Source organism: Pelodiscus sinensis, chromosome 13, assembly GCF_052426305.1.
Source record: "Pelodiscus sinensis isolate ZL-2025 chromosome 13, ASM5242630v1, whole genome shotgun sequence".
Classification (NCBI taxonomy): Eukaryota; Metazoa; Chordata; order Testudines; family Trionychidae; genus Pelodiscus; species Pelodiscus sinensis.
Genome location: NC_143064.1, coordinates 44457578 through 44601756, shown reverse-complemented (window position 1 = coordinate 44601756; position 144179 = coordinate 44457578). Strand labels below are relative to the sequence as shown.

The window sequence follows — 144179 nt, the reverse complement described above, 5'->3', positions numbered from 1 at the left end:
GACATACCCTCAGATACCACAGGGCTACTCATTGTTTTTAAAGTTACAGTCTAACATGGCTACCCCCTGAGTCAATTGTATTTGTCAAGGTCCAAATTTCTTGGTCAAGGTCTAGTCAAGGTCCAGACTCTAGAGAAAATAACAATAAAAATAGCAACAACCATGGTAAGAATAAGTATTATAATAACGTTGGGGTCCGTTCAAAAGCATCTGGTGGTCTGGATTTGACCTGTGGGCTGCATATTGACTACCCCAGCCCTACAGTGTGCCATTGTCAAAGGGGTTAACATAATTCCATTACTTTCACGTAACCTCTTTCTTTGCTAATACGGAATCTATATTACAGAAATAACTTTTCACATGCCACAAATCCCTAAGGAGGAGCGCACATCAGACAGCATGAGAAAGCTCTCCCCTAGCCTTCCCACTTACAGCAACCCGAGCTCCCTGAAGCCGCCAGAAGGTTGACTAAATCTTTGATTCTTCCTTGCACTTACAGTCAGGACTGCATAAAAAGCAGCTCACGCAAAGCCAACCAGTGATTATTATCATCAAACCCTTCAGAATCCCAGGAAAGTTTAGCAAGGTCTAGATGAAGAAGCCACGTCCCCCATACCAGACACCAAAATGTCACATCTCGTTGGCCGATTCTTACAGAAGTTGTCAAGCTAGTGGCATCACGAGTCATTTCTAATTCTCTTTGTATACCATGAGCCTTTGGAGGAGGTGCTTTCTTCTCGCCTGCTTTACAAAACAGACTGCATGCTGTTCCCTCCGTTTCCACCATCTGAACCTCTCTGGTCTAACTAGGAGAGGTTTGAAGGTTGTGAACTGTGTTGCTGGCCCCGCTGGCACTGTTCCATATGTGCGCATTCATCTGGTTACTAGGAAAGGTCTCTCTGCTTTTGTTGTGATGCTTTGTGGAGTCTCATTATCAGCAGAGAAATGAAGAGTTAGGTGAATTCTCACTCCAGTCCTTAAAACATTGTTTTGATGTTTAATACATGTCCGGGGGTACAGCTGTTTTTATTTTAATGCGGGTAGAGCATGCTGTAGAATTTTAAATACATTATTATAGGAAACAATAAATATATCATGTGAATGACATGTCTGATGAACACACCGAGCACAAAAGAGCTGACATTTCCACTCAGTTATGCTGGTGCAGCCCCCGTTAGCTGCAGAGAGAATTTTTCTCCCTGGCACACAGTGGCAAGTTATAAAATCATTACAGAGCTTGATACAGATGCTAATCTTGTTTACCCAGTGTAAATCTAGAGATGGATAGCGATTCTAATCTTGTTTACCTGGGTGTAATTGATCCATTCAGATTCTAATCTTATTTACTCAGATATAAAGCCACAAATTGATCCAGATTCTAATCTCATTTACACTGGTGTAGACCCGGGGTTACGCTATTAACTTCAATGGTTTTACTCCAGAGGTCAGTGTCTGGCCCCTTATGTGTCACAATGTAAAATGAGTATAAGTGGCCATGTGTCTAATTCATTTTGGTTAATATCCTCGATCTCTCTCCGAACTTTGTGAAGTCCTGACCTTTCTATGGAGAAGCAAGATTCTGATTTTTGGCAGTGACGTATTACTTAGTTAAATTTTGTTCAGGGAGTGCCGCGATGAGCCCAGTTATTCATCACAGTGGCTTGTGCCCTTTCATTTGAGTTGTGAAAACCTTTCAGCAAGAGAGGAATGTTTAGTGGAGCTGCAAACATCTGCTCGGGTCGGCAAACGCTCAGCCCACCTGGGTGAATGCAGTTTGTGCAGCGGTGCAAAAGGATTTGGGTGATTTCAACGGGAGGCAGGCACCTTAGTGTGTCTGGGACTGTGCCTCTGATGTACAGCTTCCCATGTCCTCTCCAACTGCCACCTCCTCAGGCCCCGGGGTTCTTCTTACTCACCACTCACATTGTTGGCAGGCAGAAGGGGAGCAGTGACTTGAGCCTCCTGCATTCTGAGTGTCTGAGCTGCCTAGTGGTGTGATGGTGCAAGGACGTGTGGGTTCCCTCTCTCATTGGCCAGGTCGTTTCCTGGCGTTGCGGGAGGCAGCAGAGAGGGAAAAAGTAAATCTACCCACCCTTCCCAAGATACCTTGGGTAAGCAGATGTCTCCAGGGCGTGGGAGGCTGGCTGTGTACATCTGTGCTATGGAGATGAGCGCTGAGGATGATTTCATGGAAGCTTAGATGCACAGGAAACAAGCCACAGCTTTTGCGGACTTTTCCCCCTATGACACGGCAGCACTCCCAAGCCGGAACTTTTGTTTAAAAAGCCCTTTTGGAGGATGCTAATAACTTTTAAAGAAACAAGGTAAACTCTTTTGGGGTGGCATTTCTCCAGTCTTTTTTCAACCTCTGGGGACATTTCTTAGGGACCCGTGGTACACTTTTATTCAGCTCTTTGTGAGTCATCCGAGTGCAGGGAAATGGCATGTTCCACAGCTCCATGTGTTCTGATGCTCTTTTTAGCTCTCAGCTTTAAAAAAGCCACCCTCTTGCCCCCCAAATTGCCTTTAAAAGCGTCAAACTTGCCCTCATCTCGGTTCAGTGGAGACAAGTGCTTCTGCTCACGCATCGTGGAGAAAAGAGGCCTTGTGCTATTAACGCATCTGAAGAAACTGGATTTAGAAATATCAAAGCCCCAAGTCTTTAGAGAACAGCACACTGTGTCTGTGCACCGCACAGTTTCCTCCTCGCTTGCCACAAAGGATGCCATGTTTTGGGGCCTGAATATACATGTGCTTTCGCCATTTGGTGCTTTTTCAGCAAGGGACATCAGCACATGCCTAACTTTAAGCACATGAGTAGTCTCGGTGACTCTAATGTGCTTATAATTAAACACAGGCATATGCTGACTCGGGACATTAAATAGCTGCTTCCTTGCATCTAAAGGGCTTGATTTTAACTAGGGATGTAAAATCCCATTTAAAATGTTAACCAGTTAATGTGTTTAACTGGCTAACCAGCCTCCCGAGTGGGGGGCACACTGGAGCAGGTCCCTGCCCGCGGTGCACCACGGTTGGCCCGGCTGAGCTGGAGCAATCCCCCACCTGGAGCAACCCAGGCAGGGGCTGCTCCGGCTGGGTTGGGAAGGGCCCACTGTGCTGTGGCAAGGGGGAGGCTATTCTGGCAGTGCCGGGCACTGGTTAACCGGTTACCTGGTAATCATGCTGGTAAGGCAATGCTGACAGGGTAACTGGTTACCTCTTTACATCCCTAATTTTAACATCTTTACTTCCACAGGATAACAGCTTCTTAGGCCACAGGCAGTTGGTTGCACTTAAATGTGGGGTGAAGTGTATGTAATGGGAGCCTTGTCTGCTAGTAAGCAGATATCTCAGTGAATGTGATGAGAGTTGTGGTACGTAGGATTCTGGATTGGAAGGTGTGTCAGGGTGTTCACCTAACGCTGGAAAGGAAGAGGTTAAAAGCAGCTTACAGAGGCTGTTCATGGAGCAGCCAATGGGAGAGTGGCTGCATGGAGCAGCCAATCAAGGCCCACTGGGCTTTCATAAAAGGAGCTGCAGGGCCAGAGTCAGTGGTTACAGGGAGCCGGAGGAGAGAGGGCTGTGTTCCTAGTGAGGTGCAGGAAAGTAGCACTGTGGGCAGAGCAGTTGCTGGCAGGGACTGGGGGAATAAGCGGGAGCCCCTAACTGGCTGCTGGGACTTAAGGGCTGGGGCCCCTGAGCTGAGGGTGAAGAAAGTGTTGGGCTGTGGCCCAAGGAATAGAAGCAGCATGGAAGTGAGTTAAAGAGATGTGGCAGGAGGTTGCTAGCTACAGCCGTGCTGGGCAACCTGCAGCCCACAGGCCACGTGTGGCCCATCAGGAATCGGTATGTGGCCCACAACCCCGTTTTGTTGACTGTTGCCCCTGTGCGGGGTGACCAGATTCTGCTGCTTTCCGTCTGTGTCGTTTTTCCCCTACCGGTATTACTGAAGTGACACGCGCATAAAGCCAGGGGACATGAAGTAAGGCACAGGCTGATTGCACACAATGCTGGTGAGAGCCGTGCGCTCCCTCCACATCCAATCCAAGTGTTGCTGTGGTTACATTGTCAGAGCCTGCAAACTCTAGCTACGCAAGCACAGTTAGCAAAGCTAGCCTATCCCGGAGACCGTCTTGGTTACGACAGTATTGCAGCTCATGGAGTTGAGGGAGAGGCTCCTCATGTGGCCCATCACTAGCCTAGGTTGCCCATCGCTAATCTATAGGGTCCCTGAGTCAGGAACCAGAGCGGTGAGTGGGTCCGGGTTCTCCTCCCCCGGTCACCACTGGGAAAGTGGCTGTACTATGGAACAGGCTAATTCTTAACCCTCCTGGAAGGGGGACGGCAGAGATGGTGGCAGGGCTGAGTCCTGAAAAGGATGTTGCAGTTCCTGGACTGAGACAGGTCTGCAGATGTCAGGAGAGAGAGCTAATCCCTGAGACAACCAGCAGGAGGCAGTGCTCTGGCGAGTGAACTCTCACAGATGTTCTGCAAAATGCTTTGGGATCTGAAACCCTTTGGGATCCAAGGTTTAATTCATGCTGTATTAGTGTCAGATATTATTGTATCCTAGAGGATTCCCCAATTAGCCAGACATTTTCTCTTTGAAAATTTGCTGTGTTTTTTTTCCCTTTAATGGAAAATTATTCAGTTTTTCTAACCAAACATGTTTTTCTAATTAAATAGACTATTTTGCATTTTTATTTGCATATGAAAAAAACCCACCACAAATTCAACAAATCTCGTTCTCGACACCGTGTTTGCAAGATGGGTCTCCTGGGGTTGGATCCATCTGTTTTTTTTTCCTGGGTTCTAGCAGGGGGATCTTCCCCACTGCAGCAGAATGTTTGCTTCCATATAGTTTAGCGCCACTATACAAGTAACATGATGAGAACGCAGGAGTAGCCCCAGGTTTCTATGGCAAAGTGTATACAGCAGCCACCTTCATTACCTTTCATACTTGATCTGTAGAAATTGGTTTTGTCAATTTTAATTTCAGCCAAGCAGAATAGGATAAACAAAGGGAAATGCAAGAGAAGCAGATGGTTTGTTGAAGAGTGCAGGGCAATCAGGAAGTATGTGCATTTTTTTATAGCATGTAATGGTCTTGCCTGCTGCCTGCCTGTCTCCCTGTAAATCCTGAAATAAATTGGGCTTGTGCAATATTTCTGAAATAAAAGAAATCTCTTACTGTGAGTCTGGAATATTCTATGCACGGAAGTTTCTAGGATTATTGCTGGAATATAAACTCAGATGAGCAAACAATTTTAACCCCCACTAATTACTGAGGGCAGAACTTTCCTCTCAGATCCACAGTTAGCACCAATATTCTTCTCTCCTTTCATATGTACAACTCCCACTAACATCATATGTCCCAGCATACTTCTCCTGTCTTATCATATCAGCCAGGACTTCTTTATATTTACCATTTGCCAGAGGAAGCCATACTGCTCGGAAAAGTGCTAGGTAGGAGAACGAGGGAAGGGGGATATATCCCAGGGTCCAAGTACTGCAGATTGCTCCTGGCTGGTGAATTCCTCTCTGCACATCCTCATCCTCTATGCAATATTTGATAGGAATGTGCAGGAGTTTTCCTTAAATCTTTTCCCAAGGCTTTTTGAAATCAGGGATTTCCATAATGTGCTCTACACTGCTGACCCTGGCACAGCTCCAGTCCACGCCTCTGAGCACCAGGGAGCGCATGGGTTCCATCGAACTCCCCTTTGATTGACTCCCAAGAAAAATTTTCACTCGTGGCGTTTTATTTATAGGAATGCTGATGGAAAGAGGGGAGCATCGTGAAAACCTGTGTGGATATGGAGTCATGTAAGTATTCAAGCTGGAAGTGTTCACGAGGTGCTGAAAGCAATTTGTGCGTTTAAGAAGCAGCCTGTCAGGGCACAGAAACAGTACGATGTGGCTGGAGTGATCAGTTCACAGGTTGCTAATACTGATTTGCAAAACCAAATAGTTTGCACGCACCCAGCATCAGAAAGTATTCCAGTAAATCATTCCCTGAATGTTCCAATAATGAACACACCTGTAGGAATCCAAGCGTTTGCACATAATTAATTATCTGAAAAGGAGCTAACTTTGCCCATTAGTGTTTGCTACAAATATTCTGCCAGTGCTGTGCATTCTAGCTCCAGTTTCTAGCCTCCCACAAATCACGCACGCTCTCATGTGCTAATGGCAAGTGCCACCTATTTAAATGGACTCAGTTACCGTTGATGGCTCTGACTTATTTTAGATTTTTTTGTGGCAAGCGATTGCTTTTCTGAACGTGAGTGAGCGGGCTTTTCTCGGCACACAAATGATTCTCTGCCTCTGGCAGCAGAAAGACGAGTAAGGAGACAATGAGGAGGTGCTGCTGGTCTTAGATAGTGGCAAGTCAAAGAAAGCAGCGCTGCAGCCGGAACCATAGACTCCTAAGAAAACCAAGTTCAAAGAGGCCTGTGTGAGCACTGCTCCCAGGAGAGGAAACAGCAGGCACTAAAGAAGAAAGCCCCAGTGGGATGTGTGCCTTGCAAGATACCTATTTATTATTGAGTTCATTTTATTTTGTTGTTTACTGCAGGCTGAGCAGCGGCATAGCCAGGACCCATTTAGATAAAGCAGGGGCTTTTAGCCAGGGTTTGCTTTGTGCTGGCCTGTGGTGAAAGTGTGAGCTGACAGAGGCTCTGGGAGAGCTTCCCTTCTCTGATACTAGCGTACAATCCATTAGCTAAGGCAGGTGCTCTACAAAGGGGAGCCCTGGGCCTAAACTCCAAGCTGCCTGGCAGTGGCCTGGAGATTAAGACTGAAGCCCACTAAAGCCTTTGTTTGTTTGCGGAGGCTTGTGGAATTTCAACTCGCTTCATTTCCATCAGTCGGTGCCTAATCACACCTCCAGGTTGATTCGGCTTTCGACGGGAGGGCTTCCGACGGCGAGCATTAACCCCTCTGCCGTGATCAGCCGCTCCAGGAGCGCTCCCTAATGGCTACTGTAGTTTGCATCCCCCCAGACTCACAGCCCCACAAGGGTAAATACGGACCGGGGGGGGGGGGGGGGGATAACGCTCATTTCACAGCACTGGTGACCGAAGAGAGGTAGAGTGGGCAGCGGAAATGAGCTTCCCCGCCAACAGGCCTCAATCCTCCCTCTAGCCATGAGAGGGGAATTGGGTCTCCATGGCACAGGCTGATTTTTTTATCCCCCCTGCTGAGGAGACTGCTAATTGTACAAATTGCGATGACAGGGTTGTGTGTGTGTGTGTGTGTGTGTGTGTGTGTGTGTGTGTGTGTGTGTGTGTGAATCCCCCCTAGAAAATGGTCCGAGGCCCATCCTCCATTTTTCACAGAGTGCATCAAACAGCTCCCCGCTGTGGCCTAGCTTAACAGGGAAAATGAAGGTGTGAGGTAAACTTTGTTTTAAACTTGTTATTTTTACTTTTAGCACCCAGCAGCCTCAACTGTGGCCCAAAGGCCAGATGTGTTAAGTGTTGTACAAGAGCTGAGCATAAAGACAGGCCCTGCCTGGAGGATCTTAGAATTATGGTGGGAGGGGGCCAGGGTAAGGTTTGCTGTGATAACGTGCGGTGGAGAAGGCTGAGAACCACTGTTCTAGGAGGGGAGTAGATGTCCCCTCTAAGCTGAAAACACACAGCCTTGTCTGGAAAAGAATATGGAGATATACAGGACTTGTGTTAAGAATGAAACCAGAGCATCTGCCAGGGGCAGGCCGGCCATTGGGCAGCTGGATGAACATGTAAAAGAGGCCGACTGGAAGAATCCCTTTGTCAGAAGTACACAGAGGGGGACTTAGCAGCTTGGAGTCTATCTGCCCTGTGCAGGTAGACAGATTTGCACTGGCTTAAGTAAAGCTAACGTGCTACTTGGGCTAACTCTGCTCAAGCAGGAGACCCGGTGGCCTTGGACTCAAGCAATTAGCCCAAGTCCCCACCAGTGAAACAATGTCCACATGGCTGTTTTTACTGTGCTAGCTTTGCTTGAGGTTAAGATGGAAGCCCAGACCTCTCTGCTGCAGTGAAGGCATGACAAAGGCAAGGGAACTTGTTCATGCCCTAAGTGATATTTCATGGTTTGAGGAAGATATTAATTCACAATCACTCTCTCGCCCACTGAGAGTATAGTTATAGTATTGTCTTTTGGCACATTCTCTGTAATAAACGTGTTTTAACTCCCACCCCAACCTCTGAGCTCTTGTTTGCAACCTGATCTACTCTGATGTACCTGGAGATCACAACCCTAGATAATTCTCACTCGTGTATCTTCTCCCTGGTTTTAGGGATCCGCTGAGTCAGGACTTTTCCAGGTCCGTCTCTGATTATGATGGGTGCCTTTGGTGAGGGTCTGCAGACAGGAAGCTAGTCGTCCCGTTGTAATCTTGGTTCCCATGCTCAGCACTGCACATCATATCACTGTCTCCCCACCCCCATCCCCGCTGCTCTTTCTGAAGCTCAGACACTGTATCTGATCTTTGCAGTTCACTGCTCAGAAGCTTTTAGCTGGAGTAATGGCAGCGGCAGTGGCATGTCCTGTCATTAGGAAAGCGGGTGACAAACTCAATGGGGCGTGCTTTGCTGCTCTGGAACACACAACAGTTTGGAGCAGGTCTTGCTTGAAAGGCATTTCTCATGTCACACATGATCCTGTCTCTCTCTGGGTGCCTTTTCCAGCCTCTCCACTATGGATAACCCACAGTACTGCAGCTATAGGGAATGCCCCAGCTGCCCAGAAAAGTGTGAAATTCCATGGCCCAGAACAGGGGATACATTATCTGTGTTCTTTCCAGTGGGAAAACCAGCCTGGCTATAGCCAGTGAAGAGACACAGCTGTTGCTGTTTAAAATCTTGAAGTACAGATGACCTCTAAAGAACAAGCAGAGGGGAAAATCTGCTGGGGTGCGTGTGTTGTCACCCCTCCCTTGACACCCATTGAGCTATGATCATTCACGCCAATTGAAGATCTCCTCTCTAAATGGTGTGCACCTTTGAAGAGCCTCAGCTGGAGATGGCATGGCAGGCAGGGTAAATGTGAGTCACGTGGGATAGCAGGCTTGATGGGTTGAGCAGCTAAATATGAGTCAACAGCGTGACACTATTGCAAAAAAAGCAAACATGATTCTGGGCTGCATTAACAGGAGTGTTGTGAGCAAGACGCGAGAAGTCATTCTTCCGCTCTACGCTGCGCTGATTAGGCCTAACTTCGAGTATTGTGTCCAGATTTGGACACCACATTTCAAGAAAGATGTGGAGAAACTGGAGAAGGTCCAGAGAAGAGCAACAAAAATGATTAGTCTAGAAAACATGAGCTATGAGGGAAGACGGAAAGAATTGGGTTTGTTTAGTTTAGAAAAGAGAAGACTGAGGGGGGACATGAGAGCAGTTTTCAAGTATCTAAAAGGATATTACAAGGAGGAGGGAGAAAAATTGTTCTCCTTGGCCTCTGAGGATAGAACAAGAAGCAATGGGCTTAAATTGCAGCAAAGGAGGTTTGGGTTGGACATTAGGAAAAACTTCCTAACTGTCAGGGTGGTCAACACTGGAATAAATTTCCTAGGGAGGTTGTGGAATCTCCATCGCTGGAGATCTTTAAGAGCAGGTTGGATAGACATCTATCGGGGATGATCTGGAGTCTCTAGACAGTGCTTGGTCCTGCCGTGAGGGCAGGGGACTGGACTCGATGACCTCTGGAGGTCCCTTCCGGTTCTAGTGTTCTATGATTCTATGAGGTGAAGATAAAATCAGGGGGGTTGTGATGTGGGTGGAGGCTGGATGTCTGTTGATGTCTACAGACGACCTGCCATACTTTCTCCAGCTTAAAAATGCTGTTTGTCAGCCCTTTGATTCTGGGCCCTGGTTGCATATAGGAAAAAACTTGGTCTGCCCCCCCAGAGAGCAAAGATTGCAGCATTGGCAGTAACACAGTGCAATTCAGGAATGAATCTTTAAACAGGGTTATGACTTATTTTACCAACCCCAGCTATCCATTATGGTTAATAAAACACTGAATTAGTAATCCCCATCTGACTCAACCTGGGAAATGATGAATCTTGTGGGCCAGCTTGTTCTTAACCTCATGTTGGAAATCTATAGAGGCTGAGATGTGTGTGATCGATCGCGCAGGTAGCCAATATCAACAGGCTTTCCAAGAGAGATGGGACATGAATATTTAGATGTCGTGAGGCCATTGGAGTTACATCCTCATTCAGTGTCCTCATCTTCAGGACATAGTTCTGAATTCTGATTGTGGAATTCTCTCCCCTGGGATATTCGCATAGCACCAATGTTAGCATTGTTTCGGCGTCAGACTAACGCCACCCCTTTTTACTTGTGCTGTTATTGGTGTTTGAGTCTGTGTGTGTGTGAGTCCTTCCTCATGAGATGTCCTAGCAGGTTTTATGTCCCTCTAGAGTCTCGTATTTTAATGTTTTATATATATTTATATTGTGTTTTAAAAATTGTGTAAGCCACCTAAAAATATTTTAAATAATTAAATAAAATAGTTAATAGGTAGAAAGTTTAAAACAAACAAAAGGAAGTTTTTCATCATGCAGTGCACAGTCAACCTGTGGAACTCCTTGCCAAAGGATGCCATGAAGACCAGGACTTTAACAGGGTTCAAAAAAGAACTAGATACATTCATGGAGGCTAGGTCCATTAATGGCTATTAGCGAGGATGGGTAGGAATGGGGTCATTAGCCTCTGTTTTCAGGGGCTGGAAATGGATGACAGGAGGGAGATCACTTGTTGATTACCAGTTCTGTTCACTCCCTCTCGGGCTCCTGGCATTGGCCACTGTTGGCAGACAGGACACTGGGCTGAATGGACCTTTGGTCTGACCTAGTATGGCTGATCTTATGTTCTTATAGTTGCTAGCATGCTGTTTGGAACTGAATGATGTATTGGCTCAAGAGTGGCGTGATCCATACCTGTGGGAAAACCCTCTCGGCAGGAGGGCTCCTGGGTTAAATGCCTGAAATAGTCCACCGATTGGGGTGCTCAGTGGAGTGGCAGGTGGTGAGCCATGGACTCCGGAGAGATCAAACGTCTCCTTCCTGACAGACTGCTGCATACCCCCGATGCAGGCTGAATACTAGTGGGATTAAAGTGTGAGGGGCCACTGTCGATGTGTTTGTGGAAGGTGAAGAGAGATTGGCTTGGGCTTGAGGAAGATTTTGTCCCTGGAACTTGTGAAGCCCTTAGAAGTGACGTGCAACTTTACATTTCATGGCTCACAATTGGGCTTGAAAGTTTTGATAGATGACCTTGTCTTTGTTGTGTGTAGTAGGAAGAAAGCCTGAGACATAGGCTGTTGCATCAGAGGCCTGGTGTGGCCTGGGCTGAAATCGTGGTAGAAGCGTCGCTGATGTAAAGCAAAGTCGGTCTGTGAGTGAGGGAGGGCCTGCTCACAGACTCTGGCAAGCACAGGGCTGATCTTGCAGAAACACTCTTTCATAAGAGGTGCTAGGCACCGAGCACTCATGCAAACACATTCCAGGAGGGTGGTACCAGAACACCTCCTTACCCACACTTCCCCCAAAGATAACAGGAACACGCTGACCCATCGTAGAGATGAGATCCGGATGACAGCCTGACAAACAGAGATGTTTTGATCAAACCAACAGGTCCAAGGCAACGGAGGTGGTGAGCTACGTCAGAGGCCATTTGCTAGGTAAGTCAGAGGCAGGGGTGTAAGTAAATGCCCGGATGACAGGCATGCCAGGGTCCCTAGACAAGTTGGCGTGGCAGTTCTGGGATCCCCACAAGGGGGATGGCCTCGGGTGGAAGGGGCAGACCCAGGGGACCAGACTCTCCCAGCCAGCATCTCATGGTGGCTGCAGCTGGCAGCCCTAGGGCTCCAGATGTGATTTGAAGGTCCCAGAGTTCCAGCAGCCAATGCTACAGTAGCAGTGGCCATGAGTCCTAGGCCCTTGTAAATCACCAGGCCTGGGGGCAGCTTCCTTTTTGCTCTCCTCGCTGGTAGGGGCTGGCAGGCCCGCCAGCGAGCAAAGGGGCAGTGATGTTAATGCTCTGCCATGAAAGCCCCTTAAGGAGGGTCCTGACAGTGCTCCCACGGCAGCGCTTTTAGCATCAACCAGGTGCGGGCCGGTACCAGCGGCCTCCTCTCACTGCTCTGCTGTGGGGCCCAGCCCGGCCCACTTTCACGTCTGGTCAGAGGGGCGGTGTGTCACTGCGTTCTGTCTGTGGGTAAGAGGCACCTCACAGGGCCAGCTGAGGGGAGAGTGGAGAGTCCTGGCTCAATCCGACCTCACGGGCGAACATGCTTTGAATTTACCTGTGGCGCGTATAAAGCGCCAGTATTGTGTTTTGTTGGCAATTAACCTGAGCGAGTTCCTTTGCTCTCAGGCCTGCTGACAGGGCGGGATATAGGGGGCAATTTCCCCAGTGCCTGGCCATTCAAAAGAGCTCAGGACTCCCTGGCTGCCACAGTTGCTACTGCGGGAATGTTGGCAGCCGGAGCCCTGGGTCCTTTGAATTGCCGCATAGTGTGTTGTGAGCGTCGCTAAGGGCTGGCAGGGGGCTGCCCCTTCTTCCCGAGGCCCCACCCCTTCCAGGAGCACAGAGCCATCCCCTCCACCTTTCCCAGGGCTCGGTGAGTCTGTCAGCGCCCCCGTGTGCGCTGAACCAAGTCTGTGGCTGTTGGGTTGTTCGGTCGGAGCCTGCTCCACCGGCTGCCTGGCCAGTCAGTCCTGCGTGAAGAGAGATCACGCACGCAGCCCACACTGCGCCGCACAACCCTTCCCCGGGAAGAATGGGACCAAGGAATAAGTGGGCTTTGTGCCTCTGCAGACCTCCCAGCTGTCCTCCAGGTTAGATGCGAGGCATTTTTTTCAGGGAGCGGCGTGGAAGCTTGTGACGTCCACCGGCTCTCGGGGGCCTGTTGCCCTTGGACTCTGGCAGGTGACTTCCCTGCCAGCTTGCACTTACCCACACAAATAAGGACTAAACACTGTGCTGCCCTACCACACCTGTTCTGCCTGCAGGGCCCAGCCAGCTCTGGCATCCTCCATTGCCAGTCCCTGGGCTGTCCTGCTGCTGTGATAACAGAGGGAGGAATTCTGTCTCCGGTGCTGTCCATCTGGCATCTTTCAGAGATGCTGCGTTCACGGATGCCAAAACAAACCCTAACAGACAATTCATCATGGGCTTGGGACGAGATCCACCTCCCGCTCAGTGCCAGCCCGCTCCCCCTGCGCCGTGTCTGACATCATGTAGCCATTCAAAGAGGCTATAATTACAGCCATTGTCGAGCACGTTTCTCACCTTCTCTCCCCCTCTCGTGGGCGATGTTAGGGGACAAATCGGGGTCCCGTGACACTCGCGGCGTCTCTCGCAATGCGCTGCCCAGTTGCACCAGTTCCAGGCAGACCCTGCTGGCATCGGGGAACATCAGGCCTGCCCCGGCAGCGCAGGTCGGGTTCAGAAAGTGTGACACCTGGGCAGGTGCATGCAGGGAGGGTACAGAGCAGGGTGTCTAACTGGTGTAGACTCATGCGCTCTGGTGTGTGTGTGAGGGAGAGACAAGCGGGCTGGCCCTGGAAGGGGCGTTGAGGGGTTTGGGATCCATGGGGAGGGGTTTGAAACATAATGTCCTGGGGGGCGGGACACCGCAATGGCTATCAAATCCAGAGGGACAGTGAGACTTTAATGGCCGAGTAACATGGTGGTCTGGCCCTTTGAGGGCTGAGAGGAAGGGTCGGGCTTGGAGAAAATAGCGCCCTGGGCAAATTTATAGCACCACCCATTTGTCCTGGCACCTATGGGCCCCCCAACCTCTGCCCCCACCTGTGCCCCCTTTACCACTAGTCCCCGCACAGTGCCTCCTTCATCCCAGCCCCTGCTCTTTCCTCCCACCTGTGCCCCCAAGCCCAGCCTTGCGCTTCCAGCATGCCCCACCACACGGCTCCCCTGCCCACTACCCTGATCCTCTTTTGCCCAGTAACACTCATGCCGAGTTGCCCCTCACCCTCTGGCGATGGTGCCCGGGGCATGGTCCCAGTGTGCCCGGCTTAAGGTCGGCCCTGCTGGGAAGCCTGAGGTTAATCTGCCCTGTTCAGTCGCCCTATGGGGACATAGCTAGCTACGTCTGTGCTAGAGGAGGCTGGACTGATTGGAGTCAGGTGGCAACTGGAAACCCCCAGCGTGGCAAGGAGCTGAGAAGTCCCGGTTTTTCAGGAGGGAGCATGTTGGGTGCCTGTGGCAGGCCCAGCAGAGGAGTCTGAGGTGGGCTCCAGGGAAGGAACCTGGGGGTCAGGGCCAGAGAGAGATGTAAAGGTGGCTCAGAAGAGGCTGGGAACTGAGCCTGGGGAGGGGGTGAAGAGGCCCCCCTATGGGGTAAAAGAACTTTCGTTTGTGAGAACTTTTGTTCCCCAGCAGGGGTCTGGACTAGGTGTGACGTAGCTGAGGGGCTAACCTGTGGACAGAAAGGGGCCGTTGCTGGGCCAGAAGGTGATCCGTGTGGCTAGGGGGCACCAGAGACCTCTGCAGTGTCATGGGGTGTGGAAGTGGCGAGAGGAACTGCGAGATGAGCCCACGCTGAATTCCCCCGTGTGCGCGTCTCCCAAACCTTGGTGAGACGGGGCTGGGGTCTGAACCCAGAACTGGTGACTCAGAACCATCTGCAGTTAGTAGCAAGGGAACATTCTGAAGCTGTCTGGTTTCTGCTGACAACGGTACAGTCACTTCCCCCTTGTTGTGACTGCGGTCTGCAGCACATCGAACAAAAGGGGTTGTGTGTGTGTGTGTGTCTGTGTGTGGGGGGGAGGAATCTACAGCCAGTGGCTTGGTTAATGTTATAGTTGGATGCTGATGACACATGTCCAGTGATGTCATGGCTGCTGCTCTAACCATCACATGGCGGTTGTTCTAACCATCACGTGGATAATACCGGAATAGTTGGCCTGGATTATGTCTCTGAATCACTGGACAAAGCCCAGGTGCTCTCCAGCTTTTCCCCTGTCAGTGCAGATCACCCAGGCCCCTATAAATCAGAGAGCCTCTGAAAGGCTGGATTAAGGTCCAGTGACTCCATCCTGACCTAGGATAACTTTGGCCAGCAGGTGGATCTCCCACCGTGAGTGATATGGTTTCTTCTTAATTCATCCACCGTGTTGCTGACTTGTAAACCCTGGGGCCGTCTGTTCTTTTCCTGTGCTTGTAACTGTTCACACAGTTTGTAAATCCAGGCAGGCATCCAGTAGGTGTTCCTCCAGTCCCAACACACAATTGTGCAGTGAACCGCATTGCAGAACTTCTCTGTCCTGACACTGCTCTTGCACCTACACAAATACCACTGACTGGCAGCCTGTTTGTTGCTTTTCCACCTCGCTATTTGCTACCATTGCGGTGCATGCAGGTGCCGTGTTATTAGTGTGTCTTGCTGCGTGTTTGGGGCTCATGTTAAATATATAGCTCAGTATCTGCTCTACTTAGTATCTTATCTGCTAGGATTTTTGGTCTCCTGTTTGATGAATATGCACAGTGGGTTTCCTTAAATGGGAAATCTCTGGCCAGTGCTTCTAATATTCCTTTGGTTCACAGCTGTGGCTCTACTTCTTTTTGCCCTCTGCCTTTGACCCACTGGTATGACCTTCAAGTGCTACATGGTCAATCTCTGTGTAGGCTATTTGGCTCCGATGTTCAAGTAAGAATTGCGTTTTCTTGGCCTCTAGTTTTCAAAGCTGTGTTTTGAGTCAGGCCGCTCTGGATGTGCAGTAGCCGTTGGTTGTGATTTCCGTCGGGCTTGTATGACATTCGTTTTCTTTTCACCCTCTTGAAGTTCAAAATCCTCTTCTCCTAGTTTGCCATATGTCAGAGGGTTCCCTCGTCACTCCTGGCTCATCGGTTTGAAGCCCTGTCAGTTGGTTGCTTGCCCTGAGGTGTCACTCTCTCTCTGGACTCGGTTGCTCCCTCTGCATGGCTTGGCCCTCTGGCCAGGTCACCATAGTTTTCCCCATCCAGGAGATCAGACTCACTCTGGACCAGCTGTCTCAGGCCGTCTTCCAGGCCTCTGCCCAAACTTCATCACTTCCCCAGTGGCTGGCAGGAGAACCCACGCCCATGGGTTACTCCATGTTCCAGCCGCAGGACCCAATGCCCCAGCAACTGTAGTCAATCCAATCTCAGACTCCGTCACTGTTTCCCTGGGCCATTTCTCACCTTTCTTTCTCTGTCCTTCTGGCCGACATCCAGGTTACCACTGGAGCCGCCTCTGGTCCCTGTGGCTACTTAGCCCTTTCTTGGGTTCTTGCCAGAGACTGTATTCCAGGCAAGATCCCCATTGGGCTCTTTGTCTCCTACCAATTCCCCATGTCACCAGGGCATGACTGCAGAGTTCCTTCTTGCATTCGCCCTTTTCACTTTCCCCCTTCTGCCCATCTGGGTTCATCAGCATTTGACCTTATCAGCCTTGACTCTCATCCTGGTGCAGCTTGTCATCAGCTTAACTGGCCCCTTTTTCCTACTCAGGCTTCCTCTGGAGTGGACACCTCATATGCACATGCGAGACCAGACGATTGCTCCTTCATAGTGAAGCATCTTGTCTTCATTGTGCTCCTAGACAGGAACCACAGCTCACCAACAGCCACCTTCCCCTATTACGTTATTTCTGTTTGCATTTTGCTAGCTCCCAACGATGCTCAGAGCTCCACTGTGCAAGATGTTGTAAAAATGCATAATGAGCCCAAAGAGCCCACAGTCTCTGCTTCTGCAGTATCTCGGAAGGGACGTTCAGTCTCCATGGGCTATTCAGTTCTTCGCTGGCCTTTTTGCTGACAGGGCCAATTGAGATTCCAATTATAGTAGGAGCTTTTTGTAATGTGTCCCCTGGGAGCTGGCCCAGGAACAAACATGCTCATTTTGCACAGGCCATCAGGTAGCCATCGGATAATAAATACTCGCTACCAACCTGGGCTGGATTGAAGCCATGAGCCAAGAAGTGAAAGGCTGCAGATCCTGTTACTACTCCCCTGAGTTGTGCAGTCCGTATGCTATGTGTCTTAACAGAACGCAGTGTTAGTAGAGCGGGCAATCAAGCCTGCTTCCATTTGCATGAATATCGCCCAGTGTGCCCTTGGTTAGAGCGAATGTGTGCTGAATTCCTCATCCGCTCGTATTTAGACTATTACACGGCTGCTCTGTCTGGGCTGCTGCAGGCTCCCTGCATCATCCTTTGTTCAGACAGAATGCAGCTGCCGAGTTCATTAGGTAGCTTGAAAATATATGATCCTGTTGTTTCTCCCACCTCCCATGTGTGCTGTCCTGGCTGACTCTCCCCCTCCCGAGGCATTGATTTGAGGAGTTTATGATTCACCTTTGATCCTTTGGTTGGAGTTATACTAAAGGCGCCGATAGATCCACTTTCAAGCCATCACGCTCCACTTTCTGGATCCTAGAACCAATTGACTGTTCCCCAAATTAAATTCGCTTCTGCGAGCAGCGAGGTTTTCTCCTCCTCGCATGTGCTGCCACACCACAGAGCACACACTGAGTTCCCTCAGACCTCCAGCTGTGCCGATGCATCCATCTGAGATTTGTATCTAATTCACGGGGCTCTACATTGCTGTCCGTCATGCTGGTGTAACTCTGGAGTAATTCCACTGGAGCTGCTCTGGATTGATGCTGGCATGATACAGGAGAATGAGATCTAAACCCTGCTATTTGTGTATACAGACCTTCCAATCGGAGTACATCAGCCTGCCTGGCTTTATATGATTCATGATTGTTCAGCATTCTGAGATCTTCAGTGAATGTTGCTGCATTAGTAAAATTGAATTAAACGATTGAGTTTACCTAATTCCCTGGGAGCTGAGATACCTTCTCTCTGCTACCTCTAACTCTTACTGGAATAGAGAGGGGCCAAAAATCTGCTCTTGTTTACATGCATTCAACACCATTGACTTTGGTGTAGGTGCAGGAATATAAACAGTTAGGCTTTGGACTGGAGAGACACTTTTTATAGTCTAAAGGCCAGATTGACACAGTTGGCGCCCGCCTCCTTGTTATGTGCAAAGAGTTGGCACCGTTTTTCACAGACACGCTCAAATCAGCAAGCAGCTGACTGTGCTGCCAAATGACATACGGTACTTAGACGGTTAAATATCTAAACCAGCAGCTCTCAAACTGTGGGTTGGGACCCCAACGTGGGTCTGCATGACCCCATTGGAATGGGGCACCAGAGCTAGCATTAGCCTTGCTGGGGCCTGGGGCTGAAGCCAAAGCTTGAGAACTTCAACCTTGGACAGAGGGCCCTGGGGCGACAGACATCAGGGTACAGGCCCCCCCGCCCGGGGTGGTGGGACTCAGGCTTTGGTTCACCCCTCCTGGGGGCATGTAGTAATTTTTCTTGCCAGAAGGGGGTCATGGTGCAATGCAGTTTGAGAAACCCAGGTGGGGCTGGTTGAAAGGTTCTGACCGAACTGGTCTGTAACATAAGGGCCCTTCCGGCTTGATGTTCTGCCATCACTGTCACCTCCCCGGTCTGTGTCCTCGCTGTCCTGCCCCTCTGCCTTCTTTTCAGCGTTTGCTGTTTCAGCCTCAGTCCAGCAGCCCTGGCAATGCAGCGGGTTGTGCTGCTAGCCTAGCTCTCACACCTTTGGCATTTAAATACATGTAAACCTCCGCAGTTTGGGTGTCCCCAGTCTGGGAACAACTGTGGCACCGAGGAGGAGGCGGCTCTCCAGAGAGCCGCTTCCTCTGAGGCTACGTCTATACTACACGTTTTTTCCGGCAGAAAATATGCTAATGCGTGACATCATTAGCATATTTTCTGCCATTTCTTTTTGCTCGAAAGCCCCTTTTTGCTCAAGATCCTTATCCCTTTCCGGGAAAGGCATAAGGATCTTACGCAAAATGGGGGTTTTGTGCAAAAAAAAAAAAAAAAAAAAAAAAAAAAAGAGAGTCCACACTGCTTCTTTTTGCACAAAAAGCCCTTGCGCAAAAAGAAATGGTAGAAAATATGCTAATGATGTTGCAACTTATGCTAATGAGTCCCTCATTAGCATATTTTCTGCTGAAAAAACTTGTAGTGTAGACGTAGCTAGTCTTTTCCTCACTGCTCCTATAGCAGTGGGGGGCAGTACTTGGGAGTGGTGTGTGTGTGAGGGTGTGTGTGTGTGTGGAGCCACGTGTGCCCCCAGGAGCAGGGCAGCAGGTAAGCACCCCACCCCCACCACTTCACGGCCAAACCCCACATCGCCCTCCCTGGCCTGGCAAAATCTTCAACCCAGCATACCCTGTTTCCCAGGTTGCCAGATTAAAGAGGTTCAAGTAGTACTTTGTTCTAGCATTAATAACTTAATTCCCATTGACAAGTAGCCATTTCGTCATGGCCATCAGGTTCTTTCAAGTGCTGCCTCAGTCAGAAAGGCCGAAAGGTCCAAACTACATCACGAGGCTCCCCATTTTTGCTGGGATTTTCCTTTTGAGGCATCTCGAGGTGGGCACCCCGGATCAGTGGCTGTAACCTCCCTGCTCCACTCGTGAGTCATTCCCAAGAAGGGGCCTTGGGCCGGATCCCAAAGCCACTGACGTCAATAGAAAGTCTTCCCTGGGCTTTCGCTCGAGCCCTTGGTGAGAATGGAGCGGTTAAGGTATGTGAAGCTTTCGTGAGAATCACTGCTGATACCCTGCCTGCATAGCAGCTTTCCTGCTGGCCGTGCTGGATAACGTTTTGAAAGGCAGAACCAGGCAGGGAAGCACAGCTGGTGCCACCTCCCAATCCCTGGACTCAGCAATAAGCCCCAGTGAAATGAGGGACCTCACATTTTTTTCTTGAGCACCCTGGTTTGTGCAATATAGCTCTGTTTGCCAGCATGCAAATAGCCTGGAACTTTTAATTAAACTCAACAATAACTCCTCCGAGCATCCGGAAGGTGAAAACGATGCGAGCGCTTGTCTCTTTAGAGACAAGCACTTTGCTGGAGCTGTTTGCCTTCCCTGATGGATGTCGCAGGTTGTGCAAGAGCAAAGACGTGCGTGGTATTTTTAAAAATCAGTCCATAATATAATGAATAGGAAGGGGAGGATTAAGCGCTAAACTATGAAGTTAGGTGATCAGAGCCAAGGGAGAGCGCGAGCAGCAGTGTTACTGCAACTCCAGCTTTCACGACCCAGTTTGCATCCCATGGAAAAGCGGGATGCAGCAGCCCTGCGGTCCCTCAGCAGTGTGGACAGGAGGGGACTTGCCTCCCTGTTGGAGTGGATCTCCCCGTGCAAGGCCTCCTAGCAGTTCTGGATGAACTTCCTGAAACTGGGCTGCAAATATGCCTCCAACCCAGTAAACCCGCACTGGAGAAGCTCAGCCAGTCCAGCTCCTGCACAGGAAAGTAGGTGAGCAAGGGGAACAGTCCACTGGGGCTCTGAGCAATTGCCTGGCTGCTCCGTCCTTGGCCCCATGGATGGCACAGCTGTGTGGAGGTTGCCTTGGATCTTGGGCTCCAGGAGGAAGCTGGGCTCCTTTTCCTGGTTCAGTGTCCTGGCTGCACACGATTAGCTCCTCCAGCACCAGCTGCTGTGCTTTGCAATCAATCGAGCTCGGCTCCCTAGGGACCAACATCACATGGTATCTGGCCTCTGCAAGGGCAATGCAGCTTTAAGAATGGTGGTGGAGGTAGGCTGCACGGAGCATGGGCTGGCTGAGAGGTCTCATCCAAAGCAGATCTGGGAGCGGAGGTGGAAAAGCAAAGAAGGAAATGGGAGGCACAAGAGCATCTAATGGGGAGTCAGTGAGCGGAAGGAGCCTTCTAATTAGGGCAAGAGAGGAGAGGGACTGTTAAAACCTTTCTGGGTGTCTGGCTGATGAGTCTTGCCCACATGCTCAGGGTTTAGCTGATCGCCATATTTGGGGTCGGGAAGGAATTTTCCTCCAGGGTAGATTGGCAGAGGCCCTGGAGGTTTTTCGCCTTCCTCTGTAGCATGGGGTACAGATCACAGCTAGAGGATTCTCTGCATCTTGGGGTCTTCAAACTATTTGAAGGCTTCAGTACCTGAGATATAGGTGAGAGGATTATTCTAGGAGGGGATAGGTGAGATTCTGTGGCCTGCACTGTGGTCAGACTGGATGATCATGATGGTCCCTTCTGACCTTAAAGTCTAGGAGTCTATGAAACGGGTTCTGTTGCCCCAGGTCAGGCTCAAACACACTGGCCCTAGGAAATTGCTAAGGAAGCAGATGCTACTTCTGGAAAGTGGTTTAGCAGCCCTGGGTTTGCACCAGTCTGCTGTGGCTGGAAGCCACGGGGGATGAGGACCTGCAAAGGAGTCATGGCAGAAATGCCCCTTCCCCGTTTCCTAATGCGGGCCAGGCTAAAAAGAACGAGTGTTGAGCGAAGTGTCAGCTACATTGTGATTTGTCCTGGGCTGTGAATGAACAACTTGTGTGACAATGAGCAGGCATGAAGCCCTTAAATCTCAAAGCTTACATGTAGCATTGCTAATGTGCACGCTTTAGCTCATAGATGTCATGAGGACCATGGGTCATTGGGATCACCATGTCTGACCATGCCGTATTACACAAGCCATCGAACTTCCCCAATAACTCCGCGAGCAGAGCTTTTAGCCAAAACAGCCCGTCTTGGTAAAAATGGCCAGTGACAGAACCCCCCCACGACCCATGGTAAATTGTTTCCAGTCCGAATGTGTCTAGTGTTAACGTCCAATCATTGGATCACATTTTCTTTCTTTCTTTCTCTGAAGAGCTCATTATCAAATATTTGGGATGTGTGTTCTCCTCCCCTTGCTTATCTGAACTGATAATAGGATTAGGAATCCATTTTGCTGAGAGCACTTTCCAACTTCCACTGAGACAGGAGATGCCATGAGTGGGGGTTAGAAGTGACTCTGCTAAATCTGCTTTGAGAAGTAAAGTGTTTTTAGTGCTTTTAGTGCTAAGCAATCCAGCCAAATACCTCCAGTAAATAAAATGTTGGACCCCAAATTAGGTAGGGGAGTATAAAATAATAACTTTGATGTGCTACTTGTCTGAATGTTACCTTATGATGCTCTGTTCACCCTCCGGGCTGAATAGTGCTGCTCTGGCTCAGACCAGACAAATTATGGATGACAAAGACAGCCTGCCAGTGATAGCCTTAGACTCTCTTAGCCAAGGGCTAAGTCAGTGGCCTGGGACTTAGGACAAGTGGTTCTGCCACTGAAATGCTCTGTGACCTTGGGCCAGTCACTTTGCCCCTCTGTAACCCCTTCTCCCTTTATCTGGTCCATTTAAAATATCAAGTCTTAGGGCAGGATCTGTCTCCTGCTGCAGGTCTATCCTGTGTTAACTCAATGGGGCCCTGATCTGAGTTGGAGCCTTCCGGTGCTGTTGTAATATACATAAGAATTGGGATCATTTCTGATAACTCTGCTCATTCTAATGAAGAAATACTTAACAAGCAAAAGAGTTAGTGTGGGGACCCACCCAGCCCCTCTCCCTGCCAATGCACTGACCCATTTGTACCTTTAGTAGGCGTTGCCTCCTTCATTTTAAATATCCAGCAACTGACCTCCCAATTCTTCCCTGGGGGAGCTCCCCACAGTCTCGGAGCCCTCCCTGGCAAGACAGAGTTCACCTGTTTTCCGTTTCTTAGCTGAATGCTGTTCTTCCTAGTTAGACCCCCTTGTACTGTACTAAATGGTTCCCCTCCCTCCTCAGTAGTTGCTCCCATTATCTGGTTACGAGTGTAATTTCCTCTCTTCATAGAGCGCTTCTAGCTCAGCACTCTCCCCATATATACTTAACTCTTGTAATCTTCTTTCATAAGCCGGTCTCTCCAGCCCTTTGATCATTTTTATTGCTTCTCTCTGAACTCTCTCCAATTTCTCTGTCCCTTACTAGTACTGAGGGGCCCCAAACGGAACATAATGTGTCAGGCGTGGTCCTGTCTGAGCCACTGTGGCCTCGTTGCACCATGAGGTGAGGCACCCCAAATGGCAGTGGATTGTTTGTTTCCCTGTCACATTAATGCGTGGCAGACTCATGTGCCTAATCTGCACTCCTGTATTGGACTTAAGGGCCTGATCTGCCTAGCTGTTCTTCCCAGTGCTCCAGCTGGCTTCCCTAAGTATCCCCAAGTCTCACTCAGCTGGTTGTGCTTCCTGATTTCCTCCCTCCCACTGAATAGCCGTGCTGGAGTCGGTGCACTTGCATTTGTCCAAGATGCAGCTTGTTTTATTATTTCCGGCCCACGTTTCTAATCTCTGGAGGCCCTTTTGTGTTAATTCTCTGTGCTTGCTGATGCTCACAACTCCCATTTTAGTATCATCTGCCAAATTCATTAATGTGCTGTTTACTCCCTCTTCCAGGTCATTAATGAAGGTATTAAATGAGAGCAGATCTACCCCAGATCCCAGCAGTACCCCATAAACACCTCCCTCTGTTTCTAATTACCCATTGTTTATGGTCCTTCAGCCAGTTTTCAATCCACATGGCACTGTTCAAGTGATCAGAATTAATTTTCAGGTAAGGGTCTTTGAGACACCGTATTAGTGCTTTACTGATTGCAGAGATAGTCTATCTACTGCCTTCCCTGACCCCTCTTCCTCCTCTCTCTCTGGCCTCAATGGTAGCTCACATAGCTCTTTTTCCTGGAGACCGGGGCTATGTCTACACTTGCAGCTTCTTGCGCGAGAAATAGGCAAATGAGGCTAAGTGTGGAATATTGCCGAGCCTCATTTGCATACCTAACGAGCCGCCATTTTTGCAGAAGAGGCTCTTGCACCAGAAGGAGCTGTCTACACTTGTGCAATGCCGTTATTCCTGAAAATAATCAGCATAGCAGCATTGCGCAAGAGGGTTTTTCTTGCGCAAGAAGGGGCAGTGTAGACAGCTCCTTCTGGCGCAAGAGCCTCTTCTGCAAAAATGGCAGCTCATTAGGTATGGAAATGAGGCTCCGCGATATTCCACGCTTAGCCTCATTTGCATATTTCTCACGCAAGAAGCCGTGAGTATAGATATAGCCATGGGAGGAACACAGATCTCCTCCCTTGAGGCTGGGGTAGGAAAGAAGACCCCCTTTCAGAACTCTCTCCACCTGGAGTGAAGATTCCACTTGGTCCCCATCCCGGCTTCCACTCCCTTGGCCTCCTGGGGAAGGAAAGAAAATAACCCAGTGAGGTTCCCTGCTGAAAGGAACTCAAAGTCAGTGGAGGAAGCTTACCTGGAGAGGGGTGGGTTGAGTAGAGCAGAGGTAAGGGCTGGAGCGGGCTCATAGCTGGGGGCGTGGGTCATCAGACCATGGACACATTGAGACATCCAGAGAGCAGCCTGCTTTCCCATTGGTAAACCTGCTTTTGCTGCATGGTGGTAAATGTTCCTGTTGGCAAAGAAAATTCTCATGCTCATTATGGAGAAGCAAGATGACCAATTCGCTTATTAGGAAAAGAAAGGGCATCAAAAACATTCATTAAGGGATGCTAATCCAGCAAGTTAAGGAGCTGCTGAAAGAGGTAAAACCAGGTGGGGCTTGGGCCATTTTGATATCTGAATCTGGTTTGAATTCACATGAAAACAAACCAACCTCCCCAAGGTTATTCTAGCTGGTTATTCTAGGGGAACAGAAGTGTTGTTACATTATACAACATGGGTCTTGGGGGAATATAGGTCCTTAAAAAGTGTGTCACTAATTCCTAATGTAAGTCCTCTGAGCTCTCTGTCTTACTGGTTTCCCATCTTTATGTGTGCCCGCCCACCCCATACTGGGTCTTTTAAAACAATTCCAACAGGTTCCTTATCAATCCCACGGAAGTGAAAGGAATGTCACAGGCATAATGGACTGCTTTGCCAATCTGCACTATTTTAGTGGCATGTCTGGCATTTTAAAGACAAAAATCTCTTTTCCAATATCCCCTGCAGGAGGAGTCGCTTCAGAGAAAGGCAACATGTCATGAGCCACAAAATGCTGCAGCGCGTACTGAAAGCGAGTGGAGTTTTTAAGCTGGGGCCGGAACAAGGAAAATACCATCTATGGTCACTAGATGTCCCTCTTGTGTCTTATAAGAAACAGGCAGCCACTTCCCCGCCCTCTGGGATCAAAGTAAATGGAAGACACAATAAAGAAAGAGGACTTTATTTCTGGTGTTGTGCCTTAAATGCATAATGGCTTTTAGTCAGTCAGATACATTCCAGCTCCCAGGAAGTGTTTTCAGTGACTATTTTGTCAATATAATTATTAAATGATTATTAAATGTACATGTTAAACAGATCAGAAGAACAGATAGGATTGTAATTACCAACAGATCCCAGGAAGCTGCTTTGGCAACCGCAGTTTCATGTGGGGGAACAAAGCAGTGACATGATGACCCTAATTTCCTTCCTTCTTTGCTTGTTATTTAGTGGCTGGAAGTTTGTTTGGTGTCTCTCCCCCTCTTCACAATACGTGTCGCAAAAGATTGGGATCACGGGGATTTTTAAATATAAAAGCCATTGGTATTGTAAACATCCTCAGATCTCCTTAATAAAGGAGAGCCAATGCAGAGCATGTCTTAGGAATGTGATTGCAATTATAAAGGTAATGTCATTGTACATGAATTGCATTTCCCTCTTTCCCTTTAAAAAGGCAGCAGAGTATACACATTCTATTAAGTCTCCCTCAGGTAGCAGGTCTGCTGCTTGCTTATCTTGTTGTGAGCATCTTCTTAAATGCCACTGCAATGTTAATAATTTTACCTGAAGTAATTTTTCCATTTCTCGTTACCTGGGGGATTGTTAATGGCTGAGAATCCTATTCAGACTTTCTCCAGCTCAATCAAATCTTGAAGGCGCCAGTTTACTTTTATTGATCAGTGGGTTCCTGACAAGGTTTGCCACAAGGAAGCATCATCATCCTTTTTTTTTTTAACTCAGAGAGGAACAGCCTGTTTTAAAGTTAGTAGCTAAAAGCTTCTAAGCATAGCTTAAAAACATCTGAGCATGATGCTAATTGTTCTGTTTAAAATGTCCAGGCAATATTTTAGAAGGCTGCCAAATACACAAATAACATCCTGTGTTTGAGACATAAAACCTTCTTAATGCCCTTTTCAGGCCTTTTTAATTATACCTAACTGCATTTTATTGCCACACACTGAGATCAAAGGTAAATACCAGTGGTGAAAACAATGGAGGTTTTATTTTATTTTGGGAAGACATCCGATGCTGCCATGTTACCTTCCTCAATAATTATACTCTCTGCATGTTTGAGATATGTTCAGACCTAACACCCCATATAAAATATTGTCAACTCTATAGTCAGGTTGTATACCTCCCCTGCCCCAGTGTTTCTATGCTGGAAGTCCTTGATTCCTAAAATATTAGAGCCTCATCCAATGCACTAAAGTCGGTGAAAAGACTCCTATTGACTTCCCAGGGGATGATTTAGGCCCTTAGTAATATGCTATTCAACAGTTTCTCTTAGTTTACTATTCTATGGATATTCTCTATTTTCATTGTATATCTATAGTGAGTTTCCATCTGAACTCTGTACTATAATTCCTGAACTATAATCCAAGGTGTTCCACCCAATAAAAATCTGACCAGTGGGTTACTTTTGACACATATTTTTTAAAGTATATCCTAAGAAGGGCAGCTGGATCAAGCTCTAGGTGATAGAAATGGACAGTAATGATCGTAGCCAATATTAAGAATCCATTTCACTTTCATTAATCTCATGGTGAAAGTGTAATCAACACTATGATGCTATCAGTATTGTCACACTGGCTAATTATTAGTTTACTCACCTGCTCTGAATTTACAAGAACAGGCGCTCATCTTAGACCTATTATGGGATGTTCATTGCCCCCATAAGCAGTTCTAAATAGGTGACAGCAAACCTTTGGCCACAGCTGTGGTAAACTCCCCCCAACCTGTGCTTAACACGCTGAGGCTAAACTCGGGCCTTTCTGTCAATGTGGAACATTCCTGCGGGAAGGCGCTGATGAAATTAGTAATGAAAGAGCCCACTCTTGTGGTTTCAAACTCCCTTTTGACTTTTTCTTTAGTACAGACTGTGTGCTTAGACTTTAAATATAAACATGAAACCAATATACTGAACCTACCAAAAAACAGCCCATCAACCAACCAAAAAATAGAAACTCCGACAAGACTCTTATTCTCTGACTCAACTTCCAGCCTACGCTATTTAGTTTACAAGCCTACTTGTCAGTTTCATTGATTAAAGATTCAGTCTGCTGGAAAGCCAGTGATGGAGGCATTAAACACCCCTCCTTTCTCTAATCAGTGACCCTAATTATCAGGCAGAGACTGCTAGAAAAGGCCTTCTCCTGCCAGCGTGACGTTCATTGCGCTAGCTGATCTCCATTCAATGCGCATTCCTGTTTTCAGAGCAAGGCAGGGTTTTTGTGGTTGTGCAACATAACTATTTGGTGTGTTGGCCTGGCAAAAGATGTCTCAAAGCCCATGGCAACATAAGAGCTCGTGTCATATGTTATGTTTGTATTCATCAGTGTTAGCTTTTGAGGTGACTCAGGGCGGGTTCAAGTAATGGTCAAGGGGGAAACAAATGACGTGGCAAACACGATTGCCCCCTTCAGCAGCAATAGTGCGTTAGTGCCGTCAAGTCTTCCATGCGCTCCACCGCAGCGGGTGGGAACCGCGTGGCTGGGTTTGGCCTCCAGCTGATTGCCAAGCGCCTCACCAGGTGCAAGAGGGGGAAGGGGCCCACCCCTGAAATCCAGTGGCAACCAGGCCAAGCCAGAGTGGCAGAGAAAGCCCCGCTCGGTTTCATGAAGGGGACTGAAAGCACCAAGGTATCAGCCCGAGCCTGGCCGGGCTCGCTCCTAGGTACCACTCTGTAAGTTTCTCCGGCGGGCTCCCCCCGCCCCGCTTGCTCCGCGTAGGCCCCTCCCCTGGGCCAGGAACGCGGCTCCATGGCCGCTGATTGGCTGCAGCCCGGCGTAGCTCAGGTCCGGAGCCGCGCTCCCTCTCCAGACGGTGCGGTGGCCGGGAGTTTGCAGCAGCAGCAGCCGCAGCGGCGAGCGAGGCGGCGGCGAAGCGGAGGCGCCCCGCGCTCTGGCACACGCGTGGCGCGGGCTCGCCCCATGCACCGGCCGGGCGCCGCGGGCTCGGGGAGGCTCGGATTTGCGGGAGAACTTCAATAAAAAATAAAAAAAAAAAGCCCCAAGCGCTACCCCCCCCCCGCCCCGGTCTGGGGACTATGAGCCTGGGAGTGAAACTTTCCCGGCGCGAGCTCGGCTCCCCCGGCCCGGCCGCCAGAGGATGATGGAGCGGAAAAAGGCGAAGGCGGCTGCCCCGGCGCTCTGAGCCGCAGCCCGCACCTGCTGCGAGGGGCTGGAGCCGGACGCGCGGCGCGGGGGCAAGTGGCCCGTGGCAGCGGCGGCACCAGCTGCTGGGAGAACTTGCGCGGCGGCTCCCGGGGCGCGGACCGGCTCGGGGCGCGGGAGGCGAGCCCGGCGAACTCTGCGATGACACCGCCTGCGCCCGCTCCAGACCAGGGAAGTGGCTACGCGGTAGGGCCCTGAGGAACCCCCCTCCCGCTCCCCAAACCCGACCCCCTCCCCGGGCGCGTCTGATTTTGCAGATGCTCCCCGCCCCCCTCCTTCCAGTCTGTGACTTATGATCGGACCAGGCTCCCCCTCCCACCCTAGCCCTGCACGGTTGCAGCCGCACTTTCACCCCGGCCTCTGCCTCCGCTGGCTTTGCATTTTGCATAGGATTTTATTTGAACGCAGTCACCACGAGGATGCGTGTCCAGGGTGCCTGGTCTCTGCAATGAGGTCTGTGCTGTCTCTTTTTTTTTTCCGGGAGGGGGGAGAGATTGCGCATGCCAGGTGCCAATAAATCCACATTTCCCCCTCGATTGCCTGGCACCGCTCACTGATTTTTATTATTAGTATTTTTTTTAAACCCCTCTCTAGTAAAGAGCCTTTTCCCCCTCTAATTTCTAACTCCCATGCCCCCGGACGGGCGAAAAGCCCCGGAGCTTTCATCCTGGTGAACGCTGCTAACTTTGCTAGAGAGGTGAAGCCGCCTGCCGGGGGAAGCAGAGGAGCTGAGCGCCTCCCCGTGTCTCCAGCCTCCAGCCCGTTTTGCCTCTGATTTATTTTATTTTTAACCCCCTTTTCCAAGCGCCCCGAGCCGCCCCCTGCCCCAGCCGGGCTCTCCACAGGCAGCCAGGCGGCAAGGCGGGGGCGCCGGGCGTGCGGAGCCGGGAGATGGATATTCTCCCCGTCCTGCTCGCCTTGCTGTGGACCGGGGCGGGGGCCCTGATCAACCTGAAGTACTCGGTGGAGGAGGAGCAGCGCGCCGGCACGGTGATCGCCAACATCGCCAAGGACGCGCGGGATGCGGGCTTCGTGCTGGACCCCCGCCAGCCCGCCGCCTTCCGGGTGGTCTCCAACTCGGCGCCGCACCTGGTGGACATCAACCCGGGCTCGGGCTTGCTGGTGACCAAGCAGAAGATCGACCGCGACCTGCTGTGCCGCCAGAGCCCCAAGTGCGTCATCTCGCTGGAGGTGATGTCCAGCTCCATGGAGATCTGCGTGGTCAAGCTGGAGATCAAGGACCTGAACGACAACGCGCCCAGCTTCCCCGCCGACCAGCTGGAGCTGGAGATCTCGGAGACCGCCAGCCCGGGCACGCGCGTGCCGCTGGAGAGCGCCTTCGACCCGGACTCGGGCAGCTTCGGCGTGCAGCGCTACGAGCTCACCCCCAACGACCTCTTCGGCCTGGAGACCAAGACGCGCGGCGACGGCTCCCGCTTCGCCGAGCTGGTGGTGGAGCGCGGCCTGGACCGCGAGACCCAGTCCCACTACAGCTACCGCCTCACGGCGCTGGACGGCGGCGACCCCCCCAACTTTGGCTCGGTGGCCCTCAGCATCCGGGTCATCGACTCCAACGACAACAACCCGCTCTTCGCCGAGCCGGCCTACGCCGTCACCGTGCCCGAGAACGCGCCGCTGGGCACCCCCCTGCTCCGCCTCAACGCCTCCGACCCGGACGAGGGCACCAACGGCCAGGTGCTCTACTCCTTCCACAGCTACGTCTCCGAGCGGGCCCGCCAACTCTTCCACCTCGACCCGCAGAGCGGCCTGCTCAGCGTCGCCGGCGCCGTGGACTACGAGGAGGGCCACAGCTACGAGCTGGACGTGCAGGCCAAGGACCTGGGGCCCAACTCCATCCCGGCCCACTGCAAGGTGACGGTCAGCGTGCAGGACGCCAACGACAACCCGCCCCTCATCAACCTGCTCTCGGTCAACAGCGAGCTGGTGGAGGTGAGCGAGAGCGCCCCGCCCGGCTACGTCATCGCCCTGGTGCGGGTCTCCGACCGGGACTCCGGGGCCAACGGGCGGGTGCAGTGCAAGCTGCTGGGCAGCGTGCCCTTCCGCCTGCAGGAGTACGAGAGCTTCTCCACCATCCTGGTGGACGGGCGGCTGGACCGGGAGCAGAGGGACCAGTACAACCTCACCATCCAGGCCCGAGACAACGGGGTGCCCCCCCTGCAGGCCACCAAGTCCTTCACCGTCAAGATCACTGACGAGAACGACAACCACCCCCACTTCTCCAAGCCCTACTACCAGGTCATCGTGCAGGAGAACAACACCCCTGGGGCCTACCTCTTGTCTGTCTCTGCCAGGGACCCTGACCTGGGCCTCAACGGCAGCGTCTCCTATCAGATTGTGCCCTCCCAAGTTAGGGACATGCCTGTCTTCACCTATGTCTCCATCAACCCCAACTCCGGGGATATCTATGCCTTGCGGTCCTTCAATCATGAGCAGACCAAGGCCTTCGAGTTCAAGGTCTTGGCCAAAGACGGGGGCAACCCGTCCTTGCAGAGCAATGCCACCGTCAGGGTGATCGTCCTCGATGTCAACGACAACACCCCCGTGATCACTGCCCCGACTCTGGTCAATGGGACAGCTGAGGTGTATATCCCCAGGAACGCCGGGGTTGGTTACTTAGTGACAGTGGTCAAGGCAGATGACTATGATGAGGGGGAGAATGGAAGACTGTCCTATGAAATGGCTGATGGGGATAGAGGGTTTTTTGAAATAGATCAGTTCAATGGAGAGATAAGGACCACCAGAGCTTTTGGAGAGACTGCAAAGACTACTTATGAGCTGATTGTGGTGGCCCACGATCATGGAAAAACCTCACTCTCCGCTTCTGCCTTGATTTTGATATATCTGTCTCCAGCTCTCGATGCCCAGGAATCCATAGGATCTGTTAACTTGTCACTGATTTTCATTATTGCCCTGGGTTCTATTGCTGCCATTCTTTTTGTCACCATGATCTTTGTGGCCGTCAAGTGTAAAAGGGATAACAAGGAAATAAGGACCTACAACTGCAGGTAAAGTGAGCTTGTTTCTTTGTACCATGCAAAATGCACTTTGATATTTTTCCAATCTAAATTACTTTTCTGTGTGTTTGAAACCCATGGGCGTATTACATTTATTTTAGGAGCAAAAACCAGGGTCCATGATATTATGTTCCTTTTTAAGAAAAATTCCATACTTTTTTTTTTAAAGTACTCTGGGATCAATGTTTTTTTTAAAGACTATCCCAATTTGTCCTAATGTAAATGTTCATATGTGTTCTGTAGCAGAACAAACCAGTCTGTCTTAAATCAGCATAGCTATTTCCTGTGATATTGGGGGTGGGTGGGGAAATGTACAGATCCAACTGTTACCAAAAGAGAACTCCCCTGACTTCAGACTTGAGGAGAGCATGTTGGTTCATGTAGTTGTACTCACTCCTGGGTGAGCATTACCATCCTGGTTGTAAAGCAGTGTTGGATTTTTGAAGCACTGAGCAGCTGAAAAGGAGAAAACTCAGTGCAGGGAGACTTGTAATAGGTGCTCACAGCACTGAGTCCACACACAGGACAGCAAGTCCACACCTACAGTAGCAGTTGGCATAGGTGGGCTTTGCATTAAGATTCCTCTGCATGGTGTTTGCATCCTGTCCCCACCAGAGGATGTCACTATGGGCACTTTTTCTGTGTTGGTTTTCTCCTGAAGTGGTGGATCTTCAAGGAAAGGGGTAGCTGGGAGAGCACCCGATGAAAGAAATCGGGGTTCAACTGAAATTGACGAAGTGGAGCAATGTTCTTACAGCCCTTTCTTTCCATGTGAAAGAACCATTGTGTCTGTGTGTGTTAGGACGCAGCTCCTACAAGTAAAGATAAATCTAAAAGAATAGGGGGAGAGAGTCGTTTCCTTCAATAAACCCGGTTCATTGTGAAAATGTAATGGTTGAGTTAGTTCTTATTGGTTGGTTTTAATGACCATATTTACAACACTGCATGATTTTGCAATGCATAACCACAAGTCCAAAATGTGGAATGCTAGGTCATCTGTGTATCTGAAACCTTAGCTGCTATGAAAGTCTAATATGTTAAACTGGGTCCCCTGAATATGTAACAGCCGTGCGATTATTGTCTCTCTCTTACCATTCTCTGTGTTACACAAGTTAGTAGACAAATGCTAACCGCACATGAATATCAATCAGATGCCATAAAGGAGCAGCTGCAATGCCTCATAAATGGTTTAATCCTGTTACTAGTGAAATAGCCATGACTTCTCCATTCCTTCAGCACTGAGCCTTTCAGATGGAAGGAATGGAAATTAATTTTGCTCTACCTTTGTAACATGCGATTGCCTGCGGCAATTTTACAGTGCAGGGGAATGTGCTGTCTTTAAAGTTTTATTTACAGAGATAGAATAACTGAGAGTTCAGTTTTTATATCCCATTTTCACAACATAAAGCATGTTTATAAGCCCTTTTGCTGGATGGGGAAAAATCTACTGCAAATAAAGCACTGTATTTGCTATATTAGGGGATGCCTTGCTTTAAGGGAAAGCTAATATACCAGATTTGTTGCCAGCTTGGTCCATTAAACAAGAATAGGATCTGAATGTCTAAAATCAAATCGTGGTGGTGCCCCCAGACCAATAGGCTTAGTGTGTCTTAGGATTAATGAAGTGCAGTTTAATTAAATAATTGGTCAATAGAGAAAGGACAACAAAATGAATGCTGTGAGAATTGGGATCTCACATTGCCAAACTTAAACATTGAGGTAAACAAAACAATTAAAGCTCCATCAAGTGGTGTTAGACTAGCCTGCATGCCTACGGATTTTTTTTGAATAACAAAAATCTCCTGAATTGCTTTAACTTACTGACAAGTACAATGAAATGAGCATTCTATTATCAGTGTAAATCTGATCAAGAGAAGTCAGCTGCAGAGGCAAAGTAGTACTGTATAGGCTTAGCTGTGTGTTTGATCATCCGGCATCCCATATGTGCGTTTTGTGTATCTATTTAGGCTGGTCTTTTCCTATTTTTGCAAGAAGCCTAACCACATCTGCAGGAGGTTTTTCAGAAAATTAGTGTATTTGAGGCACATGAGTATATGAGAGAGCTGTTTGATTTGGTGGCTTTTTTTTCATGCACAGGCAATTAGCTTTGTGGAACTAGACTGTTTGTACAATATTTACCTTTCTAGATAAACCTGTATTACTTATTCTTCCTATTATCTCTTAATTGCAAGTATTGGAGTCTAAAAACCCCCTATCTTTATCATCATAGGAGAATTTGAATGTATATTTCTGGTTATGGTAATAGTTTAATGTAATTCTTTTGAGAAGTATTGCAATGCCTGGCATCTTGTATGGGTATCTATCTATATTTGTGGTGGTCTTAATGATACACGGTCCTCTGTGTCAAAAAGAACCACAGGCACATCAATCTAGATAATGCTGAGTGCAATCATGTTTTTTTAATTTATTTTTTCAGTAGTTTAATGACTTTCTTCCTTTGGTATTTTTTAAGAGGAAAAGATGCATATCCTGCATCAGTTGGTTCTTTCAGCAGGTGCGAAGCAAAGGGAAAGATCGGCATAGAAAAAGAAGCTGATGTGAGAAAAGGTCAGAAAAGAGAGTTTCTCTTTGAAAACACCATTTTTGCTCTCCAGTTTCTGGAAGAAAAACATTTCCCAGGAAATCGGGAGGGGTATGAGGAGGGGGAGGAGGAGGAGGAGGTGAGAAGAAAGCTTGAAGAGAGGATTGAAAGTTATCAAATGCTACCAGGAAAGAGTTGAAATAAAAGCAACCTGGAAAAATGTTATATGAACAGTCTTTGGAATGCGGTGGGGATACGCTTACAAGCTAAGAATAGTTGCGGAGTTAGCTGTATTTATTGGTAGGGGAAAAGAGCTGAAGAAAAATCTCTCATCGTGCTGGTGTTTGATTTACATATCCTAAACTAAATCACTTTTTAAATCCTTATTACACATGGTAATTAATTCAGATACCCTTTTCAGTTCATAGATCTTAACATCTCCATTTTTTCTTTTCTGCAGGCTGACCTTTATTCCTGGTAACTAAATATCAACAGTTATAAACACCAAACAAAACATGGAGGAAATTTTCCCTTCCCTTTCTTTTTGTGTGTGACCTGTAAATTTTATGCATATAAAAATAAGCGAAAGATCATATATTGCTACAGGACCCAAAACATGACATAATAGGCATGAATAAGAAATCTATGTTGAGATGGGGCGAAGCCCTATGGGTTTCTTAATATTTATGGAGCACAGTTCAGGATTCTATTAGATACTCATTTTGCTTCTTCTGTCCCTCAGAATTGCAGAGTACTCCTATGGGCATCAAAAGAAATCAAGCAAGAAGAAAAAAATCAGCAAGAATGATATCCGGCTGGTACCACGGGATGTAGAGGAGACAGATAAAATGAATGTGGTGAGCTGCTCCTCCCTCACTTCATCTCTCAACTATTTTGACTATCATCAGCAGACCTTGCCCCTGGGGTGCCGCAGATCTGAAAGTACCTTCCTCAATGTGGAGAATCAGAACACTCGGAACACCGCAGGCTCCAACCACGTTTACCACCACACCTTCACCGGGCAGAGTCCCCAGCAACCCGATCTGATCATCAATGGGATGCCGTTGCCGGAGGTGAGTGTGGCTGAAACTTGTATGAAGTTTGTGAGGCAGAATCTAAGCAGTTTGAGAACCTCCCTAGCAGTAAATGGAAGTGTGGTGTGCAGAACTTAGTGTATCAAGGCAATGTGTCTTGTTGCTAGTCGTATCTCCGATCTTTATAGCATCTGCTTCCAGAAGGAGGTAGATATTAATGTAAATATATGTACATATAATGCATATTAATTTTTGCAAGGTATTCTACTTCACGCATCTGTCGGTGTTGTCATTGTCGTCTCTTGGCCTTAAGCACTGCAGAAGCCGCTGTTTGAACACTGCGAGCAATGGTATTTAATGCATACTCTTCATGGATATTCAGACACCATGGTGATGAGCATGCTATAAATACCTAGCCGTTAAGTTAGATTGGATATAAAAGTCTGAAGTCCCATTATATCTTTCTAACAGAAGAAACAGCCACTGTAAGAATGACTGGCTTCAGATATGGGCACAGCCCTGCAACTCTTGTTCATGTGAGTTATTCCTACTCACCATGTGTAGTCCCAGGGAAGTGAGCAGGACTGCTGATATGAGTAAGGATGACAGAGTCAGGCTCATGTTCTATTAAGTGTTGGTGGAATGCTTTTCATTCATTTCAGTTGGATGACTCCTAAGAAAATATCAGTTTGGTCAATAGTTAAATTCTTAAGTAGATTTTTTTTTTTTTGGTACAAAATTATATCTTTATATATGGCCATTGTTACGATAGCAGGAATACCCAGTATTGGAGCCACCTTTAAAATGCTTCAAGGTTGTCGCTTTCAATCAGGCAACCAAAGTTCTAGCCTCTTCCATTTTGTCACCTCACCATTTGGTGTAATTTTGTGGTGACTGTTGGAAGTAGGAGGTGGATGGTGTCTTCCTAAATATTAAGAAACGAGGTAGAGTGTCTGTAGCCCTGGTCATACTCACTGACTTCATATAATCTGTCAGGAGTTTTCTGTTCATCATGGGCATCATTTACTCCTGCTTGTTTTTCTCTTTGAATTGTTGTTTGGTATTAAACAAAACAATCAAAGGTTTGTCATGTTTCCTACTTTAAACGGAATAACAAAGCTGAAAAAGCAGCTGAAATATTTATGGCCCATTGTAATCTGTTCTCAGTGCAGCAGTGTAAATGCAAAACGAGTCCACAGAAGACATTGGAGGTACTCCAGACTTACATATTTTTGTGTACCTAGAGCTGGTGTGTGTCAGCTGATTTGAGATCGGAGGTTGGACTGCAGGGCTGTAAAATTGCAATGTAGATGCTTAGGCGTGGGCTGGGTCCTGGGGTCCTCCATCCTCACGGGATCCCAAAGTCCAAACCTGAATGTCTGCATTGCACTTTTACAGCCCCACCAGCCCAAGTTATCTGACCAGGGCCAGCTGCAGGTGTTTAATTGCTGTGTAGATAGACATCAAGAACACAGTTTTGCCCTTTGTGTTACTACAGGCCTGTTGGAAATCAGTTGATGTCTGTAGGCCCGATCCTGTAGTTCAGACATTGGCAAAATTCCCACTGAATTACTGTTTGCAGTGTCATGGTAGCGGTGTTGGTCCCAGGATATTAGAAAGACAAGGTGGATGAGGTAATATCTTTTATTGGAGTGAGAGAGACGCTTTCGAGCCTCAGAGTCTGAGATTTGGGAAAGGTACTCAAAGGTGGTTTAGCATAAGTAGTGAAAGCACATTTTTAAGGTCTATTCAAGTTAAAGTGGCTCATTAGCACCTCTGCAGTCATAGGACAAGAAAAATTGTTATATTAAGGCGCAAATCCTGTGTGTGTCTATTTGTGTCTAGCAAAGTTATGAACTTAACTCCTGGGCTCATCATTTGAAGGCGTGCCACTTTCTTTTCAGGACGAGGACTAAGAGGTCAGATGTGGAATGATCAAATGTGTACCCTTAGGTTATATGGGGTTCTTGTGTTCTCTCATTTTTCTGCATGAGTTCATGTAAGAGTGTAGGGACTGTGCACTCTGGATGCGGTACACCTCTTGTTGTGATAGGCATGTGTAGAATCCCTGGCTCTCCAAAGGTGTGTTTTTTGGGGGTGGGAGTGAGGGGGTTGGTCATGGCAGCTGTGGAGATCCATCTGATGGTTTTGCATTAGCACTGTTTTGTGATCCCAGAGTAGGAATAACCACTCTTTGGTCTCGTTGTCATGGGGTCCCCAGGTAAAAACCCTGCGTAGAATCTGAAAGGAGGGATTTAGTTTGTAATTAAAAAGCGACTCTTAGTAGTTTTCTCGGTCTTTCATATATCATCTGCTTTTACTCCTGCTTGCATTCCGCCTCTGTCCTGCCATCGCAGCCTCAGACTTCTACGTGCCATCTGACGGTCTTGCCTTTTTCAAGGTTACCAATTAGACAACTTTTGCATTAGTGCACAAGCACACAGCACCAGTCCTAAATACAATAGCCTGTAACTGCAGGAATGAAAGAGTTTAAATGCAATTAGGAAGGTATGGCTGGAGTAATAGAACACTGTTCCAGAGAATTTAAAGCTCAGTTTAACCTCTGGTGTTGGTATAAAAGATGTAATCAGGTATTTTGGTTATACCCGAATGGCATTGACCTGTATGTGATAACTTGTATAATTTGCTATATAGGCCAGGTCTTCATTAGGATATTAGATTGGTATAACTGTGTCGCTTAAGATTGTGGGTTTTCCACACCCCTGAAGGATGCCATTAAACAGACGTAACCCCGGTGTAGAAAGCACTAAGTCGATGGGAGAATCTCTGGTTGGCGTGGCTGCCACGTCTAAAAGAGGCAAAGTACTAATGCTGATGGCAGACACTCTCTCATGGGTATAGGTAGTGTCTTCATGGAGGTGCTACAGTGGCACAGTTGTAGCAATACAGCTGTCCTGCTGCAGCAGTTCAAGTGTAGACATGCCCGGTTTAGACTTCGACTTAGATCTGAGGCAGAATCCAAGTCCAAATCCAAATGCCCTCCTACTTTAGAAGAGTTCGGATCAGAATCTAGATCTGGACTGTTTGACTCAAGCCTGTCTCTGGCATGTGTAATTAGGGAAATTGATCATCCAGCCATCTTTGAATCCTAAACTCAAGCGGCCTTGAGGAAAAGACAAAGAATTCTAGAGTTTGTTAATATTAGGGTTCCCCTCGGCATTCAGGCTCATCTCAGCAGTGCCTAGAATAATATTTGAAGGTGGAGTGTCAGGGAGTTCAGATCACCCTTCTCAAGTTTGCGTGCAAGCAAAAGCTTTTAGCATTCTGGGGGCAGTGTCCCATGAATAATTCCTGCCTTTATGGCGGGGAGAGGGGTATTATTTGAAGAAAAGTCTCAGAAGTGGTGTTGGCTGCTGCCGCCGTTCTAGTACTCCAGAGCATTGTCAGAGTCTCCCAGGCAGTTTCTACAGATAGGGTGGTTGAGCAACGTAGTGAATGCTCTGAGGTCATGATGCATTATTACAGACTACATTCAATCATAAAATCCATCCCATATTGGCAGTAAGTGGAACTGTCTGTGGGCAGCTGGAGGTCTGCAGGACTGGAGGAAAGGATCCGGGGAGATGGCTGATACAGTTAGCAGACATACTCAGCCAGAATACATGTTGCTTATACAATTCTCCCTGATGCAGTTTGGATCTAGCTGGGCGTGAAGCTCTCTGAAGAAGCCCTAACTCTGTATATTTTTTTTTTTCCTGTGAGGGAGGCAGGACACTGGCAGAAGGAAATGTCATGCCCTTGTTTCTCAGTCCAAACTTGAAGCCCCAGTCACTGCTTATAACTTTTGTCTGTTAGAAGGCTCTGAAACGTGGCGTGTGGAAACACGTGATTGTATTTCCAAAGGAAATGTTTCTCTTCCCCGCTCCAGTGTCAGCTTGACATGCAGTAGGCCAGAGTTAAACTGGACCTGCTCAAGGTTTTCAGTTCTATTAAGTGCGACCAGCTCTCTAGACCAGGGGTTCTCAAACGTCATTGCACCACAGCCCCCTCTGACAACAAAAGGTACTTCACGACCCCACGGTGGGGGACTGAAGCCCAGGGCTCCCCAAATCCCAGTGCCTCGGGTGAGGGTGGAGGTGGGGGCAAACCCTTAGCCCCAGCACTCTGGGTGGCGGCAGGGTGGGGCAAAGCTGAAGCTCAAGAGCTTCAGCCTCAGGCCGGGGACCTGCAACCTGAGACCTGCCACCCATGTCCTCAGCTTCAGCTCTGGGCAGTGGGGCCTGGATGTCAGCAAGTCTAAGTCACCCAACCCCGTTCAAAGGGGGTTACGACTCACTATCCCATCGTTTGAGAACTGCTGCTCTAGACACTGGGTGAGCTCCGAGGTTTTCATCCAAAGCCTGATGAAACAAATGGGAGACTTTCCAGGGACTTCACTGGCCTTTGTATCCGGCCTTGCACAAATCCAGCTCTGAGAATTGCTCTCCGCCGAGGCCTTCTCTCTTTTGTTTGTGTCGTCACTTATATCCCTTGAGGAGAGGGAATGGACGAGCTCCTCGGACCTCAGTTTTCAGTGCTGTAAGGGCTGATGGTCTCTCTGTGCCAGACCGTCATATAGGGATGTAAGCAACTAGTCAATAAGCAGAAGCTTATCGGATAGTCGAGCGGTGACGCGACTGGTCACTTCCCCCTCCCTCCTTGCTGCCGCTTTCTTAAAAGCCGGTTCCCCCAGCACTGTCTCACTCTCTACAGAGGGGCAGGGGAAACTGAGGTGTAGCGGGGGACTGAGTGAGAGCTGGGACAGCTGATTCCCGGCTCACGCTTAGGGTACGTCTAGACTACATGGCTCCGTCGATGGAGCCATGTAGATTTGTTGTTTTGGAAAAGGGAAATGAAGCCGCGATTTAAATGATCGCGGCTTCATTTACATTTACATGGCTGCCGCGCTGAGCCGACAAACAGCTGATCAGCTGTTTGTCGGCTCGCGCGCTAGTCTGGACGTTCCCCCGTCGACATCAGAGCCCTTTGTCGGCCGCCCCGGTAAACCTCATTCCACGAGGAATAACGGGGCTGCTGACAAAGGGCTTTGATGTCGACAGGGGGAACGTCCAGACTAGCGCGCCAGCCGACAAACAGCTGATCAGCTATTTGTCGGCTCAGCGCGGCAGCCATGTAAATGTAAATGAAGCCGCGATCATTTAAATCGCGGCTTCATTTCCCTTTGCCTATGTGTCTAATCTACATGCCTCTGCCGACAGAGGCATGTAGTCCAGACACAGCCTTAGTCCCCACTACCCCTGGCTGTGCTTTAGCCTTTTAAATGTATAAAGAGCCTGGCAGCTCTTAATACATTTAAAAGGTAGTGCCGCAGCAGGGTTAGCTCCTGTGGCCAGGAGCTGACCTTGCTGCGGCTCTGCAGTCCCTTCCCCCTTGTTGACTAGTTGATTTAATTGATTAAACACAATTTAACATCCCTGCCTTCACACGAAATGTATGATGGGGATTGTTGAGGCACCGAGAGATCTGACTGTGATCTCTGAGGGCTTAATCACCTCAGCCCGCCAGATCCAAGCGATGCTCCGGATGTGGTGACAAAGGAAGCAAAACCAGAGAGAGTGCATGGAAATATTGTCATGGATCTGTGCAGAGGGGGAAGTGGACATGTGGTAGCATCCCCATAGCTTGTGTGCTCCCCCTTGAGAGTTGCATGGAGCTGGTCTCTGTGAGTGGGGGGCTGAAGCCAGCCAACATGGGGAGCAGCTGTGCTATGCGATAGTCCACATTCTCTTTGGAGCATAGCACACATGGCAGACTGACAGGGAATGCAGACTGCCTCAGCATCAAGCCATTTCCCTCTGCTCTGCTCCTCAAGCCCAACAGAGGGCCAAGAGAACCTAGCCAGTGGAGGCAGCTAATGGCACCACCATGAAAAGTTAGGTGGCCTGTTTGCAGGTTGGGACCGGGAAGCCTGATGTAGAGGGAAATTGAGTCACTTCATCTAGTTGAGAATTGTGCATTTGGGCCTTGAATTCCCGGCCTTTGCTGGGTACATAGAGAAAATCTGTTCAGTCACCTAGCTCTTCCTCCTGCCAATCCAGAATGTGCAGACTTGCAGCTGCAGCAGAATTTGCAGGGATCTTGACTTGTGTCCCCCTCTTTACATTTTCAAACAGGAGCCCATCCCAGGGACCGATCTAGACAGAGAGAGCCAGTTTGGGGCGGGGGAGGGAGAAGAATTGACCAAACCTCTGTGCACAGCTCACGTTGACGTCTAAACAAAATCTACTTTGAGGCTTGAGCGAAGTAGGAAACCGGAGTGGTTTTTTTTCACACCCATTCTTTTTCAAAATTATACCAACCACCCTGTTGTCACGGAGAGGCTGTCATGGTATTTCTGACTCAGGTGGCACCAGGAAGGACTTGAAATCTGGAATACCCAAGAAGTTCAGCTGAAAATCCAAACTCTTAGGTGCTTGTGCAAACAGCCTCCAATTGTTTGGCATTTGTTTCCTCCATCACTAGTGATTATGGCCCTAGTAGCCTGGTGATGGGCTCTTTACAAATGCTCAACATAGACAGAAGTTGCACAAAAGGATATTGCAGAACTGTTCAGTGTCTGTTATCAGACCGCAGCTTTCTCTACCCTAGTCTGAGTTCCTGCTTTTCTCCCCTCCCCCTGAAAATCCGTGCTTCTAAAAGGCAAATAAGTCATTGTCCCTTACCTGACCTGAACTCCAGTTCATTCTGCCCAGTCCAAAACCTGATGGTTGACTTCCAGGGCGTGTCCAGCCTGGATCTGCTAGGAAAATGCTGCAGTGAGACCTGCAATCTCCATGTGACTCAATGGAACATAGTTGCTGTTCTTCAGTGCCAGACCGTACTACACTAACCAGAACTATTGTGCATTAGGAATTACCTGTTTACAGAGCATATTATGACACTTCTGGTGCGGCTGTTTCGCCATTAAGATTCTTACGCAGCCACCTGGATTTCAGGTAACTGAATTGTAGCTGCTAGAGATGGGCAAAACCTCTTCTCCCATCCAGTCCATCTCCCAGTCCGTGTACGATTGTTCTCTGCAGTATATTTACTAGGATTTTGTCCAGTTTAGTTGTAAATGTCTCTAGCGATAAGGCCTCTGCTACTTCCCTTGGGAGATTGCAATGCAGTCTATTAGATCTCGGTGTCAGGGAGATTTTACTAATGTTCAACCTACATGTTACTTTCTATTTTTGTGCTGATGGGAAGGCACAGCATTGGCTGATACAGGATGCAATACGGAGGTAAGCCAAGTAGCTTTGTATGCCAGCTAGCATGAGATGTTTGTGTCTGAAAAGTAAGTGACTGTCTCTAAAAACAACCATTTCCCTAGCAGAGGATGGGTTTGGATTGGCTTGATATATAGCTGGTCTTTAATGTGAGGCTCATTTACTTTAACAGTTAAGAACCTTGAAGTAAAAGTCCCTGAGGATGAGTTGTTTGTGGAGACAAATGCTCTTCAGGAGACGCTTCCTCTTTCTCTGCTGCATAGTTCAAATGGTAGCAGGTAGCTGAGCTGTGTGCAGTGTCTTGTTACTTACAGTTGAACTCACTTGTGCTCCCAACCTTTTGTCCATTGGGTCTGGAGGGGATGAAGCCTGTATCTCTGCAGGGATTAGACTGTGATTCTGAGAGAAATTATTAGACACTCCTTGCTTAAAAAGTCTTTTTCTTTATTTGCTGGGCCAAAGAGGCTGAAATAACAATGTGTCTGCCAGTAAAACTGCCAGGGTGGAATTATTCCAGTGTGACTTGACACTAGTCAGATCCTACCAACCCATCACTCTCTCATCCCTCCCTCTTTTTGGGGGGTTGAGGCAGGAAGAGACCTCACCCCCAGCTGTCTCTGCTGTCAAGCATACAGATGGGGTGGTTCTCCCGGGGTAGAGCTTGGCTCCCGGTTCATCTTTGTCCCCCGGGAGTTAAACACAATGCCCTCGTCTGGTAATGTAACCCGTGTTCCATTTTTGGATCTGGTGCTTCAATCAGCAAGTTCCCATGCTAGGCTATGACCAAAAGTTGCAACAACCAAACACCCATTGTGTAGGTCCAAACTGTGACCTGTAGAAGTGGGTGAAGTCCTGCCCCATGCATGCCCCAAACCCAACTGTGAAGTTCTGCTGCAAGGAAGGTTCCCCCCCCCCCCCCCCCCCCCACAAAAAAAAGAAGAAAAAAAAGCCAACCAGCTTGGGCTGATATGGTGGTGTGGGGAAAAATTCCTTCCCAACTCCAGAAATGACCAGTGGACTCCACAGCAATCTAGATAAGGGAGGAAGTATAGACGGCTAGAAGTGAGCAAACAGGAAGCAGCTCCAAACACATGGTTCAAAATCTCCTGCCAAATGCTGAGAGATGTTATGGCACCAGAACGTGGGCCAGATCCCATGATACCATAAGCCTATCCTTGAAGTCATGTGGTGGTTAGAAATTGTGTGGGTGCTGTTTTTTCTTTTTGCCCTCTCCCATCATGGGAGTCACCAAAACACTTCCTTCTGTGCAGGCTCGGGCTCTCTCTTTGTCACAAACAAAGTTTGAATTAAGTGTGAATTGGCGCCCATGTCAAGGGTGAGCGAAGAGAGTCAGGATTTGCTGCTTTTTATATTGAATTATTCACAGTTATTTTGCAGCAGGGGTGCATGGGATACTCTTTGGAAAGGATGTTGTCTGGCCAAAGGAAAACAGAACCCATTTTTGGCCTCCGTTTCCTAAAGTTCACCAGGGATGAGTGGGCTTTTCCTTGGAGAAGCCGGAGAGAAGTGATCCTCAACATTAAAAGGGCCATATCCCTCCATCCTGTTCTGCTCATTGTTTCTAAAGAACTTTGGGAGTTGTGTTTGTGGATGGATGGGTTTTTCTGTGTTGGTGGCAGCTACTTCTTAGAGGATGATAGCATGTTGGATTCCAGTGGTACGAAAGCCAGCATGAGGACATGTATTGTAATGAAGAGGGTACGTGCGTATATGTGAAATGCGGTGTATTAAGAGGTTGTAAATCAATTTCAGTCTTTGATGCTGGTTTATCATCAGCCCACACAAAAGGCTACATGCAGAGTTCTCCTAAGACTTCAGAATCTGCCTTCAGATATTCCTCTTTGCTGGTAAGCTTTTGGGGGCAGGTTTTCAGACCAGAACTACACATACATGGCCTACTTAACAGGAACAATGCATTCCCACACAGCCACTTGTGCAAATCTGATGTATGGATGCACAGAGGGGGGTGTGCACATTTATGTCAACAGTGTGCTAAAACCACAGTCTCATAACTGGTATCCTAGGGTTAACGAAGTTCTTCTGGTGTTAAGCTAGTATTAAAGCACCAGGGATACTAGTTTGCAAGCTAAACTATCAGCAATGCTATGCTCCTGATAGCACAAATGAGGCCACATTTGCTAAGATTGTGGCCTCTAGCAATAGGCTCAGAAATGACTGTTGCCCTTTATTCACCGACACACGTAAGCCTTATTCACATGGACGTCATTAGGAACCATCACATGGTTGGCAAAGGTGGTAGGATTAGGCCCCATTGCTAGGTTGGGAGTGCTTGTCTAACCAGAGGAACTGATCTTCTGAGCAAAAGAGGCAATTTTATTTTTTGGGTAACACAGGCAGTTTTTGCTTGGAATAGCTGTTTTAACTGGCATACTTTTTAATGATTAGCAAAGGATTTTATTCTGGAAGAAATTAGTTTGGTTCTTTCTCTTACTTCTCTGCTTGTCAATTCTTCCCCTCCTCCAGCTTCTCCTTTTTTGTGCTAGCCTAAAAAGCCCCCAGAGTGTCTGTTATAATCACATTTTGGGTGTTCCTACCAGAATGAATGCCCTCACATTAATATGCCTGTTCCTGTCTGATGCATCAGACAGTTTGTTACAAACCATGCCATTGGTATGTGTGGGGCTCTACCAGGCAAACACCAGCATGTAATTGAAGAGGGTTTAGCTCACCTGTGAGTAGTACTGTTTATAGAACTAAAATAAAACCCTCCAAATCCGAGATACTTTTCAGCACTCAGACATGCCATGCTGTTGAAATGATGCTTATTTAAAGAGATCATAATTAAAGCATTATCACTAGTACTGCTCAGCTTGTTGGAAGATTGACTTCACAACAACACATTGCCAGCCTTGTTTTCTCCTTGGGAGGTCACTGTAACTTAGCACTTTTCTTTTAAGGTTTGTACTGAACGAGATCAGCATGCCCAGGTTACTTTTCTAATTAGTGCATCTTCATTTCTGAGCGTGCACACCTTTGTCATGTAGTATACTAATGGAAATGTTTCTTCTTTAAAAGCTTGGCAAAGACAAGGGATGTTTTTAGTATTCGATAATGACTCCATCACCCCCTGTGGTTTTAAATATAACTAGTAGGTGTTTTTGATTATTATTTGTTTAACTCTGAAGCAATGAGAAAATGTTGGCTTTTAGGAAATCACACACAGTATCTGGATACAAAACACACATCTGGTTGATTTATGGGACTGCTAATGGGATATTCAGCCTTGTACCTCTAGGTCATCTCTTGGTCTCCGGCACAGGTTGGTGGCAACTATGAGTCATTACCATCTGATTGCTGTTTTGTGTAATCAGTTGGAAATATGTCTTGTTCCTAGCTGATAGGCTGTCATTTCACAAGATCTGCTGTCATAGTTGACCCCACTGTTGGCAGCCTGTGTAGAGAGGCCAAGGATGGAAAGGCCAAGGAGACTGAAACTTGTCCTTGGGGATAATCTCTCCCGGCCAAGACTGATGTGGGTAGAGTAGCTTGAACACAGCTCTTGCTGCTGGTGAATATTTATAGTTGTCATGTGGGTAATTAGAAGACTTCATTTCCTATGCTGGAAATCCAGAACCTCTCAAGAACACTCAACAGTCACTTAAAATATATACATATTAAATAGCCACATAATTGCAAGTCACTGAGAACCTCTCAGCTTAACTATTCCTGAACTGTTTTGTATATCATGATACATTCTCTGACCTTTTCTAGTGTTGGAGGCCAACATTATGGAAATAAGCAGCTTTTTATTCCATTCGAAGGTCAGTCTAACTAAATTATGCATCTTCTTCTAATGCAGTCGCTTCAAAGCTCTCAGTTTTGAAAATTTCATTTGAATACCTTGCAACAGAGATAAATACTGTAGCTCATATTCTTGTTTTAACAATTGATTGCAGTGATCCTCATTCTCACTTCCTGGTTTCTTGGGCCAGGACCTTGTTTAACATTTCTTTGTTTCTCTCTTTATACTGACAATAAAGGGCTGTGGTCCCACCCCAAAACACTTGCAAGGTCAATGTTGCAGCAGATTCAAAGCTCTTCACCTCGGCTGTGTCTACACTGGCATGAATTTCCGGAACTGCTTAAAACGGAATACTATTCCGTTTTCAGTTTTTCTGGAAAAGGAGCGTCTACATTGGCAGGCTGCTTTTCCGGAAAAGCCCTTTTTCCGGAAAAGCGTCTGTGGCCAATATAGACGCGCTTTTCCGGAAAAGAGTCCCGATCGCCATTTTCGCGATCGGGGCTTTTTTCCAGAAAAGACTACTGGCTTGTCTACACTGGCCCTTTTCCGGAACAGTGTTCCGGAATAAGGACTTATGCCCGAGCGGGAGCAGAATAGTTTTTCCGGAATAGCGGCTGATTTTGTACAGTAGAGCATCGTTGCTATTCCGGAAATTCAAGGGCCAGTGTAGACAGCTCGCAGCTTATTCCGGAAAAGCAGCTGATTTTCCAGAATAAGTGGCCCAGTGTAGACACAGCCCTCCAGTTAAAGCTAAAGGGAGTTTTAGCACTGATTTCAAAGGAAGGAGGATTGATTTTAGTATCCATTTGAGAGTTGGCCTTGCATGGAAGCAGGATCTGGCATGGATTTGTTTGTGCTTTTTAAGTGTACTGGTTTGGAAAATAAAACTTAAATCAGTAAAAATGGACATTGCGGGTTTGATTCTCTGCTGTCTTATATTCATTTATAGTTGTGCAAAGTGAGTGTGAAATGTTCCTCCTGTTTGGGCATTGAAGCCACTTTGCACTCGCTCTGCACAGGTATAAAGGGGTGCATGAGGGGCAGAGGAGTAGAGGATCACTTCTGTTGAGAGAAGGTCATGTGCTTGCCAGTCCTGCATTTGGGTCCAGGCGGTGGTCCTTCATTAAACACAGATCTCTGCCAGGGCGCAGAGATCCAGTGGAGTGGATCCAAAAACATGCTCAAATGTGTTGAGATGCTGCCAATATCACACTGAGACAAAGTGGAAAATGAGGTTTCATAAAAATGATGCCAATAGTTTTGATGCTGCTTTGTTACCTGGTGGATGGAAAAGGGCTCTTTGTTCTTTGGACAGAGCAAGACGCAGGTATGAATGGTGCCTAGCTGCCTAGCTGTCTGGGCCGTATGCTCCGCTGCTGTGGGGCTCTGAGAAAACAATGCCTGGACATTGACCGCTAGCAACCTATTACCCAGAGGGATATGAATTTCCCCACCTCCCCGTGGGGGAGCATTTCCCTAGCTTCGGAACAAAGGGCTGGGCAAGTGAGAGGTGGGGATAAGAATTGACTGCTGGAAGGAGTCCGGTCCTTCATCCAGAGTCTGATGACAGAGGTCCGATGGAGAGATGGACAGAGCTTGAACCAGGGGGTTTACTAAAGCACGACTGGGTACTGGCCTAACCAGAATGGGCTATGCATTAACCTTCATTTCTCTAGACTACCCTAGGAACTTCCTATGCTTTACTCCAGTTAACTAACAAACCCTGCTGTTTGGACAATGTGGTGTGATTGGTACTAATGCGCCTCGCAGTGACAATCTCTATCCGAGATCTGTCTCGGTGGGACTTGCTGAATGATGCAGATGGTGGGAAGTATGAGTGCTGCTGGCCCAATCTACATAGGCGGTGAAGCTGTAAGGCTTACCCTGGAGGAAGAGGGAGACCCCAAGGAGGTCTTGCACACGGAAGGGTTCCTCCTCGAGACCACTCCAAAGCTGGGACCATAGAATTTCAATCTTCTAAACATCTCATTAGCTTTCTTCCATTTATGCTGTTTCTTACCTGGCAGGGGAGATACCATGATCACGAAGGTGGTTTTCCCAGGGTGAGGCTCATCCATTGCACTGTGGGTGTGCTGATCCCTGCGATTTCCCCAAATGCGAGAAACTCGACTGCATAATTTGTGGTAGTGGGGGACTGCATTCGCGCTTTCCCCGGGGGGGGGGGGGGAGCAAATTATGCTGTTTCTCTATTTTTTCATTTCAGTTTGGACTCTGAAATGAAACTGGTTAGTTTTATTTTGTTCTGGTTCTCATGCTCCTGATCACATGTCAGGCTTGGGGTTAAGAAGACACTGCAAGTAAATACTTAGAAATGACTCTTTAAATATTTGTAGTGGGCTTTTTCTTTTTGCGCTTCAACTATCAGATGTTTTCCTTCTTAAAATAACTTCCAAACTAGTTCTGATAATGTTACGTGAAGTAAGATTCCTTTCCAGAGCAAAGTTTACAATAATGGGATGTTTTTCTTTCTCTTTCTCTCCCACTTGCTATAATCAGTTGCAAAAACTGTGGTTTAAAGTAATTTCAAAACAGTATGGATTGCGGTTCTACAATTTAAACACATATTTTGCTTGGCACAGTCAATTGGAGATGCTCAATCTGCAGTTAAGGGCCAGCTGGCAAACAGAACCTGAAATTTGTGTTTTTAGGTACACAAAGTAAGGACTAGGATGAAATCCTGGCTCTGTTGAAGTCAGTGGGAATTATGCCATGGACTTTATTGGAGCCAGAGCTTCACCCTAGAGGGATAGTTTCCAGTGGTTTCCCTGGCCTCTTGATCCAAATTTCTAACTCCAAGTGGTCATTGATGTTAGCACTCAAAGCTCCTGTCAAAGCATCTGAGAGAGCTTGTGGCATTGCTTGCTTTCCCCCCGCCTTTCTGTCACTCTTGGAACCAACGGGCATTCGTTATGCCTCGGTTGTACCACTTACAAATCTGTCCCCTCGTTATCACATCTCATTATACTCTTGAGCCTTGCTGGAATTCTATGCCCAGAACACCTCGCACCAGCCTGGCTTGGTACTTCCACAGAGGGCTGCTGTTTGGCTTAGCCATCGCTCATCTGACTGGAATGCATTGTTAGCAGTTCTCTCCTAACAGTTTGTTGAATCTGGGAATCGCTTTGATGAGATGCACTGGAAACATGTCAGTCAGCAAAGCTAGTAGGCTTGAGAGCTCCATCTTTCTCCCAAAGGTGTGGTTTTTTTTTCCTCCCAAAAGATATTCTTCCTCCTTAATGAAATTGCTCTGCCCTGATGTTTACATACTATGCTAGATCCTCAGCTGCTGTAAAACAGCATGGCTTCACTAACGTAAATTGAGATTTCCAGTTTACACTGGTTATGGAATCTCTCAGATCACACCCAGATCCCTCTCTGTTTTGTTTGCATGTTCATTATCTATATCTGTCAAATTCCTTTTGCCAGTTGCTAGCTGTCTCTAGCAGAATTCTGTCATTGAAAACTTTTCAGTTAAAAGCATTTCTGGAAAATCATGCCAGTCTAGATGTAGCCGTATTGTAAAGCCTCAATCTGCCAATTGTCTTTTGGGGAAAGAGATGTCCAGAATGGAATGCAGTAACCTACATGCAGGATACAGAAATACTGTTCCCACCCTGTTTTTTAACAAGAACCCTACATATTCAGCCCCGGAACTCCATTAGCCATTCTTTTTTTTTTCCTGCAGCCAGATTGCATTTCATACTCCTGTCTAGTTTGCTGTCCACTGTCACCCTAGCTCTGTCTTGGTAGCTGTGCATGCTCGCTGCTCTGCAGCTAGGTTGCATGGATTTGCTTTGATACGTGATGCAGTATTGGTCCATGTCAAGGCCGTAGTTGAGTACCAGTTAAAATACAGGATGATCTTCTTTGTAGCAAATAATTCTACTCTTCAATTTAAATTGCAGTGTGCTCTGAATGTATAGAGTTCTGTGATCTTGAGCAGATGCTTATTTTGTAGGGATTCGGTCTTCTTTATCCCGAATTCCTGCTGATGTTAGCGGGAGTTTTGAGTGTGCAAGAATAAGAATCAGGTTGATAATTGGAAAAGTGGCATTATGGGCTTGATTCAACAGTTCCTACTTAGGCAAAGCTACCCTTGAAGTCAGTGGGGAGACATATCAAAGAAAAGACTGAAGTAGTTGCAGCATCTTAAACCAGGACAAAGTAATAGCTTATGCCAGCTGGACAAGTGGTTATTATATTGTGTGTTTAACACAGAATCCCAGTTAGTTGCTGCCTCTTTGTTAGGGTAGCTAAGGTTAGTGTAATGATAGTTAATGATGCTCTGAAAAATGTGCATTACATTTATTGTTCTGCATCTTCTCCTCAATGGCTTATATATCCAGTATCTTCTGATGGAACTACTCAGTATACTGCAAGTAAAAAAAAAAAAAAAAAAAAAAACTCATAGGAGGGGAAAAAACCCTTCATTAAATCAAATAAATACAGAAATAAACTCCAATTTTCATATAGCATCTTTGAGCTGCATAAGAAGGTCTCTACCTTTCTGCATTCTATTGGCCACAAGAGATATGGACATGAATCCTTTACCATCCTCTCAGGGTCTTGAGCTTGTCGGATTATACCATCTTTTGTAATGGCAGGTGTATGCCACAGGGCAGGTTTTAAAATTCCTATGTTAGTGGATTGCATTAACCCATACTAAGTCAGGTATGTAAAATTCCATTAAGCTAAAACCCTCTGGCACTTTCTCACCAATGCTGGAGATCTGCAGGCTATGCTAATGTAGTAGGTTTGCTCATCTATTAGTAGGATGATGGTTTTAAAATAATAACATTTATCTTTGGCTATGGACTGACAGTGCATGTTGAGTACAATTTTTTGAAAGGCTTTGCAGATGTTGCTTCAGTCAATCTGGGTCAAAAAAGATTGCTTAGAATCATAAAGGTTAGAAGGAGATCAAATAATTCTGCCTCTTTATTGCTAGAATAATGTGCTTGGAAAATATCATTCACTGTTATTAAACTAAATGAGTTAGGATAACATAAGATTCAATATTAATTTTTTTCGTGTTGGTTGATTTTTGCCTGTTTTTATAATGCAGCTAAATTCTGTACTATTGATTATTATAATAGATTAGTGGCTTGCAAAATTAAATGTATTAGTTTAAGCACATAGCAGTTTAATGTGTTGCATTAGAAACAACAATTAAAGAATTACTCTTCTGTTTCACGGAAGCATCTGATGGTGGGAAAGACACAATTAAGGCAGCTGAATGTTGCATTTCAAAGTTGCTTCTTTGTTTCATATGGTACTATCAAGCGATCTTCCTAGACAGCATTGGGCGTGTGAACGCAACTTTGATATGTCTGATTGGAAAATGATCAGTTTACTATTTCTACAAATGCCTGTTCTTCTGAACAAGGATTGCTTAACAAATACAAAGATCTTCTTTTCAAACATAGATTTTATGTTTACACACACACACACACACACACACACACACACACACACACACACCACACCCCCCCCCCCCTCTGCATCTATAGCAATGTGTGGACAGTATTGTACTTTTTAAATACATTCTGTTATAGTACAATAGTATTTTGGAGAAACTGTGAGAACATTCCATGGCTTCTGCTACTGTTACTCACATGTATTCTCATTTAAATGAATTGGACTGCTCAAAATGTAAGGCACTAACTGTAGCAGTGAAGTCAGCCCTGGGTCACTAATACTGTGTTTGTAATACATCAGTATGGTTAATAAGAACCTCAGTGTCTACACATGTTTAGAGGTAGACCTGGAGCAGATCAAGTGCCCCTGAAATCTGGGGAAGTTCTGATCCAAATTTTGGTTTCTGGTTCTTGTCTCTATTAAACTTTAGCAAAGTCATATTCAGCCTGTCTTGGATCCATCTTCACTGCCATTTAATAATGTGTTCAAGACAAATGCAGCCTTTAACTGCACAGGACAATCGACTTATTTTAACTTCCTAGAGCTAGAAGACTCCCCCTCCCCCACCAATCCCCTTTCTGGCACATTGCTTTTGTGCTGGCCATGGTCCTGATTGTTTACTTCCTTTGGTTTGAACTGACAGCAATGGTGTTGCCAGTGAAGGAGATGAAATTAGTGGCGCATATGCCCTTCCCCTTCATGACCCACCCCCTCTGTAGAGGGTTCACTACAGAGTCAGGCAAAATAGCTTGTTTGATTTGGCTACTGCTGCAGAGCCAGCAGAGGGAGCACAAAACAGTGTTATGTAAGTTTTCTGGTAACAGTAGCTACGGGTGCTTTGCTCAGAGACAAGAGATGAATTTCTTTTTTAAAATGGAAATATTTAGGAGTAGGCTCTTCCTTCAGTTTCTACTCTGTCATTAACATTCGTGGGCATTAATACACACATCAAGGGGAGAAAGACGATAGCCGGTAGTATTTGGGGGAAATTCCTCATTAGACTCAAACACACTGTACCAAGCTGTTGACTCCACTTGAGAAAACTTCTGGAAGAGATTATTATCCCTTTGCTACTCTGCAATGAATTTTCTTTATTTTCTTCTCCTTGGGCTCGTAAAAGTGTCCTCCTTCTGTTATCTAGTTTAAAAAACCCCACACTGTTTCTGTATTTGCTCTGTCTCAATAACATCTATTTCAAGTTAGAAATCCTCTTCTGGAGCGAACTGCCAGCATTTACGACACCAGCTGGAATCTGAAAATTGAAGGGTGTCTCTTCTATCACCCCAATAATACAGATTCTCTAATCTGGATTTAGTTGTATTGATGATACACATGAAAGAAAATAGCATCCATGCTCTCCTCCTATCGCTGTACTGACTCTGCAGTGTTACCAGGAATAAATACCTGTGTTTGTCTCTAACATAAGTAAATAGGACTTAAAGACCTACAGAGAATAGATCTGTAGAGTTACATAGTTACTTTTCACACTAAGATGACACTGTAAGCATTCATCTGCCCTTCCTGCCTCCAGTCTGAAGCCGTAACCTGCCATGTGTGAACAAGACAATTGCTTGCTGTAGTAATGTTGCTCTGTTGCTGTTTGCTCTATTATATGGCAGCTTGAGGAGTATGACTTGTTGTTTTAAAGTCAATCAATAATTATTTTTACTTCAGGTGAAGGGAATAGAGGGGAATAGCAGACAAATTCTTAGATACGAAGACAATATTTGCATACCAATGTCCTTAGTGACATTTGAAGAGCAGGCATAGAATGTATATGTATTTCATGAAAATTGTTTCTACGTACAATTGCTTTCCCAGATTTCCATGAAGCTGATGGCTGTTCTCTGTATCTTAAAACTAAACCAGTCTCCCCTACCTCAGAATCTTTAGGAAGGGGGGATGGTAGATTTGCCTACCTCTTCTCCTTCCCCTTGCCCTCCATTTACACAGGGAAAGAAAGTCATCCCAGTATAATCGAAGGAAATTATATATAGCTCGGTTTGTCACATCCAACTTTTATCTTTGAGTTGTGGTATGTGAAATCCGGGGTTTAATGTAATGGGGTAAATTTCTTATTTCTCTTGACAACTACAGAAGCACTAATCTTACACACATTCCACCCAATACATCTTTGTAAAGTAGCACTCCATGGGAAGATGTAACACTCTCTTGTATGACTGAAAAGCTTCTCTTTTTCAACATCTCCTCTGTGCACTCTTGTGGTTCTTTTTCACTGGGTTTTGGATGTTGCTCATTAATGAGGTTTTGAAGTAGGTGTTCCATCAGTATCAATTTGGAATTTTTAAAATCTCCATGGGCCGAATCCAGCATCCTTGAATCTGGTCAGACTCAATGATAAACATGATAGAAACCCTTAGATAAGGAGAGAAGGATTATTCATTTGTAAGCAAAAAATACTCTTCCAGCTCTTTTTTGGAATCAGAATAACTTTAGTGGCCAATTTGGTTAATAATCACAGATGCTTATTCCCTGTACCCCTCATCAAGTACTGCGTTGAGTTTTCTACTATCTGAGCTCATTAGCGTCTCAATCACATCAGACCCTATTAGGCTGCCTTCCATTTATAGCTGCTTAGGTTCCCTTATTACCTCACTGCTTGTCAGGATTTTCTTATTTACATTATAAATGTAGGTTTTCTGACACCGCTCAAGCTCATTGTTTTGTTCTGTCCTTCAAAATGGTTTCTCTAACTTTGTGGTGGTGTCTGTTGGGTACCTCTTCCCATTCACAGCGCTGCCCACGTCCCCTCCTGCTTGTATACATGCAATATATACCTGTGACAACTACAGCAAGTGTTTATGCATAAAAGTAATATTAGAAGAAATAAGGGAAAGGAGCCAGCATCATGTGATCAGACAGCTTTCCAGGGCCCATCAGCTAGGATAGTCCATGGATTGAGATCCCATTGTGTAGATTACATGCGTCGCAAGGGACTGAGTTTAAAGATGCTTTGTTTAGTTATTCTTTAGGCTGCAGTGTACGCTTGGGGCAATATTTAGTATTTACTACAATGGCATTTTTACCACAAATTTTAATTGGTGTTGTGTGTGCATCTCAAAGAGACACGGCATCGCTTATAGTACCATAGATGAGCCAAATTGAGCATCTGCCTGAAATCATATAATACTTGGGAGCAGTTAATTTCGTATTTGCAGGTTGGGAAATGGTGGTTAAAATGCCTGAAACCTGTCAACGCTAGCAGCTTTGTACTGGTGCAGCAGCTGTAATGACTGTAATACAGATGCTTACTCTTTTTAAGTGTAGACCTGTCTGATTGTGAAGAAAATCTAAACTGAATGTAAATGGTTACAGTTTTGGCTTTCTAAATCTGTAGACCTACAGACTGAAATAATGAGCCCGTTTCACCTTCAGCTCCTATTGGCGTGGAGATTACCATGGAGCTATCCTTAGTTCTGAGAGGGGCTTTGAATTGTCTCTTTCAGTCCAGCAAAGAGTTAACCCTGAAGCCTAATGATGACGACACTCTAAAACAAATCATGATGTAAATCCATATCCTATTCATCATCCCTGTTTCACAGAGAGGGAAATAGATGAAGCGGTTTGTCCTCGATGTCATGTTACAGCAGGGATTAAAACTCAGAAATGTATGGACTTCTATTGCTTTGCTCAATAGAAATAGAGCATAATTTTTTGGCCATAGACCCAACTGTGTTTAATGGTATATGTTTTTCATTTGGTGGTAACATTCCTTTTAGCATTACAACAACAACAAACCCCAAGTAACTGTAAATGACAAAAGTGTGATTTCTCGAGAGATACATTTTAGAAAATGACTTTGCTGGGAAAGTGGTTTCTTGAGCTGCTGGGCGAATTTAAGATCATTGGTTTTTTTTTTAATAATTGCAATTTTTTCTGCCATAAAAGCAAATGGGCTTTGATATCACAACTCCAGACAGCTGAACCAAAGTTATTCAGAAATGCAAGCAATTGACATGGCTGATACTTGTGAAATTCACTCAGCTCTTGAACTGTTCTTGTGATATATGCAATGTAGCGTTTAACTCAGTAGTCAGTAGCGACTCCCAGCACAGTCTAATCCAATTGCATGGTAAAGGGGATTTGCTGGCACAGAAAAATGAAGGAAGAATTTTATAACTCATTTTTAAGGATATTTTGATATTCAACTGCTCCATGATACTGAATGTAACCTTGGTAAAACTATGGATAGAAATCACTCCTGTATTCAAGTGACACTGTTAGGTCACATTTGTCCCAACATTTGTTCTGTAAAAACTTGTTTTCATAAAACTTCACATAGTGACTGCCATCATGGGTTAGCACTGAGACTGAACCTGGGACTTCCAGTGCTGAAAGCATGAGGCTCTGCTGCTTGAATTACAGGAGACCTCTGCTCATTGCTAATTGACATGCTTCCTCTGTGGACCAGCCAGGAGAAGGGGATGCAGAAAAACAGGTTACATTCAAATCAGTAAGAACATTTCCCAGAGCTTTTAAAATTTTCAGTACTGCTTATGTACAAGCATTTTGTCATGGTATTGGCAGTTGTAGCATTGCAATATTATACTTGCGCACAATCGCCACAAAGTGAAGTTGGGCCCAAAATTTCCTACCGAATTGAGCACAGAGCTTACTGCAGTAAACAGCTGGACCAGAAAGGGAACCCATATGAAAAGTGAAACTGACTAGCCTATTTTCATTCTCCCCAAGTGGAGACAAAGACGGCAAGTAAATAAAGGAAATAAAATAAAGGTCTCTAACTTTTTTTCATATTAATAGTAACACAGATAAGGATTTTAAAAAGGTGTTTTGTTTTACCCAGCATTAGTCACAAATCCTGTTGACTTCAATGGGAGTAGCAGTAGGTTCTGTGACTATAGTGAGGTATACTTTACCAACTTAAAGGTACCTTGTGTTGGTTGGAAAAAGTCCCCCATATAGATGCAGTTACACCAGCAAAACTGTGCTTGTTTCACTCAAAGGGCAGGAGTGAGCTATGCAGTAGAAAGCAGAGATTTGCCGCTACCGGCATCCACACTAGAATGTGGTGGCATAGTGCACTGGTAGAGCTGCTCTTGCATAGTGCTCCTAGGCTTCGTCTTCACTGTGAGTTCTTTTGGCAGAAAATATGCTTATGAGGCACTCATTAGCATAAGTTGTAATATTATTAGCATATTTTCTGCCTTTTCTTTTTGCGCAAAAAGCAGCAGTGTGGACGGTGTTTTTTTGTGCAAAAACCCTGTTTTGGCCAAGATCCTTATGCCTTTCTGGATTTTGCGCAAAACGGGGTTTTTGCCCAAAAAAAACCACTGCCCACACTGCTTCTTTTTGGGCAAAAAACCCTTGTGCAAAAAAACAGCGGAAAATATGCTAATGATATTACAACTTATGCTAATGAGTCCATCATTAGCCTATTTCTGCTAGAAGAACCTTCAGTAAAGACGTAGCCCTAGTGTAGACTTAGCCTATGTTGAAGTCTACAATCAAACTCTCCCTGATCTTCTTCTCCCATTTCCTTTTCGACCATCTTTCATCCCTCTGGCACTGCTGCTGATCCCCTATAATTCTGTGCAGGAATCCCTTGTAAGAATTAGCCAACTACTGCTCAGTACGGCTTGTCATGCACCCAAGTTTTTATTGGTTCACTTAGTTTCTCATTTAATATTAATGATTTTCCCCCCTCCAGCTTTGTCATTTCATTGCAGACAAAGGGAACTATAAGGAATTTCTGAAGAAGCTGGGCTCTAATCATCTTCCGTCACATTTCAAACGTAATTGTGTACATTCTGTACATTCCATGGGACTCGTATAATCGCCATGCAGAATGCATCATTCATAAATTGTTTAGGGCGACCTTTTGTACAGTAGCACTAATTATTATTATCACAGAAGCCCAGTAAACGAGACTGGTAATTATTAGGGATTTATTTGAATGGACAGCTAAGCTATTCTTGGCAAGTTAGTCAGAGCAGTTGTCATGACAGCCACACAAATGTGTCTTATGAATTGGGTTAATTAGGGTAATTAATAACTGTTGTTTTGCCCTTTTTAACAAGGAATTGCCTAGGCGTTATCAAAAGGGGAAATCATCCCTAATGCGCGCCTTTTTTTGGCACAACTACTTTCAAATCTCAAACCTGACGTCGTAAGTACTTGTAAGACTGTCATTATGTATGTAATAAGTGGCATTCTTTTGCGTGTGCAAACCAGGGTATGTTTTACTCTTACTACTGAACTGCCACTACTCGCCAGTGTTGCATAGCGAAGGATTAATCATCATGGATAGTATTATTGTAGCACCTAGATGTGCTATCCACAGACAGAACCCCATTGTGCTGGTTGCTGTACAGTTATCACAATCTCAGTCTTGCCAATGGGAGTTGTGCCACCAAAGGCAGTAATAGTAGTAGCATCAGGCCGTGTACATATTAGAACTTTTTTGAACTTGCCTTAAAGACTGGATTTTAAATAATTTGCATTACAGCAGCACTTACAAGCCAGAGCCCAGTTTTGCTGCTAGCTTGTACAAATGTGTAACCAAAAGATAGCACTTCAGGAAAGAGACCTACATGAGAGAGAGAGAGAGAGAATCAATCCACCTATCAGAATTTCTGTCTTCTGGTATGAGTAGCCAGTTGGAGCCAATCCTGACATCCCTGCTCAGGAAAAGCACACCTTTATTTCAGTAGGCCTTCTGCCTGAGTAAGACTCTGAGACTTCAGTCATTATTGTAATAGTTCTCATTAATGTTGTTTACAATGGGTGGTGCCTAGGAGCTCTGTTCCTGAATCAGGGCCCCTTTGTGCGATGCAGAACAACAAGATGAGCCTCTTCTGGAGCGTTCATAGTCCATGTAATTTGATCTAAGCATTGGAACTTGGAAGTTCCATTATGTTTTACATTAAGTTACTGCTGTTCTGATTTCTCCGTTGCTGACAGTGTGTGCTTGGTGATTCACAAGGCCTGTGGTGGAGACCATGGCTGCTTTGAAGAGCAGTAAAAGTCTGACAAAGGACTTTAGGAGTTAGCCACTGATTATTAAAAATGAACCAAGATAAAAAGGGGTGACTCGGGCATATTAAAGTAAGCTTTGTGTAGAAATGAACGGCAAGCGTGACTGGAGCCAGTGACTGGCTTTCAGCTGCAAAAGTCTTGTTTAGTTTTATCACCTCTGGGTTTTAAAAATAAAGTTTGTGATCACACACATCTTTTAACAAGAAAAAGAATGGGGGTTGGGTGCGGGAAACCCTGTGGAAAGGCAACCATTTTAATGAAGAAATATTTTACATCATTCTCTTACAACGTTAGGCCTAATAGCCTGGAACTGGTACTTTGGCTCCTTTTTATAAAAGCCCGAGCAGACAATCCAATTATAGATGCTGAAACATTTTTATTTTTAGATTCTTGTAAAAGCAATTCATCCTCTGCCATGGTGCATTAACTGGAGGAACCAAGGAGGAGTGAGGGTTTGGCATCTTTTGTAGTAACTAACAGGCTGTGTTTACCAGATGGTTAATAGAGGGAGAATATATATATTTTTTCTTGGAGGAGATAGAAGGAAGTTAGGTGGAGTAAAAGAAGGAGTGTGCAGTACAATCCATCCCTTAATAAAACCTACAAAGGTGGAACACAATATTTTTCACTGTCCTATAGTTTATCCCCTTGAATAGACAACAATTTGCTTGTTTTTGCTGAATTTTTCTCTGTCTGGCTACATGATACCTGTCTGGGAATGGTCCCCTGATCTGTATGTTCTGATACTGCTCTGTGTCCCTTTTCTGTCCCCCACCCCGCAGAGGAGGTTGGGCTGGCAAATAGTTTTTCTGTGCTCCACTCAAGCAGGAGGAGAGAAACTGGAGTTGTGGGTGTGAGTTCCCATCCCAAAGACCTTCCTGCTACACAGCTGTGTGTGGAGAGTACCATGTGAGGAAACTTCCCGCTATGTACAGCACTTTATCAGCTGCTAGCCTCGTTAAGGTTTTGTTTTCTAGAAAAAGCCATCCTCTTATGCATGAAGAATTGGCCAGAGGAAGGATATTAACTTGCAAGGGTGGTGATTTAACCTGATGCTAAAAATTCTCCATTCCTTTGACATTGGGTACAGTGGTTCTGGATGTGGGGTTAAAATGCATCCTCCACAGCTTCTCCTCAAAAGTGAATAATACGTACATGTAGGGCCAAATTCATCCCTGATCTAATTCCATTTCCCTCAGGGGAATTACATCAGTGATGAAATTGGCCCACCGTGACACTCTACTAGTAATTTTTGGCACAGAAAATGTCATTTGGAGCACATTGCTCAGCATCCTTCATAGAAAGGTTGGTGTAGAATAGAGAAAGCATTCAGGACTGCTAGCAGCGCACCCTTAGCAAGCAAAGATCCATCCATAGGACTGTTCAGGATGATTGCCCCAGCTCCCACACTTTGGGGGGGCCCTGTGACGGTCGTGGGACCCAGGGGATTATCTGGGGGCCTGGTGTGGGGTGGCAGCAGGGGTTGCCTGTGCTCCCTTCCCCACTGCCACAGTGGAAACTGGAGCAGCCTGCTCCATTCCACCCTGCTATCCTCTGCTAGCTTTTTCTTCACTCAGTGCCCAGTCAACCTGTGGAACTCCTTGCCAGAGGATATTGTGAAGACTAGAACTTTAACAGGGTTCAAAAAAGAGCTAGATAGATTCATGGAGTTTAGGTCCATCAATGGCTATTAGCCAGGATGGGTAGGAATGGTGTCCCTAGCCTCTGTTTGTCTGGAAATGGATGACAGGAGAGGGACCACGTGATGATTACCTGTTGTGTTCCCTCCTTCTGGGGCATCTGATAGCGGCCACTGTTGGCAGGCAGGGTACTGGGCTAGACCATTGGTCTGACCCAGTACGGCCATTCTTATGGTCCACTGCGGAGGGCTGTGTCAGCAGGAAGCAGACCGCTCCAGTCCCAGAGCTCTCTGCTTCCCGCCATTGCAGCGAAGTGGGCCGTAGCAGGCTGGGAGCGGGCAGCGGGGTGTATACAGGGGCGCAGGCTTGTGGGCCACTCTGGCTCCCATCGCCACAGTAAGGTTGTGTGGGGAACTCCTGATGCTGCTCTGTGCCAGGCCTCCAGTAATTCTCTGGCTTGCATTGTGCGGGGGGAGTGCAAGGGGGCAGAACAGGGGCAGGAAGGGGCGGGGTGGAATGGGCTGAGGGTGGAGCCAGAGGTAGGGGTAGGCTCCCCATCCCCACTCCTGCAGGGACAGCCCTGTCCCACCCACAGATGTATGTCCATACATCACGCTCCTCTCTAATATTGTTTCCTGTGTTGCTCAGTGTGAGCTCCTTGTCCCCATTTAAAATTCCAGTAGCTGATGTTCAGCCCAGCACTGTGAGAGTCACAGCAAGAGCACACAATCTGCAGGTGTCTAAAGTCATCCGACAGATGAGTGGCAGTTGAGTGATATCAGCACGTCAGGGACAAAGGATGGCAGGGCAGCTACTTACGGTTTCCCTTTTTTATGAAAAGAATTAAAAGCAAATTATTCCTTTCAAGGCTGGGTCCTGGGCCAGGCTAGCAGGTGTCTTGGTGCTTTGTGAAAGTGATGCTCTGGACCTTTTGGACAGGGTGACTTGATGATTTAAATCAAGGTGCTTTGAATCTTCATTTAAATTACCAAGCGGGAAGCTGCATTTAAAGTATTGATTTTAATCAACTTTTCCACGGGTGTTTTACTTACTTTCTGGATTCTCATTGGTTGATAGAAACAATTAAAACATGTTGATTTACACCTAAATGGAGCCTTACGTTACATTGGGAACTTACGATAACAGCAGCATCAAAATCCAATTGAAAAAGATTTAAAAATTGATATTTTTCCACCTTGATCGTAGAGGAAAATTCTCTGAGGAATGGTGTGTTTGGGAAGGATTTCCATCTGCGTCTTTGGCCTGACGCTAGGGTGCTCAATGAGGGTAATAGGTTCAACCTTTGGGATGAGAGAAGAAATTGATTTCTCTCAGACTATGCATGTCGACGTGGCTGTGTCATGAAAAGCTGGGCAGTGCAGCCGCTGTTTGTCTGTTCCTTTGCCGATAAAATACTTGTGTGTGGGTAAAAGTTTTGCCTTTCAGGCGTGGAGGAGTTCGTGCCTCTGAACGAGAAAAGGTTTGTCATTCAATTGCGAAGTCAGCCTGATTGACAGGGCAAGCAGGGTAATGAAAGAGTTGGGAGGCTGGGGGTCCTGTCCCCTGTGAGCTGGGATTTGCCTGGCTTGGACCGAATGGGGCCCCGCTAAGGAGAGAGCAGGGTCCGGAGCAGAGCCACAGCCCAGAGAACAGATCCATGCTGGGGGCGGGGGAACTGCAGCCGCAGAACCAGAAAGGCCAAGGAAGCAGCCCCGGCTCTGGAGGCAGAGCAGCAGAGAGTGAAGCTGAGGCTGGAGCAGCCTGGACGTGGGTGTGGTGAGCAGCTGGGGAGAGGAAGGGGGGTGCTGGATAGAGGCCCAGTGCAAGGAGAGGTCCCCAGCTAAGAAGCCGTGTGGGCCAGAGGTGCAGGGGGAACATAACCCCGATGGGCCAGGGGCTGATTCTGGGGAGAAAACTCCAGCCCTGGCATGTGGCCCCGTCAGATCGAGTATCCAACCCACAGCCAGGGCCTGGGAAGGAGGCCTGGGACCTATGAGGAACAGACTGAACTGCCCTGACATTCCAGAGCTCCTGTGTGTGATGTCCCCCGCCACAGAACAGGGCTAAGTGTGTTTTCCCTTCGCCTTTCCCATGTCTACAGATTCTTTTAACACCTGACTGCTGTTCAGTAGAGTGTTTTGGCTTTGAACCGTATGTAACCATCAGAGAAACATCCAATGCAGAGAGCACCCTGGGGGCAGGAGCGGGGCACGCTAGCCTCTGCCGTGGGTGACCACAACAAGGAGTCGAGGACCCCAGGAATCCTGGGTTACAAGCGCTCTGCCATGCAGGAGAGGGGAAGAGGAGCTCTTGGGCAGGAAGACTTCTGGATAAAGGAAGTGGGAGCAGAGACTCTGATCCGTCCGCTAGCCCATTTCACCAGGGTAGTGTAAAAGTGAGGAGGGTTCCCCTCCATAGCGGGACAATTCCCCTCCCTTACGTCAGTTTGAAAATGCTGGGGCCACAGCTGCTGTTGACGGGAGGAAAGACTCTGTGCTGAGCACAGACTGATTCCACCCATCCACGTCCCAGTCAGAGCTGTGCCTGCACATGGATCTCTCTGTCTCCTGGATTAAAATGCCCACTGCCGCCTGATTCTTCCACAGGTCGATTGTTCTGCCCCTTCTCATTTCAGAGTCCCTGTATCAACCTCCTGAGGCTGGGACAGCCTGGAGAAAGGCCCAGCACCTTTCAGGCTTGTAGTTAGTTTCTCTCATGACTTCAGGGTATTTCTGTGGTCGAGAGCTGTGAAAAATTTTACCCAGGCAGCAAAAATGGGAAAAAATTGCCTTTTGATAAATAATTTCATTGTGAACTAAATACCCTGGAGACTTAGTGGTAGCCGCCAGAGGATATTTTGATTGCAATTCATCCCTAGCAATTATAGATAAACAGTTTAAATGATAAGACAAGTACTCAGGGCATTATTTCACAGGGTTTGATCATCCTCCATTGTTGTGGGTTTTTATCTGAAGGCAGCTTGTGCCGGCTGGAGCCCAAGTATGACTTTAAATGCATGGGCACAATTAGTTACCCATTGTGTGTGCACACAGCCACTTTGGTTGCACGTACATACGATCAGTTGCCAGTCTAACTGGCGGGGTGTGTGTGTGTGTAAATACTCAGTTTTCCCATGAACATTTTAAAATCCAGGCTGTTGGTTTCTAGTTTTGCCTTTTTACTATGGCCAGGTTAAGTTCATTTTGAAAAATGTACAGTAAAAAAAAACTCGAAAGGGCTACAGAAATTTGCAAATGCAGAGTTTGACAGATCTTTCTCCCTTCAGGTGAATTTTTCCCCTCATTCCTTGTGTATAGTTGCAATAAAATGGCTTCTATTTGGGAGCTATACTGGAATTGCAGCGATTGGGTCTGTCCCCCAAACTGTATCCCCTTGGATGATGATGTCCCATGTAGGGATGTGAAATATCAGTTAATTGAAGAGTCGAATAAACTCATAAATTCTTATTGGTTAGTTGACTATTCTATAGTCCCTGGGGGTGCGGCTGGCAGCAGCATGGGGTGCCAGGCATGAGTTAGATAAGCTTCTCTTGCGGACCAGCTGCTTGTCACCCTGTGCTGCTGCCTCTGATCAAGAGGCAGCAATGCAGGGTGGCAGCAGCCCCTGTCAGGGGAGGGGGTCTGAGCTCCTAGTGCTGCCTGCCCACCCGGCTCCTAACACACTTTAAATGCAGAGCCACAGCGGGGTTAGGTCCCGGACCCAGCATGAGCGAGAACTGAGCCGGGCTGCCGGCCAGCCTGCTAAAAAAATGTACTAGTTGCAGGGAGAGGGAGATGGGTGTAGTCGATAGCATTAACCTATAAGCTTTTGCTTATCGGTTAATTGACTACACTACTACATCCTAAGTCCCATGCCATGCTGGCCTATTCTACTGTGGCACAGAATCAAGCCCTGCCAACTGTGGTGGCCATAAAGTTCGTCACGAGCTTTCTCTGCAGCAGCCTTCTCGTCATGCAAGGGAATTGCAGTAGCTCTGGTGTGTCCAGAGCTTTATGACCTTCAGAGAGAGAACACCTTCAGCCCTCTTACTTGAGGAGAGATTGTGCCAACATCTTGGCTTGCAGCTGCCTGGCTGCTCCTGAAAGATGTCTTGTCAGGGAGCAAAAACAGACAAAGAAATGCACATGAGGAAGACTGGTACCCAATAATCCTAGAGCCCCTTTCTCCCAAGATCTTGTAATGCTTCACAAGGGGTGGGAGGGGGCGCATCATTATCCCCATTCCACACATGCAGAAACGTTGGAGTTTAGTGATTTGCTCATGATTTCAAAAGAGCCAGATGCAAAATCAGTTACAGAATCCAGGTTCCCCCTCCCATTTTCATCCATCTTCCCCTTGATGTCGGGGGCTGGAATTAGGCAGGGGTACTGCCTAAGCATGCTAGCTGACCTCCTAGAACTCCCTTTTGATGGAAAAAGAAAGGCACCGGTGTGACCTCATGACTTCATTGTTCCCGACACGACGTGCAGAGACTTTTGGCATTTTTTTGTCATGACAAATCTGAGATCCTTCCTCTGCCCCCAAAATGTATCGCTTCTGACCTGCAGCCCCAGAGCATGAATGACAATGAGTTTTACTTAACCTTGGAGATACGAACATAAAAAAAAAAGAGAGAGAATCCATTACATTAGTTTTTATTCAGAACTGAAGGAGGCAGGGAAAGGATAAGCCTTTAAAGGTTTTTAAAAGGTCTCCGAGTCATGCACCATTAGTCTAAGATCTGTGATTAAATCCAGATTGTTTCGGGGCCAACAGCCTTGCTGTATTTAGAAAGGGTGTTAAAGGAAATAGCTGAGGCTGTGCTCATGTACATATTGCACATCAGAAAATTCTAGACATGGTGAAAGAAAATCTTACGATGTTGCTTGGCCTTTATCCCTAGGGGCCAATTTGCAATTGTTCCTTAGAATGTATTCACACTTGCATACATTGGACAACACAAGCATGGCGTGTGTGTGTGTGTGTGTGTGTGTGTGTGTGTGTGTGTGTGTGTGTGTGTGTGGGGGCAAGACTGTGCAAGAGGTCTTGAAGAGGGTATGCAGTCTCTATCTGCTTCATATAGTCTGGTATGGAAGAGTCCATTGATATGGGGAGGCAGAGCAGCCATAAGATATAACCATTGTGAACTCACTCATAGTTACTGTGGTTGCAATTCATAGGCTAAGGTAGTGGCCGAGGGAGGGGATGGCGTTGAAGTGATTGGAGGGTGTGGATTTAATTTCCCTGCTTCCCTGCATAGGACAAACATATACACAAGCTTGACGTGAGCGTCTCGAATGTCATGCCCTTCCGTTAGGCTTCTGTTAAAATATTGCCAAGTAATGTCGGCTATTCCCTTTGCAGACGGGGAAGAGAGACTCGGAGTTCAATAGCTCTGTCCTTGGTTACCAGCCTGAACTGGCCTACAGGATGTTCTAAGCCAGGGGTGGGCAATAATTTTTGATGGGGAGCCACTCCAGGAATTTGGAAAGTGGTCAAGGGCCCCACGTTTCCATATTAATGGAGGAGGTGTGGGGTCTGGGATGGAGGTTGGGGTGCAGAAGGGAGCTTGCAGTATGGGATTGGGGTGCAGAGAGGGCCTGGGAGGGAGTTTAGGTGAAGGAGGCAGTTGTGACCTGGGGACTAGGGTGCAGGAGAGGTGGAGGGGTTTGGGGTCTGACCGAGGGCAGGAGACTGGGGTGCAGGATCTGGGAGCAGGAGGGGGGGGCAGAGGTTTGGGTTATGTGGGGTAGGAGGCAGAGGGTCGGGGTGCCAGGCAAGCTCTGGCAGGGAGACTCATCTGCTTATCAAAGCCTTCTCAAGCTGACTCCGTGTGCCCTGCCCCTCACTGGTTGCCGGGGCCATGTGGTTTTTGAACAGCTATGATTATTTGGGGTGGGGTGGGGACACGGGGAGGGGGAGAGCAGCGCCTGAAGCCGCTCCTCCTTCCCCCAATCTCACAACTGTTCAGAGCGCTGCTTTTCTCGGAGGAGGGCGGGGGTGCAGAGAGGCTCCCTGCTGTGTCTGCAGGCCGGGTCTGGCAGCTTTGTGGGCCCGATGCAGCCTGCAGAGGGTATTTGCCTAGGCCCATTCTAAGCAGACAGTCCACACAGCAGCAACCCTGGAACTGCTGGAAGATAGAAGGGAAGTCAAAGCATGATAGGCGGCAGTAATGGCCTCAGTAACACATTCAGAGAGAGGTTCCTGAGGCTTTAATGTAGAAGGTGATGTTTAAATGGGGTCTAGGCTGCAGGAAGAGGAAGGAGAGCTAGATAGGAGGGGGGAGAAACGGAATATGGGACAGAAAAAAATACAGAGTGGCTGTCTTTCAAATGCAATCTGAGGCTTTCTTGGCAGTCACACTTAGAAGCTTCTCTGCTGTAGCTGCTGGGAGCAAGTGTCTCTGCTCTTTCTTCCTAAACCTGCTCCCTGAAAGAAATTGCTTGGGTTGTGTTTGCTTTCTATGCGGGCGCACCTCTCCCCCCGCCCTGCTGGTCCCACCCAGAGAGCCCTAAATCCGTCCACGCCGGGTGCTTTATTCCATTAGTTACATACTGACATAAGCTCTTCTTTTGGGTGAGGTTGAAGGGGAGGCCCTGATCAGTTGCTGTTAAAGCTTGCCTGGTGCTCTGGAGGGGTACTAACATCAGAACAGCTCCACCCCCTGGAACCAGGAAGGCCTGCTTCATGCTCTGGCAGATCCCGGAAGATAGCTTGCTTTATGACACTTACTGGGTGCAGGATCTTTCACGGGGCCTTACCTACTATCTGCTCTGCACTGGCATTAAAGGTTCCAGGATGGGGCTACGTTGGTGTTTTGGGGCACGATTTCTCCCTCCCCCACCCCTCCACGTGCTGCTTTGGGACTGGTGGCTGTTGCTCTCCACTAGGGATGTAAAAAGTCATTTCAAAATGTAGCGTGTATGCCCCTTTACACCCCCCCCCCCCGTTCATCTTGGTGCCCCTCCCTGTGCCTTCATCCCTCACAGGCACCAGTCGCCTGTGTGCTGCGTGCTGGGAACCAGTGGTTACCCAATCCAGCCCTGCCTGCTCACTCTCAGTGGAGACGCGCTGTTTCTGCAGGGTCCCTTTTTGCCTTGGGCAGAAGCATTGGGCTCCGGGCTTCATAGTGCAGCGAAGCCTCCTGGAGAGGGGGATGACGGGTTGGCTTTACTGCCGGTTCTGCAGCTGGCTCTGCTCCTGAGGAGCCAGTGTGTCTCCTTGGTGGGGGCTGGGCCCGCCGCAGACAGAGGCTGCTCTGTCCAGTGGGATGGAGCAGCCCCTGCTTGTGGTGGGCCCCCCAGGGTGAAGAGCTGCTCCAGCCCCTCCGGGTCAACCATTTATATCCCTATCCTCCACTCTAGGGCTGACTCTGGCACTTTGTATGCAAATGAAACCAAAGCCAGTGTCCCTGCCCAAGTCAAAAAGGGACCCTGCAGAAACACAGTGACTCCACTGTGAATGAGCAGGCCGGGCTGGATTTGGTCACCGCTATGTCCCACTAAGCAATGCACAGGCGACTGGTGCCTGGGGGTAGACGAGGGGGGAGTGCAGGGTGAGCCACCCAGAGAAACAGCAAGGGGTATAAAGAAACATCTCAGTTAGTTAATAATTCAGATTTTGGCAGGAGCGCTCAAGTGCTACTGTGAGTTACCTCTGACACAGCATGTTAAGGGCAGAGTTCGGGGGTGACCAAGCAGATAACGAAGGTTATTCTCCCTCAGGGAGGTGAAGTCATGGCTAAATGGCTCTGTTGCTAATAGGTGGCTTGGGATAGAAGGTCTCCTCTTTAACTCCTCACAGACCTCTCCAGCCCGGGCCTGGTCATTCTGGATGAATGCTGGAGTCAAGGATTTGACCTGCTCTATGTACATCTCTTTGGAAGGAAAGGCACAGCACGAGTAAGCTACTCGCATAGCCCCATTTTTGTTTGCTGTAGGAGGGTATTAGCTCTGTTCTCCTGGTCAAATGCCAATTTGGGCATCCTTGTGCTATCCACCTGAAAAATCTCCCCCTCTACGTTCTATATTCTTTGCCTCCCCTTCTGTTTTGTAGTGCTGGTGGGGAGTGACCGCCCTGTTCACAACCCTGTGTGTGTGTGCAGGGAAAATGGTTGGTGCAGCAGTCTCTATGTATAATCACCTGTAAAAAAGCTTTTGGATGATAGGTGCTATTATGAATGTAAGGTGACTTTCTTTTTACATCTTTGCGCTTGATGATGACACTGAAGTTTTCTGATATGCCAACTGATTCAAACTGGTGATATTATTAGCCACTTTCAGGCTAATTATGGCTTCATTGTTTGCTGCTGCTTTCAAGACGGAAACCAGGTTTCTAATGCAATCCCGCTTTTTAAAATCCAGTCACAATACCACCTTTCCACCTGCTTTTTCAGTTATCAAATGAGAAAAAGCCTCTATTTATTTGGAGAAGGGACAGGAATTCAGAATGGATTAGTAAGTATATCTGTGCCTTAATATAATCTGTTTTGATACTTTTTCTCATTATGGTGCACAGGGTGATGCTAAGGGATAAACTCCCAGTGCTTTGGCTGCAATGCTTTTTATTTTATCCAGAGAAAATGGAGGCCAGAGTCAGTTCCTTAAATATCTAATAATTTCCAACCGGACTAAATACCCTTTATTGAAGTTGCCGTAATAATTAAAGTGTAGCCAGTGTTAAGCAGCCATGTAGTCTGGCTCTGAGGAATGCTCATTGTGCCTCGTTAAATTTGGAATTAGTGCTTGAAAGGTCAGAAACAAATATTCTGTTTATATTTCTGCGACAAACTCTACGTGGCCGCGATGTTTGCACACACTCTTCTCTGTTTGTGGCTGCTAAGCGGAGGCTCCACTCCGTTTGGTTAGCAGCAATCAGCATGTCTGGGGCGGGAGGAGGAGGGAGAGCATGGTTTCATTGATCAAGAGCAGAAAACGACCTGCTGTATTACATCTAATTATAAAACATCAATAGCAGAAGCTAAATGCACTTACTGTTTCAGAGACACTAAATTGCTAGTTTTCAGTTGGCAATCTCAGGTATGATTGGCTCGAGCTGTAAACTTGGAATGTAGGGAAGACTTCTTCAAAGGGAGATACCACAAGTCAGCCCCTTTTAACTTTTTTATTGAACTCCTGCAGGTAGGGGGGGGGGTGCTAATTGCTATTTAATCGTTGAATTGCCTCTCAGATTTCCATAGCCTTGTTGCAGGAGGTTGACTTGGTGCACAGTGCCGTCTTTCCTTTGTGTAAAAAGATTTGGGAAGTTTATGGCTCTGCTGATCCATTCACATCTGGGTTCAACTCCAGCTGTGGCTGTCCCTGATGGAACCTCTTCCCCATCTGATTGTTGTTGCACTGTCCTTTGTGACTTCGGTTGGTAGTCTCCATCGGGTCCCTGGCACGTCAGACTGTGCATCACACAATCCAGCGTGACTGGCACTAATTGGCTTTGTTGCTGGCAGGCTCAGCGAAAAGGCCATGGACTGAATGGGCTACTCCGTCTGAACTCCCCCCTCATCCTTCTGGTCAGAGTTGAGGCAGGCTGGAGAAGTTTGCATTGCTGCTGCCTGTGGTGTGGATAATTAGAGGTCCTCATTGTCCAGAGCTGTCAACCCCTCACCTTTTCCCAGCACTAAATTCGCACCAAAAAATGAACAAAAGATTGGGGAGGTTTAATGATAACCTGAGTCAGTGTCCAGCAGCTGAAAAGGCTTATTCTGTAGAAGCACTTAGGACTCTACAGCACTTCTGAGCCAAAGCACAAATCATTAATCTATCAAAGAGAGTTTGTGGGCTTTGCTCCTTGCACTGTCTCTAGCAGTGCCCACCTGTGAGTCGCGTACTCCAACACCTTCTCCAAAATCTACACGGCCCCCCCCACCCCTTCACCCCATTATACACTTGGTCCATTTACATAATGTCTTTTCCTTCTGGTTCTTCAGTCATCCATGTGCAGCCTGGAGTGTGAGCTTTGATTCCTCTTCTTTTAGCGTATAAAGCAACCAGTCATGTCACCGACCATAAAATACTGCATTCTTGTCGTCACCTGACTGGGGTGAATACATACCAGAGTCACTAATGGAGAAATCAACCTTCAGCTGAGCCTGGTATGTCTGTGTGCCAGGGAGAGGCAGCAGAGTTTTCTTGTATGGAGTTAGAATGTTCCATCTCACCCAGTTTTTGCTTGTTTGAAATTGCTCTGGGCTTGCACATAAAAATAAGAGACCTCACTTATGCATAAGGCAATTGATTTGTAACTGTGTCCCATCAAGTACCTGGATCAGAAATGTAGTTTGGAATAAAGACCTCTTCTCTTAAAATGCACTTCCGGATTAAGATCTTTTCCCTATATACCTTAGGAACAGACTCTGAACCCATTATGGTGAGCAGTTTCTCACACTAAGAGTTCCACAGAGGTTCATGAGCTAGTTTACTCATGTACCTGGTCATCAGTTTTAATGGCTCTACCCTTAATTTAAAAATGAACATGGTGTGTTCTTTGTGAACTTCAAGATGTCTGTGCCAACCAATGAGAATTGTCATCTGAATTTTGTACAGTAATGTCTAGTCCCTAAATGCTATGTACAGGTGTGAGTATCCTTTATAAAACTGGTGCTTGGATTGCTGCAGGGAATTGTGAGACATGCAAGCATATCCCCTTATTCCTTCAAAGCAAAAGGTTCATAGTATAGCTCTGATTCATAATGCACAACTTTCACCAAATCAAAGATGAATTCAAAGACAAATGCTCTCTGCGAGTTCAGGACATACCCAGCGACCCAAAGCTTTTGGGAGTCTAACCATGTAATATCTCTGGAGAAATTGCAGGGCTCCCGGCAAACCAGCTCACGAAGGGGCACGTTTTCAAAGTGATGTGCTAAGTTTTAGCTGTGTGACTCCATTGATCCTTAGAAAACTGAAAATGAGTGGACTCCTCTTTAGTGCCCTTGAGTGAAGGACTGAAGATGAATCAATTTGTCTCCAGCCCCCTCCTTCGTTTTCCCATTCTCTAGGAGCTCTGCTTTTCTCATCTTCCTCTTTTCTTTCCTCTCCTGCCATGCAATGAAACAAGGGCCTTCCTGACTCTCTAGTCCCTCCCCCTCTTTCTGGGTGTATTAGCACAGCATTTCCTAGTACAGGCTAGGGCAGGGATGCGCAATAATGTTTGACGGGGAGATTGGGGGGTACTCCAAGTATTTGGAAAGTGGTCTAGGTTCGTGCTCTTTCATGATATTAATGGAGGAGGTGCGGGGTCTGGGATGGAGGTTAGCTGCAGAAGGGAGCTTGGGGTAAGGGAGGGAGTTTGGGTGAAGGAGGCTGTTGTGACCTGGAACACAAGACTGGGGTGCAAGGGGTTGGATTGTGACCTAGGGCAGGGAATTGGGGTACAGGAGGGAGTGCAGGAGTTTGGGTCCTAAGCTAGGGTAGGAGAGGACTGTGATCTGGGATTTGGGTTCAGGGTCTGGAAGGGGATACGTCTACAGGAGGGGGACAGAGGATTTGGGTATGTGGAGTAGGGGGGCAGGAGTGGGGGCAGAGAGTTGGGGAAGGGAGGGCCTGGGTTGCCAGATGCAGGCTCTGGCCAGGAGACTTACTAGCCAGCAGCCCATTCCTCAATCAGCCTCCCTTCCTGCCCCGCCCCTGCACAGCTGCAGCCATGTGCTCTGTGAATAACCAGAGCACCTTGTGCTTCGTGGCTGCCTGTTATTGAAACAGGCTGCTCTCATTGACCAGATTCTGGCCAGAAGCCGGCCAATGGGATTGTTCTTGGGGGAGGGGAGGGACGAGGGAGGGCACAGTAGCAGTTCTTAAAGCTTTCCCCCCTCCTCTCCGGACTCACAGTTTTTAAAGTGAAACTGCTCTGCGGCTGTGTTTCTGAGCAGCGTGGGGGGAGCCTGCCTGGGGCTCCTTACAGCATCCACAGGCAGGATCTGGTGGCTTGGCGGGCTGGATCCAGCCTGCCGGCCATATTTTGCCCAGGCCTGGGCTAGGGCACGAAGTACTCACTGGCATGGGGGAAGGTGCAGAATAGTATGACTAAAATGGCTAGGCCCATTAACAGGTGATAAGATTAAAAGGCATGACTGGTTTCATTTTCCTGAAAGAAGGCTTCTATTCCAAAGGTATATCTACCCTGTCCCTAGGCGCCCACGGCTGGCCCATGCCAGCTGACTTGGGCAGGGCTAGTTTGTTGCTGGGTGGGAACCTGTTCTCTGGGGTTCTGCCACTTTGCAGGGTCCTAGAGCCCGGAAGACTACGCAGCAATGAACCAGTCTTGCAGCCTAAGCCAGACTCAGCTGGCATGGCCAAGCCGCAGGTGTCTGTCTGCTGTATGGACACACTAGCAGAATCCACTCAAAGGCTCACTCTCTTGTGGTGAGCTCGGGCCTAATGTCACTCACACCTCCATGGTACTGCCAGCCAGCTCCCTTCTCTCCTCCATGGGCTAAAGGGCGCCCTGTCCCTGCCGTTGGGGCGCCTGGGTTGGAGTATGAAAATGCTCCAGCTACAGGATTGCCTGCAGGTTGTGAGTGTGAGGCCCCTGCTCTCTGCCATCATCTGAATAGTTGACAAAGACATTGCACAGAACCAATCCCCAAACTGATCCCTGTGGGACCCCCCCTTTTATGCTCTTTCAGCATGACAACAGGCCATCGATACTGCTCCCGGAGACGAGTTATCCAGCCAGTTATGCACCCACCTTACAGGAGCTCAAACTGGGGAAATACAACCTAGATGATTGATAAGACAGTCATGTGACGCCTTAGGCCTAGACAGGAAAAGGTTTCTCAGCAGGGGGAAGTAGATAGGGACAAATCTGATTCTTCCCAAAAGTCCCAATCCAGCTCCCTCTTCTTAGGCACTGTACACCTTCAGATGGACACTTGAATTCCTAGGAAATAGCAAATCCAGTAAATGTTAGAACCCGGAGGGAGCATTCAGAGCCTGCTCTGCGGTAAAGTCACGGCGAGTGACATTGTTAAAAGCGGACATTCGCCTTTGAAAAATCTGCATCACATTTGGCAGCCAGGTAATGATGCAGGAGAACATCCTTACTCTGGGGTTCACAGAGTCATAGAACCACAGGACTGGAAAAGACCTCCGGAGGTCATGTCCAACCCCCTGCTAAAAGCAGGATCAATCCCAACTAAATCAGCCCAGCCAGGGCTTTGTCAAGCCGGGACTTAAAAGCCTCTAGGGCGGGAGATTCTACCCCCCCCCCCCAGGTAACCCATTCCAGTGCTTCCCCACCCTCCTAGTGACTGTTCATGATTGTTGTCTTTCACCTAAGCTCTGTTTCCAATAGGGCAAAGGACACACTAAATCGTCCTGAACTGGAATGTTTGTTTTTTTTATTTAAATCTCTCTTTGTTGCATTTGTGTAAAGGAAGGGGAGGGATAGCTCAGTGGTTTGACCATTGGCCTGCTAAACTCAGGGTTGTGAGTTCAATTCTTGTGGAGGCCATTTAGGGAGATGGGGTAAAAATTTGTCAGGGATGGTACTTGGTCCTGCTGTGAAGGCAGCAGACTGGACTAGATGAGTTCCCTTCCAGTTCTAGGAGATAAGTTATCTCCATTAATTTAATTTAATTTAGATATTATATTTTCCCTAACATTTTTAGTGGCATGTAGTACGGGAGAGCTGGCATCTCTGGTAAGCTTTAGAGCATGGATAGGAACAATGCATGGCTCCTCATTTCCTCAGCCCAGAGAGCTGCGGGGACAGCCCAAAATTGGGCTTTTGGTCCTCATAGCTCTTTCCTTTCTTCCACTGATGCTGTCAAGCGAGATGCCAATTATCATGGTATGTTTATACAGGGACGTGAAAGTGTCACCTCCTATATGATTAACCCATGAGTCTGGGCTCATTGGTTAATCTTCATGATTACATGCAGATTTCCTTCCTCCCCTACCTCCCCGCGCTGCTGCCTCTGATGCAGCGGCAGCAGTGGGGAGGATAGGCGAGAGCTGCTGTGTGCAGGGAGCCGGCTGGAAAGCTGTCTTCCTGCATACACCAGCTCCCAGGGAGCCATCTCTCCCTCCCACATGTAAACATGTAACCACTGACATTTTCAGAAATTACATGGTTAGTTAATTAAGCACATTTTAACATCCCTTCTTTATACTGTGAGGTTGTCTACTGCTAATTGGTCTCAGAGCAATGACTTATTTCCTGTGGTACAATAAGCAGTCCATTGGATGGCAATGTATTTATGTATTGGTGGTCTAGGCTTGATATAAGCTAGGCTACGTTTGTTTTACTAATGACAACAGGTTCTTTATATAACTTGCATGTGTGTCCTATTACATGTATGGTAACTCAGATCATAACATTACAGCGTGGGTGTGATGTGCTAATAGGGGGTGGTTGGTGTATTTCAGAATCTGCCGGTTTTTGTTGTATTGTCCCATGGAGAACAATGCTGAGAAGTAAATGAGAGTGAGAGAAGTGATATTACAAGCCTTGTTTTTTTCCACCAGAGAGGCCACATGCATTTTTATGAATGAATTGACATTTTTGTGATCCCTGAATACACTTACGGTGCTGATGTAAGGTCAGAACTCCTGCTCTTGTGTTGACTACATTAATTTTAATCCTTGATGGACTGGGTTGGGCTTTAGGAACTATCATGTCGGGAGGGTGGACTTCATTAAAATCAAACCAAGAGTTTCACACAGCAGCTCTGAAGAAAGGTCTAAGTCATGTTTTAATTTATACAGAGTGACACACAAGTTTCATTAGTGAGGCATGTATGAGAGGCTGAGCGATAATTATCAGAAAGTGGCACTAAAATGTCATTGTCCTGTAGCTCATTTTGTGAAGGGTCTTTGCATGTGTCAGCAGGGGGTTGCAGCAGGTTTATGATTACTTGTAAAAAGAGAGAAATATTTTCATCTTGCTGTGAAAGGACCATAGGAAAAGAACAAAACAGGATATGTTTTATATTCATATTCCAAGCCTTAGGTTTTTATAGGGCTGAGTACATGTCAATTGGATCAGGGCAGGAAGGGACCCCGTTCTCAACACCCCTGAATTTTGCAAGGGGTTTTGAGGTCAGCGATGTGCATAGAGTCCTTATCTCTGCAGTGAGCTGAACCACATATATTTGGACCCACAAACTTTAGGCGTGTACAGAATCCAAATGTAGTTTGACTCCTCCTCTAGTTTAGAGGTTCAGGTTTGATAAATGCCTAAAATATCTGAATTCCATTTATGTTCTCCAAACTTCTTGGGTCTGCAAGACTGGGCTTGAATTCTTTGGCCTTCTCAGGAGGTTGCTGGCCTTTCCTGTTTCCAGTCAAGTTGCTTTTGCACCGTTACTGCTGCATCTCATGGTGTTCTAGGACTCCAGTCCTAAGGGATGTCAGAGACAATGGAAAGAACATAAAGTAAGGGGTGGGGGTGGAAATGTCAGTTGAACTTTCTGAACTCCTGGCCAGTTTGATACCGTTTTAGGTGAATATTGAGTGAGGAGGAGATTACCTTGTTTCATATTCTTCATTTTGCTCATCCTTAAACCACTGCAGGGTCAAATCCTGGACACTTGCACAAAGCTAGGGGATACAGGCCTGTCATAATGTGGGTTACAAAATCCTTCTCTAGAGGGTGAGTAGTACAGCTCTGTGTTGTCCATGGGCTATAGCGGGGTGGGCAACATATGGCCCGTGGACCTGATCTGGCCCTCCAAGCCTTTTATTCCGGTCCATGGCCGCCTCCCGTGGCAGGAAGCAGTGTCTTTGAAAGTGGCTGGCTGCTCCCTGTGGCTCTTTGCACTGCAGGGAGGGGAGGGGAAGGCTTCATGCACTGCCTTCATCCTCAGTAAAATCTCTCAGCTCCTATTGGCCAGAAACTAGACAATGGGAGCTGTGAGATTTTCCTGGGGGGATAGGAGGAGTGCAAAATAACTCAGTTCCCATTGGTTGGCACTCTGGCCAATAGGAGGTGAGAAGTGTTGCTGTGGGCAGTGCACGGAACCTCCATCCACAGCGCAGAGAGCCACATGGAACAGAGTGCTCTGGAGCTGCTGGCAGGAAGGGAAGCAGGCCTGAGAGTGCTGCTGCCTGGAGCTGCTTAGGTAAGAGCCTCCTGGCTGGAGCCTGCCTCTGTCACCCACACCCGGCTCCCTCCCAGACCCTGCACTCCCATTTACACCCCTCCCCTAGGTCAGACTCCTTTCCTGCATGCATCCCTCCTCCCAGATCCTGCACCAGTGTTCCCTCTACGCTGCTCCATGCAGGAGCCCTGGGGCTCTGATGGGCCAGAGCTGATTAATCACCTCTGAAGCTGGGCTGCTGCACACGTTAGAAGGAACACTGCCCTGCACCCCAATCTGCTGCCCCAGATCACCATCAAACCCTCCCTCTGCCCCATGTCACAACTCCCAGATCCTGAACCCACTCCTACATCCCTCCCTCATGCCAGAATCCGCTCCTGCATCTCTACTCCCTCCTAGACCCTGCACCCCAATCCTCTTCCACAGGTCACAACCCTTTCCTTCACCCAAACTCCCTCAGACCACCGCATCCTCTCCAGCTCCCCAGACCCCTACCCTGAGCTCCTGTCTACACCCAACCTCCATCCCAGACCCCACGCCCTCTCCATAGAAAAAATGTGGCCCGTCACCACTTACCAAAACCTTGGAGTGGCCCCCACTCCATCAACAATTATTGCCTACCCCTGGGCTACAGTAACATTGATTAACTTCCTCTGTCTGGAGTTACGGTAGGTTGATATAGTTGTGGACCCACTGTCCATGCTTCCAACTTAGTTCTTCGAATGCCTTTACTTCCAGAGACTACTCCTGTGTAATCTTGCATTAATATGTCTGTGGCGGCGTGGTGGGGTTCCCTCACCTCCTGCACCCCTGTAGTGGCACAAACAGACTCCACCAGCCAGTAGAACAGAGGGAGTTTATTGCTTCTCCAGGATACAGCACAGCACAGATATAATCCAGTTACAGTGCAGGTCTAGGATGACTCAGCTCCCCTTGAGATCCCAGGATGACTCAGCTCCCCTTTAAATCCCAGACCCTTTCTCTAGGCTGCTTCCTCCATGATACCAGACAGAAACTAAAAAGGCCCTTCCAGCCCTGCTCCCCAGCCAAGGGCTGGACTCCCCTCCTTCCTTTGTTTCTCTCCCTGGGAGGTAACCGGTCGAACAGGTTACCTCCCTGTCCCGTCAGCTGCTCTGCTGGGCTGTGGTACAGACAGCAGCCAGTGGGGGTCACCCACAGCCCCAGCCTAGCAACTAGCAAGGTACCAACACTACATCATAATGTCCCCGCAACAGAGTCACATGGAAGGGCTCCCATGCCCATATGGAACCTATTGTAGGGGTCAGGACAAAGAGAGGATGAGCAGGAAGAGATGATACCAAAAAGAGCTTCAAGAAGGAAGAGTACTTAGCGTCTGGGCCTCATTCTCCATTTACCAAGCCTTCGGGCCTGACACAAAGTCCTTTGAAGTTGGGAATCTTTCATTGAACTCGAGTGGGGTTTGTATCACATCCTTAAGGAAGGTAAGGGTGGAAGTGTCAGGAAGGGATTTCCAGATATAGGATCTTCCAGGTAGGATCAGTACTTACTAGGGACACATGTGTGCTGTGAGTCAGGCTTGGAACTTTCTTGCTATATTTAGTCTACATTCGTAACATCCACCACTGCAAAAACATCAATAACAAGCTCTGATTTATTGTCACGGGCAGTGACAGCAGCACATGAGGGATGGGGAAAAAGAGGACATCGGATATATGTTTCAAAGGGTTTGCTGAGCCAGAATGTAACAGGAAAAACTTAAACAACATGTCTATAAACTCTTTGAGGCATGGAGCATCGCCCACGTGTTTGTGTGGTGCCTGGCGCAGTATGGCACTGATCCTTATCGGGAGAACTACCGTAATAATAATACGAAAAACGTAAACAGTCTGATAGCACTTTAAAGACTAAGAGAACATGTAGATGGTATCGTGAGCTTTTGTGGGCACAACCCACTTCTTCAGATAACCAGAGTGTTGGAGGTCTAGAACCAAGAATAAATTCGGGGAGGGGGAGGGGAATTGGAGTGGTAGGAAAAAGAGGACAGTGGGTAGGTAAGTTTCAAAGGTTTAGCCGAGCCAATCTGTAACAGGGAAAACTTAAAAAACAACAAATAGTCTAGTAGCATGTTAAAGACTAAATAGTTAAAAGAGGCTGATAAGAACCATTAGCTTGCATAAGGAAAGGGAGAGTACTAACACCGGATTCTACACAGACATCAAGAACCATTGACACCTTCGTTGGTTGGTTGATAATGTGCGAGCCAACCCGATTTAAACCATTAACATGAGGGTTAAATGTGAGAATGAAGTGGAGTTCTAATCCTTCTCTGTGTATTTGACTTGTGGAATTGGTCTGAAACCCACTACTTCAGCTGAATGGAGTTATCAAAGGTCCAGTTGCTAAATAAAAAGGGGACTTAACGGACCTTTAATAACTCCATTCATCTGAAGGAAGTGGGTTGTGCCCACGAAAGCTCATGATACCATCTACATGTTTTGTTAGTCTAAGGTGCTACAAGACTATTAGTTGTTTTTTCATTTCTTTCCAGTTCCAGACTAACTTGGCTACCCCTCTGAAGTACTTTTAGTAGCTTGTGGCTAACAGGTTAAGAAAAGCTGTGTTGGAATTTATGCAGCTTTTAGTTTAAAGGAAAGGTTGTTCTGACTGAAAAATAACAATGAGTTAACCCCAAGCTGAATGTTTTCTCACTGGCTGCCTGATTAGGATGGTGTCTGTTGATTCAAACAGCAGCTAAAAGCACTTTTTTTAATACACTGTTTATCTATTTAGGAAATATTAACAGGTTTACAAATCCTTGCCACATAAATAAGAAAGAAAACAGTAATCATTGCAACAATGAGCTTTTGTTTAAAGAATAGACTCATCAGTTCTCTCTATTTAACATAATGTTACCAGGCTTAGCATGAGCATCAGAACAACACCTGTGACCTGTCATTTCTAATGATTTAGTAAACTGAGTGAAATTTTGGACTGTACATATTGAACAGACCAGGCGTGAATATCATATGTCGAATATTCTAAAAAATTGGGCAGGCGTGCTGGGTTTTTCCTTGGATGCGAGTGTACTTGGAATAAAAGATAACCAACTTTGTCTGTTTTGCAGGGCATATAGTTGGTGTGTTATTTTTTTCCATAACAACAGTCTTCCATATTTCATTGAACCATTCCCTCTACGGCTAGATAAAGCTGCTTTTTAAATTAAACATTGGTAAGCTGCATGCTGGGCTAGAGCTTTCTCGTTGATGGAACTGACATTAAAATACCCATATATTAAAATCAAATCCTAACTATATAGGACAGTGTAATTTTTTGGCATCCCCTGTAAGAGAAGAGCAGTCTGAAATCTTCCAGTGCTTTAATTTGGAAGCCAGAGAATTTATGCTGGGAGAGTCAGTGCCTCCTGATAACCTGAATATGCGGCGTATTCTCAGGATACTGTGTGTGGTCCTGATTCTGAGACGGGCTGAGGATCCTTCACACTTGTTGAAATGACTGAGAAGTCTCACCACAACTCTGGAGATTCAACCCTGCAAAGTTTAATCATTTACAAACAGAGGGTTGAACTGGAATTAAGTCAAATGAACTTTGATTAAATAATCCATAACCCAGGGCTTCTCTTGGGGGAAAAACTCACTTCTTTTTTGGTTTTCTCTTTTGATCCCATAACCTGCACTGAGAGAACCTTGACAGATCATCTAACAGCCAAGGTGCAGTCTGCTAAACTGCCAGGCTGCCATAAACTACCTAGTGTGTACCCCTTTAAATTCTGCCACCAGCCCTTAATGAAGGCTGCAAGTCACCAACGGCTGGAATAGTTTTATTTCTCCAGGGCAGCTTCATCACTTCTTGTCGTATCTGAAGTCTGGAAGTAATTTGCATTAATAGCGCGGATTTCTGTGGCATGCTAGAGGTCAAACCTGGGAACAGATAGTGTATGAAACTCCAATCCCAATAGAAATCAAATCTGTCAGACATAGGGTTGTGGTATCTTAGTAAAACAAAGTACAGTAGCAAGTGTGCAGAGTGAGGGCGGTGTGTTTCTAAACATATGTGTGGGAGAACTAGCCAGCCACGTCTGAATTGGAGGGATCTTTCTCCCCAAAAATGTGGTGGTTTTTTTTTTTTTTTTACAAAAGAGGCCAAATTCTGGTCCCACTGAAGTCAGTGGCAAAACTAATGACATCAATAAGACCAGGATTTAACCCTCAATGATCTCTTGGCTAGAAACAGAATGGGGAGGACGATGATTATCTTGCTCCCTATTCTATTGATTGACGTAGGATGGCCTCACCTGATACTAGTGGGTGATCCTTGCTCTGTACTTCAGGGGAAGGAGAACTCTTCCCCCAAGGTCTGTGGACAATATTGTGGTAAGGAGACATTCCATTTAATAGGTGGTACATCTTCTCAGGAGGACGCTGTTTGGTTCTAGCATGGACTTGATTATGTAATAGGGTTTTTTACATCTCTCATTATTAAGGGCCTACTTAATTCATGATTTTGCAGAACTGTGACATAACGGTATTGTTTGCAAAGTTAATCTTCCGAATAAAAATATGTATTCTTGATAAAACATCCTGCAAAGCGTCTGTGATTACTATAATGCAGAAACAGTTGACTACAATCATGCAATATTATTCCAGTCGTTAAAGTGGGTAGTTGATTGAGAGTGTCTGTCAAGATGCATGACGTAGACTAAAATGATCATGGCAGTCATTACAGTAGATTGATGATTGAGTGTGTCAATATTTATGGCGACAAGTGAGCAGGACAGTCGTCAGATTGATTGAAAGGAACATTCTTGCATATAGATAGCTGACAAATAAAAGCAAAAAAAAAAAAAAAAATCTCCGCCTTGGATCAAGTGAAACAGAGCATGGTAAGAAATAAACAACACCACTGTGCACATGGTGATAAATTGTTTTGTTAGTCTTACAATGTCTCTCAGAATTTTTTTGAGTCTGAATCACACATTAAATGAGAATCATGGTTAGAGGCTACAGGTCAAAACAAAAACACACAATAGGATCCATGATATTTAAAAGAACAACTGAAAGCAGAAAGGGAAGCTAAAATGGAGCCAGTAGAAGCTGCTGCTGCTGCTGTCAATATATCTTCAGGAAAAAGGATCATCCAGTACTAAGGGAATACTTTAGAAAGAATGTTTCCTGTGTGCAAACAAACTTGCATGAAGATCATTTAACAGAAGTAATTGCAAAGCACATTCAGTCTACAAAATCTGTGCTGGCGAAATATGATTCTATTTCAATTGTAGCTGACAAAGCAACAGATGCACAAAATAAGTGCATGCTCCATGATGTATACCTGGCAGCTGGAAAGGAGACCGTGTGCCCAGTTTTCCCAACAGAGCCTGTTCAGCTCAAGTCGGTACATTTTTTTTCAACTATATCACAAGCTGTAGCAAAGGCTGTTGCAAGTGACAGTTTGCTGTGGGGTCCAACCAGTTCTGAAGCAGTAGCCACCATAGTGACAACTAGAGCAAACTAGTCATGCTCAACCAGCCAAATAGTCACATTTTTCAAGCCAATTGGCCCCACACAACTGGCCAAATAGCCACATGTGGCTAGTAGTTAGTGTGTTGGACACCACAGGTTTAGGGTATGTCTACACTACCAAGTTTTGTTGACATAACCCCAAAGTAGACAAAACAAAAATTGCCAGTGTGTTCACACTTGCTCTGTCAACAGATCACATCCACATTGGGGGCATCATCACTGACAGCGCGAGCAGTGCACTGTGAGTGTTTATTCCACAGTGTAGTATTGCAGGAAGGCAAAGCTGATCCCTGTGCATCTTGGGATTCTCTTCGGGCTCTCGGTGCTGAGGAATGTCAAGCCAGCACAGTATATGTCCCTCTCCCCCTGCTGCAGCGGTCTGCCTACCGCTGTGCTCCTAGTGCAGGGCAGAACAGGAGCATTCCAATTATTTTTTCCTTCTTGAGCTGCTCACTCAGCTGTTAGATACTTCCCAGAGCTTTGATGGGGAGGTGTTCATGTCTGCAGGGCAGCAGAGATGAAAAAACACTGAGCACAGCCATTAGGGCAGGCACTGTAGGATAGTGGTAGAAGCCAGTTCTGTTTACAAAACAAACAGCCAAGTCTACACTGGCTCTTTGTTGACAATAAAGAGGGTGGGAAAACTATTCTTGTAGGAGTGGAAGTGTTTTGTTGCCCAAACTGGTTGTTTTCCCCAGCAAAATCACGTTGCAATGTGAACACGTTCGCTGTTTTGTTGCCAACAGGCAGTTTTTGGCAATAAATCTTGGTATGTAGACTTAAAAGCCGGTTCCTTCCAGCACCGTCTCTTCAGCTGCCTCCCTCCTCCACTGCTTTTATTAGTGGCGCTGGTGTGTGTGTGGGGGGGGGGGGGGGGGGAGAGGCGAGATAGAGGCTGCTGCAAAGCAACCTCTATCCGTGGTGGACTGAGGCTTGCCAAGGGCATACGCTGCTCCTGCAGCAGCCCCTGGCCACAGTGAACAGGGGCAGCTGGACTTGCCCAGTGGCTCTTACTACATTTAAAATACAGAGTCGTAGCGTAGGTGGCTCCCAGAGCTGACGCTAGTCTGGACTACTCAGTCCCGGCTCCAGTTGGCTCTGGGAGCTACCCCCCGCTGTGGATCTGCAGAGTGGCCCCTTATCGACTAATCATGTAGTCAAAACAAATTGTGTCGACTACATGATTAGCCAGATAATGGCAATATAACATCCTTACCTTACATTTCAACAAGGTGTAGGCATTTCCCTCCTAATAATGTGATGTACTGTAAGGAACAATGCCCAGTGCATTTCAAATTACCTGTCATGTACACGTTCTTTCAATGGCCAGTGATAGATGGCACATCTATTTTCTTGATGCGGATATGCTGGTGTCTTAAAAAAATCCAAGCATTGTCCAATTATGGACAATGTTCTACATTACGACTCAAGGAGTCTCTGGCAAATGCAAGCGTTAGCCAGTGTTGTTGTTCTTCTTGAACCAGTGACGACAAGGTGGAATTCATGGTTTAATTCGGCTGAGTATCACACAAAGAATATTAAATACTGCCAGCAATTTGTGTGTGAGGAGCCTGAACTCGCACCAGGAACACGGTCTTTGCTTAAAGTCCCTGATCTGTAAAAAGAGAGCAACATAGAAGACCACGTGAAGTTGGTGGCTGAAAATACAGTCCTGTTCGTTCAGCTTCTAACATAGTTTGAAAGTCAGCAGGTTTGATTCACAAAACATACAACCAACTGAAAGAGCCAAACAGCTGCATGGAACATATGGCATCTCAAGACCCCTCAGACTGCCATGGGTGCCATTTTTAAAGGGCTGTGGGGGGCAGTAGTGTCCCCCCCCCCCCCAAGGTTGGAACCCCTGACTTTCATACTTGGTCTGCTTAAAGCTGCTTGCCTTGGCTCCAATGGCAGCTTTTAAATGCAACAGAGTTTGAGCTGCTTGCAGCTTTGCCTTTGGGGTCGGGAATTTGTTTATAAGAGAGGGAGGCAGGGTAATTAAGCATAACAAGAGGCTGGGCATTCCAGTCATTGAAGGATCGTTAGATCAGCACGAAAACATCACTGGGTACTCTATTTACATGATAGGGGTAAAAAAGGGTAGGAATGAATGTTGTGCTGCTGGGATTTGCATTTGGATCACTGCTATGAAATGTACAAATGTTCTGGAAAAAGGGGTGAACAGGAGCTACTTCAAAGCTGACTGCACAGAGTTACAAAGGGAATCTCACAAAACCGGGTGAATGGGCAACACAAGGGCAGATGGAATTCAGTGTGAAGTGCAAACTAATGTGCATGGAAAAATACAATCCCAGCTATACATACTAAAATGATGGGGTCTAAAATAGCTGTTACCATTCAAAAAAGAGATCTTGGAATAATTGTGGATAATTCCCTGAAAACAGCTGCTCAATGTGCAGTGACAGTCTAAAAAGCTAATAGAATATTGGGGATCATTAGGAAAGGAATAGATAAGACAAAATACCATATTGCCTCTATATAAAGTCAATGTATGCCCACATCTTGAATATTGCGTGCAGTTCTTTAAAAAAAGATAGATTGTATTTGGAAAAGGTACTAAAAGGGCAACAGAAATGATTAAGGTTAAGGAGCAGCTTCCATATGAGGAGAGATTAGCAAAACTGGGACTTTTCAGCTTCGAAAAGAAATGACTAAAGGGTGGGGGGATATGTTAGAAGCCTAGAAAATCACGAATGGTGTGGAAAAATAGAATAAGGAAACATAACACAAAAAGCTGACCCAATTCAATGTATAGACCGCAGATTGAAAACAAACAAAATAATTTATTTTTTCCACTGTCAACTTGTGGAACTCTTTGCCAGGAAATAGTGGAAAGGCCCTAACTGTAACAGGGTTCCAATAAGAACAAAATAAGTTCAAGGAGCTACTAGCCAGAATGGGCAGGGATGGTGTTCCTAGCTTCTGTTTGCCAGAAGCTGGGAATAGGCAACATGGGATGGATCATTTGATGAATTTCTCTTCTGTTTGTTCCTTCTGAAGCACCTGGCATTGGCCCTTGTTGGAAGACAGGTTACCGGATTAGAAGAACCTTTGGTCTGACCCAGCATGACCATTTTATTGTTCTTGTATAGAGCTGAAATGTCTGAACCTTGCTGTACCCCACTAGATCTCACTTCCCTTCCAGAGCTGAGAGTGAGCCTGGAAGTCCTGACAAAGTCTGTCTCTCTCCACAGTTAGTAAAAAGTAAGAATATACATTAAAATGTTAACCTTAAGGTGACTTGCCACAAGGTATCAGAATGTCAGTATTACAGCTGAGTGAGTCTAATATTTATTTCATCTTCTTTCTTTTATATAGGAATTGGATACAGTGCTCCTGTCAGCTAATTGCTAAATTGTCTGCCTCCTCCCCCCAAAATAGTAGCATTTTCCAGTCCCTTAGTAGACCCTGGATAGAGATGATCTGTGTGTGGGGGAAGGGCAGATGGGGTTGGTTCCTCCCCTCACCATTTGGCTTGTACTGAGGATGCTTAGTAACACTGCTGAAACCCCTGTCCTCAGTCCCTCCCCCCCACATCACGGTGTGCACAGGTCACCCTCCTCCAACCAAAATCTGAAATGGTACCCTTGCAGAATGCCAAACTGAAAATAGCCACAGCTGAGAAGCATTCGAGTCAATAGCAGAAACCAGTAGGATCAGTCCCTGCCTCTCCATTTAAACAACCAGTTGCTTACTTTTTGAATGTTTGTCTGCATTTTTGACCCACATCAGATCTCTTGTGTGTGTTGACTCTGAAGCTAATTCAAGCAGTTCTTGAATGGGAGAAAGATGGCAACAAATGTGCTGCTTCTGATTTTTCTCAAAGAATGCCAGATGCCAGTAAAAGTAATGGAGTTTTGAGGCTCTGTTTTTGACTGGTTTCCAAAGCTCTGAAAGTTGGCAAAATGCTGCCGTTCAATTCCTACTGATTCTGTAGATGCAGAACATGCAGTTTCAATGTATGGACAGAAGATGTCAACTGCAGCTGCTGCTGAAATACTGCATGCTAATGTTTAACAAATAAAATAGACTGTTTTATTTAGTTAAGCATAGATGTGCATTTCTAAGCGTTATGTACACCTTTTGGCTATTATCCTTTGTTGTTTGTTTTATTTATTTAGCAGGCTCCCTGATCCAGGGTGACTTATAAAGGTAACAGAAGTACAATAATGCAATCCTTGTACATGTAGATATAGATACAATGTATGAACACACCTGCAAAATTGTTATTTTTGCTGTGACCAACTTGCAAAAATGTGCAACTTTCCTTTGATCTAAGTGGACCCCTATTCATTACCATAATCCTGTCTGTCTGGATTTTTATTTATCAGCAGTAAGGTCAGGGTCCAGGTGTAACTCTGCTGTAACATTGATAGGTAACAGGGATTCTGCCACCAATCATAGTGTGAAATACTCGTAGGGGGTGTTCAGCCGCAGCTCTTAAGCAGGGGTGCTGTATGGGTTGGGTGAACTTCAGAATCCACCGAATGAGAAATTTTTGAAAGCCATGAGTGAACTGCCTGAGGATTTTGCAAACTCAGCTTTTTCCTACTTGGGTGCATTTAACCCTCTTGAATGTTCCTGTGGGTGCCAAAGGGGGTTGCTGCTACTAGGCTTTGTTTGTCCTGAAGTTCTCAAATTATCTTGCTTTCCCTGAAGCTACTCTTCTGCTTTCTGCCGTGGTGACCACACTAGTAGGGACCAGTTACCAGCAATTTTACTAGTGTTGTCTAGAACTTGGGAGCCACTAAGTATGGCTTTATCAGTGGTCGCCCCGACGTGATGGCCAGATGTCGTGGTATCAGAGGGCATGTGATACTGACAAATGGTGCAAGGCGTTTGGGAGATCTTGATGGGAAGCTGGCCAGCATGGACATTGGGAGCCAGCGTGGTCTGGCAGCATGAGTAAAAAGACACATTGGCGTTCAGTCCAGTGAACAGTGCAGTCCAGTGTAAACAGTGCGGCTGACTCTTCCGCCATGGAGGCTATTGACCCACACAGGCTCAACCCCCTCCTGTGAGTTGGCAGAGTTTGCTGAGGATCATGACCTCTCCCTATTTACTGGGGCACGTCATCATTTCTCCTCTCCTCCTATTTAGCAGGAAACCTCCATCTGTTACTCCCTTAGCTTCTTGCACAAACACACAGCAGCTCTGGGCATGTTTTTATTCCACCCACCCTTTCCCTTCCTCCTTTCCGTAATAGGACTGAACCCCACACACAGCTGGCATATTAAAGGAATTTAGGCAGGTGGGTGTAGAAGGTCATATGCTGATGACGGGGCATTGCAGCTGGGGAGGAGGCCAGCTGAACAGCTCCACATTTGCTTAAGCCAGCCCTGCATCTGACAGCACAAGATGATTCAGTGCTCTTCCATCAGAGCAGTGATTGCTTTAAAGCTGCCTCTGATTCCTCCTGTCCTCCATCGCTCAACTGCTGTCATTGCTTATTTGCAATCCACACCATTCTTTAGAACACGTACATTCCTGGTTCTCCCCTTCTTGCTCCCCCCACTCCAACACGTTTGTGGAAGACAATACACCCAAGGTCTCTCTGGATGGGTCAGGTCGCCTGTTCTGAAGTGGAAGCATCAGGGTGGATGGATAAACACTGCGTCTGAAACCTTATGCCATGTAAATCTTCTCTGTGTGTGTTTAAAAATACATGCGTGTGTTTCCGACAGAGACACTAAGCACTCGAACCATCAAAATGATATTGCAAGAGCAAGGATGCAAGAACTGCAGGGACTAGTAGTGGGTGCAATAAATCTGTGTGACTCTACAGTAGTAATTACTGTGTGAAAGTAATAACGGAGCTGTGCTGAATGCGAGGCCGATTCCTCCAGCTTCAGAGGATCCACGTTTCTGAAGGGAGGCTCCTGTTTGTTAAATTAGATATTGTGCTGCATTTCAGAAAAGGTCACATTTAACCAATGCCGCTTCTGCTTTATTTTCCTGGTACATGAGTGGAGCCTCCACTGGCGCATGATTTGGTATCCTGTCCAGCCCTGCTTCGGTGCATCCTGCCAGTACCATTATGTTGGCAGCAGCTCTGCGTTGCTTTATTTATTGCAGCATTAAAGATGCATAGATTTATTTGTACTGTGTTCATAATTGCCCTAAGAGCAGGAAATCATACTCCAAAGTAGCACTTACAAACAGGAGGGTGGGGAAGGGTTGATGCTACAGCTGAACATCCCACGTTTTGAGGAAATTTGGACCAGCGTTGGCTCTTTGTGACTCAAGCTGTTCCGCCCCCCCCCCCCCCTTTTCTTCCAGGCTGTTTTTATTATTATGTGTATTATGGTGGTGCCTAGAGACTCCGACCAGGATCAGAGAGGCTGGGTTTCCGCACAACTATGAAAAAGGGAGGAATTGGGCTGCCTTCTGTTTAATGAAATAATCTAGCTCCAATTTCTGACCTGGGATGTGCCCCTGTGTCTCCTAAAGGGAGGTGCAAATTGAGAGCAAAACGTGGCTCTTTCTGGTGTCCGCCTATGTCTCCCTGAGCTGACTAGATCCAAACTGTGTTAATGCCCAATGTAGCTTGTATTGTTGCTGTGTGAGTAGTGTATACTGCAGGCAGGGAGCATGGCGCAATGTCAAAGCCTGCCATATGGCACCATAGGAATATGGGATGGCGGCAGAGGGCATACTACTAGGTCCCAGTGCCAGGGGCGTGTGTGTGGGGAAACCTGTGCATGCCACAATAGTGGAAGTGGGGCAGAGGGAGGGCAGTAGCTTCAGCAGTGTTATGGAGCATGCTCAGTACTAGCCAATCGGGGGGGGATCTGATCCTGTCATTCTCCCTGTTCCCCTCAATCACATCTTTACAGGGGCGACTACAGCACTTGAAACCTCTATTTTTTTGGCAGAAAACTTGACAATTAGTTGACAGGAGCACCGTATCTATTTCCTATGTAAGAAAGAAAATTAAATATTAGATCCACTTAGCTCTAATACTAACATGTCCTGACATCTTGTAGCAAGTCACTTAAGACTTTAACCTTAACCAGTGTTCTTTAATGTGCATTCTGACTTTGTTACTAAGTGCAGAGAGAGAGAGAGACCCTGTCAGTAAGTAGCGCCCTGCAAATCCACGGCTATCTGCATCCGCGCATGTAGATGTGGATATCCACAGCTCATTTTTGCGGACATGGATGCGGATACACATTTCATATCTAGAACTCTTCAAATTCACAGATCTCTGTTTTATTTCCATGGGTATCTGCATCTTCAGGTATGTGGATCTCGGTGACTTGTTTTTGCACATACACGTGTGGATGTGCATACAAATTTTGTATCCGTGCAGGGTTCTCCTGTCAGGACTCCTGGGTTCTCGCTGGAGTGGGGTCTAGTGGGTTGCAACGGGGCAGATACATATAGGTTTTATATAAGAACATCAGAATGGCCATGCTGGGTCAGACCAATGGTCCATCTAGTCAAGTATTGTGCCTTCCAATAGTGGCTAATGCCAGGCGCTTCAGAAGGAATGATTAAAAAAAGGCAATAATCAAGCGACCCATCCCATATCTCCCATTCCCAGCTTCTTGCAAACAGAGGCTAGGGACGTCATCCCTGCCCATCGTGGCTAATATCCACTGACGGACATATCCTCTTTGAATTTATTTAGTTCTTATTGGAACCCTGTTACAATATTGGTCTTCTCATCACCCCCCGGCAAGGAATTCCACAAGAAATAATGTCTTTTGTTTGTTCTTCTGTTGCCTATACATTTAATTGGGTGACCTTCTTGTGTTACATAAAGGAATAAATCACATTTCCTTATTCAATTTTTTATACCATTCATGATCTGATAGACCTCAACATATTCCTCCCCTCAAAGTCATTTCTTTTCTGAGCTGAAAAGTCAAGTCCTTTTAATCTCTCCTCATACGGAAGCCGTTCTTTACTTCTAATCATTTGTGTTATCCTTCTCTGTACCTTTTCCAAATCCAATATATCTTTTTTTTTTTAGATCGGGCAACCAGATCTGCACGCAGTATTCAAGATGTGGGCATACCATGAATTTATATAGAGGCAATATGATATTTTCACATTTTCATATTTCAGTACGATATTTTCATCATTGTCTATTCCTTTCCTGCTGATTCCCAACATTCTGTTAGCATTTTTGATTGCCACTGTACATTAAGCAGATGTTTTGAGGGAACAACTGTATTCACACTGACTCCAAAAACTCTTTCGTGAGTGTTAACAGCTAATTTAGACCCCCATCACAATGTACGGATAGTTGGGATTATATTTTGCCATGTGCCTTATTTTGCATTTTTCAAGAGTGAATTCCATCTGCCATTGTGTTGCCTGTTCACCCAGTTTTGTCGAGATCCCTTTTGTCACTCTTTGCAAGTCAGCTTTGGATTTAACTACTTTGAGTAATTTTGTATCATCTGCTTACCCCTTTTTCCAGATCATTTATGAATAAGTTGAATGGTACTGGTCCCAATACAGACTCCTGGAGCTCATTGTTATTTAACCCTCTCAGTTCTCACTAGTTATTCCTGCCCTTTGTTTCCTATCTTACTGAAATATTTGGCAATGTTTTCATGATCTACCCATCCTTCAATTAATTTAATGCTGAGACTTTTGTTATCTTTATCACCCTGCCTCCCTCTGTTTATAAATAAATTTCCTGCTGGAAAGGCAAAGCTGAGAGCGGCAAAAACTCTATTGCAGTTAAGAGCGGTGTCTGTGGCTAGTGCATGGGCTTTAAGCAGACCCCAAATATGAAATGCAGAGGTTCAAACTTTGTGGGCCTACCTAATTTGCACCCCTGCCAGGTGCTACTAAAAGGTGGTGGTGGTTTGTTTGTTTGGAAATAGGAAGGGGAAAGGAGGGGAAAGAGAGACATGCCTGGAGCAAAGAGACTCAAGTCTGTTCAAAGTACCCATAGCCCAGGACAGAAAAATAATCCCAAAATGTGCTAATACTTATACTGCAGGAATAACTATCAGGCCTTGCTGCCCATCCCCCTTCCTGGCCAATCCACATGGATCCCTATGGTATAGTCTGTAATCTTTGCCCACCTGTGTTTTGAACAACTCAAGCAATGCAGCTTTCATCAGTTCCCTTGGAAGGCTATTCCATAGCCTGATAGGCTGAGAGACGGAACCTTTATTTTCTTCTACACAAGTTCTGGTTGTTCAATACCTGTTCCTATGAAAACCAGAGGCAGTTGGAGTTTTAATATAACTTTAAATTATGTTGCCTTAAGTACAAACTTGGGATGAGGGGTGTTGCTTGCAAACAACATATTTTACAAGCGCTGATTTTTGTCCCCCTCCCTTGTTCCATCCTGCTTTTAAGCATACCCCTCATTGTTTGCTTTTGTAATAAAATGCAACTCAGGGATGCCCTCGTATAGGTATTTAACAAAAAGATTTAAAATAAAGCACCCACTTTAAATTCTCCAGCAGGGGATTACCTTGCTGGTATTTACATATCTATGCAATAAATATTTTAACATGTTAATTATACACTAATAAGAAAATACCTTTTGAACTTTCTGCCAAATTACCACACGCAGAACCAGATCCATCAGGGAATTAAAAGCAATTAGTTTTGTAACAGAGTGTGGTCACATTTGTTTCTTCTCTGCAAATTGTTCTGAGGTCGCCCGTCAGCCTTTTTTTGTCAACTGTTTATATAAAGACCGGTAGGGCTTAGAGACTTTGGCTGCTATTAAAAAATGGCTGCCATATAAGGTATTCGTTTTGCATCTGATGTATTTCTTGCTCTCGAAGGGACAAATTCACCTTCACACCCATGAAGGCAGCTTTCATTGAGCCCGTGGGACTGTTGCTGGGGTGAGGCTGGTGGGCTCTGTTATGCAGCTGTATTACACATGGCACTCCCAACTTATGCGTTCCTAGTAATCGTTGCACTGCTGTGTAAACTCCTAGCTGCTCCTTCTCTTCGGTAGGCCGGTGTCAGTATCCCCATTTTACAGCTGGGGCACAGAAATGGGAAAGTCAACCTTGAAAGAAATCTCCCTTAATTGTGTGCTTCCATTTTGGGGTTCCAGATTGATTCTCTGAAGGCCGCAGTGCTGCGCATATACAGCTCCAATGGACTTCACTGATAGCTGGGCGGCTCAGAAATGGAGGCCGCTTTTATAAAGTTGGGCCTTGCCAACTTGCTCAAGGCCCAGTAGCAAGTCAGAAGCAGAACCCAGCTCTCCCAAGTCCTAGCTCGCTGGTCCACACTGTCTCTCGACTTTTGAATACACCCATCAGAGGAGTGTCTGAGTGCCATTAAGGAAATTGGGAATGCCTCATGCAGGCTCATATTTTGAGTAAGGACTGGGCCCAAAGGGGGTTGCCCATGTGGATCTGAAGGCAGATATTATGCCAACTACAGAGCCCTATTCTACATTCCTGACATGGGTTACGCTCCCAGTAGATGCTGGAATTTTACCCGAGTAAGAATAAGCTGGCTTGGGCCCAGGGTGGCATCTTTAGATGCAGGATTTACCAATTAATTAACTTTGTCCTTAATACAACGTACCTTGCGAACCTGAGGTTCCATTTCTTAGGTGAACTGCGTTTACAACTCTCTCCCTTTTCTTTTCTTTGCAGACTGAAAACTACTCTTTTGATTCCAACTACGTGAACAGCAGAGCCCACTTAATAAAGAGGTATGTGGGTGTGCTTGAAACTGTTCCATTTGCATAGCCAAATTCAAATTGTTTAGCATGCTTTTTCTGCCCTATTATATACTACTTGATGTTTTGTGTGCAAAATGTTTTGGGAATAATCATTTGATTTTTTTAAAACAGTATTTACTTCCTATTAAATCCCATTGCTCGTGGCTTTTAATAAAGGGAAATCTTTTTTTGTTTTTTTGTTTGCCTCCTCACTGAGAACTAGCAGTGACTTAGGCAAAATGCTGTTACCCTGACAACTTTAAAATGTACGGACTTCATTCCACTTGAAAGCATAGGAATCCAATGTTAGATCTGGAGGGTGAGCGCACCCTGCCAGGTGAGGAGGTAAGAGAAACTTGTTTGGGGCCAGGTAATTTGTTTTTGATGTTTGTTCGCTATTTTAGTTGAAATGGTAAAGCAATCTACACTATTTTTGGGATTCTTCCCCCCCCCCCCATTAGTACAACTAAAGGGTCAGCCTATTTTCAGCCCAGCAGTTATCCCTTTGGTGAATTTAGCCTATGGGTAAATTCTGCTCCCAGTAATTAGCTAAGGTTTCCATCACCCCACCTTAACTCCATTGACTTCAACTTGGTTATATCTTAACTGAGAGATGAATTTATTTTATGGGGAAAGTCTAAAAACTTTGTCCCCCCCCCTCCATTTCTAAGCCAAATGACATCTAACCAGGAGGCCGCAATGCAGTGCAGGAGATGTGGATCTCTGGTAAGTCCTGCGTCTGTGCCCTGGGGGCTGGGAGGGAAAGCTACTCCACTCCTGTTCACAGGGTAGGACTAGACCAGGGGTCTCCAACCTTTTTAAGCATAAGATCACTTTTTGAATTTAAGTGTAACCCAGGATCTAGCTAAAACCCAAACACCCTTGCCCCTCCTCCTTCCCACCCCTTCTCTGAGGCTCCGCCCCAGCTCACGCCTTCCTCCCTCCCCCATCTCATTTGCTTTTATCAGGCTGGGGGCAGAGGTTTGAGGTATAGGAGGTGTTCAGGACTGGGGCTGGGGTTCGGAATGCCGGCTCCATCTGGGCACCGTTTACCACAGGTGGCTTCTGGATGAGGTTCAGTGGGCTAAGGCAGGCTCACCCCTCTCCTGGCCTTGCACAACTTCCAAAGCAGCCAGCAAACTCTTTCCATCCCTGCCCCCCTTTGCTCTGTGGAAATGGGGTACATGGTGGAGGGAGGGGCATCCTGACATCAGCATGCCCTCCTCTTCTTCCTGTGCCTTGCACAGCAAGCAGAAGGCTCCCAGAGGACTGCCAATGCAGAGGGCCGGAGCAGCACGGCAGTGCTGAGAGGGGCAGATGAAGTGCCAGAACTTGATAGCCTCCTGGCCACACCTCTTAGGCAGGTGTTGTCCAAGGCAGGCTGCAGCAGCTGGCACCCCAGGCGGAACGCGTGATCAGCGCCCCCACCTGCACGGCTGTCAATGGACTGACGTCATCATCGGGTGCCCCATTGAAGGCGGTGCCCTAGGTGACGGCCTAGTCGGCCTATAGTCATGGGCTGCCCCTGGTCTTAGGATCACCTGTCAAAGGTTCCAAGATCTACCAGCAGATCCTGATCTCCTAGTAGGTGACCACTGGACTAGACAGCCCATGAGCGGTGGAGGAACAGAGCTGCTTATCCAGCAGCCGTGTCTCCCACTCAGAATTCCCTCCCATTTCCCAGCTTACGATCTGGGAGTCAACTCCTGGACCAAATTCTGCCATTTTATCCAGATAGTTTTATTCTTGAAGACAGTGGAGCAGCAAAGGTGTAACAGCCCAACTGCACCCTGAACTGTTTAAATATTCCCCCAATAGTAGAGAAAATCCAATTACTTCACTGGCTAAAATCCCATTTATTTACATCGTAAAAATATAAGGAGGGAATTACAAGTGCATTTTCTGAGCAGCTTCAGTTTAGTCAGTGATGGGCAGGTATATTTGTTTGCGTTGTTCACGATGTTTAGCAACGATAACGTGACTGCTGGAGAGAAATGGGCTGCCTGCAACATATCGCTCCTCTCAATATAGTCAGGGTTCGTTCTTCTCAAAAACAAATCTATTAATCTTTTTCTTTTTTTACGCCTAACATAAAAGCAAGCCACATTCCTGACTCCCACAGTAAAGTTTACTCTGAGGCAATTGTTCTGGGATTCCTGCAACTGCTGATACTCAGAAACCTGCCTTGCCTTTAGAAAAGTGGCAGTTCTGGAAACCTGTTGTGTGACTGTTGCATTATGACCTGTCTCACTGCAGGAAAGACAAGTGCATTGTCATGCAGATTGCTTGCACATGAACGGTAACTCTGTGTAGGACAGTAGTCTCCTCCCCACACTTTTACTTGTCTTGCACTTGAAGTCTAATGAATGTCATAAATGTTACACAGACATTTGAGAATTGAAATGTCATCTGTTTAAACACTGGAATCATTTTAATTCAGCAAAATCTTTGCTTTTGTGGGAATGTTATAGTTGCTCAACCTTTGCTGTACAAATCTCCCCAAATCTGTGAGTTTGTTTAATCTGTTTATACCATTTTTATTTTTGGTCTCGCACTCTCATGCACAAAAATTAATCCAGGATTTGAGGGTTTTCTTAATTTAAAATTCTCCTTCTAGTCAGGCAGTGGCGTCAATAGGGACATCTTTATTTAACAGATAGTTTTTGAAGGTTTCCATGTATTTTCACAACCCTCTCCCCCTTTGTGGTTCTGCAAAGCATGAAATGGTAGGTGGTCCGTTCAGTTTCCGTGGAGACACAAAAGGGGCTTTGCAAAGTAATGAAAATGTCTAGTAATTCAGTGCTTTGAAGTGCAGACCATTCCCAGGACTAAATTATTTTCGACAAAGCCAGCTGGCTGGGAAGTTTGGGCCAGATCCTCAGCTGGGTATAGCTTCAGTGAAATCAATGCTTATTTTTACCAGCTGAGGAGATAATCTATTGGTTCTTTTTCAGTCAAAACAGTGTTGAAGGACATAGTGAAAGAGCTCCTGGGTGGGTAGTTCTGAAACTGAGCTTTGCGATGCCTGCCAAGATAGATTGTAAGCTGTTTAGGGCAGGGACTTTCTCTTGCTCTATGTTTGTACAGTGCCTAGCAGAATGGGGCCCCTATCTTGGTTCACCGGTAGGTATTCCTGCGCTGCAAACAGAAGCAATGAAATTGAGTGGAGAGGAATAATCTCCACATCAGCTTGGTCAAAGTGCTGTCAGCACTAGAATGGGAGGGGCAGGGCTTAATTAATGCCTGGGCTTGCCAGCCCTGGCGCACCTCAGCTTGGCAGTTCATAGGGCAAACTCAGAGGTGCTGGAGCTATCAGTAATGAAAGTAAAAATTTGCTTGAGCCCTTGCACCTCTTTCATTACAAATGAATCACTGGAGAGGAAGTGGCTTAATGTAGCTCGTTCCTGAAGAACCCCAAGGTTCCTTCATTATTATCCACCTGCTCCTTTAGCTTCTGCTTCTTCCGTTCCTTCTCAGTCGCTGTCCTTTGCAGGCCGCCTTTGTCTGTTCATGGATGGGCACTTCCACTGGTTTCTCCTTCCGTTTCCCCAGCAGTAGCCAATTGATTGCACAATGCTGCGGTATCAGCTTGTCGTCTTTGCTGACCTTGTGGTTCTTCACGAACGAGCCACATTTCAATGTGTTTAGGCTGATGTCCTTAAAGTTGTACCTTGTACCACAGTTTACATAGCTGCCAAGAGTTTCTAGGGTTGGTTGCTTCCAATGTTGCATCCATCTGCAAGCCAAAGAAGAGTATTTCCCAGCCTTCAGCTCTTTGCATCTCTCATGAGCACTTTGCCTCAATGAATATTGGGAACTCTCTGTGACATTGGCTTGCTCTTGAAGCACTTTTGGTAATCGGTGCTCTGCTGCTGTGTCTCTCCGTAGTGCATGGAAGGCAAGGCAGCACCATTTTTAAGGGGCGCTACTGGAGATCGTGAAATAAAATGGCGCTTGTAAGCAGATGGTGTTTCCATCTTGCAATATAACGAGTCTATAGGCAGCATCAAGTGTCATTTTTTGAAGAGTACAGGATCTTTTGAAAAATCAGCCCGTTGTCGGAAAAACCGTGTCTAAACCGCGGCTTCAGTTTCGAAATGGCACTTGTTCGAAACAGCGCCAGAATGCAATTATGCAAATGAAGCATGGGATATTTAAATCCCTGCTTCATTTTCACTTTTGATGTGTCTAATTTACATCCCTCTGCCTACAGAGGGGGTGTAGTTCACACACCCCCTCAGAGTCATACCTATCTTTGTACGCCCTGGGAGCATTAATAAGCTGCTCCTACCACAACAACCAGAGTTTACTCCGCAGTTTTATGCTGGGTTCTGACTCTTGCTAATCTGAGATGTCCAGAGCCAATGTCAGCATCCGTAGTGAGACTGTGGACCCTGCCGTGCTCGGAAACTGGTCCTGTGAGGACTGGCCCCAGTTGTGGAGAAATGTCTTGGGGCAGGAGGGGTTCTTTTCACTGTGGGGCCTCCTAAGGACTTAGGTTCAGTGTTTGTGCAGTGCCTTGCACTATGTGACTGGGGCTCCTGGGTCCTACTACAATACAAATCAATAAAACCAGCGGTGGTGACGGTGATGATAATTGAAGCAAAACAAGCTTGTTTCCCTGAAGGAAATCTGAGGCCTTCTAGAGTCATGTGGTCCCTAGGACTTACACTTGTCTGCTGCTGCTGGCTCTCGGTTACCTGGTCTCTGCCCGCAAAGAAGCTCTCCCTGGTGTGTGCACATAGCCACTCCCTCCCAGGAGGTAGAGGAGTAGGACCCAGCCTCAGGGGGAGAATGCCCTGAACCTCTTTGTTTCCGAAGAGGTTGCCGCTCTCCAGGTACGTTCTCGCCGTTCAGACCAATGCACCTTACCCAGCCCTTCGTGTGGTTCTTGCCCATGCCCATTGAAGGTGACCTCAGAATTGCATATTGTGCACTGCTTTTTCTTTTGCAACTGGGCTTGTTAGCACAGTCAGAAATAACGCACCAGAGCAAACCAAGGGTCCATCCTGTCCCAGTACTTTGTCTTTAATTCTTCAGATAGAGGTGTAAGAAACCTCCTAATGGACACTATAGGGAATAACCTTCTTCACGGGGAATTTTTTGTCCCAATACCAGGCTGCTATAGAGGTTGGTTTATGCCCTGAAACTTCTAAGGGGTTACACTCTTGTAAGATTTTATCCTAGCTAATATAATTTTGAATGTTCTTATTTGTATAATGTCTAAACCTTTTTAGAATCCTGCAAAGCTCTTGACCAAAATGATATCTTGTTGCATAGAGTTCCCCAGGATAGTTTTGCAGCATATATTAAAAACCCCTCTGAAGACCAGTGCAAGCTGGATTATCTGTTTTGCAGAATGAATGGATATGGGAGAAAATGTTACCCTGGGGGGCTCCTTTTGATCGCGACATTAATCGTTGGCCTGACTGACAGTTTCCTTGTACCTTAGTACTCAACAGCCTAGCTAGGGAGTTGTACCAAGCTGTACCTGGCACATTCAGCAATAGGTTGCCTGTATTCACAGGGCACCTCCATTTCTTTTCTTAGAATGGTTCAGAGCGGTATGTGACATGCCAAGATGAATGGGTTGTACTGCTGTTGTACTTTCTCTTCCTGTTCTTCTCAGGTATAAGGTGGTCCTCTGTTCCTGGTCTTGCCTCCAGTCTGATTCCACTTTGTGCCGCTTCTACTTTCCGTCTCTTTGGCTCATTCCAGAATGAGCAGCAGCCCTTTGCTTGTGTGAGAAATGAGCAAGATCTTTCTGCAGTTCTCACAAACCTGTAGATGGTTCCCGTTTCAGACTTGCAGCTAGTCCTAGTCACCCACCGGAATGCGCATTAAGATCAATGAATAGGGTTGTTAGTGTGTCAAACTGCGAACACCCTTTTGTGGGCCTGAATTGTGACTACCTGTGAAAGAGATTCTCCCCTCCACCCCAATAATATAGCCAGTAAAAGTCTTGCTTGAGGGTTATGACATCATGCTGGCTAAGAGAGACTGTATCTGATTAGACTTGACATGACAGTAAATCCCTGTTCTTTCTTAAACCCAGCAGTTCAACTTTCAAGGACTTAGAGGGGAATAGTCTGAAGGATAGTGGGCACGAGGAGAGTGACCAGACTGACAGTGAACATGATGTCCAGCGTGGCCTGTACTGTGATACTGCCGTCAATGATGTGCTGAACACCAGTGTGACTTCCATGGGGTCTCAGATGCCTGAACAAGGTAGGTCGTGTCTGTGCAAAATATTGTGTGTTAAGGGAGATCTGTGGAGCTTTCTGACTGCAGTGACAGTGGACAGCTAGATGCTGATGGCTATATTTTCTTGCATGGGGGTGTGATAAGGATGCTTTTCATCCTCCAAGTGCTGTATAGATATAAATACATCTTCACCACCTCCTGTCAGGTAAGTGAACAATGAGGGTTATCCCCCATATCACAAATGGGGAAATTGACATTTCTATCCCACCCGCCCCCATGTATGTGACAGCAATTCAAATGGCAGAGTTAGAATATGAGTAGGAGTTACTTGTTTCTGGACAGGTGCTTGTTGCACTAGGCCTCGCCCTAATCAAGGATCAGATGCCTTCTTTTTGACACACTGTACAGCATTTCAAGAGCGCATGAGCAGACGTCATCCATACAACATTTAGAAAAGGCCAGCTGAGTGTATATACACATTATTCACACATTCCACAGGAGATTAGCTCAGTCAGGTGGGCGAGGTATTCGCGTGTCCCCCCCATCTAAACTGCACTTTCCCCTATTACACATACCCACATGGGGAGTTGGAAAATCAAGCCATGATCTAAACCCAAATGAGTGTTAGCTGGAGGAAAATAGTCAGAGGAGTTCAGCTGAGCCCATTCCTTCATATGGACTTAGGCATGAATGTCGCTTTTAATGTCTTACTGATGCAAACCTCCTCTGTAAACATCCTGTCATTTTCAGTTAAGATATATGAATGCAGTTTGGTGCTCAAGTTCAGGGAAGCCTTAGGGGGACTTGGATATCTCTTAAGATAGGCTGTAGCGAAGACTCATCTGGAAGCCTCACTGCTAAAAAAAACCTTCAAGGATGTGAAAACAAAGGCTGTGATTCTGAATTGGGCTCTAGCTGTTGAATTTGATTCCTTGTAAACATCATTAAAAGCCATTGTTTTGCAGTAATAAGAGTCAAATGTGGAGAGTTCTCCCCATCCCTGTCATAAAATATTTTCTTTAAAAGAAACAGTGATCGCTACGTTAATTCCCGAGGGACACTGCTAAATGGCCATAGTTAACCCAGAAATCTGTGCAAGTTGGGAGTATGCAGAGGTCACCTACCAACTCTGTACTGCCAGCCACGTTAGCTGGAGGGCGTTGATACCTACAGCGATCATGTATTTTCCAGACAACCATACTGTGGCTAAAGATGAAAAATTTAAACATTTATATAACTCTACAGTGGTAATTTAATTCTCTGAGGACTAGCACTGTGACACAGAATGTAGGCTGATAGGTATCATTTATTATTCTTCTATTACAAAGAAATTCTTTTTCATTTCAATCAGGGAAAGGTTTTCCAAGATGCTCCTTGCCGTAAGAGATGGCTCTGGGAGTGAAAATGTTCATAATTGATTCCTGACCGGTTGGAATGGTCTGAACACCATCTGTTAAATTTTTGTCACATTTTTTTTTTTTTTTTTTTTAGTGGAAAACAATCTCGGTGGAGTGCCAGATTGGCTTTGACAGAGATTATGTTTCTGACAAGGTTGTGCACTGCCTGCAGTGTGCACGAGATAACAATGAGAATGAAGTGAGGAGAATGGGCTGGAGTCAGACTTGGTCAGTAGAGTGACACTGGTGATAAATTTGGTTCAAAATATTGGAACCAACTCCTCCTGGCATGAACTGCTGGTGAAGAAAATTAGGTGGGAACCATCCAAAAGCACACACTGGAGTCAAGCGCCCAACTCCTATTGACCTTGGATGGGAATTGGGTGCTTATAACACACTGTGCCTTACAGCTCTCCCCCTCAGCTATTTCTTTGAGGGAAATCACTTAGTTGTAACTTCTTCCTCTTGTTCATTAATATTGATCACATATGGGAACATCTTCATATTTATGCCATGCCAGGATTATTCACTGTATCCTGATCCTGCCAAGCACTTAAACACATCTTTGGTAATAGTCCCATTGACTTCAGTGGGACTTGTCACATAGTTGGAGCTAAGCAGGGCCTGAGGGCTTATCTGCATTTAAAATGCATAGCTGCACGGCTGTAGTGCTTCAGTCCTGAGACTACCTACACTAGTGGGAAGGATTTCCCTTCTGTAAAGTAGGAGGGGTTGTAAGTGCTTGGAGGATAGGGTCATAATCTGGACAAACTGGAAAATTGCAAACTACTGGAGGTAAATAGGATGAAGGACACAGGAAAACTACTCCACTTGGGGAGGAACAATCAGTTTCCCACACATAAAATGGGAAGTGACTGTCTAGGAAAGAGTATTACAGAAAGGGACTTTGCATCATAGTGGACCACAAGCTAAATAGGAGTCAGCAGCGTGACACCGTTGCAAGCAAACATACCAAACAAACCAACTCATTCTGGGATGCATTAACAGGAATGTTGTAAGCAGGACGTGAAAAGTAATTCTTCTCTACTCTGCTGATTTGGCCTCAATTGGAGTATTGTGTCCAGTTCTGGGCCCCGCGTGTCAAGAAAGATGTGGAGAAGTAGGAGAAGGTCCAGAGAAGAGGAACAAAAATTATTGAAATTCCAGAAAACATGGCCTATGAGGGAAGACTGGGATTTTTCACATCCCTGAGAGAAATTCCATCCTAGTTTTCGAGTGTAGACCAGGCCTAATCTTTTGCTGGGTTGAAAAGTCTGTCTGCTGTCTCTCAACTTTTGGGTTCGGTTTTGCCATCTAGCTGGGTTTGACTGAACATTCGCATGTGAACAGGGGTTTTTAAATGTGAGGAAGCTCTTTGTCTGCTCTTTCTCCCAATGCCTGTCTCCTATGGCATTCATAGTTTCCAAAAACTAGGCAACCGCATGCATGTATTGCTGCTTCCACATACCAGAAGGTGGGTAAATGCTGTGTAGTTCCAATACCGGACGCCCCATCTACTCAGCAGCTAAATGGACCTGAATTCTGTTGCAAAATCCCTGGAGTGACACACATGCGCATGCAGCATGCTGGACATTGTGTGGCAGCTTTGTGTGGGGATCTGAATCAACTATGAGAGTCACTTCCATTTTTTTCCCTATGTTCTCTCCTTGGTATCAGTTTTCAGCGTGCTTCACTTTTGCACTGCGAACACGACTGCTCCCGAGGAGATCACAAGGGGAAAGGTGGAGGCTTTGGCAGCTGAGCGGGAAACAGTTGGCATTTTGGCTGCTGCTGAGGCTCTTGATCCATATGGAAGTTGCCACTCGTTGTGAGTGTGGGTGGCCGAATCTGGCCTTCCGTTACATGCCTACAAATATGATCTTTGTGCAGTTGGCAGAGTTCTCCACACTTCCAGTAATAATAGTGAAAGATAAAAAATCTGACTGATACATTGGTTTTGCAGTACGATGACTCCCTTCCCTACAGTGAAGTGACTTGTGATTTCCATGTGGCTAAATGAAATCAGAATCAGGCGCCAGCCCCAGCTAAATTCAGTCATCAGCTTAGCATGAGCTCTCCTGAACCAGTAAACAATACAGGATTGGTGATCTAGACAAAAACTAAGGTTACATAAGTGGCCTAGAGCCATAAGCAGTCTCTTACTATTTTCTTTTCAGCAGGTTGCAAAAACAATACTTCATCAGGCAGGCGGGCAGTATGACTCCAGTGGTCACTAGGTGATTAGAGTCCCTTTGCCTGATTCAAGGGCTTTGGAACACGTCCTATCCCTAGGGCAGGATGGGGTGGACATAAAGGCAGACTGATCAGAAGTCTGTTTTAACCAGAGAAATGAATAAGAACTTGCCTGGAAGATAATCAGCATGGGTGTAGAATAGTATCATCAAGAGTTTGGGCATAAAGTCATTAATTTTTGTAGCAGATACTAAAATAGAAGGCAAGGGAGAGGCACACTGCTAGGTGAGACTCTGCTTTGCTCTGGTACTTAGGTTGCAGAAAATGACAAAAAGTCAAGGTAATTAGATGAGAGCAATAATGGTTCTCGCAGGGTTCATGAGTGTCTTATTTGTAGACATCCAAATGGTTCAGGAGCCTTTCTTATCCACGCTCGGTAACTTTTGATCTGCTGATGTGAGATCCTGGTTGGCACAAACTCCTATGGCTTCTGAAGCATCTTGATATCAAAGAAGCTTCTGAAAATCTGGAGCATCTCACAAGATATTGATTGCTATTCTGTGGGCCCGATGAACTTTGACCTTTACGATACACTACTGGGAATAGACTAGTTTCTCTTTCTGCGGTTCTGTTAAGAGATAGGGGTTTAGTGGGGTCTTGTTTAAGCACACCTTTTTTCTTGAGATTTTAGATTTCCTGCAGGAAGGTGTAGATAAAATTTCATCCAAGCTTCTACCTGTAATACTCTGGGAAGTCACAGGCTCTTGAACTCTCTCTCAGTATTCTTAAGCCTGGGTAATAGCTTAGAGCCTGACCATTAAAGTCCGTAGCAAAATTTTCACTGAGTTCAGTGGGGACAGAATTCAGATCGTTGTTCATGCATTCTGGGCCTGGGTTTGTGTGTTAAACCCCACCTGGGTTTGTGTTTTGTGTTTTTGTGTGTGACCTGAACTACTTGATGGTGTCCCTTTTAATTGTGACAAGTATCAGAGGTAATAGAGAGGTAGCTGTGTTAGTCTGATCTTGGTAAAACGAGGGGGGAAAAAGTTATGTAGCACTTCCAAGACTAACAAGATAGTTTATTTGGTGATGAGCTTTCGTGGGGCAGACCTACTTTTCAGATCAGAGGAGTAGCCCTGTTAGTCTGAATCTGCATAAATGACGAGAAGTCCTGTGGCACCTTATTAACTAACAGATTCATTGGAGCATAAGCTTTCATGGGCAAAGACCCACTTCGTCAGATGCATGTCACCTTTAATTGTGTGGCTTTGGGTCCTGTAGTCGAGAGGTGGTGCATGCATGGCTCCGCCAGTCGGCAATGGCTTCCCTCTTTCCTTTTTTTGGAAATCTTTTCGATCTCCCTGTAGTGAAGTATCCTCTCTAAAATGGCAGATTCTTGTGTCAAGAGTGGCAGCATGTTGTCAGGAATATTATTCGGAGCTTGGCTGCTCAGCGTATTTTAGAAGTCGGAAGCATGCCCAGTTTCTCTTTACCTCCTGGTCTTAATTATTGATTATAAATTCATCAGCTGAAAAGATTGCTTTAATTGCTGTAATATGCACCCAATTTGGAGTTCATTACCACACTGAATTGTTTTTCTTTTCCTCCTAATTGATACCAAATGGAACATACAGGAACACATACACTAATGTTTCTTTGCCTTTCAGGACTGAATTTACCTACTGCAGTCTAATCATTTGTTTATTTCTGGAGGTGGAGGGCTTCACAGTGAGTTTATTCAACATATTTATTTATCAGTTCTTTCATCAATTGAACTTGCACATAGCAGGTTTGTTTGGGAAAACAAGGCTTGAAAAAACGGATTCCTTTTAAACCTAACTGATGTTGCAACTTTGGTATAACAGTGCTCTGTAGGATGCAACATGTACCTATTCTAGGCCTGATTCGCCATTGCATCATTCCAGTTTTAGTCCAGGGTACTGTTTTAAACCTCTAATGGAGATGCACATCAGCGTAACTGATGTTTCAACTCAGCATATGCAGTGTTGGCGGAAATCTGTGTCCACTAGTGGAGTAAACATCTAATAGGGATGTACATTGTGAAGAAATTGTGATTTCCACCTGTGAATCATAGATACTGAGTTTGAAATATCAGGGTAGCGACTGGGGCAGAAAGCCCAGCAGAGAAAAAAACCTCAATCAAACAATGGCAGGTTACAACACTAGAGGCAGATTTTTTTTTAACTTCTTAACATGTATTCCTCTCAGCAAAGCGGGAAATTCTTGGTGTGGAATATTTGACATTGCAAGGTAGCGTGGTGCTTTGTTCCGTAAATGGCAGCATGGGCCAGATGTTCATATAGTAATTGAAAATTCCATTTTATCAGAATAGCATTTGCTGTCAAAAAGTTTTATCTTTACTTCAACAAAGAGGTTGATTAGATCCCTGAGGACCTGAATTAGCATCTTTGAGGCTAGATATACTGTTTTGCAATTCATGTAGTTATTTCTCTCTTGGTTTTGCGCATTGAATGTCTTTTTAATGCCTTCATCCTCTTGCAAACGTATTAGTTGCAAAAGTTTATTTCCTCTGTCTCTTCCTGTCTCTGTTTCTGGATTTGTGTGTGTGTGTGTGTGTGTGTATATATATATATATATATATAGGGTATGTCTACACTGCAACACTATTTTGAAATAACTAGCGCTATTCTGAAATAACTTTGTCCTCATCTACACAGCAGTCAGTTATTTTGAAATAGTGTCAAAATACTGTCTAGCTGGAGGATTTCTTACTCTGACTCCTGTAACCCTCATTGTGCGAGGAGTAAGGGAAGTTGGAGGAAGAGTGCTCTATTTCGAAATAAGTGCTGTGTAGACACTCTCTATTTCTAAATAAGCTATTTTGAAATAAGCTATGCAATTGACGAAGCTCAATTTGCATAGCTTATTTCGAGGTAAGTCATACTGTGTAGATGCACCCATATACAGAGAAATATTTACATCTTTTCTGTTACTTTTTCTCACTTTGTCGTGAACCAGAAGCATACATATACTCAAACATAACCTGTAGAAATACTAGACACAAAAGTGGAACTGACTACTTCAAATATTTATTTTTTAGCAGCAACAGAGACTCCAAACTTATCTGAATTCCTGTTTGTGGTCAATATTTTTAGCCTCTGTTGTAAGAGATAATACTCTGCCCAAAGAAGCAATGATTCTCTGTTTCCCTTAAAAATAGAACCTGAAGGGGAAATACAGTACTAGAATAATAATCACACACAAATCATAACAAGCAGGTGGTATAAATAACTATAGCAATAATAGAAAAGCTGTAGAAATCAAGGTGAGGGGATTTTGATCAACTGCTTTGTGTCGTGTATCTTCAGAGAATTGATTCTAAAAGCACCACTTTCATTTGATTTGATACCAAAGCAGTAGCAAAGAGAGGCAGAAAAAGTAATCTTTAAGGGTCTGATTCTGCAGATGTATACTCGTTTGAGTAATTTTTCTTGTGTGGGTAGTTTAATTGGGTCTGATTTTCATTTACACTGGGTGCGTCAGGGGACTTTTGAGTGGGAATGATTTACATTGTTGTTCCCAATTTTAAGTCCCACTTTCCACAGCCAGAACAGCACGAATGGGTTTTAGCGTAGATAAGAATGTCTCATTGTTGTCACTGGAGTTACTCACGTGTTTAGGTGTTTGCCAATTTAGATACTATTCTGTTCTATACATGTTCTGGTAATGTGCTCATTATCTCAGTATCCCAGAGCACCTTCCAGTAGTGCACTGAGCAACATGACTAACACATAGAGTTGGAAATATAGAGAGAGCTGACAGAACTTGTTGATTCTTGTCCTTGTCTCAAAACAGACAATTTATGCCAGAGAGTCCCTTTTGTACTGCAAAACACCAGGTAATGACATCTGTTTTTGTACCCATATGAAGATTTGAGCAAGATCGTCTAGGACTTTGAATGAAGAGGCATTGCTGCATTTAAAAAACCTGTTTAAAAATGTGCTATCTGTATTCATATATGCTGTATAAGAAACGAAAGCTAAGACTCCTGGTTCAGTGTCAGTATATCCCTTAAGATGGATAAAAGCTGGAAGATCTCTTTACTGTGCAGTAGAGTGGTTCTGATTTATGTATTATTACGTTGATCGTTTAGTAAAAGAGCTTTAGTACAAGCTCAAGGGTAGAGCCGCAGTGCATTCTGGCTAGGTTGGAAGGGGGCAGTCCAGCTTGTGAATGAATTATAAAACCCAGGAAGGCGGGATTGTGGAATATAGTCAAGCCGAGTTTTAGAATAAGATTGGTGGTTGTTTTCTCACCTTTAAAATGACTGTTGAGCCTCCAAAAGCACAGTGTTAGTGAAAGCGTCAGCACGCCTCACTGGAGTAATGCTGAAAGCGGCTTCAGTGTATTGCGAATAGCTGATGTGATGACACTGATCTTGTACTTAATGGAAAATTATGTGTACGTTTCTCTCAGCCACCTCCTCTCCATGGGTGGCAAAGGCTAATGTTCATTCCATGTCCTACAAGTTTCACGTACAGGGAGCCAAACTGGGGTTCAGAGTGATCACCTGAAAAGATAGAGCTGGATGGCAGGATCATGCAAGGCCTAATTCTTGAGCTCTAAAGTATTGCATCTAACTTCTGATGCAATAGGCCAGTGGAGCAGTCATTTGGGGTGTCATTCACGGAATGTGCCAGTCATCTGTGTACAAGACGCTTGGGGCAATATCTGAGATTTGCAAGCAGTTGATTTCAAACGTCGTGGAGGAATTGGCAGACACTAGAGGAGGTTGGGGGGCAGTGTAGTTGTTTGCAGGCATTAGTGGATCCTCTGTGTTACTTTTTTCTTAGCTATGTAAGTTCAGGAGCTTTTACATTTCCGGATGTGCAGTTTGATTAAACCTTGCACTGGAACATGGAGCCGGGTGGCGAAAAGGAGATACTGAAATAGGTGTAAAAAGATAGAAAAGCAAAAAAAGATTTTAAAGGAATAGTGTAGACAATACACAGGTTTGTATTCCTCCGTTCTTTGCATAACAAGCCATACGTTCTATCCTGGGCGTTGTGGGAAGGCTTTTCTCAGTCTCAGCCTCATCATATTGCAGATCGCTCTTGGAATATCTCTTTCACTAAAATTAATCAATCTAAGATCATAGACGTTAGACCTTGTAGGTAATTGAGCCTGTTTTCCTGCATATACAGAAAATACTCCTCCAGATGTGAACATACTGGTGATTTTCTGTCTGTTAAAGGTCACCTTGAAAGCAGCATTAAAACTTGGATTTGACCTTCTCCCGCCCCTCCTTAATAATGTATATTTCTTAGTGAATTTTTTCTCTGTATGTTTTTTTAAATAAAAATGTAGGTCTTGTCCAACTTATTTTTTTTGGATTGACTTTGGAGAGTTATGCATTGCAAAGAGAAAGGGAGCAAAACTTTTATTCAGGTGGTTTAAGCTAGGTTTTGTGTGTGTTTTTGTCAGTACCTATTGAACTCAAGTTTCTAGTGCACAGTTTGAAGAAAAGGTTTGTTACAGTCCAGTTAACATTGTCTCTGGGTCATCTTTTTGCAAAAATCATGATTAGACTTAGAACGTCTGATATTTCTAAGATAAATAGACAATTCCGTGATCGTTGTGGCTTTTCATTCTCCATCAAAAACAAGCCCAAACTGGCACATCCCCTGCTTTTTTCCCTTTGCCAGTGACCTCTAAGGAAAGTATTAACTCATTCAGTCTGTCACAACAATAAGCTGTGATAAGGGTTAAAGTAATCTGTTTCATATTTAGCAGTAGGGTAGGTGTATGAATAAAAACTAACCTTCTGCTAACACAGCAAGTGAGCACTTCCCCATCTTAGACAGTAATCAATCTACATAGCTAATGAGTCTGAAAACAGACTGAGCTGCTGGGACTGGCACCAGGAAACTTGCATTACAAACCAACCATCTCTTATTAACCTTTTGTGTTTCCTTTGTGACACTAATTAGAACCAAATAAAACTACCATGTGTGGATTGATATGTTAAAATACAATTTTCAAAGGAAATACGATCAACTCCAGAGCTCCCAAATGCAAGGCCTTTCCCTTTAATTATGATCGAGGAGGGCTGTGCTGTTGTGTAACGGAGGCTCATATGATTAATGCTGTATTGGTACTGTAATTAAAATGGGAGAAAAAATGCCACTGGAACCTGTATAATTTACTGACATCTCTACGTTCCAATGGTGCGGCAGCACAAAGTGTTGCTTTTGAGGGATTGTAAAATTTATTCTAATTAAAATTGCCAGATTGACTAAACAACAGGTGACTTTCGGTACCCGGGCAGTCTACTCTGTGGTGAGAAATCACTCTGAAATCAGTGAACTTTACAAAGCTGTTTGTTATGCTACTAAATAAGAAAATGTGCACTTACCATGGCAACCTGCATCAATTTTGTTGCTGCAGTAAAATACAGGGTGCTTTATTAAAAGAATAATTACTGTAGATGGTGGAGCTATGAGCTGCAGCTGTTCCGGATTTTCAGTCCACAAAATCACATTGGTGCTGGTAGTAAAAGGCCAGAGTTCTGTTCACAAGCTGGTTACAGCAGGTTGAAACTCTCTTAACTGGGATTCTCTGATCTGGCCACATGCACGGTCTGGCATGGACATTGGAGGACCAGAGAGTCCCAGGGGAGGGCCAGTGGCAAGGATCCCTGCGGGACTGGCAGGGCAGTGGGCTGCCCGCAGTGAGGTCTGCTCAGCGGGGCTGAGAGTTGAGGTAGCTCGGTGGGGCAGAGATCTGTGGCAGGTGGCTGCCTGGCAGGACCCAGAGCCCCAGGACTCAGCAGGGCCAGCCAGAGATGAGGAGCCAGCTGCGAGGCCAGCAGGCCAGGGTGGGGGTGAGGGCAGCACCAGGGAGTGCAGAAATGGCCTCCCCTGGTCTAGCAAAATCCCTCATCTGGGATCAGTCAGTTCCTGAGGGTGCCGGACCAGGGAGTCCAACCTGTACCAAGTTATACCACTTTCTGGCTTGGGTAATATTGCAGTGTGGTGGGATGAAGTTCCATCTTGGGCTGGAAAATGGTTAAGCATCCATTAATTATGGCACAAGTGTAATAGATGTACCTATAGATGGAGCGGGAGGCATGAGGTGATAGCTTAAAGGAGGCCTGGGCCCTATAAAATATTTGAGGTTCTTAAGTCAATAGAAGCGACACTGTCTGGGAATTAGAAGTCCTGTATTCTGTCTCTGATTTGCTATGTCACACTGAGCTGGCCATTTCGCTGCTCGGGGCCTCTGTTCCATTTCTCCCGTTTGTCTGGTTAGATTATAAATTCTTTTAAGCGGTGACGCTCTCTCATTAGTTACTGGGACGGTGAATAGCATAATGGGCCCCTGATTTTGGTAGGACCTGGAAGGTCATAGTACAAACAAAGTGACAGTTTCTATACATTTACGATGTGACTGCTTCTGTACATTTCTCCCCTGCCCCAGCCTAAGCGTCTTGCTGTTATTTTTAGGAGAAATATCCTCTGTGTATTTTCCTTTACCTGGTTTTGAGCTTCTGTGTCTCTGCAGTAGCTGTTGCAGCTTGCAGAATGACTGACTGACTGACTCAACTAACTTCTTAAGATAACAGCATGTCATGGTCTCATCATCTCAGCTATAGGACTAGGTGACTTGAATTCGCCACTTCACCTTTAATTTGGTGTAAATACATCGAGTGCATAAAACTGGAACGACATAGTGATGTATCCGGCCTTAAATCTATGCCCAATAACTAACAAAATTATGGACATTATGAAGTGTATGGTTTTGCATTTTGCGCAAGTGAAGCAAGATTATGAAAAATCCCTCCCTGCTTGTGAGTCCCATTTGAAAAGAGCAGTGAATGAAAAAAATGAGGAAAAATAATCTCTTGAATTTAAACAGTGGGAGATGAAAATTGCTCGGATACGCTGTAATGCAGAAAAAATGTTTCGACCTGCTTTGTTTGGAGCTATATGCCTCATATAACTCATGCTTTGCTGTGGCTCATCTTGCCACAGCATCAAGTGCACAATTTGTCTCGTGCTCTGCAGCTTCCTGCTCTAAAACCTTGGTCTCAAATCATCTTGTGATAATTTGTCTCGTGCAGTTTCAAAATAGAGCTGGGACTAAGCAGAGATGCTACCAATTTCCCTGTAATGCAGTTTGGGGGTGCAGTTCCCAGGGCATGCGGGGGAGGAGTGCTAAGGCGCTAGGCACAGAGCATGCGCACAGGGCTGGACGGAGGCATGGGTGAGCCGGGCAGCTGCTCAGGGCGCTGACCCACGGAGGGCGCCTGATGGCGGCTGTAAGAGGCGCGTGGTGTCCCTTACAGCTGCCATCAGGAGTCGTGCGCCCGGCTCCCACTGTGCCGGCCCTGTGGCGCCGGACAGCAGCGCCCTTGCCCCCATGGCTGCGGGGCCCTGCACATCTCGACGCGTGTGCCAGCAGCGCTGGCTGGGCTAGGCTGGGTAGTGCATGCACCGTGCGCCCCAGGGGCGAGCCCCGGGTTGCGTGCCAGCGGCCGTGACCAGCCCGCACATGCGCCGAGCCTCCCAGGGGTGGGCCTCGGGCTTCGCGCCAGCCGCCGTGGCCGTTGTGCGCAAGCGCTGTGCGCCCCAGGGGTGGGCCCACGTCCCATGGGCGGGCCTGTGCATGTGCCCTGCGCCCAGGGGCAGTGCCACAGGCCCAGGGCGCCAAAAGGGCTCGGGCCGACCCTGCATGCGCATCCTTAGTTCCCACTTGATGGGAACTGGGAGTGCTCAGTACCTTGCAGGATGAAGCTCTGTCTCTCCAGGAGAGCCTGTGGTGTTTCATTATGCAGGCTAAGCAGGAGGGTGCCTAAGTGTTGGATTTTTCAGTTGTAAATTAAGAATTTGAGTTGCAACTAAGTGACACATCACAGCGCAATAAAGGATCTAGGCAAGGGGTTTTCCCAGGAGCCTAAGGGAGTTAGGTACCCAAATCCCATTGGAATAGAAGGGGAAATAGGTACTTCCCCTCTGTTTCATCTGAATATTCCAGTCTTGTTGAAGAGCCTGTATAGATGTCTATGGAACTGCCCCATGCTGTAAGCATCACCTGTCAATTGTAGCACGTGATGTCTCCATATTGCATACATAATATAATGGGTAGCAACAGATGCCTTAAAATTCTGCTCTGTCCTTTTATCCTGCTGTAATGATCCACTCGGGTTTCGCTGCTTTTGCCATGTATAGATACAAGGAGCAAACGTAGCCTGTGGGATCTTTCCCCTCTCCTTTCCCTCCAATTAGCTGCTTTAATACTTAAACCAGTTCGGCGGCAATGGAGAAGCCCCACGACTTGTTATAGAAAAGAAATACCGTTCTCAATTCAAACCAACCGCTTCTGGGTCAGATGACACGGCTCTGAGAGACCCTATGAAAGAGGCCTCTCACATTTCGAAGAGGAGCATTTGGATAGAAGACTGACGCTGAAACCTAATACAGCAGTAAATCGGAAAACACCAGGGAGCCGCGAGCACTAGGCAAATTACTGGCCTGTATAAATAGCTTTGGGGAATGTTTGGGAATGTGTCCAGGTGTGTCTATAGTATTGGACACAGTGTATGTATTGGCCTTTCACTTATTTGCTACTTTTCACTGTTTGAGTTTGCCAGCTGAGTTCTTTGTGTCACTGGCAGTTCTGTTCACCAGAACGCTTCAGTTGAATCACAGTGTGGGTCTCGCTGCTTCATTCCACCTGATATTGCTGGTTTCCTTAACCAGAAACCATCTTACGGGGACTCGAGCCTGTACAGACTCTAGCTTGTGATTGCCTCGAGGTTAGTTTTCATGTTCTGCATTTGTTCTGACCTGGGCTGCTTTTGAGATGTTTTTCTGCTTAATTTTGGTCCTACAGACATTGATTTACAGACCTTGTTTACTTTGCAATAGAATTTGTCTCTGTGGAATTCTATAAGCCACATGTTAACCCAACAGCCTGTGCAATCAACACAAATTGAATTTGTCTGTCTTGTTTCAAAGTTTTGTTGCCCTCCAGTGTCGCTGTTAACACATGTAACCATGCCCATATCAAACTCATTTATGTGCAAGGGAAACACAAATGACCCTGGTACCAGCCTTTTGTTGTAACTCATTTGTGAGATCTTTCCGCCTTCAGCTATTTCATTTCATGGACACTGTTTCTTGTCTCCTAAGGAATTTTTAACGTATGTCATCAACTCTCCCCCTTCAGCACACTGCTGTGCTTTGGGAAACCATTCTGTTTTGTGGTGGAAAGCAGCATCCAATGCGCTCTCAAAATCTAGTGGCATCCTGTCCTCATTTCACCCTCCACCCCTGCCTCTTTATTTGGGAATATGCTTGCTTATGCAGGTATTTACACACAACGGTCATCACTGTAGCATCTGGGAACTGCACATTTTTAATTAAAAAGATTCAGTTAAAATGAAAAATTACATCCATGCAGGGCAGTCAAATGACCTCTTCTACTTCTGTCAGCTCTCTGCTCACTGCTTGGTAGATCTATGTTATCATTAGAAAATTCCTTCAGAAAGCTTCACTGAATAGACATGCCTTGCACGGGTCCCTGAAGGCTGTTTGCCTGAATTAGAGTATGGCATATTCAGAAAATAAAAGTTTAAAGGTCCCTGCCACCATTCCCAGCCTATCCTACCCAGGAGCTTTGGGGGGTAGCCGAGTTAGTCTGTGTCAGGAAAAAAAAGCAAGCAAATGATCTGGTAGCATTTTATAGACCAACAAAACATGTAGGTGGTATCATGAGCTTTCATGGGCACAGCCCACTTCTTCAGATGACCGGAGTTATGATTAGAGGATAAGGAAACTCGAAATAAATAGGAGGAGGGAAAGGAGGAGGGGAAGAAAGAAGATCTTTCGCCCACCCGCCTACCTCTATGCATAAAGTAACTGGAGAAAGGGTGCTAAACCTGAGTAGATAAAGATCAAAGTCAGTGGATAGATGAGGCAGGAAGGATACCATTCAGAAAGTAATGGAAATGTAGCCGTGTTAGTCTGGTGTAGCTGAAACAAAAAACAGGACTATGTAGCACTTTAAAGACTAACAAGATGGTTTATTAGGAGATGAGCTTTCGTGGACCAGACCCACTTCCTCAGATCAAATAATGGAAGAAAATGGTCACAACCAAATATACCAAAGGACACAATTAAAAAAAATGAACACACATGAAAGGGGCAAATCAAATTTCAGAACAGAAAGGATGGGGGGAGGGGGGAAGGTAAATGTCTGTTAAGGACAAATCAAATTTCAGAACAGACATTTACCTCCCCCCCCCATCCTTTCTGTTCTGAAATTTGATTTGTCCCTTTCATGTGTGTTCATTTTTTTTAATTGTATCCTTTGGTGTATATGGTTGTGACAATTTTCTTCCACTATTTGATCTGAGGAAGTGGGTCTGGTCCACGAAAGCTCATCACCTAATAAACCATCTTGTTAGTCTTTAAAGTGCTACATAGTCCTGTTTTTTTATTCAGAAAGCAGTTAGCACCTTCATAGATATCCTACCAGGAATTGAAAGCAGAAACTTGTGGATATGATTGCAGGTGGTGGCTTTTCTCTCTCAAACACTGTATGGTTTGTCTGGTAGCCGCTTTACTTAGGACCTAATTGAAAGCCTGTTGAAATCAAAGGGAGCATTTCCATTGACACAATTGGGTTTGTATCAGGCCTTCTGAAGCCACAAATACATTGCTCCTCTCTGTGTACCATCTCGGTGTTGCTAGCAGTCGGAGGGCTCTCGCTGACAATCTTAGGTCTGAATTGGGAGGCCTGGAAGCAGGGCATTCTCAGTGGAGAGAATTTGATTCTAGCATTCATTTCCCCTATTAGTGCAACGTAAACTAAGGCTCCCAGGGCCTGTCCAGGGAGAAGATATTTGATATTAGACCACAGATGAGACAATAACACCTTAGACTGGCTGTAAGTTTAACTTGGAAAAATTCGAAATGAGGATAATTAACTACTGGAACGACTACCTCCAGATGGGTGTGATAAATTCTCCATCACTCAGGCTACATCTAGATTACAGGCTTCTTGCGCAAGAAGCTTTTTTTGGAAGAGATCTTCTGAAAACACTTCTTGCTCAAGAGAGCGTCCACACTGCAAAAGCACATTGAAAAAGCAATCTCACATATAAGCAGTGATTGCTATGGACAGATTGGCCAGCAGGGCACCTGTGCTTTTTCCTCTTCTCTCTTCTTCTGAAAAAACTCCCTCTTCCCCGTCCACACATGCCTTTTTGCAGAAGAGCTCTTTTGCGAAATGGCTTCTTCCTCATAGAATGAGGAATACCAATTGCACAAAAACCCCTCTGTTCTTTCTATTTACTGTCGAAAGAACGCGCTTGCAGTCTGGACGTAACTCCCTACCATCAGTCTATAGACAGGTGGATTTGTTAGGATATTGTGTAAGAGCAGAGAGTAGAGCAGCTTGTAAAGGAAGACTGTAGCTCCGGTAATGATAGTAATTATCGTGGGACTCAGGGACGAGCATTTTCCCAAGTAACTCTGTCCCAGAACACTCAGGAATGTCTTCCCCCATTAAAATCTGCTCTTCCCCATGGAACCCACCAAGGCCGGCTTGCTGAATTGCACGTGCCTGAATGTTTAGCACTCTTGTCCGTAACTAATATTTCCAACCCCCCACCCCACCCCAATTGAGGAGAGTGGTTTTAAAAAGCCACTCCTTTCCAGGAGCTTCCTTTTTTATCTTTAGTTCAAAATGGCAAATAAAGGAACAACCCTCTACTCTAGTGGTCACCATCTGGTCCGTCTCAATCGATTGGTCGATCTGCAAGTCACCAGGGCCTGATGAAATGCATTCTGGAATACTCAAGGAGCTGATAGAGGAGGTATCTGAGCCGTTAGCTATCATCTTTGGAAAGTCATCGAAGTCGGGAGAGGTTCCAGAACACTGTAAAAGGGCAAGTGTATTGCCCATCTATAAAAAGGGAAATAAGAACAACCCAGGAAACTACAGACTAGTCAGTTTAACTTCTGTGCCAGGGAAGATAATAGAGCAAGTAATTAAGGAATCCATATGCCAACATCTGGAAGATAACAAGATGATAGGTAACAGCCAGCATGGATTTGTAAAGAACAAATCATGTCAAACCAATCTAATAGCTTTCTTTGATAGGATATCAAACCTTGTGGATAAGGGAGAAACAGCGAACGTAGTATACCTGGACTTTAGTAAAGCATCTGACACAGTCTCTTATTCTTATCAATAAACTAGGGAAATACAACCTAGATGGGGCTACTGTAAGGTGGATGCGTAACTGGCTGGATAACTGTTATCAGTATTATTAATGGTTCACAATCCTGCTGGAAGGGCATAACAAGTGGGGTTCCACAGAGGTCTGTTTTGGGACGGGTTCTGTTCAATATCTTCATCAACGATTTAGATATTGGCATAGAGAATACGCTAATTAAGTTTGCAGATGATACAAAGCTGGGAGGGGTTGCAAGTGCTTTGGAGGATAGGGTCATAATTCAAAATAATCTGGATAAACTAGAGAAATGGTCTGAGGTAAACAGGATGAAGTTTAATAAGGACAAATACAAAGTGCTCCACTTAGGAAGGAACAATCCGTTTCACACATACAGAATGGGAAGCGACGGTCTAGGAAGGAGTACTGCTGAAAAGGATTTAGGGGTCATAGTGGACCCCTAAACATGAGTCAGCAGTGTGACACTGTTGCAAAAAACCAAACCTGATTCTGGGATGCATTAACAGGAGTGTTGTGAGCAAGACACGAGAAGTCATTCTTCTGTTTTACTCTGCGCTGATAAGGCCTCAGTTGGAGTATTGTGTCCAGTTCTGGGCACCGCATTTCAAGAAAGGTTTGGAGAAATTGGAGGGGGTCCAGAGAAGAGCAACAAAAATGATGAAAGGTCTAGAAAACATGACCTATGAGAGGAAGACTGAAAGAATTGGGCTTCTTTAGTTTAGAAAAGAGAGAACTGAGTGTGTGTGTGTGTGGGGGGGGGGGGATAATAGCAGTTTTCAGGTATCTAAAAGGGTGTTACAAGGGGAAAGGAGAAAAATTGTTCTCCTTGGCCTCTGAGGATAGGCCAAGAAACAGTGGGGTTACGTTGCAGCAAAGGAGGTTTAGGTTGGACATAAGAAAAACTTCCTGCCTGTCAGGAAGCAATGGGAATAAATTGCCTAGGGGGGTTGTGGAATCTCCATCACTGGAGATGTCGAAGAGCAGGTTAGACAGACGTCTGTCAGAGATGGTGTAGACAGTGCTTGGTCCTGCAGGGGCAGGGGACTGGACTCAATGACCTCTCGAGGTCCCTGCCAGTTCTAGGATCCTGTGATTCTATCTTGGGGCCTTTTCTAGTAGCCTCTGGCGGAGCAGCAGGGCTTCCACCAAGGCAGACTTGCTTTGTACTTGCCCTGGCCCCACGCTGTGAGTAGTCTGTGAGGCCTGTTTGTCGGTGGTGGTGGTGGGGCATTTGGCCAGGGGTTTGGTGCATTGCTCCTGGCTGCAAGCACTGTCCCAAAGCTTCCATTGGCGGGGAATGGGGACCTGTGGCCAATGGGAGCTCAGGTGACAGTGCTGGCAGAGAGGGGCAACACCCTGAGCCCCCTGGCCCTGTCCTGAGGGGCACGTTGCCCCTTCCTGGAGTAACATGGGGCCAGGGCAGGCAGGATGCCTGCCTTAGCCTTACTGCCCCAGTAACTGGGAGCTATCCATCATAAGGGCTACCCAGTCGAAGGCTGCATCCCAACCCCCAGCTCCCTCCTGTAGCCAGCACTCTATAACTCCTCCTGAACCCAACCCCCTACCCCAGCCTGTAGAAAGTGAGTGAGGGTGGGGGATAATGAGCGGCAAAGGGTGGTGGAGATTGGGGAGGGGGGGATTTTGGGAAAGGGGTGGGGGGTTGGGAAAGGGGCAGGGTAGATCCTGGGTTGCCCTTAAATTTAAAAAAGTGATCTTGGTGATAAAACTGGAGACCACTGGTCTAGTCTGTTGCTTCTACCCCTGCTCAGGGAGTCATCAAACATTGTTGCCAAAGGCTTTCCTGTTTGCTATGCTCCAGTCTTCAGCGTCCTGGGGTGTAATTTGTCTGGGCTTGCTGCTTTGTCCACTTTCAACAGTTCTTGTTGTCGAATGACCTGTGCAGATGCAGTTGTTAAGCTGGTTAAAACTTTGCCCCTCCACACGGGAAATGTTTCTTGAACTCTAATGTTGCTGCTTTTGTGACTATCGAGGTTGAGAATGAGAAGGGCCAATGCTTTTAGTCTTTCTGCAACAGGGCCAGCTCTCAACATTTTGGCACCTGAGGCGGGGAGTTCAAATGACGCCCCCAAGCCCCCTCTCTTGGGCCAAAACTTTGAAAGGTCTCAATTCTGCCTGCTTCCTGTTCCACTCTTCTCATGGTGTTGCTCTGCTACCTACCCAAATAAAGGAGAACTAACCGCAACAGACACAATTTTCTACACTCTGGGTCCTTGTGGCCCCCCCGCCACAATCTGGCACCTGAGGCGGCCACCTCAGTTTGCCTCAGGGTAAGGCCGGCCCTGTTCTGCAATATTATTAATCTCGTTTGTTGTAACTTTTCAGCTCCCGTCTCCAGGTCCTTGTTACCTCTCAGTCTTTATGTATCTGTATTTAAAGAACATACTGCTTCCAGTCCTTTGCTCTTTCATTTTATTTGCCCTCCAGCCTTCATTATCATTTTTTATTCATATAATTGTCTGTTTCTTTTTATCACCCTCTTCCTTTGCATGTTAGGTGCCCAACTGGCTGCTACCATCCTCCACAATCACTCAAAACCTCATTCATCCACCCGAGTCTCTTCCATTCCTAGTGCATTTCTTACTAAATGACACACAAAACATTAGTGCATTAGTATCCCGATTCCAAGAACAGTCTCCATCCTCTCTTCTCTCGTCCCCCCTAGTGGCTCATCCAATTTAATTAATTATACTTAGTATATTACACATCCTGTCAAAATTTTTCCTTTCCAAGGTTTAATGGTTTTTTAATTCTAATGTATGCTGCATGTGTAAGTGTTTTTGAAATGAAGAGAGTGCACAGTGGCAGAGACAGCCTTACATCTGTGCGCTGCAGACAGGGAGGAGGCACGAGATAGGTTCCCTGCAGGGATTCTCAAGCAGACTTTCTGCAGGACCATGTTTGCTGCCTGGGAAGTGACAGCCCTATCACTGAATGTAAAGTTAAAGCCAGGCCGGCAAGCACACAGGAACACGTGCAAACTTAAAACAGTCACCAGCAGTAACAATAAATTCTGTCCCAGCGCAGGTTGTATTCATGCCTCTCCCGGAATGAGTCAGATCGCATTGAAATGCACATTGATGCACCGTGAGCCTTGCTTGCATGGGCAGTGCAGGATAAGGGCTTGTTGTGAGTTTAGATAGAATGAAGGTGGTGGAATCTCCCTCTCTGGAGATATTTAAGAACAGGTTAGATAGACATCTGTCAGGGATGGTGTAGACGGAGCTTGGTCCTGCCTTGAGGGCGGGGGGCTGGACTCGATGACCTCTCGAGGTCCCTTCCAGTCCTATTATTCTATGATTCTATGAAGCTTGCTCTCCTTCTTTAAGGGCATTTGAAAGTCCCAAATTACACCCAGTTATTTATTGCTGTTTCATTCCTTTATACCAGTGTTGTGATCTGGGTACGCGGAAGCCAGACTAAGGAGCTAGCGGGGTTTAGGATTTAGATGAGGACTCTGCATGGCTGATCTGCAGTCTCTGGTGAGGATTAAAGGGCTTAGTCAGAAAGGTGACTCAGTCTGAATAACTTTGTGGGGTAGCATATTTATTAATTCAGTTTTTCTATGCAAAAGAGGTTTCTCTAGTTATCAGTGTTGCATAATGCTTGAGATCTGAAAATCAAGCTGGTTCCGTCTGCCTCTGACACAATCAGAAATAATGATCCCATTCTTGGACCGTGGCTGAGGTTTCCGTGAAATATACACACAGTCCCGTTGACTCCGCCAGCCCTTCCATAGCTGGGCTGGTGCTACCTACTTAAGCGTATCAGAAATAACTTGAATTCACCCGAAGATGTTGAGTGAGATCCCCTTGCTGACCGTGATCCACTTCAATCTTGTACAGTGGAGGTCCTTAGTGTCTGCCTTCAACTTTTCCCATTGCTATTCAAATTGAAGGAAGGTGCTTGTGTGGCAGATCACAAGCAGTGCTGGGCTGATGGAGCAGGCAAGAGCCTGTGGGCCGGTCGTACAATCTGCAGCACAGTAAGAAGAGAGCCAGCCAGTAGTTGGGAACCCATATTTTTGTGTTCATGAAAATTCTGCTGGTGGTAGAGTTAAAGGTTCCAGCATGTGTGCGTGTAAAAGAGGCAGAATTGGGTGCTAAGAGAGGAGGGTTGGAACTGGGCATGGGGGGAACTAGCAGACTTCTGGATTCCAGAGTCTTCTCTCCTTTCTTAGGTTGATTTGATTTGACTAAGGAGCAATGTTCCCTCTAATCTTTTCCATCCATATGCAGGTTTTTTCCATCCAGGTGCAGAATAATTTTTTTATGTTCATTGAGGTATGCGCGACAGTCCAGCACCCAATAGAAACACACAACCTGGCTGCGAGTGCTCTGCCAATCAGCTGGGTGGCACTGGAGTTTCACCTGAGCAGCTACACAAGCACACAGCTTACAGGCAACTTTGCTCATGAGTTGGCATCCATTAGGAATGTCTCTGGGCCGCCATAGTTGAAAGGAAATAGTCTTAACAACTGGTTGGTTTTTGTTCTGATAAGAGACCTGAGAGCCCAGGAAGGGAGGAAAAATTGAACGTTGAGAGCCAGACTTTGGTGTCGGTATAGTTCTGTTGACTTTAGTAGGGCTGTGCCCATTGACACCAGCTGAGCATCAATGATGAGACTTTGAACAGTGTGGTGAGGGGGAAGACTCAAATCTACAATCCCCCCATCGTGCTGCTGGACTCAAAGCTCTGTTTTCTTCCTTGTGGATTTAAAAAAGTAGCACCACCCTCAGACTATTCGGTCCAGTCATGCTGTGCCTTTGTGACTTCAGAATGATAATATATAGTTGCCCCATGACAGGTTCTTTGTGGGTAACTTTCACCATCTGTGTGGAGGGGAACAACAAAACTACCATGGAGCCAACAGTTTTTTCCAGGGTATTTATACGGAATATGAAAATGTGATTGTTTTCCATTCCTTGTGTTCGGTCATTTCCCCAGGACTCCCTGGCTTACAGAGTGAAACTGATTCGTTAGTTAATTTAGCCCTTCTGAATGTAGGACCAGTCTGACTAGGAGCTGAGCTTGTGACAGATCTCATTGGAAAAGTAATTTCCCCTGGATTTGTAATAAGGTCTCAGGTTTGACCTATGACGACATCCTGGCTTTCCATATACATTTATGATATGATGGCATGCTATTAATTTACAAGGATAAACTCAATTGCTAGAACTAATCGTCTGCTGAATTTAATGGGCTGGCTTCTTGGTTCTTTCAGTGGCGTTTGTGCTGCTCTGGAGACAGAATAGGTCCGCCCTGGAAAAACCAACCACACACACGTCTGGGATCCCCCTCTCTGGGCTTCAGAGCTGGAGCTCAGCCCAAGCCAGAATGTCTACAGGGTTATTTTCAGCCCTGCAGCGTGAACCTAAGTCTGTGGACCTGGACTCTGAGACTTGCTGCGGTGGGATGGTGTGTGTGTGTGTGGGGGGGGAGGGCGTGGTGTTTGCAATATATATTTATAGCAAGGAGGCCAGGAAGCCAGCCCAATCAGCCGATGGAGGATTTCCACTGGCATGGGGTGTCCCCTGGAGACGCAGAGCTTGCATGCTCTCTTTTTAGCCCCCAGCGAGGGAGGTGTGGCTGGGGAAAGAGGGCCTGCCAGCATGCCCTGCTGCTCTGGGGATTCGCAGTGCCGGAGCGCGCACGGGGGGGAGCTGGCAACGTTTAGCGCAGCTTTTGTCAAACTGGCCCCAGAATCCCAAAGCTGCAGATTCTTTTGTGCCTCTAGGGCTTACTGGGTGTAACGGAGAATCTGGGCCAGAGTATTTACTCTGTATTCCCTGCCTTCAGACAGAGGGAACTCTTGGAGACAGTTAGGCTCAGAACAAAGATCCAGAGCCCAGATTTACTCTCAGTGTTCTTACCTCACCCTAGAAGAAGGGGGTTAAAGCAAAAGACTAGGAAAGGCAGAGCACAAACGCAACACAGCCCCCTTGTCTGGAGCAGTGCGCCGGGATGTGAAAGTTTAAGCAGTTCCCCCATAAGCTTCGCCCTTAATGGTTACCTGGTGGGGCTGGAGCAGCTCCCCACCTGCCCTGGGCAGGGGGCTGTCCTGGCCAGAGCAGCCTCTGTTCCGCCACTGGCAGAGGTTGCTCTAAATGGGAATCCGGAGGAGCCTCTGCTTCCCGCCAACCAGCCTCTGCCCAGTCCAGGTGGCGGCTGCTCCGATTAGGGGCTGCAGGCAGGGCCTGTTCTGGCCCAGCTGGAATGCCCCCCCCCTACTCAGCCTCTTTAATCGGTTAACTGGTTAAAGGTTGAACTGGTTAGCCAATTAAATGGGAATTTACATCCCTAGTGGTGTGGGGCTGGCGCGGTGGCAGGGAAAAGTAGGGCCCAACAGTTCGAGTAACGGAGGATCCCCCCAGTCCTACTCAATAATGGGAAATGCCCCATTGTGCTGGGAGCCCTGCCAGCGGTCTGCAGTGCAGAGCTGTGTGTCCCTAACGCATACAAAGAGCTTCTCCTCGTGTTTTGCCTCGTGGGTGCGTACAGGATTAATTCCATGCAGGCATTACTGGTGCACTGGCAGTTCTGGAGATCCTGAAACTGAAAAGGAAACACATTTGGCTCATACTTCATACACAATCACTTACACTTAAGCTATTGATAGCTGATTGGGATCTGTAGACTGTTGGGCTGGTGCCACTGGGTTTCTAGGCATATTCAATGGCTGGAACAGACAGCTAGGCTGTAGGTTTTGGCAAGCAGTGGGTCTCATTAGTCAGGCTGACAGTATCTGACACTAGAGATTCCCATCCACTAGGATGAAGCTCACTTCCCTAGGCTTTGGCTGACGTCCCAACAATATTTACATGAAGGACAACAGAGGACCAGTGTTAAAGGCTATGAGTTTCCAGTAGGCAAGCCGTTGAATGGTCTATTGAATACTCTGTTTTGATTATTTGGATAATAATGAAGTTTAAGCATGCCCTTGAAAAATGTGAGCCGTGGTGGTTATTTTCTGCTACGCATGCAAAGCTGTGTTTCCTCTTGGGAGTAGGAGTAATTGATTTGTATTGTGCCACCACCAAAAGGCCCTAGTGAGGAACAGGGCCACTGTGGCCTAAGTGCTGGACTAATGCAGTCCCTGCTGCAAAGAGCGTACAGTCTAAAAAGTTCCGGGTGGGGCTAGGCACATTGCGTGTTAATCCCAGGGGTTTGTTCTGATGACATGGCCTCTTCCCAGTCACCCGCCCCCCAGAACTTTCAAATTCAGTCCTTCCTCCTTCAAGGCTTTCTCAGCAGGTAGCGAGGACTGGACTGCGGTGGAAAATATGCCAGTATTACCCCGGCTTCCTTCGCAGCTAAGCTTCACCCACTCATGGTGTCAGAATTAAGGGCTATTTACAGTAGGTTGTCTGCATGCTTCCATTGAGAGTTCATGAGAGAGATTCCAGTTATCACTACTGTATTAGTCTTCTGGGATAATCCTCCATTAAGATGAATCGGGGCTGTTGACGCCTCTCAGAGCTATTGATCCGGGGCGTCAATAGACTCAGATACTCCACCATCCCTGCATCCACGTGCTGAAAGCTACTTCACTCCGCAGGGCAAACCCCGGGTTCACTCCCAGTGTTCTTACATCACCCGAAAATAGCCGACCCCTTCCTTCCACGTGAATGCCCTTTCTCTGCTGAGGGCTGCAGCTCTGACAGGAGCTAGAGACTATCTCCCCTCCTGAGACTCAAGCTCCACTTCCAGAGTAGAGAACATGAGGTGGGCTGGGTGCCTGGGGAGGGGGGGAGAGTGTCTTTAGATTTGTCCAAAGATCTGGGGTAGGCACAGTAGCAAACATGCGTTAGATTCCCTCCCTGTCTATGAAGCTGTTTATCCTGCTCTTCCTATCTCTCTTGAAAAACATGGAACATTTTAAAGAATGTTTACAATGAGATCGTAGAAATGTAAATATTACAATGGTATAGCAGCTTCCATAATAAAGGAACCCGAAGCATCTTACACAACACATTCAAGAACAGTTACACCACCACTTTAATGCAGCCACATTGGGGTAGGTGGCGACACTGGTTTAATAGCGAACAGCAGCATTCACTGAACCATAGTCATTGAGGACAGTAAAACGTAATGACCTGAAGTGGAGTTTGGCCAGGATGCCAGTACGCTGCATGAAAAGCCCTGGATCTTTACAGACCACATCTGGGCATGAGGTCCTAAGCTTTGCTTTTCATCTGAAATTAACAAGCACTTTCATTATAATAACAGTAACAGTTTTGAGTCCGCTTCCCAATAAGGGAGGATGAGGATGGATGGTTTTGTTTCCATTTCACTAGAATAAGATAACACCCATATGAAATACCCTGAGAATCTTGACCTTTGTTGATCAGATCCAAGCAAATTGAAATCTCTTATCTTTCCCAGCTATAATTTCTGTTTTGCTGGATTTTTACCAGAATAGTCCAAGTACCAATTTCCTGGTGGATACAGTTTTGCATGGGATGTGGTGATAATTCATAGATAAGCAAATGCCACATGTTGTGAACGGGAGGCAGCTTCATGGTTTGTTCTGTTTGGTAAGAACGGCAGCTCCTCAGTTAGCATTGCTGCAGTTTGAGTTTGGATGTGGGGTTTACTTTTAGTTACATGACACGGAATACTTGAATTCACTTAAGATTTGACCATAGGATAGAAAAGTCACCTTTGTATTAATTTGCTGTATCTGCTAAAGTCCCATTAAACTAAAACAAAGGCATAAAGGGAGACAAAGTTTTGTTCCTATTTGTGGGGAATGTGTTTAAACAGGCTAGAAATGTTTCCTGCTCTGCAGGGCATAATACACTCAAATGGTTACATTAACATGAAAATATATAACAAAGAGTGTATTTAGGACAATCCCTCTGTATCCTGTGCTAATGAATTTGAATTTCAGTAATGAAGTCAAAGGGGGTTGTATTCTTCTCTTGATGCGTGCAGTATAGTAACTCCCATTAGCATTAATGGGAGCTGCACAGATGAATTATAGGATCATAATAGTTAGAGATGGAAAAGACCTAGCAGATTATTGAGTTTATTCCTCTGTTAGGGCCAAATCCTTCTCACTGCACTCTTGCAAGCTGCCTTGTTGACTCAGTTCTAATGGAGATAAGCCCCGTACAAAATACCCCAATAGATACTAGGTTGCTGAGTTTTGAGGATACAATTCTTCCCATGCCGGCTGCCAGCACAAACTCTATGGATGGCTTATGTCCTGGGCGGGGAGGGACCTTCAGTGGGTGCACTGGGTGGGTTCTACACACAGGAAAGTATTTTACCTCATGACTAAGCACGATCTGATCCACAGTTCCCTGATAAAGAGGAACAGCCAGCATTAATCCTGGGCTACCCTAAACCTTAGCCAACACTGTAAAGGCTGGGCTCTGTTTTACTGCCAAGTATGTTCAAATTTCAGCATTCCTTTGGGTGATTTCCCACAGTCCCAGTTTCCAGACAGCATCTTAGTTTGTCCAAGATCTGGTTTGATGGCAGAAGTTGTTCCAGCCTCCTTGCACCAAATCTATGCTTCTCCAGCTATTATGAGGTCTAGCAAGTATCTTCGATGTAACAGGGTGTGTCGGTTTTCATTCTCTGCCCAAGTTGTTAACCAGAAGAGAAGGAAATTATTAATGGTAACATAGGCCATGGAAAAAGAGGGATATTGGGCCAGATCCCCAGGGGGTATAAATTGGCATGGCTCCCTTGCCCTTCATTGGCGCTATGCTGATTTACATCAGCCAGGCTCATTATGCCTAGTCTGTTGAACATTACAAAAATTCCTTACAGAAGCTGCATGCGGACCTGGGTCCTTAATTGAGATCTCTTGTTTCATTAAACTCCTTCCTTGTGAGAGATTGCCTTGTCCAAACCCTGTTGACTTCCTGCATTGGAATGAGCAACATGGGGTTAAAAGCACAAACATTTTCACTTCATAAACCCCAAACCGGGAAGTTTAAAAAAAATCCTCATTGCAGTAAAAAGCATTTGTCACTGTCCTCATCTATTAGTACCCTCTAAACATTTTGCAGGAGAAGCCGTGGCAGGATTACATTTCTGCCTGGGCTGGAGGTTTCTTTATTAATAAAGGCAGAGGGCTCTCTAAAAGCTCATAGGTCAAAAATATAATACAGTATTCTCCTGTGCTTGTTTCTGACATTAAGCCATTAGGGCAGATAAGGGAGAGGTGCAGAGTCTTAATTTATAAGCAAATGGTGATCCATGGCTGGGGACTGTTTGCATTTGCTAGAGCTTATTCTTTTATCTTGAACTTAATACAGTGGATCACTGGTCATGAACCCAGAACAGCAAATCCCTCATCCCCAGCCCTTCTGCAAAAATAGAGTGAGGGCCATAGCTGCAGATGGTGTAAATTAGCATGGCTCCTTGAAGTCACTAGTACTGTATTGATTTACACTAGTGTTCTAGCCTGGAATCTAGGTTAAAGGAGGCTGGGGTTGCATAATGTCATATCCTTACGGGGTTGGGATATTGCTCCATTAACAATACTATGGGCTCTCTGTGCAGTGGGGGGCCATCGTGGCTCTCTCTTCCCTGCAGGGCTGGCATTGCTTAGGACACATTCCCATATCCATCCTGGGAATCCTCTTCCCCCCTTCCTCCCCCCCCCCCCACGGGCATTGCAACTAGTGCAGGGGGGAACTGCTGGGATCACAGGTAAGCGAATGTCGCATGTTGTGGAGTGGAGGCTGCAGCGTGGTTTGTTCTGTTTGGTAAGCAGAGTGGCTCCTCTGTTACTGTTAGTTTCCTGCGCCATAGTCTGTCTTTTTTCTTTTCTTTTCTTTTTCTTTTTCTTTTTCTTTCAAACTATTTGAGGGTGAGGTTTGTGCTGTGACATGAGGAGCAGGCGGATTTCAGTGGTGTTCGTACTGGCACATGGGTGTATTTTTAGCAGCTGGCAGCAGTCGCTCACCACCTTGCCTGCTACCCTGAGTCAGAGGCAGTCCACAGGTGCACTGCCCCAGGAGCTGTGCAGAAAATAAATTGGAAATCAGAGGCTCCGCCCACTGCCCTGTGAGGGACGGGAAGCAGCAGCAGCTCACTGTTTTTGTGTGGAACCTTAAAGTGGAAGCAGAAGAGGGTTTAGAAGGACATGTCCAGGATAGCTCTTCACCCCCGTTCCCCTTGGATTCCTGCAGTTGCCTGCTGCAGAGTATCGTTTTTGGGGAGAGGCCGGAAAACAGCCATCAAATCCAACCGGCTGCAGAGCCAGCGCCTAGCCCTGCGCAGCATAGAGGACTCTGGACAGTTCTGCTTGGTCAGAGCTCTGTATTTACACTGTGAGCGTGGGCACGGCCTTGCATTACCAGTAAAGAACAGGTCCTGCTGGTATTTATGCTGTGAGTGTGTTTTAATGAGAATAAAGATGTCAGATGGAAAAACCGGGAAGAAAAGTGTAAAATACCGCAGTTGTTCATGAAAGATGGCTAACCCCAAGTAAACATCGACGGCAGTGTTTGATCCCTTCGTGTTTACTATTTATCATATTTATTATTCATAAATTCTAGCACAAATGTTAGGCCTGCACCCCAGTGACATATTTGCATTTTACTTTAAGTTTGATTTCCACCATCCTCCCCTTCGTTTTTTCAACCAGGGACTTAATGATTTACCATCCCAGATAGTGTCTCTCCTTTGTGCTCTTTAGCTCTTCTCCGCTCTCCCCTTCTTGTTTCAGGAAAAGATTTCTAACGTGGAAAAGTGATATTTGAATAGATTCCCCTACGGCAATCAATTTACTTTTAATTTGTCTGGAACTAAGCTTTTCTTTGTTGCAATGAGAAAGAATTGAAACTGCTGTAAAATGTATTAGCTTCCAGGAAGATTTTGAAATGAATTTTTTAATGATCGTGCTGTTTGCTGTACCCAGCAGCAGTGTCATCCTGATTACAGTATAGCCATACGGTTGCTGAAAAAGCACTGAAAAATCAAGATAATGCCATACTTTCATAGGAGGGCATTTATAGTAATGGGTGTTGAAAATTAGGTATACTAATAAATACTAGCACTTATATGGCCCCCCTCTGTACAGCCTTCCCTATAAACTATTTTTATGTGGCTCAAAACATGATCAGTGGTGTGGAAAAACAAGCCATCACTTTATCCACTTTATAGTTTAGATGAATACTCAGAGCTCACCTCACAAAGAAGCTGCACGTTTTCTGTGTCAAAATGCTTGGTGAATTTCTGGAGTTCCCTTCTTCCAGATCTCCCTGGCTCTCACGCTATCCCTTCACCCCTTTCACTATGCAGCTACATTTGTTGACACCTCTCAGGATAGTGGCATCTTCGCCTACCATTGCCTTCAATGCCACTTGCTTGACTTGGCGCTAATCAGTCCACAGCAGGTTGCTTTAGTTCTTAGCTGGATCCTGAGCCATCAGGAAACATTTGCAGCCTGTACTTCGCTCAGGCATTCCCTCTGTAGACTCCCACACAATCCAAATGGAACCAAGTGCCTCAGTGAAGTCCAGCCCTTTGTCACATAATTTACCTCCACTGCACAAGCCAAATGACACATGCTGAAGCCCAGTCAGTCTTGGCGCGGCCTTTTCACCTTTTGGTCTCGTTTTCCATTTTCCTGCGGCTCCCGGCTTCTTTCTCCTGATCTCCGTGTGGAACACAAACGAGCGCTCCTTATTGGCCTCTCTAAACCTTCTCTGACTTGGATTGAACTGATTTTCTGTTCAAAAATGGAAACTCCGGGGACTATTGTGAGTGCCCAAATTGCACCGTTGATGGTATAACAACCCATGTCATCCCACCATTTATCAGAAATATTAAATCCCCGAGCACTTGCACCTCGGCATGTTTTAACTTTGCTTCTGGCCAGCAGTCGAGATCCAATTGAAGATAATTCAGTTGCTCAGGGAGCTGAATGGGCCCTCTTTTCAATCCGTTTTCATGTTGTAGAGAGCTAGAGTGAACTCAGGTGAATAGGAGACTGACTGAATAGAATAAAAACGTGTGTTGTGCAGAGGCTTCCGTTAACACTTACTGAACTGCCACAGGCAGTACAAATACAAATGAGCTGGGACCTGTCCCTCCACCTGCCTCTCCAAACAAAACTGCAGCCGGGATTGAGGCTGGGTTGCAGTAGGGGACAAGATACAAAGCAGAGCTGGGTGGCGCACTCTCCCTGGTGCCCTCCACCACTGGCCCGGGGTCGAACCTTCCCCACTGAATGTTCCGGCATGCCCCCCCCCCCCCCCCCCGAGGGATGTGCCTACAGTTTGGGGACCGCTGATTCTAGAGCTGTCATGATATCGCCTACACCAGTGTTTCTCAACTTTATAAAAAAAAGTTCTCCCTTAAAAAAGTACCCCTAGTACCTACTGTTGTCAGACACACACAATTTTTTTCTACCATTGCAACATAGTTGTTTAAACAACTTAATCATAGCTGGGCAGGCGATTACATTTTTGGGTATAAAATAAAGCGCTGTAAAACTTAAAACAAAAATTCAGTTTTCTCCAAATTTCAGTTGTGTTGACGTACCCCCCCCAGACTTCTCTTGGGTACCCCTGAGGGTACTCATACCCCTGGTTGAGAACCACTGGCCTACACTGCTGCCCTGCCAGCTCCAGTGTGCGGCATTGAGAAAGGGGCATTGCTCTGGCTCCTTTATACCCAGGTCACCCCAAGTGCGGGAATGGTGTTTGTGAGGGCTCTAACTTACACCCAGGAACTTCCCTGGGATCCAGTGAATAAAGGTCACAGGAAACCGTGCACCTTCCCCCCGCACCGTTGGGCTGAACTGAGGACTCTCTGCCATGACTGGAGCCACAACCATCTTTTTCTCTCTTCTCCCAACCTTCTCCCCAAAGAGTGAAAGTGAAAAGGAGGGAAGACGAGCAGGGGTGAGTGGAGAGCGGATGGAGCTGGAGCCATGTTTCCTGCGTTGTATTTGATTACAGGCGGTTTGAAGTCCTGTCACATTGCGGAGGAGCTTCTGGTGTCATGAAGTCACCAGTCGGTGGAAATTCCCAGGCACCGTCACAAGCCCTGATATTTTCCTAACTCCTTTGTGGCTGCAGCAGCTTCCCTTCCCCCCCAGCCCCGTTTGTTCTAGAGTCCAGCAGACGCTGCTCCCTGCACCTGTGTTCATAGAATCATAGAACCATAGAGCTGGAAGAGTCTTCAGAAGGTCATCAAGTCCAGCCCCCTGCTCTAGACAGGACCAGTCCCAACTAAATCAACCTAACCAGGGCTTTGTCAAGTTGAGACTTAAACACCTCCAGGGATGGAAACTCCACTACTTCCCTAGGTAACCCATTCCAGTGCTTCACCACCCACCTAGGGAAATAGTTTTTCCTAATATCCAACCTGGACCTCTCCCTCCGCAACTTGAGCCCATTGCTCCTTGTTCTGCCATCTGTCACTACTGAGAACAGCCTCTCTCCATCCTCTCTGGATCCTCCCTTCAGGAAGTTGAAGACTGCTAACAAACCTTCCCCCCCCCCCCCCCACTCTTTGCTTCTGCAGACTAAACAGACCCAATTCCCTCAGCCTCTCCTCATAAGTCGTATGCTCCAGACCCCTAATCATTTTGGTTGCCCTCCGCTTGACCCTCTCCAATTCATCCACATCTTTTTTGTAGTTGGGGGCCCAGAACTGGACACAATGCTCCAGATGCGGCCTCACCAAAGCCGAATACAGGGGAATAATTGCATCTCTGGATCTGCTGCCAGTGCTCCTCTTAATGCAACCTAATATGCCATTAGCCTTCTTGGCTACAAGGGCACACTGTTGACTCATATCCAGCTTCTCATCCACTGTAACCCCCAGGTCCTTTTCTGCAGAACTACTACTTAACTGGTTGGTCACCAGCTTGTAACAATGCTTGGGATTCTTCCGTCCCAAGTGCAGGACTCTACACTTGTCCTTGTTGAACCTCATCAGATTTCTTGTGGCCCAATCCTCCAATTTGTCTGTCACTCTGGACCCTATCTCTGCCCTCATGCGTATCTACCTCTCCCCCTAGCTTAGTGTCATCCGCAAACTTACTGAGGGTGCAATCCATCCCCTCCTCCAGGTCATTAATAAAGATATTGAACAAAACTGGTCCTAGAACCTAACCTTGGGGCACTCCACTAGAAACCGACCGCCATCCTGACATCGAGCCATTGATCACTACCCGTTGGGCCTGGCCTTCTTTCTATCCGTCTTACTGTCCATTTATCCAATCCACATTCCCTTAACTTGCTGGCAAGAATATTGATGGCAACACAGAGAAGGGGGGAAAAAAACCCGACCACCCCACGCCAACCCTCACTCACAAACACAAGCTCAGCACACCGTAAGAAAGCCCCAATAACAACACACGCTTCCCTTAAGAGTCCTGTATCTGCTTCTCCTTTACCTGGAGAACTCCCTCTCTAAACTCCCTGTTAGCATTCACCTGTTCGCAAGTAGTCAGGGAGGGTTCGGAATATTACACATGCGGATGTCTCCAGGACTTTGCTGCTTTGCAGCCATATCAGCCCTTCTCTATGCCTGTTCATCTCTCCTCTTGACCAATCTTACCATCTCTCCAGTCTCCTCACTTCTTCCCATTGACCCCTACTGCCAGTCCAATCCCTCTCCCCCATTGCTGTTTTTTGTGGCATCCCAGTCAAGATCGTCAGTCACCTTCAACGCCCGACAGATTCTAGTTCCCATCTGCTGAGCACATCTTTGCTCATGGTCCTTCCTGCTGCCTCTTGTGCTCTTGTCACTCTGCTCCGGATCCTCCCCTCCTCCCTGTTCCCTTCATCTCCTTCCATGCCTGGCTCTGTTCTGTTATTTACACGGGTCCCTACTTTTGGAACGTGGTCTCCCTTTTTCCTCGTTCAGCCCGACTCTCTGCTGCCAGGCATTCTTCCTGCCGCCATTCTCTGAGAGGACTTTTCACACCTCTCCTCACGGTCGCCTGTGTCTTGCCTTGTTCACTTGCTGTTAGAGCCTGGATGACAGTCCACAGAAGTCAAAAAGGAACCTGAGCTGTAAGCTGCTCAGGGCAAGGAATGGCCGTATTTGTCTATTGATGGCGGATTTCACCCCTCCAGCGACCAAAGTCCTGGTCTGATTTTTGACTAACAGGCACGTTTCTCTTGTGACTTGTGCCTGGTGCCAGTGAAGTGTTTCTACAATAGATTTTTGTAAAACAGCGCTGAGATGCTAAGCGAGTGCTGGTGTGAGGCAGACATGCATGATACCCGCAGAGGGCCTAACTGGCACTGTTCTGACACCATTTCCTTCCTGCAGTGCCAGTTTGCTGTGGATCAGTGTTGTTCCAATCTCTCTCCTGTGCATTATGGCACTCCTCAGGGCTTCCTGAGTATACATACTCTGTGGCTCCCATTTCTGCCTCTTCCTCTCCCCCCTCCCCATTAACAAGATGGGTTCTAGCATTTTTATGCAGATGAAACATACATTTCTTTCTCTCTTCCACTAGGCCTTTCTGAACCAATTTCTTTCCTCGCTAGCCTGTCTGTCTGAAGACTGCATGGCTCAGGCCTTTAAAATCAAGACAGACACAATGTGTGTGTGGTTGGGACTCACTGTTCATTACCTTTGTGCTAGTCCCATGAGGTGGGAACAGAGGTGGTTTGAAATTTGGAGCTCAGCGTGGGCTTCATTTGGCTCTGGGAGAAGTCTGTTCCACAGGTGCGTGGGTTGGGTATTTATTTATTTAGCTGTATCCAGGATTATGCTCAGCTGTGACTGTTTTTCCCTGTTGTTTGACGTTAAAGCAGTTGCCCGCTGCCTTTCTGAAGTGCTGTCTTGTCTCGGTCTCTGAGGCCATTACACGGACATTGTCAGGATCAATATTAAGGCGAAATGCTAACAGCGTCATTAAAAACATCCATCAGGGCTGGAGGTGTGTGTAGAACTGACCAAATGCTCCCCAATATCGTGTCCCACCAGGCACTTGGTCTTGTGTCAAACCTGGGATGGATTCCTCAGGGGCTGACTCTACTTGGGTTGTTCCAAAGTCCTGATCAGGAACATGCCAGGAGATCTTTCCAGGAGATCATATGCTGCGCTTGTACACCTTCCTGATAAGGTAGGGTAAATGGCTCCCACCGGCTCCACGGGCAGCACTTTCTGCCCATGCCCAAGTAATTCCCCCTGCTCGTGTGAGACGTTGTCAGGCTGTGGCACCCTGTGCGGAGATGCAAAGCTCTTTGCTGAATCTGCCAGGCCAGCCACGTCTCCTTAGTTTCAGCTCCTCCGGATGAAAGGCAGAGGCAGTACAGAGAAGGGGAGTGTTGTGGGGAGGAGCTGTTTTAGGGACCAACTGGCGATTAAGTACTGTGTTGAATTGTTTTCAGTATAACCTTGTCCCATGATGTTTTGTTCTGTGTGACGTTCCCAGATATAATCCAGGAAGAGGGAGATTTAGGGGGAAATTCTACTTCATGCATGCGCTGCCTTTTATTAGGGGCTCATAACCTTCATGCTTCAGGCATGGAAAATTGCAGGCCCATAGCCTTTTGGACAGTATTTGACTTGCTGAGCTGATGCCGCGCTCCCTGGCTACAGCACAGTCTAACGGTACGTGACCCTCTGTGGCTGGTTTTAGCAGAATTAAGGATCTTAATTTCAAACGTGCGTTTCTTCCAACGTGCTGAGCTCCTTGGAAAAGCGGACACTTACATTGAGACCGCCAAACTTGCGGTTCTGATGCCAGGTCAGATTTAGCTTGCTTATTCCTCTCAATCTTTCCTAGGCCAGTGTATTTGGGTTCAGGAAATACAGGTTGTACCTCCCTTAACCGGGACTCTCTAGTCCAGCAACATCCTCGGTCCGGCAGGACCAGGGGTGTTCCTGGACCACAGAGCCCAAGTATAAGGAGGTTGTCCCAGAGGTTAGGAGCACAGCGGTGAGGGGGGCGGTGGTGGCAGTGACGACAACTCAGCTGGGAGCCCCATGTCAGGTGGGGACACGGAGGGGCAGGTGGCACAGTGGAGTGTTCTGCCCCTGTGTCCAGGAGGTAGGAGGGGTCGGTAGTGGCTGCGGAGCTCCAGCCATGGCCACCAAGCTTGGGGAGCTCCACCTGCGGAGCCATGGCCGGGCAGGCAGCAGGGGTGCTGGCCTGGAATCCTAGCTGAGGGCAGGAATTCAGCACAGGCCATATTGCGAGGGACCTCCCCAGTCCGGCAAATCCCCTCGTAGGTGCCGGAATAGGGAGGTCCAGCCTGTACCCGCATTCAGTCCCCTGTCCCTGATCCTGTCTGGGATCAGGTGCCTGCTCCATAGCTTGAGGTCTCCCAGGGGGCAGAGCGGAGAGGCGATGGAGGCATCAGAGCTGTTGTTTGCCTGCCCTGTTGCAGGGAGGAGATCTGTTGTCTCTTTACTGCTTCCAGCCATGCCTTTGTGTTCTTTGTCCTTTACCTCCTTCATAGATCCGTGACCCTCTTCCCCCGCCCTACCTCTGTCAGCTTGCTCCCACTTGGCTCAGGCCAGGCAATCTTCCTGCCCAGTCCCAGAAAGTCTCCGCCCCCTGTTCCTCCAATTAACTGGGAATCGCTGCTGTGGGTTCTGTGATGGCCGGGTGAAGTGGGGCTATGCTGGGGAGAGCAGCAACTGCCCAGAGGTTTTGTGCCTGCCTGGTGCAGGAGCTTACTGAATGCCTCAGGAGTGCAAGAAGCTGCACACACGTGCCTGGCCGTTGCTACACCTGTTCTATTTGCCTCTTGCATAATGCCCCAGAAGAGGAAAGCAAATCCCTCTGCTTAGCTCTAGCACAGCTGTCCTTGGCATCTGTAATGGAGTAAAATATTAGTTCAGATTAAGTACCGGTCATCCAGGCCATGCCGATCAGCAAGGTATCTGAGAGCCCAATCCAACTTACATCAGAAGGGAGTCGAAGCTGCCATTTTGTGGCTTTTTCCAAAGGAATTTGCTTGAGTCAGTCCCGTTCCAAGTGGCCAGCTGGATACATCTGAAACCTTCGAGCAGAGCTGGTATCATGACTGACATTCTAGGGACTGCAGAAATGTACAGGGTAGAGCGGGGAAGCCATCTTCTTTCTTTTTGAGATGGTCTCCAGGACAAAGTTGAAGCATGTTTTGGGAGTAGCATGGTAAAGTCCGGTGTCTTTCATTCCAGTTCAGCAAGATAAAAGGCAGAGGCAGTTGAGAGAAGGGAACTGTAATTCTTTGTCAGTCCTGCATCTTTTACAATCACTTATTTTCTTAAAATAAACAATGTTCAGAAATGTAACATTCCCTTGCTCGGCCCGACCCCGCTGTACATGGATTCCAGTCAGCTCTGCTCTGCAGGCTGTAGATGACTTTCTGAAAATGAATCCCTATACATTTGTCCATAACAAGCCAAGGGAGGGAATCACTCACCTCCTAGATAGAGCAGTAACTACAAGTAACACAATCAAAGTATAAGAGCATTTAGGCAGCTCGTAATGTAGGTTGTTCTCTGTGTAAAGCTAAGTGCATCATTCTCTGAAAACGCTGTAGAGAAGGCTACTGAAATCCAGACCTCCTACACAGCAAGTCAACAGTGCCTTTTGTACAATGGGGTAGCTGCTGTCAAGTAGAGAAATAGCTAACAGTTTAGACATAGATTTCCAATGAATTGGTTTTTACTAGCTGATTCTCTATAAGTGTTAAGCTGCTCATATTTTGGTGCATTGTGTTATGTGCTGAGAATTTTTATCAGCCGCTCTTGTGCTAGAATGTGGTAGAAATACAAATGTATCTGAAAAACTGAGGTTATATGCACAGAAGTACAAGCATCAAAATGAACTATTTTCAGGTGGACAGGACACAAATAAAGCCAAGTCTGCATCTCTGTGGGATTCAGTATATCAGACTGGCAAGGACTAAATGCATTATTGTATTATTATTAACATTAACACTTGATGACACTAGTTAGTTTACTTGGATGCAGTAAGAATTTGCTATATATTTTTGAATGAAGGGTGTATGCTTTGTAAAGGTTTGCTGCAACGGTTTAGATCAAATGAAGGAAACTCTAGAGTATAAAGTATATTCTGAAAAAACCTTGGGACATGCTCTGTATTAAATGGTCCAGTGAGTGTCAAGACTTGCAGGTTCATCCTCAGCTCTGGATCCCCCAGATCTAAAAGGGTGTCACAAGGAGGAGGGAGGAAAAATTGTTCTCCTTGGCCTCTGAGGCTAGGAGGAGAAGCAATGGGCTTAAACTGCAGCAAGGGAGGTTTAGGTTGGACATTAGGAAAAACTTCCTGCCTGTCAGGGTGGCCAAACATTGGAATAAATTGCCTAAGGAGGTCGTGGAATCTCCATCTCTGGAGAGATTTAAGAGCAGGTTAGACAGACATCAATCAGGAATAGTCTAGAAGATGGTACTGGGTCTTGCCACGAGGTCAGGGGACTGGACTCGATGACTTCTCAAGATCCCTTCCAATTCTCTGATTCTATGAGCTCTGCCACAGATTCACATTATCACTTAATGTCTGTGTGCCTCAGTTTGTCCATTTGTAAAAAGGGGTGTGTGTAATGCTTTTCAAGCTCACAAGAGAGCTGAGTGATGAACCAGGCTCCCTTGCTTGGGGGTGGGAGTCCTGAAATAGGTGTGAAACTATTGAATTTCTCCCACAGGAAGGACTAGCCACCAAATGGCTGTGTAGGGAACTCCACACCCTGTGTGTGCCATGAGTGTGGCCAGCAGGTTCAAAACCTGCAGCTCCACAGTGCAAAACCTCAGCATACAGGGCTCTAGCCACTATTGCAGGCCAGAAACAGGCTGCTTTGGGGGAGTAGTTTTCTCTGTGACAATCCTACCTGATATGATTCAAACAGAGATTGAAAATGTGATCCTTAGTTCTCGGAAAGAGCTTTGAGATCCATGAGTAATGGGCACCATAGAAGCGCAAGATGATATTCTGTGTATCAACAATGGAAATACTGCTAGTCGCAGCCTTAGGTTCTGGAGCAGACGGTAGGGAAAGAATCCTTATTATTCCCATACGAGTGAGGATCAAGTGCTTGAAGTGACAAATTTAATCTTCAGTGGAAGGGAGGTAGTGATGGTTATTTACAAAGCCTCTGCAATTGTGTGGGAGGCCAACAGGGAATTAAGCAAAATGTAAAAATCAACAAAAATACAAACAAACGGCAATCCCAGATGTAGAATTTATGCTCGTATTTTTCATGTTGAACAAAGTTTAAAGCAGAGTGCCATTTAGCACTGGTAACTGAAAACAAAAATGTGGACTCGAAGCAGCTTGACACGAGACAAACCCATTTTAATTTATTTCCTATCGTAAGTTGTTTTCCATTTAGGTTACATCTCTGGCAGCAGCAGCAGCCAAAAAAGAGGGGGGAAAAGGGAGCAAATGACACACAACCTGTTGGAAATTGAACTTCAGCCAATCATAATAATAATAATAATAAATAATGCAATAAAATGCCTCTTCAAAATGACACTTTAAAAATGTCAGCTGTTTGTTTGAAAGAAACGTTTATGTAGGCACAATCATAGAATCCTAGGACTGGAAGGGACCTCGAGAGGTCATCGAGTCCAGTCCCCTGCCCTCATGGCAGGACCAAGTACTATCTAGACTATCCCTGATAGACATTTATCTAACCTACTCTTAAAAATTCCCAGAGATGGAGATTCCACAACCTCCCTGGGCAATTTATTCCAGTGTTTGACTACCCTGACAGTTAGGAACTTTTTCCTAATGTCCAACCTAAACCTCCCTTGCTGCAGTTTAAGCCCATCGCTTCTCATTTTATCCCCAGAAGATAATAGAAAGGTTCTGATCCTGCAAGCCATTACTTCCGGAGAATCAGTGGTGATGAATATGAGAGAGGTGTGTGTGTGTGTGTGTGTGTGTGTGTGTGTGTGTGTGTGTGTGTGTGTGTGTGTGTGTGTGTGTGTGTGTGTGTGTGTGTGTGTGTGTGTGTGTGCGCGCGCGCGCGCTCCTTACCAGGGTATCAGATGGGACTTTGTTGATTTCTGGGTATCACGTGTGTGAGTAAAGGTTGCGGGACAGCTTCCAGAAAGAGAGAATCCTCAATTTCATAAGCCATTGTATTTTCTTCACACAGATCAGAGTGAAGGATTTCATTGTAGGGAAGAGTGTCGGATCCTTGGTCACTCGGACAGATGCTGGATGCCCCGGAACTCTGTCCCCAGTCGTGCAAAATCTCCTGAGCATGGAAGGAACATCATGGCACTCTCTATAGAAGCTACCACTGTGGATACAGAGCCTTACGAAGACTGTGGTACCAAAAGAACTTTTGCAACGTTTGGCAAAGATGGGAGCGAACCCCTTGCCGACGAGCGTATCGTCAACCCGAAAGGCAAAAGAACAGTGGATCTGCCTGTCTGCAGCCCAAAGGTAAATGGCGCAGTCCGCGAGGCAGGGAACGGCTGCGAAGCTGTCAGCCCCATCACATCACCACTCCATCTGAAGAGCCCCCTGTCTAGCAAACCTTCCGTATCATACAACATAATGCACTGCCCAGTAAATCGCGACCTGGAGCAATTTGTAAACAGTGGCCCTTCTCGGCCCACGGAAGCAGAGCCTAGAGGGGCGGACAGTGAAAATATAATGCATGAAATTAATCCACTTCTGCAAGAATGTAGAGAAAAAGACTCACCAGGAGTGAAGAGACTAAAAGACGTAGTACTCTAAACGGCACCATATAAAAAGGAGAACCGACACTACTACAAGCGCATATTGTTTTTAATTGCTTAACAACGGTTCACAAATTGCTGTATTTAAGAGCTTTCCCTAAATGTATTGTTTATAAATGAAGCTATATCGTTAATGTGACAATCCCCACTTATTTCAGCCGCTAGCAGGGGTGTTCAGTTGAAGCAAATTAGCTTATTTTTCTTTTGTCATGGGGTAGGAGTGAAGGTGAGACCAGTTGAGTTATAAAGAAGTATTATGTATGGAGTATTTTCAATTTATATATTTTTATATATCAAAACTCTATTATAAATTGCCATTCTTTGTAATGAATTGAATTGAAACTTCCTTATCTGACCGTCTTGAATAATCACCCTGACATTTTTGTACTCTATACAATTTACTGGCCATTTCTTGTGTACAACTGTTAAAAAAACAATTCAATGAGTTTTAATATTTGCCTAGCACAAGGCTGTTTGTACTTTAAAATGTTGCTCTTTTGCTGTGGACACCCCTGCATTAAGAATCCTTTTGCTATCACATGCTTATCTGTACTATTATTGTATTTGATATTGCAAATTACTGTATGTCTAGTGATGGCAAAAGGCTTTCAAGTTTTTACAAAACCCCCTCACAGATATATTTAAAACTTGGGGAAATTGCTAATTTCAAAGTCAATGTGAGGCGTGTTCTGCCCATATCCCAACACCCCCCAGGCCCTATCCTTGTTTTCACAGTGCTACGATCATTGTGCGAAGTAATTTAAGGGATATTCTGCTGCCTAATTTGCAGTTGTCGGATGCACTGTGCTGAACGTTTTGAGATCCATTTCTTTTTTCGTAACGTCAAGGCATTGCATGGAAAAGCTTCTCTGTAAGTTATTAGTTTCCAGGTTTAGCTATTCCCCGTCTCTAATCATCTCAAAGCAAGGGAATTGTTTAACAGATCTAAATTAGCATCTTGGTTAGAGACGCGCTTCCTGATCAACATTTCCAGTCATGATTACACTAAGTACCTGCGTGTGTGTATGTATCTCATTATGGGATGGATTTTAGAATGATATTATTTCTATTTATCCCTGCATCATGAGTAGGTGTAGTGTAAGCAATAGAAGGGTATTCGGGTAGGGCCAGACAGGTGAAGTATAACAACACTATTAATGAAATTAATGTGCCTTCCATAAGGAGAAGAAAAAAGTGAATAATTATTTTTTTCTCATAATTAAGTACAGATTTTAGGCTACAAATTTGCACATATAAAACTGATTTTTAAAAGACCATTGGAGCTACTTGAACAGCCATTTTGTAGAAAGGAGGAGCCATAAAGATTTTCACAGAATTATATATTCTCTGCTCTCCTGCACTACACAATTGTTCCAACTGGGTTTGGGTGGGGGTGGAGGTACAGAAGATGTTGGTTTGTGAATTAGTAACACTTTAGTTTTCTACCCAAAAGAATATTAATTCATGCTTAAAAGTTCATTATATGAGAGAGAGAGAGAGAAAGAGAGAGAAAGTACAGACATTGCCAGTGTTTGTTCTGCGAATGAACTGAAAATAATGGTTTCTAGAGAAACAGTTTTCCCACTACTAATGTATCTTGATAACATTCTCGTTACATTGATTTATTTAAATTAAAAATGTCATGAGGAAAACAGCCTCCAATTGTTATCATCCTAAACACCAAATAAGCTCCAGTCATTTCTTTTCTTTAGAGAAGGTAGATAACCTGAATATGGTTTTTAACTACTCCAATTGGTACATTTCCAGTATGTCTTATGGGTCCAGGAATTTGAAAATAATCTATCAAAAGGAACGTCTCATGAAATGACTAAAGCTTTCTTTATTGGTGTTGATTGCTACCTCATGCAGATGGAATCCCCTGAGTTGGTGTGACTGCATCTGTCCCTCTAAAAATTGACCCATGTGTCCTTTTCCCCCTTAATTTTGGAGTTTGATTCATTTTTTAAAAATAGTACGTTGTTTTTATTCTAATTTTTCATATCTGGGGTACTGTACTGCTGTCATTAAATATATATATATTTTGCAAGTGGATGTATTATATGAGCAATAGAAGGAACAGATTGGTTTGGAGGTTTTTAAGTGACTGGACTGTCTAATATTAAGATGGGTGTTTTGTTCTTTATAATGTTACCTGTTCATTAACTTTTGAGAGCTTTATTCAGTGAAAATTCATGTCCTTACTTACTGAACCATAGAAGTTTCCTGGATACCATTGTTAGCTGCAGAAATTAATCCTAATTGATTGGCAGAAAATTGCTTTAGAAGGAGTGTGTGTGTGTGTGTGTGTGTGTGTGTGTGTGTGTGTGTGTGTGTGTGAGAGAGAGAGAAAGAGAGAGCGAGCGCACGTGCACCATAATTCAGCATCAGCCTATGGTACTGTTCTCCCACCCTTCCAGCACACACTCTCCAGGCTCATACGGGTAACCAATGGCAATCCTGAGACTTTTGACATCAGGGGCCTCTACTTAGGATGCTCAAAGTCTCTGGTTGCCTTAGGCTAGCTGACAGAATGGGTTGAAGTTTTATATGAACTCTTTGCTGTCTTCTAGAGAACCCACAAAAAGGGCCTAGGTTTTTTCTGGATTTTATTGCTGGGGTTTTGTTACAAAATCCAGCACGCTCATTCTGTTTTCCCCAAGCTCAATGAAATTCTCCATTCTAGTCTAATTTTGAGATTTTTTTCAATCCCCCTCCTCGCCAAATGTGACCAATGGGTGGCGATGTGTTGGTTACAACTGGTGTAAACTGAACCTATCTGACCACTTGCTCCACTTCTCCTGACTTGAAATGGGAGGTGTCGTTCTGCTTTGAAACGAACCATTCACGTAACTCCTCAGAAGGAAATGGCCAGAAGGCTTCCCTGAGGAGAGCCTCAGGCATTCCCAGGATGGCTTGTACGTGATCGTCTATGGAATGGAGAGCAGCAGTCCACCAGGCAACATGACAGAGGACTGTCTAGCCAATTAGCATGGATTCTCCTCCATCTACTACACTGTGCTGTGCATATGGGCCTTCCCACTCCTGTCTCACGGCCCTCCTCCTCCTAGCCAAAGATAGGCCTGGTAGCGTGGCCCCCCATTGCTGTAACTAGTGAATAGAAAATGGGAAGAGGAATCCAGAGGAACGTGGGCCTCTGATTGTGTCGCTGCCCCCAACTTAGCACTTAGAGGAAAATAGATGGTAACTGAAAAGACAAATTAAACATTCCTTGCTACTAGAAATAAAAGCGCAGCCCAGAAAATGTGGTATATTTCTATGTACCAAAGGGAGTTCTAAGAGGTCAGTTATCAACTCCCAGGAAACTATTTAAACGGGTTTTTCCCCATCCTGGCCTGCGCTGAATGTTGGGATCTTGAATGCCTAAGGCACCTCCGTTACACGTTATCACATCAGAAGAAAGACCAGGCGATGGACTGGGGAAGGTTTTATCACCTGCTGAGTTCCCTTCCCTCTTTCAAATATCACCTATTTCTATTTACTTTCCCTCTCTCATTAGAAATCAGTTCAGAGCTTCTGGTTGAGCTGTATTATAATTTTAAAAGCGTCAGAGGGGTAGCTGAGTCAGTCTGTAACAGGAAAAACTTAAAAAACCAACAAATAGTCTAGTAGGGTCTTAACAGACTAACAGTGGGCTGTGCCCACGAAAGCTCGTGATACCATCTACATGTTTTGTTCATCTTTAAGGTGCTACTAGGCTATTTGTTTACGTTTTTTAAATAATTTTAAAAGTAGTTCAGTTAATCACATCAAAATGTAAATGATGCATGATGGCTTTTTTTGGATAAAGCGTAATGAAGTTCTCTCTTTGAATTAATGAAATTAGGCATAGGAAAGTCATTGGTATATGAGGGTTTCTCCTCAAATATTTCCTTCAAGCACACTTGCTCTGCCTACCCATTTACACAGTGAAGTGAGAACTAGGCATGTGAACGTGTACACGGTTAAGTGATGAACCCGCTTAAACCTCATTGTTACACGCATCCCCTTCCCCCCGCTGCCTCTGTATCAGAGGCATCAGCATGGTGGTGGGGAGGGCAGGCGGGAACCAGTGCTCGCTAGGAGCCGACTTAAAAGCCAGCTTCCTGCGAGTGCTGGCTCCCGCCTTCCCCCGCATGTAAACGTGTAACTGCTGAAAAGGTCGTCAGTTACAGCGTTTACAAAAATAAATGCATTTTAACATCCCCAGTAAGAACTGTCGTATTTTATGCCACATTTAACAAGAGTCTGAATGCAAGAGGTGCCCATTATCCACAACCCAAAATGAAACCAATACTCTATTGTGTGTCCAGCACCTCAGACCCCCAAAGATAGTCTGAGTAAATTCATGACATGCTCTCCTCAAAGTGTAATATTTACCTACGTGATAGAATATCTTTAGAAAACCCTTTCAGAATGGCATTTTCTTTTCCGTAACTTGGAATTTTGCAGCGCTGGTTTTACTTTGATGATATACACAAAGGGCAGCATGGGAGGGGGGCTTATGGGAGGGTGGACTGAACATTTTAAAATAAGCAGTAAGCACTTGATGCATTGTCCTGATGAAGTTGTTGCAGTTATCCCTGTTTTATTGTGATGCTGAAGATGGCCTGTGGATCACACATTGTGAGAAGTGAATTATTTTTTTTCTAATAGGAAACAAGTTGCTTTTGTGAAGAACACACTGTGTGATTAATACATTGAAATTACTCTGGGGGGGGGGGAAACTAATTATGAATAGAAACACGTTTGTCTGTCATTGGGAGAAATGGATGATCTTGTTGCTACAGCTGCTTTTGCTGCTATAGATAATCTTTCATCCAACTTATGAGGTGCATTTAACCTTAGCAGAAGAACCCAGCTAACTCTGTTGCAAGCCCTGGTGAAATGCATTCTTTACCGGCACCAGCTGATGTTCAGCTGATAGGAGCTGGGATATAATCATTCCTGACAAGAACTGACCGAGTGCAAACTAGTTTTCAGCAACAAATACCTGCTTGCACTATTCAAATGCTAAGGTATTGATTGCAGAAGATCTTACAGTGACAAGTTCCTGTAGCCTGCTGACCAGCCTGAGGACCACCTTAACTGCGGACTTCAGTGGGGCTTAAATACAGTACGTTTCATCAAGGTGTCTCCGTTGCTGATTATATGAAGAATAAATTGTTGTATATGCTGATATGTATGTTATGTACATTTTCACAGTGATGGAATCATTGTAAACGAAAAAGGAAAAAAATCACCATTGTCTATTTTATGAAGATGATAAAGCAGCTTTATTAAATTATTACAGTTCTGTTTCAAAATGGTGTACCTGCCACATTGTTTCTCTCCTCTGATGAGAACTTTGTTTTCCACTTCAATGTGATTTTCCCCTTCTGCTTCGAGCATCTAATGCATTTTAGTATTAAAGGCAACTATTGAATAAAATGGAAAATAAGTGTTTGGTTAAATACGGCTGAGCGGGTTTACTTGTGGTCGGCTTGGATGGTTGGGCTGGCAGAAACCGATGCAGGCAGAGCTGTGTGTGTGGTTTAACCCTGTAGATGCTAAAATGGCGACTGGAATATCCAGATGCACCTGCCCAGCTTTAAAATAACCTTCTTTTGAAAAGTTTTAATCTCAGATGTACAATAGGTTCACCCTTGATGAAATTCAGGGTAGCACAGTGGGACCACACACGCCTCCTTTCCATTTAAGTTCTGCTTACAGCCCATATTAAGGGCTTAAATGTGAACTGCAAAGGAAGGAGAGAAGGTGGGTGCGTGCCCCCTTTCCTTCCCCCTTGTTTGTAAAGAAGACCCATAAAATGCTTTTCCCACTTGCTTTCTACCCTAGGAAGATCAGAGGAAGCAAGCCTTGCTTTTCCAGGTGTGGCAGGAGCTCTCTTTGGAGGACCAGCGAAGAGATGGGGTTAGCCAGCTTTCTCAGCCCTTAACTACTTAGCCATCTGTAGACCTTGCCCCGGGAAGAATTTCTCCCAGAAGGGGACACTTTGTTGGTCTTTTCCCATTAACTGGATCTATGCTCAACTTTCACTAAAACCCATGAACTTGGAGTAGTGGCGAAAGGGACTAACCAAGCCCAAATATCCCACAGCAAAATAATTATCTAGTGGGGTCTGTTTGGGAAGTTTCTTTTAGAAACAGGTGAAGAAGTGACGTGGCTGATGGTGACGATGGAATAACAGTTTAAAAAC

The 144179-nt window shown here is 46.1% G+C and overlaps 1 protein-coding gene and 1 non-coding gene across 3 annotated transcripts; both read left to right on the top strand.

Annotated features, from left to right (window-relative positions):
• The first annotated feature begins 27671 nt into the window (after positions 1-27671).
• Positions 27672-143433, top strand: PCDH19 (protocadherin 19). 2 transcript variants are annotated; one of them, XM_075896752.2, is made up of 5 exons: positions 27672-31321; positions 34615-34945; positions 92211-92269; positions 98337-98506; positions 137392-143433. In XM_075896752.2, the coding sequence occupies exons 1-5, from the start codon at positions 29187-29189 to the stop codon at positions 137979-137981; spliced, it is 3285 nt and encodes a 1094-aa protein (XP_075752867.1). In that variant the 5' UTR covers positions 27672-29186; the 3' UTR covers positions 137982-143433. The 2 variants fall into 2 exon arrangements, with proteins under 2 accessions (XP_075752867.1, XP_006137483.4); XM_006137421.5 differs by having other exon boundaries at positions 27674-31321; positions 98334-98506.
• On the top strand, positions 47932-48095 carry LOC112543772 (U1 spliceosomal RNA). The gene has a single exon (XR_016350623.1). It is a non-coding gene; the product is annotated as a U1 spliceosomal RNA (small nuclear RNA).
• Positions 143434-144179: the final 746 nt, after the last annotated feature.

Coding starts and splice junctions, on each gene's coding strand:
- PCDH19 (XM_006137421.5), top strand. CDS start 29,187: ATGGATATTCTCCCCGTCCTGCTCGCCTTGCTGTGGACCGGGGCGGGG. Junction 34,946..92,210: donor ATGGGATGCCGTTGCCGGAG/GTGAGTGTGGCT, acceptor TTTTCTTTGCAG/ACTGAAAACTACTCTTTTGA. Junction 92,270..98,333: donor AGAGCCCACTTAATAAAGAG/GTATGTGGGTGT, acceptor TCTTAAACCCAG/CAGTTCAACTTTCAAGGACT.